General features: G+C 31.7%; 11 protein-coding genes and 1 long non-coding RNA gene across 30 annotated transcripts; 7 read left to right on the plus strand and 5 right to left on the minus strand.

Moving 5' to 3' along the window:
• The first annotated feature begins 19,464 nt into the window (after positions 1 to 19,464).
• LOC107951228 (uncharacterized) lies at positions 19,465 to 25,293 on the plus strand. Of its 2 annotated transcripts, none has more exons than XM_041083236.1 (9): positions 19,465 to 19,795; positions 20,335 to 20,417; positions 21,052 to 21,545; positions 22,406 to 22,558; positions 23,111 to 23,278; positions 23,431 to 23,551; positions 24,087 to 24,311; positions 24,400 to 24,524; positions 24,938 to 25,293. In XM_041083236.1, the coding sequence occupies exons 1-9, from the start codon at positions 19,769 to 19,771 to the stop codon at positions 25,102 to 25,104; spliced, it is 1,563 nt and encodes a 520-aa protein (XP_040939170.1). In that variant the 5' UTR covers positions 19,465 to 19,768; the 3' UTR covers positions 25,105 to 25,293. The 2 variants fall into 2 exon arrangements, with proteins under 2 accessions (XP_040939170.1, XP_040939169.1); XM_041083235.1 differs by having other exon boundaries at positions 19,510 to 19,795; positions 20,314 to 20,417.
• A 2,952-nt stretch (positions 25,294 to 28,245) lies between these two features.
• On the minus strand, positions 28,246 to 30,979 carry LOC107951227 (DNAJ protein JJJ1 homolog). Its single transcript, XM_016886184.2, has 3 exons — positions 29,191 to 30,979; positions 28,615 to 28,673; positions 28,246 to 28,518 (listed from the first exon to the last, which is right to left on the minus strand). Exons 1-3 carry the CDS (start codon positions 30,826 to 30,828, stop codon positions 28,461 to 28,463), a joined length of 1,755 nt encoding a protein of 584 aa, XP_016741673.2. The 5' UTR covers positions 30,829 to 30,979; the 3' UTR covers positions 28,246 to 28,460.
• Positions 30,980 to 35,759: 4,780 nt separating this feature from the next.
• Positions 35,760 to 39,949, minus strand: LOC107951226 (mitochondrial substrate carrier family protein E). Of its 3 annotated transcripts, none has more exons than XM_016886182.2 (10): positions 39,686 to 39,949; positions 39,103 to 39,218; positions 38,876 to 38,936; positions 38,531 to 38,680; positions 37,996 to 38,206; positions 37,528 to 37,573; positions 36,919 to 37,033; positions 36,727 to 36,799; positions 36,239 to 36,464; positions 35,760 to 35,963 (listed from the first exon to the last, which is right to left on the minus strand). In XM_016886182.2, the coding sequence occupies exons 1-10, from the start codon at positions 39,774 to 39,776 to the stop codon at positions 35,943 to 35,945; spliced, it is 1,110 nt and encodes a 369-aa protein (XP_016741671.1). In that variant the 5' UTR covers positions 39,777 to 39,949; the 3' UTR covers positions 35,760 to 35,942. The 3 variants fall into 3 exon arrangements, with proteins under 3 accessions (XP_016741671.1, XP_016741672.1, XP_040939171.1); XM_016886183.2 differs by having other exon boundaries at positions 35,782 to 35,963; positions 38,876 to 38,933; XM_041083237.1 differs by lacking the exon at positions 35,760 to 35,963 and having other exon boundaries at positions 36,064 to 36,464.
• Positions 39,950 to 40,535: 586 nt separating this feature from the next.
• LOC107951225 (ATP synthase subunit gamma, mitochondrial) lies at positions 40,536 to 46,198 on the plus strand. Its single transcript, XM_016886181.2, has 9 exons — positions 40,536 to 40,819; positions 41,400 to 41,443; positions 41,592 to 41,744; positions 43,375 to 43,488; positions 43,595 to 43,722; positions 44,732 to 44,854; positions 44,954 to 45,073; positions 45,593 to 45,714; positions 45,884 to 46,198. Exons 1-9 carry the CDS (start codon positions 40,716 to 40,718, stop codon positions 45,951 to 45,953), a joined length of 978 nt encoding a protein of 325 aa, XP_016741670.1. The 5' UTR covers positions 40,536 to 40,715; the 3' UTR covers positions 45,954 to 46,198.
• A 289-nt stretch (positions 46,199 to 46,487) lies between these two features.
• LOC107951223 (respiratory burst oxidase homolog protein A) lies at positions 46,488 to 54,502 on the minus strand. Its single transcript, XM_016886180.2, has 14 exons — positions 54,031 to 54,502; positions 53,570 to 53,729; positions 53,434 to 53,482; positions 53,209 to 53,322; positions 50,667 to 51,053; positions 50,208 to 50,594; positions 49,566 to 49,661; positions 49,330 to 49,445; positions 48,992 to 49,094; positions 48,419 to 48,601; positions 48,029 to 48,160; positions 47,456 to 47,584; positions 47,070 to 47,148; positions 46,488 to 46,864 (listed from the first exon to the last, which is right to left on the minus strand). The coding sequence occupies exons 1-14, from the start codon at positions 54,395 to 54,397 to the stop codon at positions 46,755 to 46,757; spliced, it is 2,412 nt and encodes an 803-aa protein (XP_016741669.2). The 5' UTR covers positions 54,398 to 54,502; the 3' UTR covers positions 46,488 to 46,754.
• An 8,248-nt stretch (positions 54,503 to 62,750) lies between these two features.
• On the plus strand, positions 62,751 to 66,715 carry LOC107951222 (uncharacterized). 4 transcript variants are annotated; one of them, XM_016886178.2, is made up of 4 exons: positions 62,755 to 63,458; positions 64,123 to 64,832; positions 65,119 to 65,543; positions 65,800 to 66,715. In XM_016886178.2, exons 2-4 carry the CDS (start codon positions 64,313 to 64,315, stop codon positions 66,565 to 66,567), a joined length of 1,713 nt encoding a protein of 570 aa, XP_016741667.1. In that variant the 5' UTR covers positions 62,755 to 63,458; positions 64,123 to 64,312; the 3' UTR covers positions 66,568 to 66,715. The 4 variants fall into 4 exon arrangements, with proteins under 4 accessions (XP_016741664.1, XP_016741667.1, XP_016741665.1 ...); XM_016886176.2 differs by having other exon boundaries at positions 62,916 to 63,458; positions 63,730 to 64,832; XM_016886177.2 differs by having other exon boundaries at positions 62,923 to 63,458; positions 64,077 to 64,832.
• Positions 66,716 to 67,988: 1,273 nt separating this feature from the next.
• On the plus strand, positions 67,989 to 71,209 carry LOC107951220 (exocyst complex component EXO70E2). Of its 3 annotated transcripts, none has more exons than XM_016886173.2 (2): positions 67,989 to 68,302; positions 68,838 to 71,209. In XM_016886173.2, the coding sequence occupies exon 2, from the start codon at positions 69,146 to 69,148 to the stop codon at positions 71,087 to 71,089; it is 1,944 nt and encodes a 647-aa protein (XP_016741662.2). In that variant the 5' UTR covers positions 67,989 to 68,302; positions 68,838 to 69,145; the 3' UTR covers positions 71,090 to 71,209. The 3 variants fall into 3 exon arrangements, with proteins under 3 accessions (XP_016741662.2, XP_040939172.1, XP_016741663.2); XM_041083238.1 differs by having other exon boundaries at positions 69,046 to 71,209; XM_016886174.2 differs by lacking the exon at positions 67,989 to 68,302 and adding an exon at positions 68,341 to 68,728.
• An 11,511-nt stretch (positions 71,210 to 82,720) lies between these two features.
• LOC107951219 (uncharacterized) lies at positions 82,721 to 85,169 on the plus strand. The gene is made up of 3 exons (XM_016886172.2): positions 82,721 to 83,186; positions 83,616 to 84,307; positions 84,617 to 85,169. The coding sequence occupies exons 2-3, from the start codon at positions 83,757 to 83,759 to the stop codon at positions 84,843 to 84,845; spliced, it is 780 nt and encodes a 259-aa protein (XP_016741661.1). The 5' UTR covers positions 82,721 to 83,186; positions 83,616 to 83,756; the 3' UTR covers positions 84,846 to 85,169.
• Positions 85,170 to 85,540: 371 nt separating this feature from the next.
• LOC107951218 (ninja-family protein AFP3) lies at positions 85,541 to 87,259 on the minus strand. Of its 3 annotated transcripts, XM_016886171.2 has the most exons (5): positions 87,138 to 87,236; positions 86,944 to 86,983; positions 86,785 to 86,837; positions 86,236 to 86,673; positions 85,541 to 85,997 (listed from the first exon to the last, which is right to left on the minus strand). In XM_016886171.2, exons 3-5 carry the CDS (start codon positions 86,807 to 86,809, stop codon positions 85,642 to 85,644), a joined length of 819 nt encoding a protein of 272 aa, XP_016741660.1. In that variant the 5' UTR covers positions 86,810 to 86,837; positions 86,944 to 86,983; positions 87,138 to 87,236; the 3' UTR covers positions 85,541 to 85,641. The 3 variants fall into 3 exon arrangements, with proteins under 3 accessions (XP_016741660.1, XP_016741658.1, XP_016741659.1); XM_016886169.2 differs by having other exon boundaries at positions 86,236 to 86,837; positions 87,138 to 87,259; XM_016886170.2 differs by having other exon boundaries at positions 86,944 to 87,230.
• A 15,964-nt stretch (positions 87,260 to 103,223) lies between these two features.
• Positions 103,224 to 108,066, minus strand: LOC107951217 (nuclear transport factor 2). Of its 7 annotated transcripts, none has more exons than XM_016886165.2 (9): positions 107,892 to 108,066; positions 106,986 to 107,171; positions 106,301 to 106,598; positions 105,994 to 106,220; positions 105,732 to 105,906; positions 105,368 to 105,489; positions 105,198 to 105,257; positions 104,212 to 104,275; positions 103,224 to 103,827 (listed from the first exon to the last, which is right to left on the minus strand). In XM_016886165.2, exons 2-9 carry the CDS (start codon positions 107,169 to 107,171, stop codon positions 103,556 to 103,558), a joined length of 1,404 nt encoding a protein of 467 aa, XP_016741654.2. In that variant the 5' UTR covers positions 107,892 to 108,066; the 3' UTR covers positions 103,224 to 103,555. The 7 variants fall into 7 exon arrangements, with proteins under 7 accessions (XP_016741654.2, XP_016741653.2, XP_040939176.1 ...); XM_016886164.2 differs by having other exon boundaries at positions 105,198 to 105,260; XM_041083242.1 differs by having other exon boundaries at positions 105,198 to 105,260; positions 105,368 to 105,483; positions 105,994 to 106,196; positions 107,892 to 108,065.
• Positions 108,067 to 124,158: 16,092 nt separating this feature from the next.
• LOC107889811 (uncharacterized) lies at positions 124,159 to 126,096 on the plus strand. Of its 2 annotated transcripts, XR_005906429.1 has the most exons (5): positions 124,159 to 124,177; positions 125,069 to 125,164; positions 125,401 to 125,531; positions 125,621 to 125,733; positions 125,851 to 126,096. It is a non-coding gene; the product is annotated as an uncharacterized lncRNA (long non-coding RNA). The 2 variants fall into 2 exon arrangements; XR_005906428.1 differs by lacking the exon at positions 124,159 to 124,177 and having other exon boundaries at positions 124,229 to 125,164.
• Positions 126,097 to 137,823: 11,727 nt separating this feature from the next.
• LOC107951214 (transcription factor TCP17) lies at positions 137,824 to 140,537 on the plus strand. 2 transcript variants are annotated; one of them, XM_016886161.2, is made up of 2 exons: positions 137,824 to 138,509; positions 139,173 to 140,537. In XM_016886161.2, the coding sequence occupies exon 2, from the start codon at positions 139,211 to 139,213 to the stop codon at positions 140,186 to 140,188; it is 978 nt and encodes a 325-aa protein (XP_016741650.2). In that variant the 5' UTR covers positions 137,824 to 138,509; positions 139,173 to 139,210; the 3' UTR covers positions 140,189 to 140,537. The 2 variants fall into 2 exon arrangements, with proteins under 2 accessions (XP_016741650.2, XP_016741651.2); XM_016886162.2 differs by having other exon boundaries at positions 137,921 to 138,431.
• The last annotated feature ends 3,642 nt before the right edge of the window (positions 140,538 to 144,179 follow it).

Raw genomic sequence — 144,179 nt, forward strand, 5'->3', positions numbered from 1 at the left:
CAAATTAACTCAACCATTGGCTATGAATTTTTTGTTCATTGGTGATGAGCAAAACCGACCGTGTTAGGTTTAGTGGTTTAATTGGTTAGAAAACGTGTTTGAAAAATGTAGCAAAAAATAAGTTTAAGGAAAAAATTAGAGTTTTAAATTTTTTTTTAAAATAAGAATTTGGTTGTGATATTTAAAATAATAAACACTTAATTAAAATTATATTTTTTCAATTCGTTTAAGATTAACGCTTCTATCCTTAAGCTCACCTCTGCCGAGTGTGGGCTCGCTTCGAATCAGAAAAATTTTCCACAAAATTGCTAGTAAGGTAATTTCACAAATTTTCTAACTTCCAGGCCAAGTTATAAATAAAATATATCTATAAAAATCTTTTAAAATAATTTTTTTAGATAATTTTCTCTCTACAACTTTCTCTTGAATTTAAGTCTATGAAAAATAATGACCGAAAACTCTCTTAATATAGGGGGAGTTTAGAGAGTTCAATTAGGATCAAACTTAATTACTTTAATATTAATTTAATATAATATTTATCTTGATAAGTATTAGATTAAATTTAATATTAAGATAATAATTTTAATATCAAATTAATAAAATACTATCAAGATAAGTATTATATTAATTTAATATTAAATGAATTAAAATATTATTATTTTTGTAATAGTTAATCTGAAATTAAATTATTCGGTAGAGCCTCAATAGAAGTGTAATTCTTCTGCTACTCAACCGTCGGAGAACCACTATCGCCAACTACTGAAATATCATCGTTGTAGCCGTTGGCACCGTTGTGCCTGATGTTGTCATCGCAGGTGCAACACCCTCATGACACCCCGAGTCAGTTTGGATTTTGTTGGTTTGATTTGAGCCAATGACGGTTCGATCGGTCCGGTTCAGCCACTGGTTGAACCACCTGCCCAGTTCACATACATTGAGCTTGGTTCGACCAATTTTGGGTTTCGATCTCAATTTTTTATTCTCGATTCCAATTTCGATCTTAAGTCTAATTTTAAAGTTCAATTATCCATTGGGCCAATTGTTTGACTTAGAAAATTAATTTTCAAAATATTATATTTATTTTAATTAATTTGATTAATTTAATTTTTATTGATCAAAATTAATTTTCCCAAAAATCACTAAAAGTTTATAAAATTGATTTTTCAAGATAATTCTTTAATCAAAATTTCTAGTTAAACAATTTTCATGACCAACCAATTTAATTTCATATAAATTAAATCGACTCAATTAAATTAGTTCCAAATTCGTATAATTTTCTTTTGATTTAAATTTAGTCTGATCGAGTTTTTGTTGAGCTAATGGAGAGACCAATCAAATATATACAATTAAGCTCTTGTAATTGTAATTATGTTCAGCAGTATCGTTTCGATAATTCACAATTTACTTAATATGGAGTCAGTCCACAAAAAGTATAATAATTGAAAACTCCTTATTGTATACTTTTTACGAAAGCAATTCATCCAATTGTTTTGTCTAATGACCTCATAATGTGTGTGTCACCCTTATATGATATTCTTAATTCATTTGAGCTAAATCCTTTCAATTAGTACAATCCTATTTTTTCTCATTGTCACTATTGTGTCTTTTTAATGATTAATATGATCGCTGTCAACAAATGATTATGATAAATTGCTCATTTGAGAACAAGTGTAATGGCCTAAATTCAAGGTTATCGGAACAATGGTTTCGTAACCATAGATCCGATTTAAAGAGAAATTTATTTCAATATTTTTGCTTGAAAATTTATATGATAGGAAAATTTTATCGATTTAGTGATTAGTTAGAAAAAGAAATTATTGAAGAAATTGGGTAAAATAAGGTATCGGGACCTCTATCTCGTAAAACCGAGTTAAAAATAATTTTATAAATATTTATGAAATTTTATTAATGTGGTATTAAAATTTCGTTAGGAAATTTTAATGTTTGGGTAGTCAATTAAATGAAAAGGACTGAATTGTAATAGGTGTAAAAGTTGCTAGAGTGATTAAATAGCTTATTAGTCTAAAGAGAAAGGATTTAAAAGGCAATTAGACCCAAAAGTTATTTGGGCTGGACGGCAAGGGTATGAAATCAGCAGAAAAATTGATAAATTAAGGGTAAAATTGGAATATTGCAAAATTAACTAAATAAAACTAGGACTAAATAGGAAATATCTAGATTTCTCTTCATTTCTCTTCAATTCCAGCAGCTAAAAACACCATAGGAGGGTTCTCTAAGCTGGTATTTCATAATTTTTGCACCAAGTGAGTTAATCCTTGCCTTTTTCTTGTAATTTTTGTGTTTCTAAGACTTTTACAACTAGATCCTACTATTAAATTCATTAGTTTTTGATTTCATGGATGAAATTTAAAGTCCCCATGGTTTAGTTCTGTAAGTTTATGATGAAATAGAATGAAATTAAAGCTTTAATTTGTTTATGAGATGATTTTATTAGGCAATTTCAATGGAAATTGATTTTTGGGACCTAATTGTGAAAATGTTTGGAATTAAAGTCTATTGCTGAAATTCTGATTCCTAAAGGTTGTAAACTAGTTTAAGGTGATAGAATAAAATGTTAATTGAGAAAAATAAGCTCAATTGAGAGGCTAATTGAGTAGGGACGAAATTATCATTTATTAAAAGCTTAGGGGAAAAATGGTAATAAACAGCTTGCACTAAAACAGATTGGACAGCAGCAGTAGACTAACTTTGAAAAATCACCAAAAATTGTAGGAATCGAATTAGAAGATGAACAAAATATGGAATTAAAACTTATTGAGTCTAGTTTCCCATAGAAGAAATATTGTAAGCAATGGATTTGTAGATTTTGAGATATAATGAATTTTGTGAGACAAGGTTAGAATGAATTCGGGTTTCCCTGTTCTGACTTTTAAAAATTATAAAAAATTGAATAAAAATAATTAGGGACTTAAATTTATATTTCTAGAATTCTTAATGAGTCTATTTTTAATAGAAACAAACGAGAACATCATTTGAATTTTGTATAAAGAGATAACTTATTTTTAGTGAAGAAGGGTCAGAACTGTTAGACAACAGAACAGGGGTGACTTTAAAGAATAAACTGTACTTATTGGATAAACTAAAAATTCTGAAATTTTTATGGTAAAAATATATATGAGTCTAGTTTTAGGTAAAATTAACAGATCTTAATTTGGAGATCCGTAGCTCAAGTTATAAATAATTTAGTGACTATGACTCAAGTAGACAGCTTTGAATGAACTATAAATAATAGTTGAATTATAAAGAATGTTGCATATGAACATGAAATGTATTAAATTGATAATTAAATTTATTTATTTAGATCCGGAAGATTCAAATACGAAGCTAGATCGAGGAAAGGAAAAAGTTCGGGATTAGTAGATTTTTACTGTTTACAAACAAGTATCAAGGTAAGTTCATGTAACTTGAATTATATTCTTAAATGCTTGAGATTGTATGTTATTTATGTGAATATGATTTGAATGTTCATTGTATGAAAATTTATGAAACATTGATATATTTGATAAAATGGGAAGAAATCCCATTTGAATGAAAGGAAAATTCGATGGATCTCTGAAAAGGAATTGACGGTAAAAAGGATCTAACCCGGACGGGTGATCCTATCCTGATATAGCCCTCCCGAAGAATATGTGTAAAATGGATTTAGCCCGGACGGGTAATCCGAATTAGGGTCTGAATTTAGCCTGGACTGGTAATTCAGATCCAAGTTCATTAGAGTAATTGTCGTTACAGGGGATTTAGCCTGGACTGGTAATCCCGACAATACTCTATGAGTTTATATTGCAGGGGATTTAGCCTGGACTGGTAATCCCGCTGCAAGGTTGAGGTTCGCGGGAGTGTGCTCTCTGAAATGGAAATGTGCGCACATGAATATGAATTGACGGACCCGGAATTGTACACTAAAAGTGTACCTCTGAAAATCCATCGAAATTCCAATAAATTCAACGGGATAAATATGGAAAAATAACAAGGAAATGGAAATCATGGTATTGACGAGCTCATCAATCATCGTATATATATTATTGATACATGGAAATTATTGTACTAACTTGAATGTTGAGTTTGTGCATGTTAGGGTAATAATGTATTGAATGGATATATGAATGTTTATTATATTGTATTGAAAATATTTGGTAAGTATAACTCTTGTTACATGAGCTTACTAAGCACAAAGTGCTTACCCCGTTTCCTTTTTCCCTATTTTGTAGTGTTAAGAGCTCGGAGGTCGAATTTGGTCGGAGACACATCACACTGTCAACCTCAGGATTTCGGTATATAAAGAAACTTTATTTTGGAAATCAATGGCATGTATAAGCTAACAAAGTAAATGTTAACGTGAAATGAATGTAAAGTTAGCCATTAGTATGGTTAACAAACCTGGTTATAGATAAGTGATGACGTTATCTTATATAAATGCATGAATCTATCATGAAAATATGTTGAATTGAAAAAAAAATTAATTCGTAAACTCCGGTAATTACTCGTACCCTATTCCGGCAATGAATACGGGTAGGGGTATTACATTTATTGGTATCAGAGCTACGGTTTAGCCAGTTCTAGGACTGATGTAGCAAATATAGGATTAGCTATACATGCCATTTAAATTATTATTGATAGTGTGATATCTCCTGACCATTTAAAATGTGTTTTTCTTATAGTAATGTCATTCGACCGAGCTCAATCTGAGGAAGCTAGGAGTCATGCTCCGGCTTCAGTACAAAGAGAAGAAACTAGTAGTAAAAGGCCCGAGACAGAGGGTCGAGGGGAGGAGGCAAAAACAGCCTTCTTTCAAATGATGAATGAATGGTTTAATCAATACTTAAGAACTAACCCTGTAGTGCAGCAAGTTCAAGCTCCCCCTCCTGCTCCTTCACCGGTTCCCGAGATCCCACAAGGTACAGGTACTGAATCTGTCAAAAAAGGGAAAGCTCAAGTAGATAAAATTCGAAAATATGGGGTCGAAGAATTTCGAGCAACAATTGAAGATGATTCCGAACGGGCTGAATTCTGGTTAAAAAATACTACTCGGGTTCTGGAAGAATTATCTTGTACACCAGAAGAATGTCTGAAATGTGCCGTCTCACTGCTAAAAGATACAGCTTACCATTGGTGGAATACTAAAGCTTCAGTTGTTCCGAAAGAAGAAATTACATGGGAATTCTTTCAGACTGAGTTCAGAAAAAAATATATCAGCTAGAGGTTCCTTGACCAGAAAAGAAAAGAATTTCTTGAGCTAAAACAGGGCAATAGATCAGTATCTGAATATGAAAGAGAATTTGTTCGATTGAGTAAATATGCTCGAGAATGGGTACAGTCAGAAGTTGAAATGTGTAAACGATTCGAAGAAGGGTTGAATGAAGACATTAAGTTACTGATCGGAATTCTTGAAATTCGAGAGTTTGCTACATTGGCAGAGAGAGCTTATAAAGCAGAAGAATTGAGCAAAGAAAAGAAACAGGCTGAGAGGAAAGCTCGAATTTTTAGTAAAAGACCGATGGGAAAATCCCAGTTTTCTGCTTCAAAGAAATTGAAGAAATATTAGGATCGTTCTACTTCAGCCATTGGGTATTCGGGCAAAGAACGAGGTTCTCAACGCACTAATCCAAGGCCTTCTACTCCATCAGTGACCAGTGTTGGCACTCCTAAACCGAGATGCCAGTACTGTAATAAAGCTCATTTTGGTGAATGCCGATTTAAGAGTGGGGCTTGTTACCGATGTGGTTCTTTTGACCATTTCCTCAGAGATTGTCCTAAAAGGGTTGAAAAAGAAGTTGAACATATATCGAAGCCGAGTAATCTAGTTTCGAGGGGCAGACCACGTTCCATATTTATCAATCAACACAATGTCAATGAGAGGATATGTTAACTTTTTAAATGAGCTATGAATTCCATTATTACTAGTAAAGTCATGTCATACACAAGTCATGTACCCAACATACCTGCTATGCGCTTGATCATCTTTTGAGCATAAGTCACCACTTATATCAAAACACATGAGTTATATACGCATGATCAGTTACTAACTCAGGATTTAGATAAATCACACCATGAATATGACAAGTGAATTAATTCACAAACAGATTCAAGATTAATTCAACTTGGGTTTAATCCAATGTATCATTCTTCCTATGAATATATCTATATCTCTACCCATGGAGTCAAATGTTATGATAGCCAATACCAGCCAACTCCCCAATTGGAATTATAGGCAACATAATAATTCTTTTAAGTATTTAAATCAAATGCTCACTTTTATTCTTTTACGAGATCAATGACATGTTTAAATTCTTTGCTGAAGTAAGTTGTCTTTCTCGCAATGTAAACGTTCTTACAATGCCACTTATCATCAGTTTGAACTTAGATAACCAATGAACTAATATTTATTTGTCACAATTATGCTATGTGTAATACCCCCTACCTGTATTCATTGTCGGAATAGGGTACGAGGTATTACCGGAGTTTACGAATTTATTTATTATTTTTTTTAGGAAAACTCAATATAATCCCTTTACAGATATCAAATCTTCCCTGCAATATTATATCGAGACCAATCCAAATCAACCAATCCAATTCAACATATTTTCAAGGTAAATTCATGCATATTTATAAAATAACGTCATCACATACCCAAAACCAGGTTTGTTAACCATACCAATGGCTAACTCTACATTCATTTCACAGAATCATTTACTTTATTAGCTTATACATGCCATTGATTTCCAAAATAAAGTTTCTTTATATACCGAAGTCCTGAGGTTGATAGTGTGATGTGTCTCCAACCAAATCCGACCTCCGAGCTCTTAACACTACAAAACGGGGAAAAAGGAAACGGGGTAAGCACTTTGTGCTTAATAAGCTCATGTAACAAGAATTATACTTACCTAATATTTTCAATACAATACAATAAACATTCCTATATCCATTCAATGCATTATTACCCTAATATGCACAAACTCAACATTCAAGTTAGTACAATAATTTCCATGTACCAATAATATATACTATGATTGATGATTGATGTGATCATCCAATACCATGATTTCCATTTCCTTGTTATTTTTCCATATTTATCCCGTTGAATTTATCAGAATTTCGATGGATTTTTAGAGGTACACTTTTAGTGTACAATTCCGGGTCCGTAAATTCATATTCATGTGCGCACATATCCATTTCAGAGAGCACACTCCCGCGAACCTCAACCTTGTAGCGGGATTACCAGTCCAGGCTAAATCCCCTGCAAAATAAACTAATAGAGTATTGTCGGGATTACCAGTCCAGGCTAAATCCCCTGCAACGATAATTACTCTAATGAGCTTGGATCTGAATTACCAGTCCAGGCTAAATTCAGACCCTAATTCGGATTACCCGTCCGGGCTAAATCCATTTTACACATATTCTTCGGGAGGGCTATATCAAGATAGGATCCCCTGTCCGGGCTATATCCTTTTTATCGCCAATTCCTTTTCAGAAATCCATCGAATTTTCCTTTCATTCAACCGGGATTTCTTCCTATTTTATCAAATATATCAATGTTTCATAAAGTTCCATATAATGAACATTCAAATCATATTCATATCAAAAACATACAATCTCAAGCATTTAAGAATATAATTCAAGTTACACGAACTTACCTTGATACTTGTTTGTAAACAAAAAAAATCTACTAATCCCGAACTTTTTCCTTTCCTCGATCTAGCTTCGTATTTGAATCTTCTGGATCTAAATAAATAAATTTAATTATCAATTTAATACATTTCATGTTCATATGCAACATTCTCTATAATTCAAGTATTATTTATAGTTCATTCAAAGCTGTCTACTTGAGTCATAGTCACTAAATTATTTTTATCTTGAGATACAGAACTCCAAATTAGGATCCGATAATTTTTCCTGAAACTAGACTCACATATGTTGTTACCATAAAATTTTAAGAATTTTTGGTTTAGCCAATCAGTACAGTTAATTCTTTAAAGTCACTCTTGTTCTGCTGTTGATAGTTGACACTTCTTCACTAAAAATTAATTATCTCTTCATAAAGAATTCAAATGATGTTCTCGTTTGTTTTTATTAAAAATATACTCATTAAGGATTCTATAAATACAAATTTAAGCCCCTAATTTTTTATGTTTTTTCAAATTCAGAACAGGGGAATCCGAATTCATTCTGACCTTGTCTCAGAAAATTCATTATATCTCAAAATTTACAAATCCATTGCTTACACTATTTCTTCTATGAGAAACTAGACTCAATAAGCTTTAATACCTTATTTTTTCATCTTCTAATTAGATTTCTACAATTTATGGTGATTTTTCAAAGTTAGTCTACTGCTGCAGTCCAAACTGTTTTTGTGCAAGCTGTTTATTACCATTTTCCCCCTAAGCTTTTAATAAATGATAATTTCGTCCCTACTCAATTAGCCTCTCAATTGAACTGATTTTCCTCAATTAATATTTTATTCTATCACCTTAAACTAGTTTAAAACCTTTAGGAATCATAATTTCAGAGTAGACTTTAATTCCAAGCATTTTCACAATTAGGTCCTAAAAATCAATTTCTATTGAAATTACCTAATAAAATCATATCATAAAACAAATTAAAGCTTTAATTTCATTCTATTTCATCATAAACTTACAGAACTCAACCATGGTGACTTTCAATTTCATCCATGAAATCAAAAACTAATGAATTTAATAGTAGGACCTAGTTGTAAAAGTCTTAGAAACACAAAAATTGCAAGAAAAAGGCAAGGATTAACTTACTTGGTGCAAAAATTATGAAATACCAGCTTAGAAAATCCTCATATGGTGTTTTTAGCTGCTGTAATTGAAGAGAAATGAAGAGAAATCTAAATATTTCCTATTTAGTCCTAGCTTTATTTAGTGAATTTTGCAATATTCCGATTTTACCCTTAATTTATCAATTTTTCTGCTGATTTCATACCCTTACAGTCCAGCCCAAATAAATTTTGGGTATAATTTCCTTTTAAATCCTTTCTCATTAGACTCTTAAGCTATTTAATCATTCTAGCAACTTTTACACCTATTACAATTTAGTCTTTTTCATTTAATGGACTACCCAAACATTAAAATTTCCTAACGAAATTTTAATACCACACTAATAACATTTCATAAATATTTATAAAATTATTTTCGACTCAGTTTTACAAGATAGAGGTCCTGATATCTTGTTTTTACCCAATTTCTTCAATAATTTCTTTTTCTAACTAACCACTAAATCGGTAAAATTTTTCTATCAATATTTTCATATGATTTTCCTATCATATCAATTTTCATGTAAAAATATTGAAATAAATTTCTCTTTAAATCAGATTTGTGGTTACGAAACCATTGTTTCGATAACCTTGAATTTAGGCCATTACAACTCTCCCCCCTTTTAGGATTTTCGTCCTCGAAAATCTTACCAGTAAAGAGATTTAGGTATTGTTTCCTCATTGCCTCCTCTGGTTCCCATGTCGCTTCCTCAATCCCGTGCTTTTGCCACAATACTTTCACCAAATTTATCTTTTTATTTCTAAGCTATTTTGTCTCCCGTGCCAATATCTTGACCGGTTCTTCACTGTAAGTCATATCCGATTGAATCTCTACTTCTGTTGGAGAAATAACATGTGAATTATCTGATTGATATCGTCGTAACATAGATACATGAAAAACATTATGGATTCTATCAAGTTTCGGTGGTAATGCCAATCGATAAGCGACCGGTCCAATTCTTTCTATGATTTCATAACGTCCGATAAATCTTGGACTCAGTTTACCCTTTCGACCGAATCGGAGGACTTTCTTCCAAGGAGACACTTTCAGGAATACCTTGTCACCGACTTGAAATTCAATCTCTTTTCGTTTAAGGTCGGCATATGATTTTTGACGATCGAAAGCTGCTTTTAGACTATCCCGAATAACCTTTACTTTTTCTTCTGTTTCCCGAATCAAATCAACCCCATGTATCTTCCTTTCACTAAGCTCTGTCCAATATAACAATGTTCTACATTTTCTACCATACAAAGCTTCATACGGAGCCATTTTAATACTAGACTGATAACTGTTATTGTAAGCAAATTCAATCAAAGGTAGATACCTCTCCCAATTACCTTCAAACTCTAGTATACAACATCGGAGCATATCTTTCAATACTTGAATTACACGCTCAGATTGACCATCTGTCTGAGGATGAAATGCAGTGCTGAAATACAACTGAGTACCCAAGGCTTCTTGCAATTTGTCCCAAAAACGAGACGTAAATCGGGGATCTCTATATGATATAATGGAGACAGGCACTCCATGTAGCCTGACAATCTCAGATATGTACAGTTCAGCTAGTTTATCTAAAGAATAATCCATACGTACTGGAATAAAGTGACCTGACTTTGTTAATCGGTCAACAATCACCTAAATAGTATTTTTTTCCTCGGAGACAAAGGTAACCCCGATACAAAATCCATAGTGATTCTTTCCCATTTCCATTCTGGTATAGTAATTGGCTGAAGTAACCCCGAAGGTACCTGATGTTCAGCTTTAACTTGCTGACATATGAAACACCTTGATACAAACTCAAAGATATCACGTTTCATTCCCGACCACCAGTACATCTTTTTCATATCATTATACATTTTATTACTCCCTAGATGTACAGACATAATACCGCTGTGAGCCTCGTGTAGAATCTTCTGTATGAGCTCTGAATTCTGAGGTACAGATACCCTACCTTTGAATAATAAACAACCATTAGAACCAATCTGAAATTCAGAATCGTTACCTGACTCACACTGTGCCCGTTTAACTTGTAACTTATCATCATTCTTCTGAGCTTCACATATTTGCTGTAAAAATGTCGATTTAGCTCTTAATTCTGCTAGGATTGAACCATCATTAGTAAATGATAACCGGGTATTCATAGCTCGTAAAGCAAACAGAGATTTTCGGCTCAAAGCATCAGCTACAACATTAGCTTTACCCGGATGGTAATCAATAATCAAATCATAGTCCTTTATCAGTTCAAGCCACCTGCGCTGTCTCAAATTCAAATATTTCTGTGTCATCAAATATTTCAAGCTTTTATGATCAGTATAAATATGACATTTCTCACCGTACAAGTAATGCCGCCATATCTTCAGTGCAAATACAATAGCAGCTAATTCAAGATCATGTACTGGGTAATTTCTTTCATGTGGTTTAAGTTGTCTTGAAGTATAGGCTATTACTTTACCTTCTTGCATCAAAACACAACCTAAACCATTTAATGAGGCATCACTGTAAATAACAAATTCCTTACTCGGTTCAGGCTGCACTAATACAGGTGCTTTCGTTAATAGGTCTTTCAATCGGTTGAAACTTTGTTGACATTCATCAATCCACTCGAACTTTACATCTTTCTGCAATAATCGAGTCATTGGAGAAGCTATCATAGAGAATCCCTGTACAAATCTCCAATAATAACCAGCTAAACCTAAGAAACTTCTAACTTCAGATACATTCTTCGGTGGATTCCAATTGACAAAAACTAATATTTTACTTGGATCTACCCTGATGCCTTCGGCAGATACAATGTGTCCAAGAAAACCTACTTCTCGGAGCCAAAATTCACATTTACTGAATTTAGCATATAACTGCTTCTCTCGTAGAATTTGCAACACAATTCTCAAATGTTCTGCATATTCTTCTTCATCCCGAGAATAAACCAAAATATCATCAATGAATACTACTACAAATCTGTCTAAGTACGGTCTGAATATCCAGTTCATTAAATCCATGAATACTGCAGGTGCATTAGTTAGCCCAAACAGCATAACTAGAAACTCATAATGCTCGTACCTGGTTCTAAAGGCTATTTTTGGCACATCTGACTTCTTTACCCGTAACTGATAATAACCTGATCGAAGATCAATCTTTGAAAACATAGTAGCACCTTTCAACTGATCAAATAAATCATCAATCCGGGGTAACGGGTACTTATTCTTTATGGTTACTTTATTAAGTTGCCGGTAGTCGATACACAATCTCAAAGACTTGTCTTTCTTTTTCATAAACAGAATCGGAGCACCCCAAGGTGAATGATTGGGTCGAATAAAACCTCTATCAACAAGCTCTTGCAACTGTGTCTTTAACTCTTTTAATTCTGTAGGAGCCATCCGATACGGAGCTATAGAAATCGGAGTAGTTCCTGAAATCAAATCTATAGAAAATTCCATTTTTCTTTCTAGTGGCAATCCTGGTAATTCTTCTGGAAACACATCGGGAAATTCACATACCACTGGAACTGCCTGTATTTTTGACTTAGATACTTTGGTGTTAAGTACATAAGCCAAGTAAGCATCATACCCTTTTTTGACATACCTTTGTGCTGCCATTACTGAAATCATATCAGATAACCCCTCTGTCTGATCAGATTTAACCCGGAGCAACTCACCATTCTGACATTTTAGCACAATATATTTTTGTCTACAATTTACTACTGCATCATGCTGGGTTAACCAATCCATGCCCAATATCACGTCAAATTCATCAAATGGCAGTAACATCAAATCAACCGGAAAACAATAACCTCTTACTATTAGTGGACAATTTTTACAAATTTTATCCACCAACACAGACTGGCCCAGGGGGTTCGAGACTTTAACCACAAATTCAGTAGGTTCAACAGATAATTTTTTAATAATTGCAAGTTTAACACATATATATAAATGCGTAGAACCAGGATCAATCAATGCAGTAATATCAGTATCAAGTAAAGAAAATATACCAGTAATAACATCAGGTGCTGAGGCATCTTTTCTGGCACGAATAGCATATGTCCTAGCAGGTGTTCGTGCCTCAGGCCTACCTACAGTATCTTTTGTAGCTCCTCGACTACCACTGACATTACCAGATGGTCGAGGTGGTCTACCTCTCAAAACTGGATTACTCAGCTTTGATATCTGTTCAGTTTCTTTTTCACCCATTTCTGGACAATCTCTGTGGAAATGGTCAAAAGAACCACATCGGTAACAAGCCCCGCTCTTTAATCGACATTCACCAAAATGAGCTTTACTACAGTACTTGCATCTCGGTTTAGGAGTGCCAACACTGCCAACACTGGTCACTGATGGAGTAAAAGGCCTTGGATTAGTGCGTTGAGAACCTCGCTCTCTGCCCGAATGACTAATGACTGAAGTAGAACAATCCTGATACTTCTTCAATTTCTTTGAAGCAGAAAACTGGGATTTTCCCATCGGTCTTTTACTAAAAATTCGAGCTTCCCTCTCAGCCTGTTTCTTTTCTTTGCTCAATTCTTCTGCTTTATAAGCTCTCTCTGCCAATGTAGCAATCTCTCAAATTTCAAGAATTCTGATCAGTAGTTTAATGTCTTCATTCAACCCTTCTTCGAATCGTTTGCACATTTCAGCTTCTGACTGTACCCATTCTCGAGCATATTTACTTAATCGAACAAATTCTCTTTCATACTCAGATACTGATTTGTTACCCTGTTTCAACTCAAGAAATTCTTTTCTCTTCTGATCGAGAAACCTCTGACTGATATATTTTTTTCTGAACTCGGTCTAAAAGAATTCCCATGTAATTTCTTCTTTCGGAACAACTGAAGCTTTAGTATTCCACTAATGGTAAGCTGTGTCTTTTAGCAGTGAGACGGCATATTTCAGACATTCTTCTGGTGTTCAAGATAATTCCTCTAGAACCCGAGTAGTATTTTCTAACCAGAATTCAGCCCGTTCGGAATCATCATCAACTGCTGTTCGAAATTCTTCGGCCCCATATTTTCGAATTTTATCTACTGGAGCTTTCTCTTTTCTGACAGATTCAGTACCTATACCTTGTGGGATCTCAGGAACCGGTGGAGGAGCAGGAGGGGGAGCTTGAACTTGCTGCACTACAGGGTTAGTTCTTAAGTATTGATTAAACCATTCATTCATCATTTGAAAGAAGGTTGTTTTTGCCTCCTCCCCTCGACCCTCTGTCTCGGGCCTTCTACTGCTAGTTTCTTCTTTTTGTACTGAAGCCGGAGCATGACTCCCAGCTTCCTCAGATTGAGCTCGGTCGGATGACATTACTATAAGAAAAACACATTTTAAATGGTCAGGAGATATCACACTATCAATAATAATTTAAATTGCATGTATAGCTAATCCCGTATTTGCTACATCGGTCTTAGAACCGGCTAAACCATAGCTCTGATACCAACAAATGTAATACCCCCTACCCGTATTCATTGCCGGAATAGGGTACGAGGTATTACCGGAGTTTACGAATTTATTTATTTATTTATTTTTTTTAGGAAAACTCAATATAATCCCTTTACAGATATTTAATCTTCCCTGCAATATTATATCGAGACCAATCCAAATCAACCAATTCAATTCAACATATTTTCAAGATAAATTCATGCATATTTATAAAATAACGTCATCACATACCCAAAACCAGGTTTGTTAACCATACCAATGGCTAACTCTACATTCATTTCACAGAATCATTTACATTATTAGCTTATACATGCCATTGATTTCCAAAATAAAGTTTCTTTATATACCGAAGTCCTGAGGTTGATAGTGTGATGTGTCTCTAACCAAATCCGACCTCCGAGCTCTTAACACTACAAAACAGGGAAAAAAGAAATGGGGTAAGCACTTTGTGCTTAGCAAGCTCATGTAACAAGAATTATACTTACCTAATATTTTCAATACAATACAATAAACATTCTTATATCCATTCAATGCATTATTACCCTAATATGCACAAACTCAACATTCAAGTTAGTACAATAATTTCCATGTACCAATAATATATACTATGATTGATGATTGATGTGTTCATCCAATACCATGATTTCCATTTCCTTGTTATTTTTCCATATTTATCCCGTTGAATTTATCGGAATTTCGATGGATTTTTAGAGGTACACTTTTAGTGTACAATTCCGGTTCCGTAAATTCATATTCATGTGCGTACATATCCATTTCAGATAGCACACTCCCGCGAACCTCAACCTTGCAGCGGGATTACCAGTCCAGGCTAAATCCCCTGCAATATAAACTCATAGAGTATTGTCGGGATTACCAGTCCAGGCTAAATCCCCTGTAACGACAATTACTCTAATGAGCTTGGATTTGAATTACCAGTCCAGGCTAAATTCAGACTCTAATTCGGATTACCCGTCCGGGCTAAATCCATTTTACATATATTCTTCGGGAGGGCTACATCAAGATAGGATCACCCGTCCGGGCTAGATCCTTTTTACCGTCAATTCCTTTTTAGAAATCCATCGAATTTTCCTTTCATTCAACCGGGATTTCTTCCCATTTTATCAAATATATCAATGTTTCATAAAGTTCCATATAATGAACATTCAAATCATATTCATATAAAAAACATACAATCTCAAGCATTTAAGAATATAATTCAAGTTACACGAACTTACCTTGATACTTGTTTGTAAACAAAAAAAATCTACTAATCCCGAACTTTTTCCTTTCCTCGATCTAGCTTCGTATTTGAATCTTCTGGATCTAAATAAATAAATTTAATTATCAATTTAATACATTTCATGTTCATATGCAACATTCTCTATAATTCAACTATTATTTATAGTTCATTCAAAGCTGTCTACTTGAATCATAGTCACTAAATTATTTTATCTTGAGATACAGAACTCCAAATTAGGATCTGATAATTTTCCCTGAAACTAGACTCACATATCTTCTTACCATAAAATTTTCAGAATTTTTAGTTTAGCCAATCAGTACAGTTTATTCTTTAAAATCACCCCTGTTCTGTTGTCGACAATTCTGACCCTTCTTCAATAAAAATTAATTATCTCTTCATAAAGAATTCAAATGATGTTCTCGTTTGTTTCTATTAAAAATATACTCATTAAGGATTCTATAAATATAAATTTAAGCCCCTAATTGTTTTTCTTAAATTTTTTATGATTTTTCAAATTCAGAACAGGGGAATCCGAATTCATTCTGACATTGTCTCACAAAATTCATTATATCTCAAAATTTACAAATCTATTGCTTACACTATTTCTTCTATGAGAAACTAGACTCAATAAGATTTAATTCCATATTTTTTTCATCTTCTAATTATATTTCTACAATTTATGGTGATTTTTCAAAGTTAGTCTACTGCTGCAGTCCAAACTGTTTTTGTGCAAGCTGTTTATTACCATTTTTCCCCTAAGCTTTTAATAAATGATAATTTCATCCCTACTCAATTAGCCTCTCAATTGAACTGATTTTTCTCAATTAGTATTTTATTATATCACCTTAAACTAGTTTACAACCTTTAGGAATCAGAATTTCAGCAATATACTTTAATTCCAAGCATTTTCACAATTAGGTCCTAAAAATCAATTTCTATTGAAATTACCTAATAAAATCATATCATAAAACAAATTAAAGCTTTAATTTCATTCTATTTCATCATAAAATTACAGCACTCAACCATGGTGACTTTCAATTTCATCCATGAAATCAAAAATTAATGACTTTAATAGTAGGACCTAGTTGTAAAAGTCTTAGAAACACAAAAATTACAAGAAAAAGGTAAGGATTAACTTACTTGGTGCAAAAATTATGAAATACCAGCTTAGAGAACCCTCCTATGGCGATTTTAGCTGCTAGAAATGAAGAGAAATCTAGATATTTCCTATTTAGTCCTAGCTTTATTTAGTTAATTTTGCAATATTCCAATTTTACCCTTAATTTATCAATTTTTCTGCTGATTTCATACCCTTGCCATCCAGCCCAAATAACTTTTGGGTCTAATTTCCTTTTAAATCCTTTCTCATTAGACTCTTAAGCTATTTAATCATTCTAGCAACTTTTACACCTATTATAATTTAGTCCTTTTTATTTAATTGACTACCCAAACATTAAAATTTCCTAACGAAATTTTAATACCACACTAATAACATTTCATAAATATTTAAAAAATTATTTTCGACTCACTTTTTCAAGATAGAGGTCCCTATATCTTGTTTTTACCCAATTTCTTCAATAATTTCTTTTTCTAACTAACCACTAAATCAGTAAAATTTTTCTATCAATATTTTTATACGATTTTCCTATCATATCAATTTTCATGTAAAAATATTGAAATAAATTTCTCTTTAAATCGGATTTGTGGTTACGAAACCACTGTTCCGATAACTTTGAATTTAGGCCATTACATTATGTACGCAAAACATGAAAGACAAAAACATAAAATATATAATAGTGAGATGTGAAATTAACTTTATTTATTTATTCATCATTCAAATACATAGAAAACCGTTAGATGTTTACTACAATATGAGTATATTTCCCAACACAATTCTAACTTGTTTAAGTTAAGCAAGTGAAAGAGTAGGAATGAAGGAATATAATACATAAAGTTTTATGATAGATTTAGGTTTTATTTTAAATTTGTTAAAAATTTAATTTTTTTAGATGAATTAAATTTTGTTTTGGTTCTAATTTTTAAAAATTGGATTTGAATTTAATTTTATTGTTTGAGTTTGAGTAATTTTATTATAATTGTAGAGTCTTAACATACAATGAAATTAATCAACAAACTAAGTTTATCTCCTTTACTTCTTAAATATATTGTAAAAAAAAAGGAAAAAAAGAGTGAGGAAAATAAAGAAAATGAAATAGTATAGGGATTAGATGTGCAATTTAATTAAAAAAATTTGTTCAGAATGATAATTTAACGTGGTAGTTAATAGCTTAGTGACCAAAATGTTGCAAATTGTTATTATTAGTGACCATTTTGTAACAAACTAAAGTTTGATAACAAAAACATAATTTAAACCATACATAATTGACTATTTCTATAGTTTACCCATTTTTATTTTCCAAATTTTAAGTTTTTTTTATTAATTTTTATATTAAGGTATAAAAATATGAAAATACCTTATAATATTTATTAATTATTTAAAATGTGGTATTTTAGTACTTTTATTTGTTAAGTTGGTGATACAACTCACTCACATACTTAAATAATAGGACGAATGTACTTGAGAAGTCTTTTACTATTGAAATCGAATCAAATTTGTCTCTCTATTATCAAATAAATCAATTTAGTCCTACTACTAAAAAGAATCAAATAAATCTAAATTTCAATAAATTTATCATTTATTGTGCAATAATTGACATTTACGATTAACATGATTAATATTTTGAATATTTTTATGGTATTGCAAATGGAATTTTTTGTTTAAAGTTAAACCGGAGATGAAAAAATAGCTTTCATTCATTTTTTTAAACATTATATGTTAACTCTGGTATACTTTGGCCTTATTTGATATTTTTTAATAGTAAAATGATTAAATTAATTCATTTAATAATAAAATGACTAATTTAATCATGTCCATATAATAGAGGGACTTCTTAGGCAAATTTACTTAAACAATAGTTGATACATAGAAATATGATCTGGATGAAAAAATATGTAAAATATATTTTCAAATTGAAATGGTAAAATTAAATATTTAAGATGTTTGGTGGTTTAGATTTAAATATCATTATTTGTATGTTTTTCCTAAGTGCAAATTTTGTTTTATAAATTTTATATAAAAGTATGAAAATACAAAAATATTTATTACATAATATTTATTAATGGTTTAAAAGTTATTTTTTAATACTTTCACTTATTGAATCAGTATTAAGTTTACTTACGACACTAATTCAACTCGACATCACATCAGTAACACACTTATTAATGAGTATTAGATTGTTATAGGTAAAAATACAACTTATGTAAAAATATTATTTATTAAACTTTTATCTTAAAAGTTGTGCTCAATGAAGTCATTCCATCACCAAAGAGAGTGGGAAAAAGATTTGTTTCGATTTACGTTGGTGATGAGCATGAAATTGCAGAGGGGAGCCGTTTCATTTTATTAAGAAGTTTGTTTTGTTTTTATTCTTTTGTTATTCATCTTTTTTATCGTCTCTATCCGCTGTTTAGTTTTATTTCTTCAAGTTTGATATCTAATGCATCGACTGAGTTTGGATAGACGGTGCATTTACCTACGGTTAGTGTAAAAACAACGGTGGCGATGAGATTAGATATTATAGCGATACTGTAGCATGAGATAAAAAATAAACTAAACGCACCGCACTGCACCCAATCGCCCATCCAAACTAAGCCAATTAAATTTAAGGAGGGTGGGGCAGTGTAACGGTCACTTCTCAAGATATTAATATCATAAGCTAATTTTTTGTTAAAAAAATAATTAAAACTTTCATGAAAATGATTAAAAATTTAAATATTATTTATTCGAAATCAAATAATAACATAATAATGTTTTATTTAAAATAATAATAAGTTAAATAAGATATTCTCATAAACTTTATTATATTTATATACTAATATGAAATAATCATAAACTTTTAAAATTATCACAAATCTATTATAAAAAAAATATCATCACAATTTCACAAACCTCATTTATTTAATAAAAATATTTTTAATATTATTTTTATTATCGTGACTGGTAGTAGTAGAAAAAGGATTCCACTGTTTTCCCAGCGAGTTTCTTCTCAATTTCTTCCAATTTCTCATCTTCTTCGCTCTCCCTCGCTTTGTAAGGAAGGGGGGGGGACTAATCTTTCTTCCTTTGGGTGCTTTCTTTCTCTTTCTTCCACCGGAGAACGCATAAAAAAACCCAAAACCCAAAGGCTCAAAACGAGTCAGCACAGAAAGAAAAACAACAATTTATATACAGTGTGACCCGCCACGAGACTTGCATGGGACAATCAAGAGATACCCACTTGGTAAAATGCTCAACAACCTCGAAACTTTCCATTTATCGTCTCTATTTCTGGACATTTTTTTTTAAAGTTGCCAATGTACTTTTTTTAGCATGGTTGGTTTCAGGCATGGTGTTCATTGTTATTATAGTGTACTGTTAGAAACAATAATAGGAAAAGTTCTTTAGGTGGCGGTGGCTGTTTTCAAGTCAACCTTTTGATCTTGTTAAACAATGAAATATATTTGATGTTGTAAAGATGGGATTTTATTCTTTCAAAAAAAAAAAAATTACATTGTTCACGCTGTCCTAGTTAAACTGTGGGATTATAAATGTTTGGTTTTTGGTTTATATCATATGCTCAAATGCACTTCTGTTATTGAAGTAATATACATGATGTTGAATACCTAATGCTTGTGCAGAGGTTCCGTGTTGTTTAATTGAATTATTTGATTGTAATCAAAGCTTTTTTCAACTTCATTTTATTTGTATTGATTATTTGCTTGTTATTAAGTGGCCAATGATAATTCGAAATTCTTATAGGGTGTTGCCATGTTTGTACAGGACAAGATATGTGATATATGTGGTGATGTTGGTTTTGAGGAACTAATTAGAAGCTGTTCTCAATGCACCATGGGACGCCATCTGTAAGTTATCAATCGATTACTCTCTCAAGGCTTTGCTTGTTTGGGAGATATAAACGAATAAGGAAGAAAGAATGTTTTAATCTAATAGTTAAGTGATAAAGTAGGAAAATTGCTATGAAACCTACCAATAAGAGTAAAATATGTTCCATTCTTCCAAACATGCTAAGCCTTATATGTTCTCAATGCACCATTGGATGTCATTTCTAAGATAACCATCGGTTGATCTTAAAGCTTTTGCCTGGTCGGGAGGAGAACAGATAAGGAAGAAAGAATGTTTAATCTAATAGTTATGTGATAAAGTAGGAAAATGGCGTTGGAACCTAACAATTAAGTAAAATATATTCCATTCTTGCAAACAAGCAAAGTCTTTTATGTTTGATATGCTTTTATTTCCTTTTGTGTTTTTATGTTATTTCATGATTGTTTGGTTTCCTTTTCCTAACTTTACCAATTACATTTCAGAATCAGCTGCATCTGATTCTGAAACTACTATCAAGTATCACCCTAAATTACTTGCCTGGCTTAGAATAATAACATCTTAAACTAATTGCTTCATGTGTAGTTATATATTATATTTATTCAACTCTCAGTTCTGAATCTGATATGTTTTCTTTTCTTTCTTTTTCTTTGGAAGCTATTGCATGAGGGTTGTAGTGAGGGATGGCTTGGAAGATTGGATATGTGAAGGATGCCTTTCGAAGAATGATATAAATTCTCTGAATTCTGGCCAGGCAGAAAATGTTTTGGATTCCTCTACAAAAATTTATTTTGACTTATGGGGACAGGTTCCACGTAAAAGGCAAAAAGCAATTGAAACTGGGAAAGTGAAGTTCCTTCCTACAGAGGAAGTCATTAAGCTATCATCCGGCTTACCATTACCAAAAAGGGCACTTCCTTCAAATAGTAACTCAGGGTCAAAACCTGTGCCCGCAAACTTCACTCTATCTCCATCAAAGAGGGTGTTTATGGGATCCAAATACGCTGGCCCTTGTTATAACCCAATAAAGGTAAGAAGAAGTCCTACTTTTCTACAGTTAGGATCTGAGAACGTTCTTAGAGGCCGAGGTGGGCAGATCAGTTCATCTATTAGGCATCAACATTCAGTTGAAAGGCCAAACAAGTCAGAAGGTGATAAATTCACTGACTTTTTGCTATTTCTTTTGTTTTTGCATAAACTTTGTCTTGAGAATGTTGAAATATGTAAAGATGAAAGAAGTTCCACATGGTGTGTTTATGTATATTAGATGTAATCATGTAAAAGCCTTTAATTTTACTTTTCTATCAAGCTGCTGGAGTAGGTTCTTCAGGATACAGCAAGATAAACATTGTGATTGACTAGGTGTGTTTTCGAGTTGGTTGGTCGAAATCATGATATATATATTTTGAATGAAATCATGATATATTTTGAGTTTTTGCTGGAGTCAATACTACACGATTTCAATTTTTTGTTATTCTTTATGATACCTTATGTCTTAAATCAAGGTTGTTTATTTTCCTAAAGTTTCAGCTTTGATAAAAATGTAGGTTTCTTTTCCTGTTGGGAAAATGAGAAATAAAGCACTTGAACTTTATGTTAATTTTATTTTCAAGAAACAAACACTTGTATAGGCATTGTTGGCAGGTTTGGCATAGGAATGAAAAAAAATGGTGCCCTTGCATTTTATTTTGCATGAATAATAGGCCTAATTCTCATCCTAGGAATTAGCAGGTATGATACAGTCTCCTCTATCTCTCCAAGTTTCTACTACTAAGTAGTACGTCTAATAGAATTGAATCTGATCAAGCTGAACAAAGCCCTATGTTGCTAGTAACTAATGCCTCAAAATAAAAATGTTAATGAGCAAAAAAAGGGCAGCTTACTATAGGCATTAGCACATTAGAAGGATTGCAGCTAGCTGACCTTTCTTGATATCATATCATTTTCTTGTGTATTACAGCACCTTATATGGGTCTCTCTTAGTAATGTTGACTTCTATGCCCCAATGCAGAAGATGAAGAAAAGGCTTCTCGGACACCTTCAAAGCAATATGGTAGTAATGAAGAGCCGGTATCTTCTGTTATGGCTGCTAATGAAGTGACGGGTGATGTTGATTCTAAAGCAACGGACACAATGAAAGAGACGTTGTCTATTGCCAATGCAGGCAAGAAATTTTCTCAATTGATATCATTTTGACATGTTTTTTAGTTTATGTGTTTTTCGTTAAATTAAAACAATAAATCCAAGATTTGCTTTGGAAAAGTTTTATTGTTATAAAGGTGAAAATCTTTTGTTCCAAACTTCTATGATAGTGGCTGTAAAGTTATGATCTTATGTATTATACCTATTACCTTGTAATTAGGATTCAGTTTCTAATACTCATCTCATCAATATGACTTCCATGTAACTGTATTTTGAGCTTAATTTTTACTGGAATTTACTTGTATGCCAGACCTTTTTACGTGATAATATTTCCGGTCTTAGCGAATCAATGTTTGAGCTTAGTTTTCAATCTGCATGGTGCTACATGATAAGAAGCATTGATATTTCAAGTAAATAAAGTGGTCCAAATTGATTTTTATAAAGCTACTGTTGCTGTAGTCTGTTATTTGAGTTTATCCTTCACTTATATTGCATTTGTCAGCTACTTGATTAACATTATGGTCTTAGCTTCTTGTGGCAAATTATCTGCTCTTATTGTATGTTATTTTTTCAGTAGAAAGAGCCGATCTTGTTCCCAACAAAGAGAATGCTTGCAAAGGGAAGATATCGGATACCATCCTACCTAATAAAGAGCTCACAATGCTTCATGCCAAGACCGAGGATGCTATGAGATCCAGCCGACCTTCGCCATCAAGGCTTCATACAACTATTATGAGTTCAGGCAAGTTAATTCTAAACTTGATTTTCTAATTTTGTATGGCATCTATCATCCAGGTTTTATCATTTTCAGGTTATGATGGTGATATTGTTTATATTGAAACTTTTTCTAGTTGATCAATATTTGACATGCTCTTTAAACAAACTCCTTCTCAGGTCAAAACATTCATGGTGCTGCTGAACCTGAGAACTCCGATGTCCCGAAAACAGAAACCTGGAGTCGACTTAAGGTTTCCTTATATCGACCACATGCTCCTTCTCTACATCCTACCTGGATGTAAGTTAGCATGCTGTTTCCCGATATTGCACGCACAACATTCTTTCTTATTATATTCCCAAAATTTCAACCTGTTGAGAATTCTGTCAAGATAATTCATATAATAGAACAATGGCATGGATTTCTTGAGGATTAATTACTTTGACCTATAGTTGTTTAAAAGGCTTTTAAACAAGCATTCATCATTCTCAATAATGCTGTTATTCTTAGCATATCTATGCTTATGACATCAAAACTCTAAAGCAGTCTGTCTCAGTTTACCTATATTGCTTGAAACTATGTTTACTCAGACTCAGATGTGTCAGATACGGGTTTGTGATTTTCTATGTATTTGGAGAGTCGTATCCTCATAGCTCATGTCCAAAACTCAGGTACTTTAGAGAAAAATAAAGTCTGAACAACAGAAGCCTGAAAACTTCGTAAGGTTCTATTCTACATATGTATTCTAGCATGCAATTTGCATGTAGAGTTTGCATTCATTGCTACTTTCAGTATGTTTTATTTCACAGTATTGACTTTTCCCCTCCTCTTTTAGGGGAGGTTTCAAATTCTTCAATACCACGGGTGAGTTGTATGGTGATTTCCTGGCTCTACCACCATGCAGAGTCCATCGTAAAGCATATGAGTTTTCGAAGAAAATGCCTGCAGTTCTTCAGGTTAATCTGCTTCAACAGTGGCACCTTCACTCTCATATACTCCAGAATGGTTGTTTAGATCTTCATGACATTGCCTTATACTTTTTTCCAGTAGACATGGAAAGGTTTGCTTCAACGTGTAAATTATGGATTAAATTAATTTAAAGTTCGATTTTCAACTCATCTTACTTCCATGTCATCTTTGAAATGTAGATCTCAAAGGAATTACAACAAACTACTTCAGCTCATGGGGATGGAAAATTCAGTGATGATAAGTTACATTGATGATTTGGAGTTGTTGATATTTACATCTGAACAGTTACATGCAGATTCGTGGGGTAAGTCTTTAGTTTTCTGAGAGCTTCCCTTCAGAACAGTTTGTTTGGTGATATGATACTCGGACTCCGAGTGTGAGTGTTGGATATTGGAATGCGTCTAGCACTGATATCTTTGATTTCCTTTAAGTCTTGTCATGTATTTGAAAAGTCTTTTGAGGGTCATATTCCCATACCCTTGCCTGACAATGTGTTAGACACTGCTACTTGAAGGAAAACGAAGAGTCAGCACTAAAAAGGCATTATATATTCAAAATTTATTTTATTCTAACATGGGTATATCCGTGTCCAACCCTCAGACATGAGTCCGTGTAATACAGATTATTTCTTCTTTGAATACTACTCTCTCCTTCATATTTTCTTCATTTTTAGTTGTCCAGGGAACATTCATTGTACTATTTTAATAACATCCATAGGTGTGTTTACCGGGTCAAATAAGGAGTTTTTTGGTGGAGTCTTCCGCCGAGTGAAGGAACATCAGAAGCTTCCTTCATTGGTTTCTTGTACACAAGATGCAGGTGAAGCTGATGACATGGTAAGTGGAAAAATGGTAGGGATTTCGAACATGGCTCTTTCGAAATGAAGAGAAGGCAGATAGATTTGTGTGTTGTTGAAGTAAAGAACATTTTAGTGTAACACACTTGTAAAGACTGTACACATATTTTCACCCACATAGTTAGTGATAGTACTAACACCCATCATTTTGGGATAAAACAAAAACCATATCACTATCATAACGCTTATTACCTAGTATATTATTCCTTTTATATTATTAGTTTTTTTGTTTTGCTTTTAGAATTACAAAAATTTTATGCTTAATGTTAAAATTTATATTTGTTTTGATTCATTAATATTTGTTATTGTACTTTTGAGTTAAAAATAAATTCTAACCATATTTTAATTTTATTTTGAATTTTGTCTCTTTATTTTTGTTTGATCAAATTTTGTCATTAAAATTTGATTTGTGATTCAATTTTAATTTAAAATAAATTGAAGGAAGATTTATAAAAAAATTAATATTTAAAAATAATAATGTAATATAATATCAACAATTAATAAAAGCAGTTATTTAAAAAAGGGTAAGGCTAACTTTTTTATTTTTCAAGTCTTTTTGTTAAATAAAAATTCTCTGTTAATTTATTAATTTTTATTATTTTATAAATTAAATTATCTTTAACTATTGAAATAAAATGTTTGAAAATCATCAAAAAATTATGACAAAATTCAATAAAATTTAAGGTGTAATAGTAAAATTCAATCACTTAAAAATTGTGGGGTAAATTTAACCAAAATAATGCAGTGGCAAACTTCAATATTTCGTTATGATGGCAAATTTATATTTTTAACCAAAAATTTTATATTGATTTTCGGCTGTAACACCATTACATAAACATGCAATTCAAGAAAAATGATAATTTATAAATATAAAATTTTGATAATGAGGAAGAGGAAGTGTATAAAAGGGTCATGACGCATGATTCAATGTCTTTTTACATATTTAATTTTAAACCTTTAATAATAATTTAATAAATGGTGAAATTCGAGGATACACAAATTCTAGTAGTAATAATATTGAAAATGCTTAGGCTTTGACTCTTGAATTATATATATATATTAACTTTTGAATTATTCTTTTTTATTTTTTTATAAAGTGAAATTATAAATTAAGAGAATACATTACATCGACAGGATTTGAACTCTGATTATTAAGGTGTCAACAAGAGTCTATTCTCTTAGATTATTTTTTTTTTCATTTTGAAATTTATATATTTTGTCTCATTTTGACACATAAGCTATTTATCGCTCTATTTCACTTCAAAAATTATCAACTTCTAAAAAAAATGTTTAATGTGTCATGCTGTTGCTAGTATTTTTACAAAAATAGAAAGCTCTATAACTATGCGTGGGTTTGAGGTGTATGCTTAGCATTCTTAGGCACTTGACAAGTGTTCTCTCTATAAATTGTTAGCTCTTTAAACGCTAATAAAATTGGGAGACAACCATCATTAGAGACAATACTAACTCGTTAGCAATTTGTTGACTTTTAACAAATAAAGCTTTGCCAACTTTACTAGACAGAATTTGCCTCTCCTCAATCACATATATATGTATATATATTGGTGTTAAAGGGATTTGCTTAGATGCTTGAATCTTTATCCATACTTGTGTTTAATTGGGTTATTTATTGTGCACGATTGCAAACATGCATTTACATATTCAAAACACTTAATGGTCAAATGAACATTCTTATAAAAGATTAAATGAATAAGATATAGTCAATCATTTTTATATTAGTCACACTCTATGGCAACATTTTATTATAATTATCAAATTTGTTGTAGAACCAATTTTTTGTGTTATTAACAACCATAAAACATGAAGTACAGTCTTTATTAAATTAATTTTTTTGTAATAGTCTCTCATCTCAAATTTTAATAAAACTCTTAAAATAAATATATGCTAGATTGAAACTTGATTTAAAATAATGCATTTTCAATTATTGTAATAACTTATTTGTTATTAAAAATTGAATAGTTGTCATTATCCTCATGCGCGTTGCACATCTCTACTAGATGTTTAAATATGATAATAAAATTTTTGTTGAAAATAATTTTATATAATAAAGTTTATTTAATGAAATAAACACCGTGTTTTAAGATTTGAGGTCTCTCGAGCCCCAATTTGCACCACCCGACATTTTAGATTCATTTGATCATATTGCTAAAATTACCCCCGTTTGACTTGATTATTTACCGTGCTGACGTTGCACTCCATATCGATGGTGAACCAATTTGTGAAAATTCGGATCATAATCCTATCACAGTTTGCCTCGACATGCTTGGCATGGTACCATCGAATACTTAGATGAAGGGCGGCACTTTGAAAATGAAATGGTTGAAGAACACTTTCCAGAACCTTTCTCTATATGCAACTGTTGCGGATTGTATGTGTGCAAAACAAGTATATATATACATGAACGGCACTATCAAATTTCATGCACCTAGAGGATTTAGAGTGCGTGCGCCGAATGAGCTAAGAGAAGCAATATTAGCATTCCCTTTTAACAGATGTGCCCATCATGACTTCAAGGGTTGCCTTCAAAACTAATTTCATAAATTCTGAAATTTGGTGGGTAAGCAAATTCGGATAATATTATTAAAAAATTTTAAAAAATATATATACGATTTAATTATCAAATAAATCAAGTGAATTCGAATTTTGAATATTTTCAAAATTGCAGTTATACCTCTTAATGCATATTTCTCGAGTATCTTTGATTCTTTAATACACATACATTGCAGGAGAGTCGTTCCTTTACAGTTGCTGACTGAACATAAAAAATGTTAAATTATGCCGTAAGTCCCTGTACTCTTCACAAATTTAAAATTTAGTTCTTTTTTATTTTCAGGAATTTAATTCCTCCACTTCTCAATTTTTATTTTTTTCACTTGGTTGGTGTTGACATTTTGAAATAAAACAAAAACCTCATTTGACAGCAATGTAATAAAAAAAATGTTGTAATGAATCTAAATTTAACAAACTAATTTTAACAGAGTTGATAGTTAAATCAAAATTTTAAAATCTGAAAAATAAAGGGACTAAATTCCTAAAAATGAAAGTATAAAGACTAAATTCTAAATTTATGAAGAGTACAAGGACTTATCATCACATATTTTGACTTAAAAGAAAACACCATTGGACCATATCGTTTCAAGCAGGGTAATAACGAATTTTATGGCTGTTTAAAGCCACATTCAATCTATTGAACTCAAAATAAGGGTAACATTTTACACGAATAGATCTTTCCATTCAAGACCTGGTCAATGTTCATGTTTTTAATGAAAAAATAAAAAATAAAATCCAAAATCGGAAATGCTACTTTTGAATTAGCTGCATTTGATAATAAATCAAATAGTGATATAGGATACCTCATTGTTATCATCGGAATTTCAACGTAGCATGACCACTGTCTCCCAGATGCTTATGTAATTTATTCCTGCCACAAACACAATACAATCATGAAAAGTGTGATGCAAAATGCTTCTATATTTATTTTTTAATAAATGGCAATCAGAATATAACGTTCACATACTTCGATTGGAATTCCTCTCCACATGTCTCACATACATTGCTGGAATGCTTTGCCGTTGCCTGCATGTGAATGCATATTTTGACAATAAGCCAAGAAATTAGAGATACAAGCATAAGTCATTAGTACTAGTACATTTCAAACAAAATGCATTAAGTACATGAAATTATCTTATGAGAAATGTGCTCAAAGGTTTCAAGTAGAACTAGTTAGATAATCCGTTGTTTCGAGTTTTCCATCTTCATTCCAATGTCATATTCTTCCCCTGCTAACAACTAATTTTGTACCACATTACAACGATTACAACAATTACTATAATCAAGAAAGTCTCCAAGCCGAATTTATTTGTGGCAATAATATATACATGATATTAACTATAAATACTGCAATGAACTAATGGTTCAACTAAAACCTTTTTTGTGCGTGCAGATGCATGTAAAGAAGCAAGCAATTATTTAGTTCCTTGTATTCTCTCCATGTACTACATATATCAATGGATATATACATATTATAAACGGAGGTAACTAGCAATGGTTTCATCAGAAGGTAATATCAATAAAAATGGAGAATAAAGCATACCTTTGCTTTCTTTCCTTTAGATGATTTATTTGATTTGGTATTTGTTTCTTTCTTTGTATTCCCTTTTCTATCAACAGGTTGCTTTGAAACCTTATCACCATTTCCCAATTTATCATCCTTTTCACCACTACTGCCCTCATCTTCTACAAGTTGCTTCTCCTCCCCATGCAGTGTTGTATCGCTTACACTAACTTCTTTGTTCTTGCTTTTAGTTTCGTTAACATCAATTTTCATGGCATCATCACTATTCTTTTTACCCTTCTCTTTCTTCCCTGTTCTGTTTCTCCTTCTGTTTTTCCGGTTACCGTAATTCATAAATTCTCCCTCATCACTTTCATCTTTGACATGAAATCCTGTAGGCGAAACCATATCCTCGCTCTTGAAATAAACACTTTTCTTATCTTTCTGCCCAGACACCATTGCTTCAAGAATACTATTTTCTTCATCATGATCATTAGCACTATCAACCTCAACCTCCTCTTCATCTTCATCCCCTGCATCAGCATCAAAAAACCCATCATCCCCCTCACTTAGCTCACCTACTCCATTCTCTCCTTCATCCTCCCCTTCCTCTTTAATCCTTAAACCCTCCCTAAACTTGTCCTCCAGATCCGCTTCCACCTCTAAATCCCCTTCCTCTTCTTCCTCCTCAATAAATGATTCCCTCAATTCCGCCACTTTCTCCTTATGCTTTTTTGATTGCTCGTGATTCTTCCATTGCTTCTCACTCTTGAACTTCTTCCCGCAGGCCACACAATAGAACTCTTCCTTCTCTCTTTCTTTCTCGTCCATTTCATCCCAATTGTCCACTTCTTCCTCTTCGACTTTCGCCCATTCAGGCTCCTCGTAAGCCTTAACTCTTGCCAACCTCTCCTTCTCAAGCTTCCTCTTTCTCTCCCTCTCCTCCTCTTTCTTCCTTTCCATCTCCTCCTTCCTTTTCACACTCATATCGATAACCCTCTTATCCCTCTTCTTAACAAACTCCGCCAGTCCTCTAACCGTCTCATTATACTCCCTTTTTGCCTTCTTCCTCAACTTCTTATTCTCTTCCTCCATAACGCGCCGCCATTTCCGGTTTGGTCCGGCCATAGCATCATACTCATCAACCCAAACAAAATCCATAACCGTAGAAAACCCTAACCAATAGTTATAAAAAGCCGTAACTTGACCGTACGGACTCTCTAAATTCCCCAACAAAGGAGCTTCTTTTACGATATCTAAACCTAGCCCTAACTTCCTAGCGAAGTTGATTTCATTGGCATAAATTTTAGAGAAAAGGTCAGAATAAACCTTGTAGAAGCCACGACCGGAGTCGGAGTAACCCGAATAAACGGTATTGGAGAAGAAAGAGAATAGGTCGGGGACGGGGGAATTGGCGGAGGTGTTGCGATCGGCGAAGAGGATTTGGGAGCGGTGAGAGTCGTACCAAGAGCGTTCTTTGGGATCAGAAAGGACTTCATAAGCGTGGACGAGCTCTTGGAATTGCGCGGTGGCTTCAGCCTGAGAAAGGCCGGATTGAACGAGCTTGTCCGGGTGGCGTTGGAGAGCGAGCTTTTTGTAGGCGGAGCGAATTTCATCTTGAGAACAGTCACGGGATAAACCTAAAACCTCGTATAGACACCGTTTCTCAGACGCCATTGGATGATCAGCGATTGAATCCCACGAAACCCAAGACCTTTCTTTTCCTTCTTCTGTAGATTATGAGTCGGTTAGCTCGTGGGAGCTTGGCGGCCAAGAAAATTTTGGCTGTGGCAAACCCGGTTCTCTCCGTAAACAGAAACTAAATATAAACCCAACAACATAAAGGAAGCCTCGCCTAAATAATTAATATTTTCATAGAAGACCCCTATTCCATTTGGTTTTCTAGGTCAGGTCCCTTCACTTTTCAAGCAATTTGTATTTAGAAAGGAGTGACATGTTAGGTATATTTGACTGTAATTCAATCACAGCAATTCTACTTCACTGAGAAGGACGATAATGCTTTTCTTAATTTAATTTTCGAATTATATTCCTTATTATCATTTTGGTAATAAACATTTTTTTTATTCTTAAATTTTACTCTATTACTCATTTTGATATAAAAAGCTTATCGATCTTTTAAAAAAAAGTCGATCAATCAAGATGTGCCATGTCATCAATAGCATGGCAGTTTATTGATAATATGGCGTATTGATTGATGACATGGTAAGTTAATCACTGATCAATTGTTGACGGGTCAAAAATCATTAAAAATTGTAAAAAAATATTTTTTAACGTAAAAAAGTTAATAAAAAATCATTTAAAAATTTATTTAAACAATATATAAATCTATATAAATTATTTAAAAAATATCCAAAAGTTCTAAATTTTTTAAATTATAAGAATATTAAAATTTATTTGAAAATTTAAAAATATTAAAATATTTTAAAAACTCATAAAAATTTACAATATATAAAAATTGTAACTTTTTAAATATGAAAAATTTTAAAATCATAAAAATATTTTTACAATCTAAAAATATTTTTTTTCAATTTTTCTTAAAACTATCTTCTTAAATTTTACAAAAAATTTAAAAATTATTATAATTTTTTTAAATATATAATTTTTAGACATTGAATTTTTTATAGTATTATTAATTTTTAAATTTTTAATGATTTTTTTATTTTTTATATTTAAAAAAAATTACAAATCTTAAGATTTTTTCATAATTTTTTTACAATTTTTAGAACTTTTTAATATTTTTAAATAATATATATTTATAGATTTTTTAAAATAAATTTTAAAATTTTACATAGTTTTTTTATTAATTTTTATAAATTTTACAATTTTCATTTTACATTTTAAAAATATTTTTAAGGATTTTTGAATGACCAATAGTTCATCAATAGTCAATTAATGTCGGTCAACAATCAACCTACCACATCATGGGTTGGCCTTTTTATTAAAATTAACCCATAAATTTTAAAAAAGTTCTAATGATCCACCTTTTTAATAAAACAGTAAAATATCTAAAATTTATAGTAAAAGTTGGTAGAGCCAAATTAAATGGCGCCACCAACTTGCCACGTCAACAGGGACCATAAAAAATTAATTTTTAGGTGGAACCATGTAGAATGGCGCCACATATATAAATACAAAAAAAATACTAAAATTTTTAAAAACATAGAAGGACTTAAAACAAATTATCCATTTTTTCGGTAGAGCCATAGTAAACGGGGCCACCAGTCTGCCCATACGTGATTACCTTTTTTTTTACTTTTTAACTCTTTGATTTTTTTTTGTCTTTTTGTCTCATTTATTTATTTATTTTATTATTATTAATTTTAATATTTTTGAAATATATATTTAAAATATTTTATTAATATATATTTTAAAATTTTAAAATATATATTTTAAAATTACTTTTTTTAAATTTTAAATATTATTTTTTTAATATTTAAATATTTTAAACTTTTAAATTTGTTATTAGTTTTATAATAATTTAAATATTATTTAATTTGTTTTATAATATTTTAAATTATAATTTTTAAATTATTTTTAAAGATATTCGAATTTTTAATAAAAATAACTCAAAAAATTTAATTAATTATCAAAATGACCCATTTTTTTAATTTGGCTCCACCAACTTTTACTGTAGATTTCAGGTCACTTTCGCGTTTAATTAAAAAATCAATTATTTTGATAATGAATTAAATTTTTTGTGTTATTTTTATAAAAAAAGCCAAGATATTCAAACCATTATAAATTCTATTTATAATGGCTATTTTACCAAACTGACCTAAAAAAATTTGATATTTATAAAAATAATCCAAGTTAAAAAATAATCACCAAAATGACCTGAAATGAACAGTAAATTGGGGTTTTGGCCTGTCAATGGCCGGCACCAACTCGTATTTTGCACACATGATTGCCTGATGATTGTGTCAGGCTTTAAAAAAATTAATTTTTTTGGTTTTGGCCTGTCAATGGCTGGCACCAAGCTATTTTTTTTCAAACCGTATCATACTGGTATACAAAAATACGAGTTTTTAAAAAAATATTTTAATTTAATTTTAATAATGCATACTTCATCCGGATAAAGTATGCATTAATAAAATTAAATTAAAATATTAAATAAGAAATAAAATTATAAAACAATATGTTATTTGGAAAATAATTATTATTGTAATGAGATACATGTCTTATTAGGTATAAGTATTTAAAATTTTATTTTTGTAATGTGATACATGCGTAAATATATATATAATCATATTACTGAATCTGCTAATACATACTTCATCCGGATAAAGTATGCATTATTAAAATTAAATTAAAATATTAAATAAGAAATAAAATTATAAAATAATATGTTATTTGGAAAATAACAATTATTATAATGAGATACATGTTTTATTAGGTATAAGTATTTAAAATTTTATTTTTGTAATGTGATACATGCGTAAATATATATAATCATATTACTGAATCTGCTAATACATACTTCATCCAGATAAAGTATGCATTATTAAAATTAAATTAAAATATTTTTTAAAAACTCGTATTTTTGTATACCAGTATGATACAGTTTGAAAAAAAAACCCTGGTGCAGGCCATTAACAGGCCAAAACCAAAAAAATTAATTTTTTAAAGCCTGACACAATCATCAGGAAATCATGTATACAAAATACGAGTTGGTGCCAGCCATTGACAGGCCAAAACACCAATCTACTGTTCATTTCATGTCATTTTGGTGATTGTTTTTGAACTTGAGTTATTTTTGTAAATATCAATTTTTTTAGGTCAGTTTGGTAAAATAGCCATTATAAATAGAATTTATAATGGTTTGAATATCTTGGCTTTTTTTATAAAAATAACACAAAAAATTTAATTCATTATCAAAATAATTGATTTTTTAATTAAACACGAAAGTGACCTGAAATCTAACGTAAAAGTTGGTGGAACCAAATTAAAAAAATGGATCATTTTGATAATTAATTAAATTTTTTGAGTTATTTTTATTAAAAATCTGAATATCTTTAAAAATAATTTAAAAATCATAATTTAAAATATTATAAAACAAATTAAACAATATTTAAATTATTATAAAACTAATAACAAATTTAAAAGTTTAAAATATTTAAATATTTAAAAAATAATATTTAAAATTTAAAAAAAGTAATTTCAAAATATATATTTTAAAATTTTAAAAATATATATTAATAAAATGTTTTAAATATATATTTCAAAAATTTTAATAAAAAAAAATAAATGAGACAAAAAGACAAAAAAAAAAGTCAAAGAGTTAAAACGTAAAAAAAAAAGGTACTGACATATGGGCAGACTGGTGGCGCCATTTACTTTGGCTCCACCAGAAAAATGGGTAATTTTTTTTAAGTCTTCCTATGTTTTAAAAATTTTCAGTATTTCTCTAGTACTTATACAAGTGGCGTCATTCTACATGGCTCCATAAAAAAATTATTTTTTATGGTGCCTGCTGACGTGGCAAGTTGGTGGCGCCATTTAATTTGGCTCCACCAACTTTTACTGTAGATTTCAGTTCATTTTGGTGTTTTATTAAAAAGGTGAGTCATTTTGAAATTTTTTAAAAATTTATGGGTTATTTTAATAAAAAAGGCCCAATTAACTGCAATGTCATTAATGATGTGGCACATTTTGATCGATTATTTTTTTTTTACAATGTTAAGTTTTATATACCAAAACAAATAACACGGCAAAATTCAAATATCAAAATGAAACAAAAAATATTTAGGTACCAAAATGAGAAAATAATTATAATTCAAAGTTTAAAATCTAAATTAAGAATAAAGCCTTAAAATAAATAAACAGAAAATTACAAACATTTATCGATTTCCCTATGACTTTGGAACCACATATACATCATTTAAATTTAAAATTTATTTTGTTAAAAAAATTTAAAAATATTTTTATTTAAATTTCTAAAATAAAATAATATTTTAATTTTAATATATATTTTATTTTTAAAATATAATTATATATTTATTATTGGATAAAAAATATTTGCTATCGAACACATAAGTCCATTTGACGCAATTTTTGAGTTTTATTTATTTATTTAGAATGCTATATAAATTTATATAATCTTTTTAAGTGTTATATAATCTACTCAACACTTTATTAATTTTTTATAAATATTTTAAATTTTATATATACTTAAATTGTGTAAAATAATAATTAATGTATATTGAAAAAAAGTTATAAAGTTGATTTGCTATTTGGCACCCCGAATTGGTTGCAAATTAGATTTATAAAAGCTATTGTGATCCAAGTTTGCACCACAGAATCTAGAGTGCTAAGAATGTTGTTTGGAGAGATCTCAAAATAGGTTAAAATTTACATATGATAATACATATAGTTGATTATGCAAATATAAAAAAATCTGTCAGCACCATATTGTGAGGTTCGATATTTGTTGAGAGAATGGAATTAGATACAAGTACTAAAGACCAAGGTAGCCAGTTCCATTCCAATATCACCCGTACCAACCAGAACGCTCCATTCCGGTAGTAAACCGAAATAATAAATTCTAAGTTCTATTCCAATGGAAATTTCGATCCATACCATCAGCACCAGAAAAACATTAACTAAATTTACTAGAAAAAATTCAAATTTAAAATTAAGTATAAGAAATAAATTAATTTTCCTTAAATAAAATTAAGAAATAAGTAGCTGAAAACTACAATAAGACTATATTTAAATGGCAAAGCAATGGGGCTAATTAGTTAATGTCTGCAAAACATTGCATCTCGAAATTGTCATTGCTCTAATTTCGTTACCTGCAAACCAAAGATCCTTTTCTCAATTTTCTGTTTAAAGATTGTGTTGAGTAGACTTTGTTCATGAATTCCACGAGCAGGCTAAACCCTGACCAATTACTATCTCAAAATATTTAAATATTTTGTTATTTAATTATAATTCGGGTTGGCCCGATCCGTATACAATTCTAGTGTTATCTGTAATGGCGTCAAAAATATTACCATTAAACAAAGCAAAGTCAAAAACCTTGATTTTCTTTGTATGTCAAAAACTGTTGAATGAAAATTCAAGCTACCTCTTTAAAAGAAGATTTCGGTTTCTCGATTGACAAGCTCGTGACTTCTTGCATGTTGTCCTCGTCCAGTTTCTTGTTAAATTGTTCTCTTAGGAATTCGACAGCCATGAAGGTAAGAGCCGAGGCTGGAATATACCATGTGATCCGGGGGATGCTTCCTCGGAACATTCCCTTTGCGCCTTCAGTTTTCCAGATTTTATTCATCGCATCCAGCCAGCCATTATAGCTGTTAAACATCCAAATATAGCACCATAGTGGGCGTGTTAAACATAACCCCCCAAAAAAAGCATGAGGAGACTTGGAAAGAGTAAGGGACTGAGATGCCGAACAAATGGTAAACATCTTTATACATGTGGTAATTTTGGTTATCGATGGCTAAAGATTTGCCCTTGTTAGAAATCTATGAATCCCAACAAAATTTCGGATGTTTGAGACAATTATAAGTCTGTAACTACAGATCATTAATAAAAATGTGACAATTTTGATACCTTGTGGATGATCCCTGTACTTGCAATCTTGTTTTTATCACATCCAAGGGAGTGGTAAGGTATGCACTAAACCCTGCAGATAATATAAGAGTATTCACAGTATTGAAGGCACGATAAATTGTGTGTTTTATCATTAAAAAGGACGAAATGGAAACTGCATGGTAGAAGGTGAAGCAAAAGCAAGACAAATACCACCAGCCAATCCTCCTAGTATGAGTCCCTCCATAGAACCATCAACATGGAAATCAGGAGCCCATTTTTGTCTCCCTTTCTCGGTCAAATCTTTCAGGGCTTCGTAAAACATAACCTGCATGGTGGGTCATTTATTCTGTTTAATATTGAATTAAAAGATGCAGATAGTGAGAACATAAGCTGGACACTTTCGTAGGAATTCTGTTACTAAAATGATTACAGTAAGGGACATGAAAAAGAGAAAATGATATCAATAGTCAGTTATCCCTCAATTGAGACACAGAAGAAATCAACCCGGTGATTTAGTTTATGCATTTAGAAAATCATACTTATAAATGCTGACAAAACTTAAAGCAATATTAATGATGAGCTCATTATCCATTCATGGAGAAAGAATGTGTGGGGGGGTGGGGGGGGGAAGGGGTTGGATAGAGAAAATTGCAGAAGCAATTTTAGGTATGTTGTATAGGCAACACCTTGATAATCACTTTAGTCACCTATCGATTAGAACTTTGTGATATTATCAAACATTGAAAGATAAGAACAAAAACTGCAAACTTACAATAAATACATACTGTCTGCAGCTAAATCTGAAATAACTTTACGTACCATAAGACCAGCGAATGGCACATCCCTTGCAAGTGTGGACCAGTACCTGAAAAGGAACAATAAGAAGAATGAATTTCATCAATAGTCCCAAAATTTAGAATACTCCCAATTTCGGAAAACTATCTTTGACAGTAAGGTTAAAATCAAGTTCTGCACGGATCCAATCCAGGGGAACTATAGCATTTAAGGAGACATACTGTTATATGCCCCTACATGCCAAACAACACAAGATGAAAAGGAATAGGGAAGAGAGGGGAGATATAACTAGAGCGAACTCAGGCCATCTAAAATGTAAGGTCGTATAAAATCCTCAAAAGGATAGGAACGTTCAAATCAGAAATGATTAACATATGATATTAAGCATCTATAAGCATTTTTTGTTGGAGTTGGACGGCATACTTGTTTGCATGTGGAAATCCAAGTATTTATCTAACAGTAAATATAATATAAAAGGGAAGAAATAAATACCCAGCATATAATCCCTTAAGTCCTTGCTCTTTCCATATTGAATGGCCAGCTTGGAACATTCCTGTGTAATAGCCATACATTTCTGCACCGGATTTCATTTGCATTTTGTCTTTCATAATAGCAGAATTCCAAGAGTTGCTCGAGCCTTGAACCTGCATGCGTTGCTTCATCACTTCACATGGAACATATACAAAAGAACCAAGTGTATCACCTGAAAATCAAGGAGAATTACAAGATAGAAATCAGAGCTCACTCATGCATTTCAATTGCTGATTAGTTGAAATCATAAAACATGAAAGTGTTCTGCCCTCCAAAGCTTTATTCGTTCAAATCAAAAGCAACTAAAACTGAAACAGCTAGTATCAGAAAGTGCACTCCATTGTCGAAGTTGGAGCAAAAGAAACAAGAAACAAGAAGGGCGATCCAAAAGTGAGCAATGACTAGAATGTTAATCATACCATAGTTATAACTATTATGCAACAAAATTGGGTGGAAGAATATTACTAAATGAAAATAACGTTCCGGAATAGCTTACCAACAGCTCCAGCAATGAAATGTGCCCAGTGGCCCCCAAGGTTAGGATGTGACTCTTCAATCCATTTTTTAGTGGACTCTATGAACCCAAAGTATGTTGCTCCAGTAGCTAGAGATCCAGTAATTCCAGGAGCTATACCCCTATAGAAGCCTACAAATATGATCAGTCCAGACAAACTGGGTAACATGGTAGATGTATATAGTACATGATTAAAGAAGGGAACCAATACACAAAATCCAATTCAAATATGCTACATGGAGTGCATAAGTTAATTGGAAATGTTAGAATCATTGCAAAATGTAACCGGATGACCACAGACAAAATAAGCTAAGTGATTGAATATACCTCTTAAGCCATCTGCAACCCAGACAGTTCGAACCATCTGCACTATGCTCTTTTGACTCTGCTAGCAATAGAAACAAAAATATATCAACAAACAAGCACTCGAGACAAACAGAAATCTGGCAGAAAATTCTATTTTCATCCCCTACCACGACCTCACACAAAGATTGAATATAAGATATTCCCTCCAAAACTGTAAATCCCTGTTCCATTATTGAATGTCATCATACCTGACTTCCACTAAGAAGAGCTTGACTTTGAATTCTTGTCTTTATGGTATCAATGGGATGCATCATCCCCTCTCCAAAGGCTCCCGCAATGGCTCCCCATACAAACTCTCTCCATACTATATCAAAATCATAAAAGTGAATTTAAAAAAAAAAGGAAATCCAAAGACCACAGATTATTTAAGCATTTCCTTTTTTTAAGCCCATTATAAGACATCAATTAAACTAAGTCAGGAAAAACTAAATATAAAAAAGGGTATTTCATTTCATTCTTAAGACCAGATAAGAACTTGTTGCAAAAATACTAATTGGAAACAAAACTTCAATCCCATTTCTTCAACAAGGAAAACCAAGGAAGGGGGGAGAACAAATGTTCTGTTTCAAGTTATAAAACCAATGCTATATTTCTATTTTCTATGACGACATCAAATGAATCACAAACAACTTAATTGGGCCAATTGCATGTATTTGTTCTGTTTGAACAGAGCATTGCACTGAGGTAAAACGAGTAGAACTCCTTTCTTTTTCTTCTATTTCCCAAACAGAGCAAAGCAGCAGTAAAAGGAAGGAGAAAGCAGCTAATTACCAAAGAACTGATATCGATTGTGAGTGGCTTTGTTGGTTGTATGAGACAATGGGGCATCAAATTTGGTTGAAGTTGAGCTTTTATTCGCCATTTGAAGATCGAAGTTTCAGAGTTCTATTTTCTTCCTCTTTGCTCTTTGAATCTATTACAAACAAACTTTCACTTTTTTTTCAGTAGGGTTTAGGGTTTAAACTTCAAAAGAAAAAATTCAATTAAAGAAGAATTTTTTTAGGACAACCCGGTTTGCTGTAATAAAAAATTCTCACTTCGTTCAGTTGGGTTTAGGGCCCTTTTCTATTGCACCGCACGGTCCGGTGTATTCGAGTCGGATCATGAGTCGGGTTAGGATTTGAATATTTGTGGGTAAACTACAACCAAGGTTACTAAACTAACAGTAAGTTTACATATAGGTCATTCAGCTTCAAAAAGTTACAAAATGGTCATTACATTATTTGAAACTTTCTATTTTACATTTCAAATTTTTTAATGAAATAATTTTGAATGTTATGAATCTATGAACTAAAATTAAATAGCTTTCTTCTCTAATCTCCAACATTGATTGTCAAATGGGCTTGAATTTAAGGAATGTTATTCTACTTGTTGATGAGTATTGATCCACCATACTAATTGTTGAATTCTCATTTGGAGCTCATTAAAAGAATTTCTTTTAAATAAAAACTTAACATTCTAGTGACTTAGTTAAAAACTTTCAAATAATTTAGTGACTATTTTATAACTTTTTGAAGTTGAGTGACTAAAATATAAAATTATTAATAGTTTAGTGACCTTGAGTGTAGTTTACCCAATTGTTTATTTAGCTTTTCTTTCCCCAGTTTGATCGGACAACTTTAATTGAGAAAACGATGTCGTATGAGGGTTTGCTTGAATCCTTCGCATTTCATTATTCTGTTTTTTTCATTTTCATTTTTACGATAACAGTAAAACACACTGACCTCAGAAAGAGTACCCAAAAGAAAAACGCTGATTAAGGAAGGATTTCTAGGGTTTTTTTTTTCCGTATCAGTAAGCGATGGCAATGGCTGCTCTCAGACGCGAAGGGAGGCGTTTCGCCCCTCTGATCTCTCCCCGTCCAATTTCTGCTGTCCGATCCTCTCCTATCGTTCCCACTCACGAGTACCGATCTCATTTTCTCGATCTCTCACCACATCATCTCTCATACATTTTCATCGCATTTATCCTTTATCTTGATTTCTGGTTCTATGATTAGAAAATCAGGCAAAAACAAACTGCTTTGATTTTTTCCCTGTTTCCCTAATTTCTTTCCTGATAACCAAATGGAAGATATTCTATTTCGCGTCTGGGAGTGATTCAGTTTTCACTGTTCCGAGCGAATAAAATTTTGCATAATGTACTTTTTGAGTTTTTTGCCCTTCTAATTTTGTGTATATTTTCCCCCATTTGCTTAAAAAATGAACTTTTTTTAAAGTAAGTATGGTTTCATTTATCTGTAATTAAATTAATGGTTTACGTTTTCTGGAGATGGTTTCTTTTTTTTTTTTTGCGATGAAATACGTATCTGAAATAAAGCTTAAACAGTTGGTAGTGGCGTTTTCAATTATTCGATTTCCCTGAAGAATGGACAAAGATGAAAATATCAAAATTTTGATTGAACCTTGTAAGATTAATAATGAAATTCATATGTTCGGGTTTTTTATGTGATGTGAAGTACTAAATAAATTAATTTGGATGACAGATATGAGGGTCCGATTGGTGTTCGTTATATTTCAACTCAAGTCGGTAAGATATGTTTTATTTTCTCTTTGTTTTTTTATATGATGTTATACATACTTGCTTGTTGCCTTTTCTTTTACAGTCCGGGTTCTTTTTGAAGGTTGTACTTGTAACTTGAGTGGTGATCTATTATTTTGATAAATTATTTATGCAGTTAGAAACCGGATGAAGAGTGTTAAGAATATTCAGAAAATTACAAAGGCTATGAAGATGGTTGCTGCCTCAAAGTTGAGAGCAGTTCAAACTAAAGCTGAGAATTCCCGAGGCCTCTGGCAGCCATTTACTGCACTTCTTGGTGATCTTCCCAGTATGTCCACTAACAAGCCTCTGATATGTACCCTTTGCTGAACAAACTCGATTAAAGTTGGTTGTGTTCTCATTGCATTTTGCCTAATGTTTTTTATCAAGTTGTTTACTGCTAGTTTGTTCTCTGCTCCATTTATGTTGAGCTGGTGCTCATGTTCTGAATTGTATGGGGCAGTGGCTTAGTTTTTCATTCTACCTTCTCTATCTAGAAGGTTTACACAAATGTAACTTTTATATTTGATTGATGACTGAACAATTTTGGCAGACTAGCTGCCTTTTAAAAATTCCTCCCTAGTTCGTAGTGTAGTTTTGAAAATTAGGTGAATATATTCTCATAAAATCATGAATATGTTTGTATGCACTTGTTTGTTTAAAGAGGCTCTGATTAGTTATGACATTGATTCCCTATCAATAATTTCTAGCTTGATCAGTTAATGACTATTATTATCTCGATCAATGATACCTATGCATAGTAGTGAGTATAACTGAAGTTTTAGAAAACTGGATGCTAAATATATACTCCCCATCTAAAAGGTGCTACGTTAGTTGGATTTGAGTGAGTTTCCGATATGGGTGTTCAATATGGGTATATTCAATTTGTTAAAAAGATTTTCCATGTATATGTAGTGTTCTTGGAGGGTCATATCCCTCTATACCCATGTCTGAAAATGTGTTGGACATAGGTTTCAGACATGGTTTCCTCAAGAAAAATGAAAAGTCAGAGCAACATAGAATGGGGAAGTGTTTTAGTTTTAACCTGTTAATTAACCATTAATAACATGCTTTTGAAAGATACCGCCCCAGCTTAATAAGTATACTAGTAGAGTAGTCTCCTGTAGAGAAAGAAGATTAGATAGGCGAAGGGGAACAAAGCTATTTATTCTCTAGAATCTTAAGATAAATCTATCTATTATCATTAGCTCTTTCAGAGAAATACCTATAGATTACTGGTAGGAATGGAACAGAACTCCCAGAAAGGAAAACTTCCACTGCCCCAGCTTTTGACCTTGACCTAACCCTTTAACAACCTAGACCTAGCTATTAACCTGTGCCTGCCCTAGCCATCTTTGATCTAGCTGGCTTGAGAAAATGGAGAAATAAAATCCCAGACTACCTCAAAGCGGGACCACCCACGGGACTTCACACCAGGAAGCACTCGGCGGCTGTAATGTAAACATTTATGTATACGTAGAAGGGGGATAAAAATCGTCCTATCCTAATAAAAAGTAAACTCCTCCCCCAACAGATCGAGTTATCTCATCCCTTGCGTGACCCCCTTGGGGACCAGATACTCAGACCTAGGCAGGCAGGAAACACACTCCCTCTTCCAAAGTTGAGCTTTTTCCTTTTTAAGAAAAGCATAAGGGGACTGCTCATAAGAGGACTGAGCCTAGCCAAATTAAATTACTCACTGGTAAAAGGCACTTATACTCCATGAGATGTCCTGGCTGTAACAGATTAAGAGATTGCATAAGGTTATAGGGTCTTTGCCTGTCTACTATATTGTTTTATCCTTATGCAGTTCTGCTATATTGTTTAATGATATTTTACAGTTTTACTTATATCAAATGTATCTTCTTCTTTTTTTCTTGTCAGCCTCATTTTATTAATATATCTTGTGACATTGTTAGGTGTTGATGTCAAGAAGAACGTTGTTGTAACCATCTCTTCTGACAAAGGTCTCTGTGGTGGAATTAACTCTACATCAGTCAAGATAAGCAAAGGGATCTATAAGTTGAACTCTGGTATATCTCCAAAGGAACTCGTAATTTCTTTTTTTTTTATCTATTTCCCCCCTTATTTGGTGCATTTTGGGTTCTTCTTATGAGTTAAATATCTTTATTTCTGTAGGCCCTGAAAAAGAAACAAAATATGTAATTCTGGGAGAGAAGGCAAAGGCTCAATTGATTCGTGACTCAAAGAAGGACATTGAGTTGATCATAACTGAGCTGCAGAAGAATCCTTTGAGCTACACTCAGGTCTGTTTCTGTGCTTTCATTTGCATTCGGCAGTTCCCAAATGGAAGAACCTTTAGTACAAGTTGAAAATTTGATTGCTGTAATGAATGCTCGATTCATTCATTAAGGCCTTCTGTTGGTCATGCAGGAACAGGATATTTAGACCTAATATCTTATGTTTCAGTAAATGCACTAGTTGTTGACTGTTTCCTTGTGATTTAGTCCAGAAGGTGCCAAATTGAGATAATCTGGTCATATGATTGGCAAGAACCTGTAATTATAGAGTTTAGTGTGATAATTGAAGATAATTAAGGTTTGTTGGTATAAAAAAACAAGGCTTCTTTTTTATGGAAAAAATACAAATAAAGGTTCAATCTACCTGCTGGCCTGGGATGCGAATAATATACACTACAGTAATATAAGGTAGCTTTGAAGTTTGGAGGACAGATGCTGATCCTAGATCTCATTTTTCACAATGAACGCCTTAATAGCCTCTCATATAGGGTTAGCAATTTCTTCACCCAAGCCAAAGCAAATTCTTATATAATTGTTCTTTATCAGTTAAATGAGCTAATGTTTACGTTAGCTTTTCAACTATTGTCCTCTCACTCTGAGTTGATCTCTGAAGTAGGAGCTATTAAAATTGATTGACTGGAGTTGTAAATTAAAGGAAAACATAATAATGGAAGGAAACCTTAAATAGACCTTTTGTATCAAATTCTAGACCAAGGGAAACATAACATTAACACAAACTGATATCAGTTCTAGCTTAAATAGTACTCCAATCATCTAACATAATAAAGACGGCAATTCCAAATTTTCTTGAGGTTTAATCTTGACTTTCTTCAATCTACTTTTGTGGAATCACCTTGTCTTTGATAAATATCGGTCTTCTTTTCAGTACTGTAGATTTCAATTGATTATCTTAACATCTCTTGGATGGACTGGAATTTTCTGATGGAGATGAATTTCCATTTTATGGACCTTTTCTATTTCTTTTCACCATACTTACAAATATTTGCACATTCAGGTCTCTGTTCTTGCTGATGAGATCTTAAAGAATGTGGAGTATGATGCGTTGAGGATTGTCTTCAACAAGTTTCACTCAGTAGTCTCATTTGTGCCGACAGTCTCAACTGTATTATCACCTGAAGTGAGTAAATCTTTCAGATTGATAGTTATTTTAACCCTGGTTAGTTGCTGCTCTGGTTATTCTCTGTTTTTCTTTTTAATTTGGTGTTTATTTGTATAGATTGTTGAAAGGGAATCTGAATCTGGGGGAAAGCTTGGTGAACTAGACTCCTATGAAGTTGAGGGTGGTGAGACAAAGGGTGAAATACTTCAAAATCTGGCTGAGTTCCAGTTCTCTTGTGTAAGTCCCTGCTGTTTGAAAGAAATGTCCTTATTTCTTGTTATTCTGCATGAAAGTCATACCATGAAGGCATGAACTACAGGACTAAATAAATGAACCCTATGTTTCAAAATTTTGAATTTAATTGATACCCTAGGTCATCGAGAGTTGTTTTTTGGTGACAAGATCAATACAAATGATTCCTATTATTTCAGAGATAAAAATAAAAGCATAATTGGTTATGTTCCTATGGTTTTTATAGAGCTCTATGTTTCCTTGTTGCTAATTCTTCTGGCCAGTGTTGCCGTGGCAAAACCTTTACCATCTCTTTGTCTAAGGAATCTGGATGAACAAGTACTAACAGTTGCAATTTAATCCGTCATCTTGAGTATGCATAAACCAACTTATCTTTATACTTGAAAAATCTGTCAAAAGAAAAGTACAATTAATGTTGTCTTTATTTTTGTCATTTTCCATATCTACTGGAATGTGCTATAGTCTCTGTAATTTGCCATCTAAGCATTCTTGTATTTCCCCCAGGTCATGTTCAATGCGGTTTTGGAGAATGCTTGTAGTGAGCAAGGAGCAAGGATGTCTGCTATGGATAGCTCAAGCAGAAACGCCGGCGACATGCTTGATCGCCTGACTCTTACATATAACAGGTCTCATGCCTCCCTCGTTTTCATATACATTAACTTTCATATGAATTGATTTATACACTTCATTAGTATTCTGTTGTCACTTATGTTGCATGGAACCACATTTGTTTTACCTTTTATTCCTTTTTCATAGCTGAAGTAGATTGTTTTTTTGGTCATATTTGTGTTTCAGAACCCGTCAAGCTTCAATCACCACGGAGTTGATTGAGATTATATCTGGAGCATCGGCACTGGAAGGTTAATTTCAAATATTTTTCACTGCTAGATTTTTCCAGACAGTAATGAAATAAAATGTCAGTGCACTGTTTTTTTTTTCTCTATACTTAATTTTTGAGTGTTTTGCTGAGGCTCTTCAATAATCTCCCCCAGTATTAAATCTTCATTTCTGGGAATTAAAATTACTTTTTTCGATGGTTTCAACTAGCCTTTTGGTTCATGCAACACTGAAAATTCAATGATATTGGAAGGATATATTCTGCTTTTTTTTTCCCCCTCTATAAAATATTCACTTAGCTTTCTCTTGTTTTATTTTGGTATTTTTCCAAACTCAATTGTAAATGACAATACTCCTCATTTTTTCTAGTACCTATGAAAATAGCATGTGACTCAAAAAAAATTGAAAAAATTAAACACATATATCCGGTACTTATTTAATCATCGAACAGGAAAAAATATATAATACAAATATGTACAATAACTGAATTACATGAAAAATAATATGAATGCAATAAGAGTGTATGATTTGTTTGTGTTTAAATTTATATAAATAAATGTCTTGAAAATATTATTATGATAAATAAAAAATATATAAATACATGAATTGTCAATTCTACGATATAGATATTCAGGTTGATGTGTATTATAAATTAATAAGACTATTGGGTATATAAAAATGTAAACTATTTTGCATATTTGAAAATTTTCATTTTCATTCCTTTTCCTTAACGTAATAATTTTCTAGGTTATGTTGCAAAAAGAATATATTCATATTGAGGGTAGAAATAAAAAGCCAAGAAAACAAACCCCATAAAGATGGAAATCAGCTAATAATTCTCCTTGTGAAACACAAATATTGTGTTGGTTTTGGTGGAGAATTTGGTGCACAACTTCTCCAACTCTCTGGCCAACGTCATTGGTCCACAGTAGAAAACCCCTGTCCAAACACCAAACACCCCAACTTTCTCAGCAGTTGATTGATATATATATAAAACAGTAATCCACGTTGTTACCTACACATACACTAAAGATGTCTCGGAAATGTACAAATATTCGATACTCACATAAAAATTTACAGGTAGCATAGATGGTTACATAGCTTGTATTCAAACCTAAGATAGTGAAAGTTGAGGTTTTCTTACCAATCCTTGCCCCTCTGTGTCTTCTAGCTAATTTTGAGAAGATGTTGAACCAATTTGGTCGTCCAAATTGTGTGCGTACCTGCAATATCTCATCACTTTTAAATTACAAAATTTTATTTCCATATTCGCATCAAAAAATATTTCATGTTTTTGATTACATCAACCTAATAAATTTACTTATCATATAATAATTCAAGATTTTTATTATAAATAACACAATATTAATTGACTAACATGACACAATTACACAATATGAATACAATAAAAAGTAACTAATGCATGAACATGTCAAAATCTATATAACATAAATTATAAACATGTCAAAATCTACATAACTATCGCATAGAAACACGATATGAACCTAGTTTAATTGAGTTCATACTCACCGGGGTTCGAGAGACAATGTCAATTCCATACTTGGCTTGATACAGAGATTGAATAATGGTGATTAAAGCCGACCGAGCATCACCCTCTTGATATACACTGGTTAGGAAATTGAATACCTCTACAACAGCCTAAATAAATAGATTTTCTATCAAACGCAGTTTAAGCATAATAACTAGGATTGCTTCTAAGTAAAATATTTCCTTTTGTTTCTGAATTTGTTATCATTAACATTTGGGACAGGGTAAAGACAATAAATAAGAAAATTGGATCGGAAGTTAAACTGGAATGACTTCTGAATCATCAGTTCAATCAGTCTAACGAATTATCTAATTAACAATATGTATTTGGATTAATGATATGATCTTTAATAGCTGACCCAGGGATTAAAGGTTAAAATTTTTACAGATTGAATCAGTTTTCTACTATTTTATCGGATTTCTCCTTTTTAAAGATGTATGAGATCGTATAGACCACTGGTCATCTACTGAATAAGTTCAATTGACCGGTTCAATCTGGTTTTTTCAATGATATATAAAGAAGTAACAAGGATACTATTGAGACTAGAGATTAACCTGCTTTTGGTTTGTGTCTGCTATTTCCTTCATGACATCCGTGAACCAATTAAAAGAGCTTTGTTCTCTTGTAACCCAATAAAGATAAGCTTTTAATGGAATTTTCTCAAGGCTGCCTTCTCCACAAGCTGCCTACATTATGTTCAAAACACTTGCAGTCAATCTAAGAATGAGAATTTATTTGCTATGTTGCTTAGAAGTTAGACCCTTTGTATTTTCAAAACTGTGTGTTTGACACTTTTAGTCATGTTCGGAAATGTATGAAAAAGTTTAGATCAGTGTCAAACACATATCAGTATTCAACACTCAATTCAAGTCTGAATAACATAGTCCACTTGAATTAAATTTCATAAGAACTTATTGAAGAACACAGGAAGATGAAGTTATTACATGATTACTGGAGGACTTTTTGAGGCGGGTAGCAATATCTTTGAGGATGCTAATGAAAGGAGTGATTCCTATGCCAAGACCAACCATTACCACAATATCATACTTGATGTGGTCTTGAGAAGAAGCACCATAAGGTCCATCGATATATATTTTTGGATACTGCTTTAGTCCTGTTAGTATTGCCTGAAAAAAAAAAGTGAAGTTCATTTCATTATTGCTCTTCATTTTGTCCGAAGTATTTATGTTTGAATATTTATTTGACACATATTTGGATATGATTTAAAGATGTATTCCTTCAAAAGTTCTTCAAATACATGAAAAAAATTAGATATATCCATATTGAACATACATCTGTATTCGATGTTTGCTCTTGAGTCCAAATAATAGATTGGTTCAGATTCGGCTCTTCATTTTTCTTAAAATAATTAACTAAATAATGGTAGAAGATAAATTTTTCAAGGGACTCATCAAATATACGAGAAGAAAAACCTAGAAGGGATTGAATATACCTAAACCAGACATATAATTATATTTGACATTTATACCCAAATCTGAATATATATACACATTTACCTCCTCGAAGAGACTGTATAGCTGACAGCTCCAGTCCCCAAGAGTTTTGATATGCACACTCAAGTAATCATCTTCTGGTCCACAAGTTAGGGAGAATGGATGCCTGAGGACCAAAAGTAGTAGTATAATATCATTGAGAGGGGTAAACAATAAAAAAAAATTGAAATGTTATTCAACAAGTTAGCCATTGCCAATTGATTGAAGCAATTAAATTCGGTTTACTTAGTTTTCAAATTTTTAAAATTGAAACTGAACCAACCGAATATTAATCTCTACATTTGAAACATCTAGCTTAGGTTGTAAAATATTATTACAGCATGCATCATCAAGTACTTTACCATTCAAAGGGTGAAATTTGAGGACATTGGATGAAAATATACATGCCACTTTTGTGCCTAAAACCTTTTGGTTTTTGCAGTTTGAGAGACAACACCTTTCCTGGATATAAGCTTACCTGCCATTGCAATTCAGAAACACCAAAATGGATTTTATGAAAGTAATAATTCTTCTCTTTGCATCTAATAATTGTTAAAGAAAATTGAGCAAAAAAAAAAGTTCTATAGAAACTATATACCTTCAAGATTTCCACTTCAGAAAACCCTGATCTTATAGCTCGAATTATCCTCTCTCCAGCATATAATAAAACCGGTATGGCGATGTACATCCATGTCTACAAAACAACGTTCTTAGCATCACAACTCATGTCATAGTTAATCAAATACAATTTCGGAATTACAGGGATTCAATGCTATGAGATTATACTTCCTATGTACTCAAACTCGGGTGTATATTTGGAGGTCTTTGGAAGATCATACATGTCATAGGTGTCAAACACAAGTACTCTAAGAATAATGAAGAGTCGAAACAAGATAGCATACTTCACTAACTGACTGCTTAGCTACCCTCTCTCTTGCAATCAATTTTCCTAGGCTTCTAACTGTATTACTCGAACACGGATGCCAGTGATATGATGATTATATGCTTGGCACAGTATATTTAATAATTTTTTCAAGGTTTTCATGTACTTTTAGAATCTTTGGAGGATTATGTCTGCATACCCATGTCAAGATCATATATATCGGATATAGATATGGGACATGGATGCTTCAAAGTTGACAAGAAGTTGCTATATTTAGGACAGCAATGATTTAGGGTGAGCATAACATTTGCTATATATTATAATAATGTTATAAAATCAGGACATTCTATTGCTTACCGTTTTTTCAACTAAATTATCTGTGAGGAAGAGGAACATTGAGTGAACAATGAGCAAAGCATAAACCGGAACAAACAGATGGTGGGAGTACCAAAACGTATTGTATCCGGTGACCTTTCTGACGGATCTCGGAAGGGACGGAGACTGGCGACGAGGCCACTTGGTGGCTAATGGAAATGCTATCATCATTAACACCACCATAGCAATCCCTGATGCAACCTCAGTTGTGGACAATATCTGGAAATATGATGGTTGCTGATACCCAAAGTTAGCTGCAATAGTTTGTCGAAAAACAGACCGATCTGATCCACTAATTCTTGGGAAATCACAGGCCAGATGTGTGCCTCCATGGAGGATAACACCAATCACTATCCCTCCTGCAATTACCTGCAAAATAATTGTTAACATCAACTTTTGCAAAATCTAAAAAGCTTTGAATAGGCAGAAACAATGACTTACTTTATGAAAGTTAATGTTGTCATTAAATGGAATAACGGAGTTAAGGCCAGGGTTGTTCCGCAGCCATGTTATTGTATTTCGACAAACAGGTAGAAGGATCAAAGCCATGTTGAATTTCAAGGTCTCAGCAGCTCCCTTTGCAGTGGATAAACAATAACCCATCACTTGAAAGGCTGCTCGATGACTGTATTGGATGAATTTCCACGTGAAAAGAGCAAAGCAAATCATCAACCACAACCCAATAATCCATGCTCGTCTCCAATATGAACGAAACAATATCTCCGCCTTTGATATTGGCTCTTGCTGTTGACCATGATTCTTTTTATATGAAATCGTTGATGAGCCTTTTGGTAAGATTGCTTTGCAAAGTGCTTCAAATTCCGATGCCTGCAAAAATCAATACTTAAATCATAATGTTCTTGTGTGATATGGTTAACTTTGTAATGCCTAAAGTTGATATTGTGAATTTTTTGTATGATATCTGTATTTTCTTATAATATCTAAATTCAAATTTGTATAATTTATTTAAATTTCACTTTATTTATTATTTGTATTAAATTTAAGTATTATTATTTAAATTAAAATTAAATATAAATAATAATTATTTTTAAAAAAATATTAAAAAGTATAATAAATAATGAATTTGAATTCAAATTTATATATCCATATTCATTTAAAATGAAATCGAGTAATAGATATATGACATTTAATATATACATCTACTCTAAATTTATTGTAGAGATTAATTATAATATTCACACTTCAGTATTACTCATAGTACCTTAATATGCAATAATGAATCAAATATTTGCAACTATATTCCAAATAATATAGTACACAAGTTTCACTCAAGTTGACCTAATCGAATTACCCATTGAAATCTGAAGTTTCATTTGAAATTTGAGAGAATTTAAATAACTTAAAATTAGGCTTGGATGAAAAATTAAACTATTAAAAAATGGGCCAATTTAGGCTTAAATATCAAGGCTTTAGTCTAACTTGACTTGACTCATTTTTTAAATTTGTAATATATTATATAATTTATAATACATAAAAATTAAAGTTATAGTAATACGTAATATTATAATGTAAACATTAAAAAATATGTTAAGTTGTCTATAATTAAACTTTTAATAAATGAAAAACTAAAATTATTAAATATCTAACTAAAAAGTAGTTTATATATATATGTATGTTAAATTAAAAAACAATATAAATAACTTAAAACAGACTTGAGTTTACCGTTTACAAATATAAGTGAACATTGATAAATTTTATAATTCATATTTCAGGCCGAACAAAAACTAGGACAAATATAAAAATATTAACATTACAGACAAACTCAATTCGACCTGTCTCAAACATTTCTACTCCTCAATAAATAACATAAATTTGCATTTTACCATATATAATAACTTAAAAAGCATATATAAGGATTGCATTTTACATAATTATTACTAACTAATTTTTAATAAAATATTAAATTATTACTATTTAGTTACTAATAAAGTCATTTCGAGTAAATTAAATATTCATAATTAAATTAATATATAATATTATTTTTAAATAATTTAAGAAATAACCAAAATTTTAGTACAAAAATATAATAATCTCAAATATCTACTATATATTTTTTAACTTCAAGTGTTACGTATTAGAATAAATAGGGTAAATTAAAACTTTAGAATCTATATTAATAAATAAAATTTAATTGTTACTAATTAATTTTGATAAAATAAAGCTCATATAATTTCTATTTAGTTTCTAATAAAGTCATTTCGCATCCAATGTTTAGAAATTTTAAATAATTTATGAATTTACCAATATTTTAGTACAAAAATCCAATTAATTTAAGAACTAACCAAAATATGTATATTATATATTGGAGATTAATAGTATATAAATACAGGTAACTTAGAATTTTGCAAATAAGAAATAAAATTTAAATTACTATTTAATTACTAATCAAACTTTAAACGTTAAACTACTTTTCTAAAAAATCATTAAGTTAAATCACTTTTAGGGTATTAATTTGATAATTTATCTCACTTTAAGATTTAATTATTTTTTTGGTTCAAGTCGTGCTTTGTAATTGTAATTAATTTTTACATTAGGGTATGAACTTTTATTTATTCAAACTAGGTCCTAAATTTGAAAATTTAAGTTCAATGTGAGAATAATTGTTAAGTTCAAGTCCTAATGTGGTAATAATTGCCTAAAGTCCGGACTTCAATATGTGAACAATTGACAAATTCAAGACTTAAAAAAAAATTTAAACCCTAATATAAAAAGGTTAAAGCCATAGGAGTAGTTATAAAATAAAGCTTGAAGTACTAATTAATAATAGCTAATGGAACAGTTATGGACGGGGATGATAAAATTTAACAAAAGATAATATAAATTAAATCAAAATTACAATACAATTTAAAATTATGGGGCTATCACATTGTGTTACTTATATTTCCATATTATGAGTTATTAAACATGGTTTACATATATTTGCATATTTTATTATTAATAATCTGAGATGAAAATGAAATACCTGGATATAGCCTCGATGTTGAAGGTCAAGGGCTTCCATGATTAAAGCAGCGTATTCTTCGGCTTCCTTCTTTTTTATTGCCAATTTATTTATAGGTGAAATTAACGAGATAACCTATACAATTTGTGTTAGAAGATTTTACTCTTTTTTCTTTTTGTTAAATAAATCGCTGTAAATTTATGAAAATACAAGAAAAGAAATAAAGAAAAAAATTAGTACATTCACCTGCTTCATCTCCCTCTCATCAATTCTTCCATCCATATTTCTATCACAGCTGAGGAAAATTACCAAAAACCAATTATATCACTGTTATTCAGAAGGAATAATTTAAATATATAATGATAAAGGAGGGGGTAATTACAGGTCAAAGAATAAAAGAATCCTAGAATCCAACCAAGGATCGGTCATGCGACACCAATAACTGTGAAGTTCACTTTTGGTGATATCCCTTTTCCAATCTCTTCTTCCTCCTCTCATTGCTCTTAACACCTCTTCTCCAAATTCCGCCGTTTCCCTCATTCCTGCATCACATTTTCAACCCATACTTAATGTGCACTGAAATTATTCTTTAATTAAAACCCTTTTTAAATTAAACTGAATATACTACGGCCAAATCAATTTCATTTTTCCTTTTTAAATTATAAGATGAAAATGTGTAGTCTTAAAATTCGGTGAAATGCATAAAAACAAAAAAGAATATAAGAAAAAGGCCAAAGCATGCTTATTTGCCGCCGGCCTTTCACATGCACTTTTTTTACGTGTCGCTATGAGAGCTAGCAAGTAGCTCTGAGCGTCAACCTTTTCATGTTTTTTTTTCCTCACCTATGCAAGAACCAAAATCCGACCATTTCACAACCTCTTGATGCCCATTTCGGCCGCCTTTAACGGTGGCCAGCTGGTTGAATCGGTTGACTACGTTCCCCCACTCGTTCCCTTCTGCGTCGACGAACCTCAGCCGTTCGCCGTCGTGAGACCAGCCGCCTAACGATAACATCCCTCCACTCTCCGACATACGGAGGGGGCGGAACGGCGGTGATTCGGCGGTTTGTTGAAGCGGAGAGAAGGGATGAGGGACAACGCTAGCACTACAAGAAGAAGAGGAAGAGGAATAGGAAGAAGAAGAAGAAGGTGAGAGAGAGATGGCAATGGTGACTGAGTCAGAGAGAGGAGCTTCATCATCAATCTCCATTGATAGCAATGGGTTTGGTTTCTTGAGCTGAGAGGTTTGAAATGGTGTTAAATTTCCATGGTTCCTTGAAGGAAACGAAAATGAATTAGAGTGATGGAAAGAGAAGAGAAGTAATTTTCAGAAAATGGGAGGTGAAGTTGGAGTGGAATTGAGGAGGTAAGTGGGAAGAAATGGGAATCAAATATGGTTGTTAAATTAAGAACCAATTGGAGTTGGTCTAAGAATTTGTATTATTTGTGGAAAGTGTTTTGGTTTTATTGGAGTTGGGATCTGCATTTTCTCATATATATGGTTGAGTGTGGAGAATTATCTAGCAATTAAGTTTGAGTAGACGATTAACATTATACATACTACTTACTAGTTTTCTCGCTTTTTTAATATCATTTATTCAAATAAATATTTCTTAAGAATATGTTTATTTTTAGGATATCTCGATTTGAGTTGAGTGAAGATATTAACACCTATATTCTGTTGAGATCAAAGTAATTATTATAAAATGATTATAGTACTTCAAACACATATAAATGTCGAGTTTCTTGTGAAATATTTAAAATTTAAACGATAGCAATATAATTTAATTTTTAAATGTAACAATAAAATTTAATTCTAAATTCGACATTCACCATATTGAATTTTGAATAATACTTTAAAGAATAAATATAATGCAATATAAAAATAATTTAACAAAAATTTAAATAGACCTCTGACACTTGTGGGTGTCGAGTTTAATTTAAAAATCCTAGCAGAATCCTAATTTTAAAACTTATAAATACACAACCAAACTTAGTCCTATTCTACATTCTATCGTATAAGAACTCTAATTTTAAAGCCTATATAAATAGACAACCAAACTTGTTAGTATCCTCTTCTACATTCTATTGTAGCCTACATATACTTTTGTATATCCGAATTCTAATTTCCAATCATACCGTAATGGTTGTTCACTTATTGAAATCCTATGACATGTTGCCCAGAATGCAACAATATTAGAGTATTCTCTTGTAGCTTGAGCTCACAGTAATATGTGTTTAGATTTGCTTGACGATAGAATCGTTACTTAGTTAACTAATGTTGATTTTTATCACGCTAGTTGAATTGGAAAACTTACTTTTGTGTTGTCACTCATATTTGTTCTAATTGAATGATGGAGACTCGAGATCAATATGTTTCATCTCTCATGTAGCGACGCAATAATAGCCATGGAAGATGTAGTGTTGTTAGCAGCGCATCTTATAATAAGAAGTTCTAACCACAATCTAGGTGAGGTTCTTTATCGAGTGTCCAAAATCAGTACCAACCATAAGTTTGATTTCCAAAGGCACCAAATTAAAATGGAATGGTTAAAGACTTGTTTCAAGCATCTCCCAAAGAATCCAACACTTGATGATATTGATTGTAATGCTAGAGCATAGATTCTTCACTTGGTCAGAGGTGTGTTGATGTCAAAAAGTTTGATAACCTATTTCATACCATATACCTCTCATTGTTATCAAATTTTTAAACGTATGATACTTACAGTTAGGGGTTTTTCGTTTTGATATGTGTATATTAGAGAGTTATGCTACGCATGTAGAGAGTGTAGAAGTAAGTAAAAGTCAGGCCAAACCAACTAATCTATGTTTTAATTGATTTCATTTTTTTTTTGGGTTGATTCAGTTGTAAGTTGGTTTGAAAAGCCAGGTAAAACGATAAATCAAATTGATTTTGATTTTGGAAAATCAAAATCAAATTAATTAACTTTAAATATATTTTATTTTTATTTTTTAAAAATATATAAATTGAAATTCATTTCATATCCAAACTTTGACCCAATTATAACTTATCCTTAAAATCCAAAAATTAAATTAAATTAATAATGTATATATTATCAAAAAATTAAACCCAATTACTAAAATGAAATCAAAATACTAAACCGAAGTAAATTCTTCACTCTAATTTTACCCATTAACAAAACATAATTGTCTATAGAATTTGTGTTGTATTGTATTGTGTTGGACTAACTGTTACGTAGTAATTTATATGTTTTTATTTCTTAGGAAAATGTACATTAATGTGATTTAGTCGATTTTTTTGACCGAAACTCAATTTTCCGTTGTCTAGAAGGTACAAGTAGAATTCTTTGTCTAAAATCTTAAACTCTAAATGAATTCAAAATAAACAGAAAAGAAGAAGCTATATTGGGGATCTACCTGATTAAGTAACAAACAATTAAAAATAGCGAAAGAAATTGAGAAATTGTACACACAAATTTAATGTGGAGAAACCCACCAAAAGGATAAAAAACCACAAGCAAAAATAATTTTACTATAATAACAAAAGAACGAAGAGTACAAAAGATGGAGATAAAAACTAATCCCCGAAACTCGAAAACAAAGAACCCTCAAAACATAAACACAAAATTCTCCAAAAGTGTAATGGGTTCTAATCTTTAATGTGTGTTTTTCTAAGATTGTAAAAGAGCCTATTTATAGGCTAAATTCGTAGGTTAAATAATAAAATAATCTAAACTAATCAGAGTTCGACTGAAACAAATAAACATAGTTTAACTAAGAGATTATCTCTCAAATTTAACTAAAATATGAGTCATACTCAACAAATCTTCACTTTGACTCGTATTTCCACAACGCCATCCTTGTCAAAGCCCACCATGAGCCTATCTTAAACTATGCAAGGAATTAACTAAGTTGAATTTGTACTTAGAAGCGGGAAGACTTCTAGCCTTTAACTTGTGCACTACCAAATCAAAACTAACTCGGGTTTGATTTTCACGAACACAATGCCCTAACTTTTCAAAACTTGCACCCAAAAGAGAATATCTCTTCAACGAAATGATCATACATTTTTCCCTTCTATGACCTAGTTGCCTCCGCTCAAAACGAGTTGACTTAGACTCTATAACGGACGAGGGACGTCCGATTTCACTGGTCACTGTAGAACCTTCTAGAATATAAAGATTGTCAGTCTTTTTACCTTTTAACAAAATGAAAGCCCCACGATACACCTTAATGTCGCTCGACTCGATGTTGATTCTACAACCTTTCGAGTATAAAATACTCAAGGAGATGAGATTCTTTTGTAAATCAGGTACATACTTAACATCTGATAGTGTACTAGTCGTCCCATCGTGCATCCTAATTTTAACAGTACTGATATCAATTACCTTACTGGATGAATTGTTTTCCATGCGCACAACTCCACCTTCAATCGAATTGTATGTGGAGAGCCATTCTCTATCGGGACATATATGGAAAGAACATCTCGAATCTAGGATCCACTCGGATGTAAGCTCAGAGCTATCACTCGTTGACACTAACAAGAAATTATCACCGCTTTCGTCGGCCAAATTAGCATCAGCTACATTTTTCTTGTTACTCTCAGCAACGCTTTTATTTCATAGTTTATAACAATTTGCTTTGACATGACCTAACTTCTTACAATAACGACACTTTTTGTCTGATTTCTTTGATGCTACCAAAACGGAAACTTGCCTATAAGCCTTGCTATTCAAACCAAAATCATTGTCGAGTTTGTCTTTACTCAACAAATGACCATTCACATCCTCAAACAAGAGTTTGTCATTGTCATATATCAGGGTCTCCCTGAAAGACTTGTATGAAGACGGTAAAAGCACAATGATAGCATAACCTGATTTTCATCGTTAATTTTAACCTTAACATTCTTTAAATCATTCAAAAGAGTAATAAATTGACTAATGTGATCTCTAAGAAGCTCACCTTCGTTCATGTGAAACGAAAATAGACGTTGTTTCAACACTAAACGATTAGCCAAAGACTTAGTAGAATAAAGTGTTTCTAACCTTTTCTACAAGGCAGATGAGATTTTCTCCATCAATACCTCCTGCTACCCTATTCGTGAGGCACAACTGGATTGCGGACATGGCCTTTTCATCAAGCTCTTCCCATTTTGTATGATCTAGATTCTCAGGCACAACTGTAAGATCTTTTTTAAGCCGATTTGAACTAGAATTATTATCATCTGAACTTGCCACATATTGAAATTTGAGAAAACATCGAACTTCTCAAAGTCAAACCTTGTTGTTGTCATCTCTAAACGGACTAATCTACAAAAACTAAACTAGCTCTAATATCACTTGTTAAGGATCAACTCGATTAAGTAACGAATAAATAAATATAGTGAAAGAAATTGAGAAATTGAACACACAAATTTAATGTGGAAAAACCCCTTCAAAGAGGATAAAAAACTACAAGTAAATATAATTTTACTATAATGGAAAAAGAAAAAATAATATAAAAGATTGAGATAAAAACAAAACTCCGAAAATAAAAAACCTCAAAACGTAAACAAAATTTTCCAAAAGTGTTATGGATTCTAATCTTTAATGGATGTTTTTTTCTAATGTTGTAAAAAAGCCTATCTATAAACTAAATTCGTAGGTCAAATAATAATAAAATAATCTAGACTAAAACAAAGTTTAACTAAGAGATTATCTCTTAAATTTGATTTAAATGTGAGTCATTCTCAACGAGCTATTTCATATATTGTTAATAACAAAATCATCTCATAATAAGCCAAATCAATAAATTTAAAATAAATAAGAAAATTTTAAAAAATATTTTCTGTATTTAAACCAAAATATTGCCCCGATTTCATGACAAATAGGATGAAAATTTCAGATTAATATGAAAAAGAAAGCAAAATAAATTTGGAATGACACTTATTAAATTTTTGTATTATATATTTTTGTATGATAATTTTTTTGAAATTTATTTTCAGTTCATTTGAAAATAAAAAAATTATTTTATAATAAATAATATTTTATATAGATTTAATAATAATTAATATTTAATTAAAATTTAACTTTGAAGTTATATATATTATATATAAAAGTGGATATGACACATTGAAACTGGAAAAAAAACATTAAAATTAAGCAAAATTAAAACAAATATTTCATGTTTATACTATTAAAATCTTCATCTTTTATATTATAAAATATTTATTAATTTTAATATACATTTATTATTGAAATATTTGTATCACAATTTCAATAAAATATTAAAAATATTAATTAAAATTTAAGATTATTATTAATGTTAAAAATTACCATCAAAATAAAATTTTAATTTTAATATTTTACTTTTTACTTTTTTAAGTAAATATTAAATAATTTTTTTAAAATAAAAAATAATATTAATTTAATTAATAATTCATTATATGATTAAACATTGAAATTTATAATCTTTTAGATTAATATTTTAATATTTTTAAATTTAAAATATATTATTAATAAATAATATTTGACTTTATTAAGTTACTCTTAAAAAGTTATTTTCTAAAAAATGACTTAAAGTTTTCAAAAGATAAAGTCATTTTTCTAGAAAATGAGTGTATTATCTTTTTATTAATAACGGCTAGTTCTTTATTATTGTTACGGTTCAAAAGTGATTTTGAGAATGGTTGTGAAAAGAAGCGGTTTGTTAGTTTAATGTATTCTCTTTTGTTGTTAAAATGTTGATTTTAGAGATGATGTTGTGAAGTAAAAAATAAATTAACTTAAATAGTATTTAAATAACTTGATATCCTAATACATAAAATATAAAATATAAATATTTTTTAAACAATTAATATAAATTATTTATAAAGTTGAATTTAAACATATAAAACATATTAAAGAAAATTAAGATTTTTCTTATTAATTACATGCTCATTGCTAAATACTAAGTATATATTTGATTGCTAAGTATTTATTTAGTTGTAAAATAAATGTGAAAATCAATTAAATATTTTTTAGTTTGAATGAAACAAACGAGCGTATTTTGATAATTTTATATCCAAAAGCTAAAAGCTTAAAACTTATGGAAACAAAAGTGTTTTTTGATTCCAAAAGCCAATTTGAAACACAATGAAAAATAAAGTTTAAATCATTTTTCGCGAATCAAAATTTTTACAAAGTAAATACATGAATATATTAAAAAATATATATACTTTCTCATAAATCATTTTTAGTGAAAGAAATACATCTAAATATTCTTTTTTTTTTCATATTATATTTTAATAAAATATTCAAATAAATGTAGTGGGTGTTAGAATTTGAAGTTTCTGAGTTAAAATGTGTGGTTTTGATTAAATTTATTTTATTTAGTTAGTTTGAATTTAATAATTAATTGTATTATAATAGTTAAATTTAATGATAAATATTAATATAATTGTAAATATCTATTAAAAAAAAAAGAGAAATATAAATTTCGACCCAACGTTTCTTATAATCAAACCCTTCCTAATATTATTTTCCTACACGGTGGGAAATCATGAGCTGTGCTTTCTCTATAGTATAATGTTTTTTTTCTTTTATTAAAATTAGGTGTGGTTGGGGATTGGGATAGATGGATTTCAATGATTGATTTATTACTAAAAAATATAACAAATAGCAATTATCTCAAGGGGTGGTAGGTTTCGGGTTTTTAAAATAGCAGATTTTTTATTTAAATTTTTTATAATTTATTAAATTAATAATATTAAATTTATATTTTAATCTCCTTAAAAATAATAAAAATATGATTTAAATTTTTAAAAATTATAAAAATATAGTAAAAGTATATAATTTAATTTTGACCTAAAAATATTCTGAATTTAAATTACAAAATTTAAATTTAAATAATTTATTGGTATTATAAAATCCAGTCCACCCGAATTACAAAATTTTTATGTAATTAAAGACTCTGCCCATAATCCAACCATCAACGCATATAGGTGGTTTCATTTTCTTCGTTACCTTTTTTAGAACAAAATCCCCTGACCATTAAAATTCAGAGATTAAAACAAGAGATTTAGTGGTCCAATTTCTTTTTCTAATTCAAGAATTTGCGTCAACTGGAATAACTCCGTCTTGCTTCAATCTACTTGTCAAGAGTTAAACAAAGGGTTTATATTTAAGGTATATATTCACAATAGAATATATAATTTTATTTGTAAAGCTAAAAGAGGTTTTGGTTAACCTAAAATTTTTGGGTTCTTAAACCCTCTTTCTCTCAAGTTTTGTTTAATTATTCCTTCTCCTATTTTATATAAATAGTTTTATATTTATATTTGTAATATGCATGTAATTATACTATATGAAATCATTTGGTGATTTATCATATTACGATTTCAATTAAGTGTGGTTGTCGATAAAGTTACTTTACAATATTTGGTATGCTTTGAAAAGCATTGATTAAGATTTTAGGAAAGTTATATTATCAGGTATCGTTCACTAAATACTTTCTTAAAAATGTAATGATAATTTACGAATTTAACCTTATTAAATAAAAAATAATATTTATGTATTTAATTTTTATAATAAACTCTATTCTTAACAAATATTTAATAATAAAATTTAGTTGATAATTTGTAGTTTTAATTGAAAGTAAAATTGTTTCAAATTTGTCTTGCATATATATATATTAAATATAATAATGCATATATAAAATTACGGATATATAAAACTTACTTTCAAATAAATTAAAAATATTTAAAATCACGTTTGTTTTAGCTAAAAACTAACCCATAAGAATATGAAAAGAATAGTTGATTCTAGGTATTGCTCTGAGCAAAACTACATATAATTAAATCATAGAAATATAAAATCATAGTTGATCTAGCCCACAATTCGGATACAACTTAAATGGATAAAACTTATAGCTAAGAAAAATTAAAATCAATGAATAAAACTTATTTGCAAAAAATTTGTTTGAAAAAATAGAGAAAATAAAGTAGTAAGTAAGAGGAAAGAGGTAATAAGATAGGGTTAATTTTGACTTAATATTTTTTTAACTTTTTCATCTACATGAGAAATTAACTTACCCGTCTTTTATGTTATGAATCATGTTACCTTGTTGATGAGAAAATAACTCTCAAAGAATGCTTTCACTGTTTGATATTCTTTTCGATCTGTACGCATTTTATTGCTCCACCGGAAATTCCCTCTACCTCCACCGTACTCCAACTTAATAGCTTCTACTACCTGTATACCAAAAAGTAAATAAAACTTAGTACACCAAACGTTTGAATCACTTTTCAACCGATTAAATTTTAAGAAAAGTGATTATATCATCATACCAAATATTATCTATTTATACAGATCAAACTTACAAATCATTTGTTAAAAATGTAGTTAATTATTAAAAAAAAAAGTTTAACTAGGTGTCAACTTATGAATTATTCTCTCTCGATATAAACTTATTTACTATCAATAATATCAAATATAAAGCTTTCCTTGAATCTTAACTTAATTATCACTATCATTATTGCCTGTAGAGGAAAATATGGTTTTATCCCTTTATTGAAGCGCGTTTATCATTATACAAGTTTGAACTTGTTCATACAAAAATGATAGGATTACGATTACGTTTAAAGTATTGTCCAGTGGTTGTGAGATCATTTTCTTCTCTTAATATTTCCTCTAAAGAATGTGGATTACCCAACGAAGCAAATGGTGAGGGTTTGGGTTTAAAAGGGTCATGAATAAAAGATATAAGTAGTTGAACGGCCTGTTGAATGTGGTTGAGTCAAGTGTTGTTGGTCCTGCATTTTAATTTGGGTTAGCTATAATGTTTCACTTTGTATCAGCTGGATATTCACATAGTTAAGTGTTGATTTTTTATTTGTTTGGGTTAGCATAGATTCCAAGAGTGAAAATCTCATTTATAGTGGAATTAGATTGAACTCGATCTTTAGGAACAGTAAATTTTAGAGGGTAGAAAACATAATTGAGTAAAAAGAAAGGATATGGATGGAGTTGAAATGTAATTTGTGTAGATAACACAGCAACGGGTCTTTTTCTTCCATGGAATCCCCATCTCTATGTATTCAAAGCTCATAATTCAAAACAAGGCTCTTCTTGCAAACTCGGGTCTCTTAGGTTTCACTTCACAACTCACGTAAATTCTCAAACAAGAAGGAAAAACTTTACCACCCTTTCAGTTCTGTTGATCTTATTATTCAGTTGAAGCAGGCAAACCACTTTATCAGCATCATTTTGGGGTAAAACATGGGTTCCCTCTGTTGATTGATTTCTGCAGTTTTCATCTTGTATTCCAAACGGGTAAGGCTTGGATTCTTACATCATTTTCACAATCATGTGTTTGTCTTGGGAACACTAGTGTTTTGTTCGTTCCCTTTGGGTTTTCTATTGGTTAGTTTATTAAATTTCTGGAATTGAGAGTTTCAATCTTAGCTTGCATATTGTTTCCAGCTTTATGAGGAATTGGCAAACTATTGTATTAATAATAATTCAAGAAGATTCAGTTCTTTAATTGATTATTGATTGTGCTGAATTGCTCAAGTTGTGAGGCCAATGATATTTTCGCTTTCAGAATTGGATCCATGGGAATTGTTCTTTCGAGGTTTTCAATATCGAAATCGGAAAGTCAAGTTTTGTGCTATTGAACTTGGTAGTTTCTGAAATGGATTCGTTTAAGTTGCTTCCATCTTTGCTTGCATTTTGTTTTTCAGTTTTATGAGGAATTGGTATAATATTGTATGATTCAAGAAGATTCCATCCTATAATTAATTATTATGCTGATGTCTGAGTTGTAAGGCCAATGTATGTTCTCTTTTTCAAACTTGGAAGTTGTAGATGTTGATAATGGAAAAAAGGACTTAGTTTTTGTGTTGTAGAAATCGGTAGTCACAGAAATGGATTCATGGCTTGTTGCAACAGCTGCTGGTTATTTTGCTGAATATTGGCAAAATCTTTTGGGTGATAGGACTCGCTTTCCTGAGCTAAGAACTCAAGAGGCTGAAACCGGGAACGGTCCCTTGTCTTCGACAAAGGGACTCCAGCAAGATATTTCTTCAGATGGAAGAGAGTTTTCAACTAGGAAAGTATCAGATTCTTATAGACATTATGTGGTTTCAGCTGCAAAAGTGGATTCCGATAGCGGATTCGATAGTGAAATGGTGGGAAGTTCAGGACATCACATGGATCACAATTTAGTTTCTCAATCAAGAGAAGATCAATGTAGAAAGGGGCCTAGAAGTGACACTATGAGGAAAAGAAGCACACTTGAAACTAGATATTCATATGGACATTTACTTAAACCTTTTAGTTCCTTAGATAGTTGCATAATGGCTCACCTATATATGGAACATGTTAATATGGAAGAATACATACTTACTTTCCCTCCATCATCACCGACTGCGATATCGAGACCATTGATCGTAACTGATGGAAGCCAAATAATCAGCAGAGCAAGTGGCAGTTTTCCCAATGGATCAAATCGAACCGTGGAGAGTACGTTGCATAATCTAGCCACTTTTGAAAGGAGTGGAAATGTTTTCGGGATTCCTCCGTTGCCAAAAGTCAAGTCTTCAGATCTCCGCAAGAAGTTGAAATTTAAGAGGGGAAACCGGTATAGTGGAAGACAAAGCGTTCCTTGCAAAATGGATACTGCAAACCGGTTTCATTCACAACAGGGTACTACTTTCACATCATTGTTCAATTTTGTTTTTACCCTTTATATTGATATGCAGTTTGTTTTCTGTAGTTCTATGTTACTTGGGCTCTAGAGTCGGTGCTGAATCGGTATGTGTTTGACACCGTTGCATTTTATTGCTACTTTGTACAAGCTTAAGCTTGATGTACAAGAACATGATTTGGCATTTAGTTTAGTTTAGTTTAGTTATTTTTTCTCTATATTTCACGGTCGCTTCTTAAATTCAATGTATTCATCTTAATACTTATTCATTCATTAACATACCAGGTCCGGATGATGGAGCGTTTCTGTTTTCTCTTGGTATTTTTATTGGCATAGTATCTTCTTGCATCAGAAATCGAAGGGAAGTGTTGAAGTTGAGAGGGTTGTTAAAGCATACGGAGAATGTAGTTCAAGATCTTCATGATGAGCTCGAGATGAAAGATCCGGTGACAGTGAAGGAGATAGCTAATGAGAAGTACGAATCAGGGGAGACGTATGATGATTCCTTTCATGACAGGGCATCATCTTCCGTGGAACAGAATTTCAATAATTCCAAACGATGTGATGGTGGAGAATCATATTATGATAAGGTAGGGGAAAGTTCAGAGTCAATGAGTCAAATCGAAGCTGAGCTCGAAGCTGAACTCGAGAGGTTGGGTCTAAACATGAACGTCTCTAACCTGGAGAGAAGATTGTCTGATCTTGATGAGGTAACGCATTGTCTAATGACTCATTGCTTCATTTGCACATTTCTAGCTACTTCGTTCTACTTTATACTCTCTTGCCAATCAATATTGGTGTCGTGATTGCTTCATTTTTCCACAATGGCAGTGCTGTATATTGAATGTTTCAAACATTTTATCGGAGTTAGGAATAAACAATAATAAGCATAACATGATGGAAATCTTTTTCCTTGCCTGAAAACTTGCTTGGGTGTTCTGACAATACAGCTAAAAATTGATGCAGCTTGACCCAGATTTTGCCGAAGGTGAATTGAGATCCGATATGATCAATGCACAGGCTCTTGCCGAATCTGTTTCAAACAAAGATAGCCGTGACACTTCTACTACTCATTCTGGAAATTATGCAGTCTCACCACGAGAGTTGAGCATGCGTCTACACGAAGTTATTCAATCGAAGCTCAAAGAACGTATAGAAGAACTTGAGATGGCCCTCAGGAACAGCCAGAAGAAGGTGAAACTAATGGAATGGCAGTACAAGATTTCACGAAAGATCTCTAACAGTAAACTGAAATATTCATCCAACCCTGAGAGTCCATTAGCAAATGAAGAAATCGATTGCCAGTCTGGTCCTCTAGTTATGCAACTATCAGGGGAAGCTCTAGATGCATACATTGAAGCTCGTGAAGAGCTGTTGAAGACGGATGAATCAGAAGAAGAAGATGATGATGATGATGGACTACCTGATATTTATCGAAATAAGCATCAAGGCGAGCTGCATAAGTATGATCGAATTCAAAACATGTCTTGGGGCGGTCAAGATGGCATGTATCCGAAGAACACATTAGAGGAGGCCGTATATGGTGGAGGACGAACATTGGAAGATCAACAGTTAAGGGTGCATGAATTAGTGGGTGTGAGGGAAGATGAATGTAGTGATGGTGATGATGAAATGGAGAAGCAACTGATAGAGAAGATTGTGGAGAAAAGTAGGAAAGGGTCTGATGCACTAGTAAATGCAGAGAGGATATTGTTTTCCATGGATGGAATCTAAGTTTCCTTGTGTGTATCAATCTCCGTACATGGTGATGCATATTGGGATTATAGTATAGAAAAGGATAAAAATTTAAATACAATTGGAATATACCTGTAATGAACAAAGTGATTGTGCTGGAAATACATTAATAACTAATTTTCCCACAGAGAGCATTCCACCGGTTGAGTTGGTTTTTTTTTATTAAATTAACCTAACTCATCATAATCTACAAAAATCCAATTATAATTTAATAATCTAACATAATTGAATCAAGTAAAAGAGAATTCTTATAAAATTTAACTTCTTCATTCAAGTATTCTACAATTAAAGATAAAATAATCCTTAAAGAATATAGTTTAGAGTTTGTTTTAATTTCTTAATTTATCTTTTTATTAATTTAATTAGAAATAAACAATAATGATAAAATTATGAAATAGTACCCAAAATTACCTGATTACCAAGAATGGAATACCAAAAAATATGAGACTACTACCAAAATTAGGAAGGAGTACCAAATATTAATTTCTCTTAAAATTTATTCTTTCTTTCTTTAATTTTCAATAATTTAATTTTATCCCTATACATAACAAAATCTATTAATATGCAAAATTATTATTTTTAGAATATCAAATTTTGGTTCATCCCAACAAAATTTTTTAGTATGAAAAAATAATACTTTTTATACTAAAATTTACTTTCTCATTCCAAAACTTAAATTTAAAAATGTACCAAAATTTTAAAAAATATATAGGAGTAGCAAAATTTATAAGGGAATATCAAATATTGGTTCGTCTTAAAAAAAATTCTTTCTTTAATTAAATTTTAATATTTTTTAAATTTATCCTAATGCAAAATTATTATTTTTTAAAATTTCAAATTTTGGTTTGTCCCAACAAAATTTTTTAGTACCAAAAAATAATATATAAAATTTTAATTTCTAAAATTTTTTTTTCATTCCAAAATTATTTTTGAAAGCATAAAAATTTTAAGGGCATACAAAAATTTTACGAAGGACTACGAGTAAGAACAGAAATTATGAGAGATAACAATTATAGAAGTACCAACAATTTCTTGGTAGCCAAAAATATTATTTTTTATTTCAAAATTTAATTTTTTTAATTCCAAAACCTATTTTTAAATGCATAACAAAAATTTTGAGAGTACCAAATATTATAAAAATTATTAAACATTATGAGAATGTAACAAAAATTCTAAAGGAACATAAAAAAATTATGAAAAAAATACAAAAAAAAACGAAAAAGTTATTAAAAATGATAAGAAAATATTAAAAATAAATATATTAACAAGTAAGACGTTTACCATAATGTTTTCTTGTTTCGAGCTTACAATAGAACTCCCGCGTAATGTTACCAACAGTCAAAGCCGCGACTTTAAATTCCCTACGCAGCAAGCATTCAACTCCTCCATTTCTTTTTAAATTGATTTTTAGTATGGTGTCTTTTCTAAAAAAATAATAAAATCATATTCAAAATAAAATAAAATCCAAATCCCTTATTCTTTCTGCATTTTTCCCACGAAACTTCCCTCTTTAATCTCTCCAGTCTCCACTCTCCTCCTCCACCTCTACTTATTCACTGTCTCATTCAAGTTTTGCTTTTTTGGACAAAATTCCTATACAATTGTTGTTGTTCTGCTTCTCTTTTGAGAATTTTGATGTCCCTTTTGACTTTCTTTTTCTTTTTTTCTGGGTTGATGCTTGATTTCGAAGATATCAAGGAAAACAAGTTTTAAGGTTTGGTTTGTTTCCTCTAACTTTTCTTTTTTGAATATTTTAGTTTTTTTTTTCTCTTCTTTTGCCAATTTTCGAGTACGGGGTTTTAATTAAAGTTTGTTTTATGTTTTAAATGTGTTTTAAGGAGGTAGTAAATACCACCCCCCCCCCGGCCCAAAAAAAAAAAGTTTTGGCGTTTTTTCTCTAATTTGATGATCAAATCATTTTCACTTGATTGATTGATTTCATCAACTCTAGGTTCATCAATTATCATGAGCTTTTTTCATCTGTTTTTGTCCTTCAAACTCTTTTCTTTATATTTCTGGCTTTGCTTAGGGTAGGTGAGGTAACAGAGCTTACCTTTGTAAAACTTCTGTGCTAAGATGATCATCTAAAATCACTTTTGATTTTGCTGCGGTGGGGAGTTATCAAGCTTTAAACTGTTTGGTAGATATCTTTGAATTCTAAAGCATTCAAACAATTGTTTTGATCTGTTCTTTGATCCTATGTGGGGTTTATTGATTCCAAATCTGCTTTTGGCTATTTGGTGATTTAGATCCAGTGAAAGGCTTGGCTTTGATTACCTTGGAAGTTCGTTGATGTTAAGTCCAATCTTCCAAATCATGGTTTTTGGGCCTGTTGGTGTTCTAGATTCTGTATAGTGGAAAACTTGGCTTCATTGCCTTGGATAGATGTTCGTTGGTCCTGATCCTGTCTGGGGTTTATTTATTCCAAATAATGGTTTTGTCTTGTTTTTGGTTTAGGGTTAGGCTTGGTTGCATGAGAAGTTAGTCGGTGTTAAGTCAATTACTTGATTGGTTTTGTTCGGTTTGTTGCAATTTAAAAAAAAAAAAGAATTGGGATATGGATGAATGTCAATCTGCCATCCCAGCACATGATGGAGATCTTCATGTGGTTGCTGCTGCTCACCATATTGTCAAGGCATTAGGAACTACAAAAAATCTTAGTGATGATTTGAGGAAAATCCTTATCGATCTTGATGCGCACTTATCATTGATAACTTCAAATATCGATAGTAAGGGAGGAAAGGGATTTGTTGAAGTTGAGGAGCGACTGAAACGAGTAGAGAGGAAAATTGTGATTTGGGAGTCGGATCGAATAATGATATGGGATTCTGGACCCAAGGAAGTTTCCGATTATCTAGAAGCCGTAGATGAAGTTCAGACACTGATAGACAGTTTACGCGGCTTGTCCATGAATGAAAATCAGAAGCAGAAGGAACTTCTTCACCGTGCATCAAGTTTATTGCAGATGGCAATGTCAAGGCTTGAGGAAGAGCTTATTCATATGCTTGTTAAGCATAAGCAACAGTCTGAACCGACATACATGCCTTCTCCTTCTTCTCAAAGGAATGTTGTTTACAATGAGTCTGTTGTTTCATTAGATAATGAGTCAGCCAAGGAAGCATCGAGCAAAAGCTCTCGTAGCGACGAATGTGGTGAATATATTGTTGATTTGGTCCCTGAACATGTAATTCCTGATATCAAGTCCATTGCAAAGGTTATGTTTGCTTCAGATTACGGTCAGGAATTTTGTGAAGCTTTCATTGGTGTAAGGAAGGAAGCATTGGAGCAGCATTTTGACATTCTCGAAAATGGAAAACTGAGTATTGAGGATGTGCTGAAAATGGAGTGGTGTAGCTTGAGTACCGAGATGAATAAATGGACCTGGTCGATGAAGATCATCTTCCGTGTCTATCTCATGAGTGAAAAACGGTTATGTGATCAGGTCTTAGGGGAGTTTGGATCAGTTAATTCATTTTGCTTTCTTGAGATAGCGAAGACTACAATTCTTTGCCTCTTGAATTTTGGTGAAGCCATAGCAATGGGGCCTCAAGAACCCGAAAAGCTGCTTCGTCTGCTTGACATGTATGAGACTTTGGCAGATCTTGTTCTAGACATAGATGCATTGTTCTCAGAAGATGGTGGTTCTTTTGTTCGACTCGAGTTCCACAAGCTTCTTGAGGGATTGGCTGATTCCGTAAAAGCAGCATTCAACACGTTCAGAGTTGCTGTTTCTTCAAATGGATCATTATACCCTTTCCCTGGAGGTGGAGTTCATCCTCTCAGTAAATATGTCATGAATTACATCAGTATGTTCCCTGACTATAGCAGCACCCTCAATTTGCTTCTTGAGGATCAACATTCAGATGTTGCAAGTCTAGTTAGTGAGCCACAGTGTGGACCAACTGCGTCTCTTTCCACATCTTGTCCGATGGCTTGTCACCTTCGATCAATCACAAGCTCTTTGGAGTCCAATCTTCATAAGAAATCTAAACTATACAAGGATGAAGCTTTACAACATATTTTCTTGATGAATAACCTCCATTACATGGTTCAAAAGGTTAAGGGCTCGGAACTCAGGCCTTTCTTCGGAGACGAATGGATCCGTAAGCATAACGCAAAGTTCCAGCAACACGAAATGAACTATGAGAGAGTCACTTGGAGTTCAGTCGTTTTGTTGCTCAAGGATGATAACCCTGGCTCGAGTTCCCTGTCAAAATCTGCTTTCAAAGAAAAGTGCAAGGGCTTTAGCATTGCCTTTGAGGAGGTTTACAAAAACCAAACAAGTTGGTGCATCCCAGATCCACAGCTTCGCGAAGATTTGCGGATTTCGACTTCACTTAAAGTGGTCCATGCATACCGGACTTTTCTTGGAAGAAATCCTGCTCATGTTGATGATAAATGCATTAAGCATACTGTTGAAGATGTCGAAAAATTGCTCTTGGACCTTTTCGAAGGATCACCAAGATCGTTGCGCAATTCACGAAGAATGATGAAGACATAAGCTGTCAAGTTTTAGCCATTTTTGGGTATTTTCTTCTGAATCAAGTCTGTATTTTCGTAGATATAAAATGTGATTGTAATTAACATGTTTCATTTCCAAAATTTTCTGTTTCTGATTGCTTATGATTGTCTTTGCCTGTGTTTCTCTTGGCTTGAAATAACATTGTTATAAACATGCATCAATTCTAGGCATATATCCAGTTCATTCTCTAGGTATAATTTTGAGGGTTGATAGTATTCCTTTTTTTTTTGGCTTAAGATGTGAATATCCCTTATGCATATTCGGACATGAGTATGGAGCCATATTCGGCTTAGTATTTGTTTATTAGTGAGGGTTGATAATATTTTTCTGCTTAATACGCCTATGTTATCCAGACCTTTTATTTTCCCTGAAGTTCACCTTTTCTCTGAATATATGTCGGAAATTGGTATGGAGTTATAATCCTCCAAATATATACTCATCCTTAAGTCCGGGTATCATAGGTACATGAATGCAGGCACTAATAACTTGTAACCTCGAGGATGTCTGATTTATCTCTGGTTACTTAGAGTGACGAATGTTGCTCATTTTTTGTTGTTGAAATATTTGTATTCAACACGTACACAAACAAATAGGGTAGGGGAATATGATATTTCAAAATATTCCATATTTTAAAAAAAATCAATTTCTTATAGCCCAGGCTTGAATCCATCGATGCCCCCACATAGCTGATGAGCATTTGATCCAGATTAATACAACTGACAAAGAGGCATGTAGTGTCCATCAATGAGAAAAAAGTCAGTTACACTGAAATTGAAAGTATTAATGTGCATGTGCTAAATGTAAGATATTGATTAGGAGTTAGCTACATCCATGACTTCCTGTAGACCACATCTCTTTTATTTATATTATGTTGTTTCCAACTGTTTTTCTATTTATTCATTTTCAAGAATATATATATTTTTAAGAATATGAACATTTATACTTGTATTAGAAATGCCCATGGATTAGCTTTAACTTTTATTACTATTTTTTCATCAATTTTACTACTTCAAATATTGGAAAGTTATAATTAAATTTATAAGGGTACAGTCAAGAGGTTGTCTAATTGAAGACTTAAAACCGATTTGTTTATTTGTTTCAAAAATAAAATAATTTTTTTATTTTATAGGGATCAAGTTTAATTTGAGCTTTAATGAATTGGATTTACTTATGATAAATAAATACAATTTATTCTAATTTATATTGATTTCGAGCGGTTAAATTAAATTTTTAAATATACAATTATTAGTATGAAAAATGAAGAGTTGAGGAAGATGCATTTTGACAACTTTGATCTTCAAGATAATAATCCAGGAGGAGGAAGTAGGGGCACATGCAAAAATTGTGGTATAATGAAATGAATGCTGTGCGTAGAGATGTGTGAGCCTTGCATCCTAATGCCCAAGATACGGATTGGTTGTTTTGTTTACACAATCCATTAGCTCCTGAGATAACAATTATGAGTCTACCAGCTGAGTTTAAGGTTCCAAAGAAAATGTTCGAAGGAAGAAGGGATCATCTAACACATCTCATGCAGTACAACAATTATATGAATGTACTAAGGGCCTCTAATGTTGCAAAGTGTAAAGCCTTTTTGACGACCCTTAAAGGAAGTGCGAAGGATTGGTATCTTTCTTTATCACAAGGCTCCATCCAAAGCTTCTTGCAGCTAGGCCAAATATTCTTGGGAAGATTCCGAGCACATAGAAAAATAATGAGCACTTTTATGAGTTTGATGTCAGAAAAGCAAAAGCATGGAGAATCCTTGCAAGATTATGTTAAACATTTTCATGCAGTAACGTTAAACACAAAAAATTTGGAGGATCAATGGGCCATTGTTGCCTTTATCATGGGTGTTCAGAATGAACACGTGCAATATTCATTCTCTGATAATAGGCCATGGAGTTTAGCAGATTTGTATGAAAGGGCTCATAAGTTCGCTGACACAGAAGAAATTAAGAGAGCGGTTCGCAATACCTTCTAGAGGAATAATAGACAATTTAGAAATCGATAGGGAGTTCGCGACCATCAAGGCCCTCCATCTCAGAGTCCATGCATACAAAAATGGGAACAATTGAAGGGTTATTTGCAGAATGAATCGTCGAGAGCATTTCAAAGATCTCAGGTTGAACACACAAGAAGGTATGTTCCTCATTGCAAATTTGAAACCTATACTCCCTTAAATGCTACGTGTGCCTATATTCTTAATCGGGTTAAAAGTTTGGGCATCTTGCCAAATCCTCCACCAATGCGACGTAATCAGTCAATGTCAAACTTGAAGGATAAGTGTAATTTTCACGATGACGAAAGATATAAGACTAAAAGATTGTTCTTCTTTGAAAGATGATTGAGGAAGCAATTAGGAATTATGAGCTTAAAGATTTGTGCCTCAAGATGCTACATCGTCAAGCCAGACTCCACAAGGTGCTAACAAGGTTAAGCAAAAAGTTAGAGGTACAATACACGTGATAATTGGTACAGATGAAGAGTGGGCGACCTCTAACACAAAGAGAAAGGCTCATCTTAGAAGTGTAATGTGAGATTTAATGATGAGGATTTGGTGTGTGGTGAAAACGGAAATGATCCAATGATTGTGCTAGCAACTATAGCAAGGTTTGAGGTAAAGAGAATTTTGGTTGATAGCGGTACTATTGTAGAGGTGTTAACTTGGGATGCATACCAAAAGATGGGGTTTAAAGAGTAAGCTTTAAAGAGGGCAAGTCTTTTGTATGGTTTTAAGAACCATCCAATCGAGGTGAAGGGATGCATTACTTTACCTATTACCTTGAGGGATGACGAGCACAACACAACGAAATATGTTAAATTCTTTGTGGCAGATCATCCAATGGCCTATATAATCCTTTAGGGATTGAAAAGTCTTAAGCGAAGTTCGATATTTGAATTCCCCAAGCAGTCAAAACACGATTCATTTCTTCCACCTTTGTAGCACAAACATAGGTCTTAACCTCCACCGGAGTACTCACTTCAAGGCGTCACAAAGAGATGTTCTAAATATTATGACCACTTCCTCTAGTACTAGCCATGGCGTTCTAATAAAACCAAGAAAAAATCGAAAGAACAATGGAAATTTTAGGGAAATTACCTTTAAAATTGTTCTTCTCAACAATGACTTCTTCTCCAAAATCTCGGATTCGAACAATGTAATTTTTAAGGCTCAAGTAACTTCCTTTTCAGCTGTGTACAACGTACCCCTTCTTGACACAGGGCGAGCTGGACGTTGCAAGTTAAGGTATAAAGTGTATTTGTAACACCCCTTACCCGTATCCAACACCGGAATAGGGTACGAGGCATTACCAAAACACATACACTTATAAACGTATTTAACCGAGTTATAAAATTTCATCAAAATTAAAACTTTCAAAATAATTAACATGTTTCTATAACTTTTCACAATATATCCTCAAAATATTATAATCATAATAATTAGGGCCTGCGAGACCCGATACATACTCATGCAATTTAATGCTTCATTTCCATTTCATTCAATTCGCAATTTCTCATGCTCATAATTTAAATCATATCACTAGCAATTTCCATTTAATTCACGTACAATTCAATGACACCAAATTCAAAACTAATACGTATTTACCATTTAACTCAATGTTTATTGATTATACCATTCAATAACACATTTATGAAATTCTCAATTTAGCAATGAAAATATCACTTTAGTTTGAATAACAACATCGTCCTGATATAAATACACTACCACTTATCCATTTACTTTAATTCTTTTGGGCCCATTTGTCACTTACCATCCTTAATCAAATTAGGGAACGGTCACGGAAAATTGAGTACTTCACTTTCACTTTGCCATAGTATAACTATGGTCTTACGTATGATCAATTATCACTTGTCCCTGATCAGATAAGTGTAGCCACCTATCACTTTGTTTCTTGATCAGATAAGTGTAGCCACTTATCACTTTGTTTCTTGATCAGATAAGTGTAGCCACTTATCACTTTGTCCCTTGATCAGATAAGTGTAGCTAAAGCTATCACTTATCACTTTGTCTCTTGATCAGATAAGTATAGCCGAAGCTATCACTTATCACTTTTCACTTGTCACTTGATCAGATAAGTGTAGCCGAAGCTATCACTTATCACTTTGTCACTTGATCAGATAAGTATAGCCGAAGCTATTACTTATCACTTTCCACTTGTCACTTGATCAGATAAGTGTAGCTAAAGCTACCACTTATCACTTTGTCACTTGATCAGAAGTACTCAAATCCGGCGTTCCGCTCAATTTGATCATTTATTCATATATCAGGCTTACCAACATGTGTTAATTCATAAACCATTCATGGTATTATTTCATGCCAAATCATATACTGAATATACCATACACACATACTATGAAACTTTATTTTCACACATGAGCTTAAACCATGATCAATAATGCACAAAAATAAGCATCATTCATATTTCATCGTTTATGAGTTATAATCAAACATATGACCATTTATACACGAATCATTCATATATTTCCCAATTTTCCTCCTCCTCCTCTCCATTCCACATCCTTAATGTGTATAACACACTTAAACAACATTAACCATAATTTCAATATTCACTAACATGTATATTCAAAGCTGTTTATCCGAGTCAGAGTCACTAAATTATTTTTATCCGGAGCTACAGAGCTCCAATTTAAGATCCGTTAATTTTCCCTGAAACTAGACTCACATATATTCATACCATAAAATTTTCAGAATTTTTGGTTGAGCCAAATAGTACAGTTTATTCTTTAAAGTTTCCCCTGTTTCGCTGTCTGACAGTTCCGACCACTCTTCACTAAAAATTAATTATCTCATTGTACAGAATTCGGATGATGTTTTAGCTTGTTTCTTCTAAAAATAGACTCATTAAGGATTCTAACCATATAAACTATAACTCATAATCATTTTTGTACAATTTTTAATGATTTTCCAAAGTCAGAACAGGGGAACCCGAATTCATTCTGACCTTGTCTCACAAAATCTATTATATCTCATGATTTACAATTCCATTGCTCACATCATTTCTTTTATAAGAAACTAGACTCAATAAGCTTTAGTTTCATATTTTATTCATCCTCTAATTCAATCTCTACAATTTTTGGTGATTTTTCAAAGTTACACTACTGCTGCTGTCCAAAACTGCTTTAGTGCAAAATGTTGATTTCCATTTTGCCCCAAATTTCACAGTTTATACAATTCGGTCCTTTCTCAATTAACCCCTCAATTAATCTAATTTTCTCAATTAGTACTTTACTAGACATTATAAGTTGTTACACAACTATTGAAATTCAGAATTTCCACATATAACTCTATCTTCAAACTCTTTTACTATTAGGTCCCAAACATTCACTTTCTATTCAATTCTTTCAATAAAATCAGCATATGAAAAATTTAAAGCTCTAATTTCATGCTAAATCATCATATACTTCCAGCACATATTCATATCAACTTTCAACTTCTTTCATAAAATCAAAAACTAATGGATTTAACAAGTGGGCCTAGTTGTAAAAGTCATAAAAATACAAAAATTTCAAGAAATAGTCAAGAATTGAACTTACTTGTAATAAAAATATGAAGAACCAGCTTGAAGAAGCCCTTCCATGGTGTTTTAGCTGATGAGAATTCAGAAAAATGAAGAGAAATCTAGATAATTCCACTTGGGTCCTAACTTTATTAAGCAAATTTTGCAATTTTCCAATTTTGCCCTTAATTCTCCTTACTTTCTTGCTGATTTCATGCCTCTGCCGTCCAGCCCAAATAGACCTTGGGTCTATTTGCCTTTAAAGCCCTCTTCCTTTTATCATTTAAGCTATTTAATCATTTCCCAAAATTTTGCATTTGTTACAATTTAGTCCTTTTTGTTCAATTAATTATCGGAACTTTAAAATTTCTTAACGAAACTTTAATACTAACTTTTTAACACTCCATGAATATTTATAAAAATATTTATGGCTCAGTTTAAAATCCCCGAGGTCTTGATACCTCATTTCGATTCTAATTATTTTAATATTTATTTCTAGTGCACTATTCACTATTTCAAAAATTTTCCTAACTTCATATTTAACTTATACTTACTAAATTAATAATATTTTCTACCCATTTGTCGAATTTAGTGATCTCGAATCACCGTTCCGACACCTCTGAAAATTCAAGCCATTACATTTTTTTTTCGTCGGATTTGTGGTCCCGAAACCACTGTTCCGACTAAGCCTAAATCGGGCTATTACAACTCTCCCCCCTTTAGGGATTTTCGTCCCCGAAAATCTTACCAGGTGGTAGGTTAATGATTTACTTCCACAGTATATTTCAAATTCACACATGATTTTGGATTTTCATATCTTTTACAGATAATCACATAGATTCATAAGAAAATCAGGATAGCGATATTTCAGCATCTGAAGCTACACAAAGTATCGAAAAATTACAATCCATATAGAATGATATCCATTTTGATAACCTGAGTAGTTTTCAGAACTATCAAATATTTCTCTCTTTTTATATTGTCCTCATTTTCTAATTCATTCACTTTTCCGACCACATTATTATTCTCCCGTACACGAACTTCTGTAACACTACACTCGTAAGCTTATTCAACCAAAATCTCACAAATTTCATTGTAACATTTTACTAATATGGGGGTGAGTGTAGTAAAGCCTCAAATTTATCTTACACATAAATGCGCATAACACATACCATCACAAATAGCCAATTCATTACTAAGTTCACATTCTCAAAGCATTTAATAAACATTTGCTTTTAATCACTTTTGTTCTCAACACAAAATTCTAACTCAAATCACTAATTCACAATCAAAATTTCTATATAGCATCATAATCCAAATATCATAACTCATATGCTTGTATAATTATAACATTCATCAATAAAAAAAATGTTTTATTCTTTGATCCATACCTTTATGAGTTTCAACTCATAATCAATACATTTTCACTCAAACATTTTAGTATTTATTTCTATACTATTAGAATTAACTCAGTTGAAAAATATATCTGTCTCATCAAGATAATTTTCGTCATAGAACAATACTGATAAGGGGGTGATGGTGAAGTCATAAATCTTTCAACTTGCTCTCATAGATACATATATATATATATGATTTTGTATTCATCATCAATGTAATACCATCATAACCACGTAATTCATTCCAAGCAAATTAACACATCTATTTATTACAAATGTTTTCTGTCACTCACAATTTCACACAACGAATTTACTTACTCAAGCTCAACGTTAATATCTATTTAAATTCCAATACTTGGCTTCTATTTTACTTACCGACATTTGCCAAATTAGAGAACGTCTTACTGAATTGTGTACTTCGTTTTCTCGATGCCATAGTCCAACTATGGTCTTACACGTAATCACAAATCACATACCGATGCCATAGCCCAACTATGGTCTTACACGAAATCACATATCACTTACCGATGCCATAGCCCAGCTATGGTCTTACACGGAATCACATATCACACATATCACTTACCGATGCCATAGCCCAGCTATGGTCTTACACGGAATCACATAATCACATGTTCACATGTTGCCATGGTCAAACCATGGTCTTTTCCGTCAATTCATCACATATCACTGAACGAAAGTACTCATTCCTGCGTTCTACTCAATTTGACTTCCAATTCAATTTTTCATACTATTATAATATTCATGGTTTAGACATAAAACAAAATATCTTATTATCTTTAATTTAACAATTAAACATAAGATTCTATCATATGAACATACTAATTTCACTTATTCAAGCAGATGTACATACACACGTTCCATCTATTTAAGTAAATTTGCTTATCATATTCACTTAATCAAATATGTTGAGCACATAGCATTATATAATCACCAACATACTTGGATGAGCTTGTCACAACATAAACTTTTTTTTTTAACTTATAGTCATCTCTTTTCATACATGAACACATCCATATCACAAATTTTTATACTTACCTTTCCAAATTCCAACATAACGTGAGCATATTTCATTTATCTCAATATCATTTTTAGCATTATCAAAAATAGCTCGATTGAAAATCATCTCTGTCTTAACAAAGCAATTTCGTTAGAGCCCGGAGATATCACATCATCAAGAGTAATAACGTGGCATGTATAGCTAGGCTCACATATGCTACGTTTGGTCCGAGAACCGACTAAACCGTAGCTCTGATACCACTAAATGTAACACCTCTTACCCGTATCCAACACCGGAATAGGGTACGAGGCATTACCAAAACACATACACTTATAAACGTATTTAACCGAGTTATAAAATTTCATCAAAATTAAAACTTTCAAAATAATTAACATGTTTCTATAACTTTTCACAATATATCCTCAAAATATTATAATCATAATAATTAGGGCCTGCGAGACCCGATACATACTCATGCAATTTAATGCTTCATTTCCATTTCATTCAATTCGCAATTTCTCATGCTCATAATTTAAATCATATCACTAGCAATTTCCATTTAATTCACGTACAATTCAATGACACCAAATTCAAAACTAATACGTATTTACCATTTAACTCAATGTTTATTGATTATACCATTCAATAACACATTTATGAAATTCTCAATTTAGCAATGAAAATATCACTTTAGTTTGAATAACAACATCGTCCTGATATAAATACACTACCACTTATCCATTTACTTTAATTCTTTTGGGCCCATTTGTCACTTACCATCCTTAATCAAATTAGGGAACGGTCACGGAAAATTGAGTACTTCACTTTCACTTTGCCATAGTATAACTATGGTCTTACGTATGATCAATTATCACTTGTCCCTGATCAGATAAGTGTAGCCACCTATCACTTTGTTTCTTGATCAGATAAGTGTAGCCACTTATCACTTTGTTTCTTGATCAGATAAGTGTAGCCACTTATCACTTTGTCCCTTGATCAGATAAGTGTAGCTAAAGCTATCACTTATCACTTTGTCTCTTGATCAGATAAGTATAGCCGAAGCTATCACTTATCACTTTTCACTTGTCACTTGATCAGATAAGTGTAGCCGAAGCTATCACTTATCACTTTGTCACTTGATCAGATAAGTATAGCCGAAGCTATTACTTATCACTTTCCACTTGTCACTTGATCAGATAAGTGTAGCTAAAGCTACCACTTATCACTTTGTCACTTGATCAGAAGTACTCAAATCCGGCGTTCCGCTCAATTTGATCATTTATTCATATATCAGGCTTACCAACATGTGTTAATTCATAAACCATTCATGGTATTATTTCATGCCAAATCATATACTGAATATACCATACACACATACTATGAAACTTTATTTTCACACATGAGCTTAAACCATGATCAATAATGCACAAAAATAAGCATCATTCATATTTCATCGTTTATGAGTTATAATCAAACATATGACCATTTATACACGAATCATTCATATATTTCCCAATTTTCCTCCTCCTCCTCTCCATTCCACATCCTTAATGTGTATAACACACTTAAACAACATTAACCATAATTTCAATATTCACTAACATGTATATTCAAAGCTGTTTATCCGAGTCAGAGTCACTAAATTATTTTATCCGGAGCTACAGAGCTCCAAATTAAGATCCGTTAATTTTCCCTGAAACTAGACTCACATATATTCATACCATAAAATTTTCAGAATTTTTGGTTGAGCCAAATAGTACAGTTTATTCTTTAAAGTTTCCCCTGTTTCGCTGTCTGACAGTTCCGACCACTCTTCACTAAAAATTAATTATCTCATTGTACAGAATTCGGATGATGTTTTAGCTTGTTTCTTCTAAAAATAGACTCATTAAGGATTCTAACCATATAAACTATAACTCATAATCATTTTTGTACAATTTTTAATGATTTTCCAAAGTCAGAACAGGGGAACCCGAATTCATTCTGACCTTGTCTCACAAAATCTATTATATCTCATGATTTACAATTCCATTGCTCACATCATTTCTTTTATAAGAAACTAGACTCAATAAGCTTTAGTTTCATATTTTATTCATCCTCTAATTCAATCTCTACAATTTTTGGTGATTTTTCAAAGTTACACTACTGCTGCTGTCCAAAACTGCTTTAGTGCAAAATGTTGATTTCCATTTTGCCCCAAATTTCACAGTTTATACAATTCGGTCCTTTCTCAATTAACCCCTCAATTAATCTAATTTTCTCAATTAGTACTTTACTAGACATTATAAGTTGTTACACAACTATTGAAATTCAGAATTTCCACATATAACTCTATCTTCAAACTCTTTTACTATTAGGTCCCAAACATTCACTTTCTATTCAATTCTTTCAATAAAATCAGCATATGAAAAATTTAAAGCTCTAATTTCATGCTAAATCATCATATACTTCCAGCACATATTCATATCAACTTTCAACTTCTTTCATAAAATCAAAAACTAATGGATTTAACAAGTGGGCCTAGTTGTAAAAGTCATAAAAATACAAAAATTTCAAGAAATAGTCAAGAATTGAACTTACTTGTAATAAAAATATGAAGAACCAGCTTGAAGAAGCCCTTCCATGGTGTTTTAGCTGATGAGAATTCAGAAAAATGAAGAGAAATCTAGATAATTCCACTTGGGTCCTAACTTTATTAAGCAAATTTTGCAATTTTCCAATTTTGCCCTTAATTCTCCTTACTTTCTTGCTGATTTCATGCCTCTGCCGTCCAGCCCAAATAGACCTTGGGTCTATTTGCCTTTAAAGCCCTCTTCCTTTTATCATTTAAGCTATTTAATCATTTCCCAAAATTTTGCATTTGTTACAATTTAGTCCTTTTTGTTCAATTAATTATCGGAACTTTAAAATTTCTTAACGAAACTTTAATACTAACTTTTTAACACTCCATGAATATTTATAAAAATATTTATGGCTCAGTTTAAAATCCCCGAGGTCTTGATACCTCATTTCGATTCTAATTATTTTAATATTTATTTCTAGTGCACTATTCACTATTTCAAAAATTTTCCTAACTTCATATTTAACTTATACTTACTAAATTAATAATATTTTCTACCCATTTGTCGAATTTAGTGATCTCGAATCACCGTTCCGACACCTCTGAAAATTCAAGCCATTACATTTTTTTTTCGTCAGATTTGTGGTCCCGAAACCACTGTTCCGACTAAGCCTAAATCGGGCTATTACAGTATTTAATAAGCTTCTCTTTATGTTACCTCTCGTCTCATAGAACCAAGTTCCAAGAAGAGTCACTTTTAACTCTTCTTCGAACTGGGTGGGAGACAATTTGTAATGATACTTATTATTATTGACCCATAATTTAATTGAGTCTGGGTCGGTTTCTACACGGTTCGCACTCCAAGTTCTCGTCGCACTATGAGTTCGAGTGTAAGGTACTTGCACCCTTCTATAAGACCACATGATGTGAGTTCGTACACCATCACATAGCAAACTCACCTTATATAAACATGTGCTAAACCTAGAGTAGGATACGTATCGACATGTATAAAACCTATCTACAATATCATATCTATAGACAATATCATATCATATAAATACACAACTCCACCTATCTAAAAGACATACAGAAAAACTCAACAAGTTATTACTAATTAAATATTAAAAATAAATTTATTTTATATTAATATGGATATAATTTTAATTAAATTAAATACTAAATCAGGTAAAGGGTAGATTAGATAGGCTGGAACAACAGAAGGCATTGTCTAAGTTACAGTCCAGACAGACCAATTGGTTAGTTTTAAGACATGGCGGGTAAGTTCGTTAAGAAAGTTGGTTAAGCCTTATACCAATTTCAGGCCTTAAAATTTCCCTCTCAAATCCCCCTCTCCAAATTCTCTTCCCACATTATCGGTCATCTCTGTCTGTTCGTTTTCTGTCCGGTTTTTCATCTTTTTGGGGGGTTTTCAAAGTTGTTTTGTTTCTTGGTTTTTCGGTTTCTCTGTTTCTCAATCTCTTGATCCACATACGAAATCCAAGACGTTGATGGATTGGAAGGTTTCTTTGAGATTATTTTGAAGGTTGTTGATTTTTATGTAAGTTTCCAATTTCTATTAGTTTATTTGATTTGATTTAATTTAGTATCCTGTTTGATTCCTATTCTGGTTTTGGATATACAAAGCTTAATCAATCATGGTATTTGAATTTCATTATCTGCAAATATTTAGAACTTTTTTTTTCTTTTTGGTTTTTTTGATAAATCAAGCATCTGCGCTTGTTTATATTGCAAATCTAATCTATGATTGGAATGAGTGTGAGATATTATTAATGCAATTAAAATAGATATATGTGTTAGATACATATGAATCCGGGCAATATAGCTATAGCTTCGCATTGCTAGGACTTCCGGTTATCTGGAAATCTTTGCTGGGTTCTTATTTGTGCACAAGGCATTTGTTGTTTTGCCGCAATGAGAGATATTTGATAGATTTGAAGCCTTACTTTGTTTCTTATTTCATATACAGAATCAACTCCTGGGTTTTACGATGGTATGGAACTAGACATCACTTGATTTCTCTGATACTGATACACCAAATAAGCATCATCAAGCAGTTCATTCTAGCGAAAGTAAAAGATCCCCTCCTCACTCGTCTTCCCCATCCGCTATGTCTGGTCAAGTAGTTGTTGAAGAACTGAGTTCAACCAGACAATCCACTGATGGTTCAATCACGCCTGTTTCGCCATCACTGGCGAATGAACAACCACAAGATGAAAACTGCCTATTGGTAGATTCAGACAGGATTCCATCCCATGTGTTTGCTGCGACAAGCACAACCAGCCCAGCTGAATGGAGTACGGCTTCAAACGAATCATTGTTCAGCATTCACCCGATGAACGCGAGTTTCACCAAGGACCAGTTCAATTGGATGTCTAAATCTGGTGATTTTGGTTTCAACTGTGATTCCTTAAACATTTCGAGTCCATTGATGGAGCTTCCAAGAAACATGCTATCCCCTGAAATCACCACGAGAAATGGGAGTTTCAACAAGGGCGAAGGCGAGTTTGGTGCTTCTGCATCTGCGGCTGAAGCCATGAGGGAGGTTCTGCAGGAGAAAGAATGTCAGCAAAAGGATAATGTTGCTACGGGATTATCACCTCATTCCCGTAGTTTATCTACGCATTCCGATGCTAGTGTCAGATCTTTTGCCTTCCCTATGTAAGTTTTAATTAATCTCGTTTCTCAACTTTAGTAATCAAGCAACTCATCAAAATCCCATGCCATTTATCTAGTAGAATAATACCTTGATTCTGTACCAGACTCAGTCTTGAGATATAAGTATTTACGCCATCCTTAATGAAGATACGATGGGTCGAAGTGAATAATACCTCGCATATCAACACTAATAAACTAACCGAACATTCAAACCGACCGCAACCTCAATGTAAATCACTATGTTTAAAGTCCTTAAATAGTATCATAAACAGTAACTGATATATTTATTATGTTTTTCTTTTTTTTATGTAGATTGACAGGAGATGCAGACAAAAGTGGTTCATTGACAAAAGGCACAAAGACCAAAAAACAACAATCACAACATTCCACAAACCATAAGGAAACGCCAGACAACCCCCCGGAAACCCCTAAACTAGAGCCCTCTCAGGACATCCTTAAATCACAGACCCAAAAACCAAACCGAAATACAGGTTTTAAGAGATGGTGCACTTGCTTCTCTTGCTGCCCATCTTGTTCTTGAGATTTTACTCCACTGTAATATGCGTGTGTGGTTTTGAAAGCAACCACAAGGATCCTGTTGAAGTCTCCGGCTACTTTTCACTTGCTTCCCATCCTGTTGTGTGCAACATGCTTCAAAAGGTACAGGCACACACACACATGTATATTATATATGTATATATGTGCGGTTTTGAAAGCACCCACAAGGATCCTGTTGAAGTTTGGGGCTACTCTTCACTTGCTTCGTCTATATTTGAAGTTTTTCTGGCCTCTGCTGGTTACTCTATAACTTATTGCAATGCTCCATTTTAAGAAAACATGTTAATGGAAGCTAATGTCAATACTATACATTGAAGTATCTTGTTAGGAAGTCTTTGTGCTATAGTTTAAAGTGTAATTGAATTTTTTTTTTAATAAAATCGAGAAATTTAATCCTTGTTCCATTGACATGGGTCAAGTAAGTAAAACTGATGGTACATTACAAGCTTGTAAATATACCTAAAGCAGAAAAAGATCTTCTATTGAGAACATATGCTTTGTTTGATTTCAACCCATATGCTTGTGTAGATTAGGTAATTGTTTTTCTTTTGATTATTAAAAATCCCTTAAATTGCACAGTACATATATTTCTTGCTTCATAGTTGTGAAAGAAAGGTATGCTACTTAGTGGAAAATGTAAAGTTCCTATATTTTTCTGTACCAATGTTAAAAGTGGGGTGACAAAAAAGGATTTAAATAACCATCGATTTACGGAGGTTTCAACTCTTTTGAGCTCACAACATTTTCCAGTTTCTACAATTCTAAATCCGGTGTGGATCTTAATAGGAAAAGAAGGTTGAGCAAACATTGATATGCTTCATGGGGTTGGTAACATCCTTAGCACCGGCGTGCCTCACGAATTCTTCCGGCGAAAGGAAGTTTCCGTGGCAAACACATACTATACACACCTGTCCTTTGGTGTATTTGTAAAGAAACCCTTGTATTTTCCTCCCATTTGGGCCATCTCCGGTGGTGGTTACGCTTGGCATTTTTTTCATCTCTTTATCTTGAATCCAACCACGGGAAAGTTTAGGCTTCTTGGCCGGATTCTCAGATTCCGTTATTTGGGAAGGCATCTCCGGTACGGACTTTATTGGGTTAGAGGAGGATGATGGTGCAGTCCACCCTTCTATTCCTGCACTGAATTTATTAATGTCTAAAGATGGTGATCAAAAAGCTTAAATAATGTTGAATTATCTATAATTGAACTTTGATTTTCTTACTAATTAAAAAAAACATAATTATGCATTCAATTCATGGCTAGTGTCGTAAATTGAGCTCCAACTCCACCTTAGATAAAAAAACGATCCAATTCATTTTCTTTTTAACCAGACCCGAATAAAGGTAACAACTTGTTTAGGGGAACAACATACCTTCTAATTTTCTAAAACCTTCCTTTATCTTATCGATGGCTCTATTTAGTGCAGGAGATTTAGCAGTAGAAGCCGCTAGCCAAGCAGGAAACTCAGTAGGCGCCGCCCCCGCCACTAACAACTTGTCTTTCTCACTCCCTTTCATGCCATTCCTCTGCTTCTCCACAGCTCTTTTCTTCGCTTCAACTCTCTTCATCATCCTTAATTCCTTTACATTCACTATCCTTTTACTGCTTTCCACTTGTGCAGGCAATGAACAAGACCTTGCCAATGAAAGATAACTCTTCGGCAACGTGTTTTCCAACTGTTCTGTAAAATTCCTCTTATGATTTACCACTTCTCCCGCTATGGAAGATGATCTAGTTAAAGGGTTTAGTTTGCTGTAATTTCCACTACCGTAAATCCCACCCAGCGATAGCCTGAGATTCACCTTTGGTTCTGGATCGGGAAATTGGGTTTGTTCCGATGTAAGTTTTTCTGATGAAAATCTTTGAAAACTACGAATTGGTTTATTGTCTTCAAATAAAAAGTTGATTTGATGAGCCTTGCCTTGTATTCCTTTTGCTTCCGCCATTAGACAAGGTTAAAGAACTTCCCCCTTTCTGCTCACCCTCCCCCCCCCCCAAAAAAAAAAACAGTAGAACATGAGCACAGAAGAGCATGAAAAAGGTTACAAACCCAGAAATTGTAATAAGATAAAAAGCTTACATGATGGATGAAGATACAGAAACTGAGATCACCGGAAGAGCTGATTTAAGAGATAGAGGAAGTAGTTTGTTTTGCGTTAAAATTTTGAGAGAAAGATGAGGAAATGGGGCAACATATGTGATGAGATTATATAGATGCAGCACACACGTGGTAATCAGTGGAGAGAGAGAAAGAAAAAGAAGATAAAAACGTACGGTTTTCTTTTCTGCCATTGTTGCAACTTGCACCTGCAACTCTCTCACTTGTGCACTTTTACAGCAATAACATATCTGATTCCACTGTTAGCAACAACATCTCGTATTGATTTGATTTTCTTTCTTTAATTTTTTTTAAATTGAATAATTAAATAGGACAAGATTCACATGTGACAGAATTTTCAGGTAAAATAAATCTGAATAAAATTTATATATAATTTAATAAGTGATTAAATTGAATTAAGATTAAGATATAGGGACACCACAAAAATACTATTTAGGACATAACAAGTAGAGGTTGTTGGTAAGACCTTGAGCGTGACAGATTTCGCAACTTGGTTATGTTGTGCTTTGTTTTCTTATTAGGTGTCTTTACACCCTATAATAATTATGAATATGTATATTTTCTTAATTTAATTTTATTCGAGTTTAAGTACTATTTTATCTAAATTTATTCTTAAGGCACACTTTGTAATATAATTGATTAGGATTGGCTGTTTCTCTACTTTGCCATTCTAAGCAGCTATACCTCCAACCAAAGTGTGCTTGCCACGTAAGTTAAAAAATTAACTACCATTTAACTATCGTTTTTCTTAATTGGTAAACTACAAAGATTTTTATTTAACTTTTGTAAGTTTTTTTTTTGGAAACGGAAAATAAAAGAATTTGAAAAAGGGCACTGGTATTACAATTCATTTTCATTTTGGTCACCTGTTATTAATTTAGTGTTAGGCAATATTATTGTATATTTATTTTAATCACTCAATTTTAGTTTTCACTTGGGTCTCATTTTATCTTTTTAATTTTATTTAATTTTCATTTTTTTAAATTAATTTTAATTTTTTTTATTTTATAGAAAAAAAATTGGATTTTTATAGGGAAATGCCAGAGTGTTTACACAGAAAAACTATATTATCCTTTTAGTTTTTTTTATTTTTTCCACGTAAAAGGAAAAAATATGGGGTTTTATAAAGAATTACTTAGGTTTTTATAGAAAAAATTTAAATTTTTTATAGAAAAACCTTTTTATTTTTTTAATTTCCTTTTATTAATTAATTTTAATTTTTCAGTAAAAGAAGGGAAAATATGAGTTTTTGCATAAAAATTTGAGGTTTTTTTTTTACAAAGAATTGAGTTATAAGAAAAAAACGTTAGTTTCATCTATGTAGCAAAATAAAGTTTCATCTATGTACCAAATAACTCAATTTCTTGTAAAAGCTTAGGATATTTTTTGAAAAAATAAAATTAATTAATAAAAAAAGAAATGAGTGATCAAAATGAAAATATAAATTGAGTGACTAAAATGAGTGTACAATAACATTGTTTAACCTCAAATTAACGGTGGATGACTAAAATGAATATGATTTGTAATAGTGGTGCCCTTTTTGAATTTTTTTTATTTTTAGTGCCCAAAATAAAAAAACTATTAAAGTTGGGTGACCAACTAAATAGTTTACCCATAATTAAGATTGAATAGTTTTTTTTAGAAGGAAATTCATTAATTCATTTCAAAAATGGGAGCGACCATACAATTAGAAAAAAAAAAAGAGTAAACGCTCGTCATAGGCTGTGTATTACAAGTTCCATCAAAACAACAAAGACTTCAACCTCAACCTCAACATCAATAGAACATTATTGTGCGTTGAAATTGACTACACATATATCTGAAGTGAATGCAAGCAACATACAATAAGAAAATCAATCATGAATGGTCCAAAGTGGCGGGAAAAAATGGGCAAAAAAATTAAGCATCCACCAAACTGGAGAGGACGACAACAAAACCATCCCTAAAATCACTTGCAAAAGCAAGACTACATGCATAAGCAAGACTAAAAAACTTGTTACAAGAGTAGATAAAAACTTCTAAAAGTGATGACTTATTAAACAACGGAAAACAAATAAAAAAAGATATAAAACTTAAGACAATACGGATCCAAACCGACTCATGAAATCATTTATTATTTTGAAATACTCTCAAAACAGAAACATATTAAGAAGTTAGTGAAGAGCCACTCACTTTCTAAGAGAAATGGCTAGTGATCGGTAGAGTTCCAACAACGACAAACACCGTCATTTGTCCATCACAACTTGTGAAGACAACAAAGATACTCACAAAATAGATCTACAAATTGAAAAAATAGTAGGTGTATGAAGTGAATGAAAAGAAGAAAGAAAGAGAGGGTTTGTGAGATGGAGAAAAAGGTAGGCAGTAACCAATCTTGAGGTTGACACTTCTGTTGAGCAAAACAAAAGAGAACAAACAAACATCTTGGAGAAAAGAAAAAAAATAGGGTTTTCTGCATAGAGTTATTAAGATTGAATTATGTTTAGTACTATTATATTTAACTTAAAATAATAAAAATATGCATGTAATTGGATTTAAACCCACATCAATTGTTGTATTAGTAAAACCTTTAATTTTACCACTCAAATAAAACTTTATTTTAGTATTTTTCTACATTTAGTTTTATTATGCACACATTTGTGTCCTAATATGTGATTTCCACATTTCATTATTTATTATATGTTATTTTTAAACAAACATTAATTTTTTAAATATATGGTTTCCACATGCATACGTGTGTTATAGAACTTCTAGTATTAATAATATTGTCAATCTTAAGTTAATGTCACCCATCAACCGGGTCTCAACTCAAATAAAGAATTACCAAAAACTATTTCATTTGCTTTTTTTTATTATTTATTGTAGGTTGCTTTTAAACATACCTCTATGTTTTAAATTCGTGATTTCCACCGTGTAATAAAATTTCTAGTACTAATAATATTGTTGATTGAGTTAGTATTTGTATCATTTAATATTCTTAATCTAATCTGTTTTTGTATTTAAATTTCATTTTACTTGCCATGAGTTTTTTTTCATTCCATGTTTATTTTTTTCTTTTTCATTTTAATATCTTTTCTATTTTAATACTTTTCATATCCATGTGTTATTATTAATTAGTTTTAAATTATACTTTTTATTATTTATTATATGTTATTTTTAAACACATCTATGTATTTTAAATACGTGATTACCTGTCCGATAAAATTTATAATTTTTTAGATAAAATATTTATAAAAAATATTAAGTGTCTCTTTTTATAGGGTTGTTTATTGATTGGAGTCCACTGTGAGAAATCGACAAAGAGGCCTTTACTACCCTCTTGGGCATCATTTGGTTGCTTTGGAATGCTAGGAACATTAAGCTTTCTCAAGGAAAGACGATGACTCCACAAGATGCTTTGATTCGTGCTAAGACCATTCATTAAGATTTCAAGGTTCACAATCGTATCCATGCGCTCATTTTCCTAGGAGGTTGAGGATCATGAGATGGGAAACCCTATGTGGAGAACAACTCAAGATTAATATTGATGTGGCCTAGATTGCTAGGGAGCGCATGATGACCTAATTTGGTGCAGTAGTTCGCGATTTAGAGGGCATGGTTCATGCAGGTTGCCCTTGACACCTTAATGGAGCTTTTGATGCTCTCTCGGTTGAGGCCCTTGCTATTGCTAGAGTTCTCCAGTTGGTTAGGGTACTTGATTATCACCACATCATAGTAGAGATGGATTGTTTTGCTATTGCAAATAAACTTAATAGTCTTTCTTTGGACCTGTTTGTGTATGGCTGAATCATTGAGGATGCCCTTGGATTATGAAATTGATTTGATTTTATTATTTTCCAGTATGCTCATCAATCGACCAATAGGGTTGCACATAGACTTGCCTATTGATCTATGGATGAGAATGTTGATTGATCTTTTAATTTAGACTATCAGGACATTGTTATTCACCAGCTGATGTTGAATGACACTTTAGGTTGATTTATTTTGCTCTTATCAACTTTTACTTTTAATAAAATTATTTTATATTTGAAAAAGTAACATAAGTATTATTTTATTTAAAATATAAAACATAAAAAATTATATAAAATAAAATATTGGGAATTTTCAAAAATAGTTTATCTTTTAAAGAAAAATAGTTGCGTTAGGCTCAAAGACCCAATTGTCAATATGTATCAATATTGGTTGGTAAGTAATCTAAGTTTCATTTCATTAAAAAAATTCAACGTGGGTCTTCAATTTAGTCTATTTTGATCCACTTCTACTAATATTGCATACCACCACTGCACCTTTCAGTTGGCTATCTTGTTACAACTTTATTCTACCTCGCCTTCGACATCCCCCTCCTTGCAGTTAAGGTAACGACTTCGGGCATGGCCAGCTCCCATAGTGTGATGGGCGATGTGTACAAGGTCCAAGAATGAATTCACCGTCGTATGGCTAATCGGCGATTACTAGTGATCCCAGCTTCATGTAGGCAAGTTGTAGCTTGCAATCCGAATTGAGGGTAAGTTTTTGGAATTAGCCCACTCTCACGAGGTCGTGACCCTTTGACTCGTCCATTGTAGCACGTGTGTCGCCCAAGGCATAAGGGGTATGATGACTTGACTTGATCCTCACCTTCCTCCAATTTATCACTGACAATCTGCTCAGGGTTCCAAATTCAACAGTGGCAACTAAACACGAAGGTTGCACTCATTGCGAGACTTAACCGAACACCTTCCAACACGAGCTGACGACAGCCATGCACCACTTGTATCCGCGTTCCTAAACTATTCATAAAATAAATTAATGAAATTGTGCTATTTTGCTGATTGAGTCTTAGCTCAATTGGCATTGACATTGTTGCCAGTGTAGAAAGACGTAGGTATGAATGCACTAAAGTGCATTATTCTCCTATTTAAGGGTTAGGGAATGGCTATAGGTAAATTTAGGCATTACATTAAAAGCAACAGATATAATAATAATTTATAATGAGATTAACGTTTAAAAAAATATTATGCTATTTTAAAATAATTTTTTTGTCTTAACTCTTATTTTTTTATATAATGCCTAAACTATTTATAACTCTCAATTGCTAAAGTAAATGATATTATGTATTTGAGTGAATCCATACCCTCCAAATTGTTGTAGTAGAAACAATGCCAACCGAGTTCAGATTCACTCGACTTATCTTATCTCTTCTTATTTTCTTAAGATTACGTTTAAAAATAAAAAATATAATTATTAAATTAATTTCTTAAACTTAATTAATAATTTTAAATTTTATATATGCATACAAATATATTTATAATATATAGTTGAAATATATTTATGTGTATATATAATATATATTATTAAAAAATACACTACAAATTTATATCATATATTTTAAAATGTTAATAAATTTAGAACATCTAGTGTCTAATTTTAATATCATATGTGTTGCACGTATTTTTGTACACTTAAATTTTGCATTTTTTAAATAATATAATTTTATTTCATGTAATTAAAAAGCTAATGTTATGTAAATTAATATAATTAAAATATATCAAATTATTAAAACATTTGTAAAATACAAAAAGTAAAGTATTTTAAATTGATACTCCACACCCTTCCATACTCACATTTTTTTTAATATAATATTATATAATAACACATTATTTATAAAATTATGTATATAATATAAAGCTACTTATTATATAAATAATAAGGAAAAATTAATATTAAAATAAACATTTACAGAATTTTTTAAAAATTAATGTAAATTAATATTTTAATAATACAATAATTCAATGTAAATTTTAACATTCTTATTCATTATATAAATTTATTTAACAATTTTTTTTTACAAAGTTAAAATTCTTACTTGAAAAATCTTATAAATAATAAAAAACAATTAAAACTAATAATACAATGAATAATAAACATACATATATCAAAACACACTAATATTTTATTATTTTTTTATATTGTTTTTACCCATAACTCTTCGTTAACTCTTAAATAAAAAAATAAAAAATTAAATATACTCGAACTCACGTCATTCTAATTATTACAATAAGCTCCATCTGCATACAAATATACATTAGGGTTAATAAATACAGCGACACTTGAATTTAGAATATTATACTTACTTGGTACCTAAACTTTTTTTGTGCAACTAACTTGCACTTGAAGTTGGAGATTGTATATAAACTTCGTACTTTTTTTATACCTAACTAACAACGTTAAATAATGTTGACGTGACACTAATGACCAATAGCATGGTGATATGCGGTAGCCTAACATTTTGACACGTGACAAAAAATATATTTAATATTTATTAAAAAATTGTCACGTGTTAAAATGTAATATTGTTACTGTAATAGCCCGATTTTAGGCTTAGTCGGAACAGTGGTTTCGGGACCACAAATCCGACGAAAAAAAAATGTAATGGCTTGAATTTTCAGAGGTGTCGGAACGGTGATTCGAGATCACTAAATTCGACAAATGGGTAGAAAATATTATTAATTTAGTAAGTATAAGTTAAATATGAAGTTAGGAAAATTTTTGAAATAGTGAATAGTGCACTAGAAATAAATATTAAAATAATTAGAATCGAAATAAGGTATCAAGACCTCGGGGATTTTAAACTGAGCCATAAATATTTTTATAAATATTTATGGAGTGTTAAAAAGTTAGTATTAAAGTTTCGTTAAGAAATTTTAAAGTTCCGATAATTAATTGAACAAAAAGGACTAAATTGTAACAAATGCAAAATTTTGGGAAATGATTAAATAGCTTAAATGATAAAAGGAAGAGGGCTTAAAAGGCAAATAGACCCAAGGTCTATTTGGGCTGGACGGCAGAGGCATGAAATCAGCAAGAAAGTAAGGAGAATTAAGGGCAAAATTGGAAAATTGCAAATTTTGCTTAATAAAGTTAGGACCCAAGTGGAATTATCCATATTTCTCTTCATTTTTCTGAATTCTCATCAGCTAAAACACCATGGAAGGGCTTTTTCAAGCTGGTTCTTCATATTTTTATTACAAGTAAGTTCAATTCTTGACTATTTCTTGAAATTTTTGTATTTTTATGACTTTTACAACTAGGCCCACTTGTTAAATCCATTAGTTTTTGATTTTATGAAAGAAGTTGAAAGTAGATATGAATATGTGCTGGAAGTATATGATGATTTAGCATGAAATTAGAGCTTTAAATTGTTCATATGCTGATTTTATTGAAAGAATTGAATAGAAAGTGAATGTTTGGGACCTAATAGTAAAAGAGTTTGAAGATAGAGTTATATGTGGAAATTCTGAATTTCAATAGTTGTGTAACAACTTATAATGTCTAGTAAAGTACTAATTGAGAAAATTAGATTAATTGAGGGGTTAATTGAGAAAGGACCGAATTGTATAAACTGTGAAATTTGGGGCAAAATGGAAATCAACATTTTGCACTAAAGCAGTTTTGGACAGCAGCAGTAGTGTAACTTTGAAAAATCACCAAAAATTGTAGAGATTGAATTAGAGGATGAATAAAATATGAAACTAAAGCTTATTGAGTCTAGTTTCTTATAAAAGAAATGATGTGAGCAATGGAATTGTAAATCATGAGATATAATAGATTTTGTGAGACAAGGTCAGAATGAATTCGGGTTCCCCTGTTCTGACTTTGGAAAATCATTAAAAATTGTACAAAAATGGTTATGAGTTATAGTTTATATGGTTAGAATCCTTAATGAGTCTATTTTTATAAGAAACAAGCTAAAACATCATCCGAATTCTGTACAATGAGATAATTAATTTTTAGTGAAGAGTGGTCGGAACTGTCAGACAGCGAAACAGGGGAAACTTTAAAGAATAAACTGTACTATTTGGCTGAACCAAAAATTATGAAAATTTTATGGTATGAAGATATGTGAGTCTAGTTTCAGGGAAAATTAACGGATCTTAATTTGGAGCTCTGTAGCTCCAGATAAAAATAATTTAGTGACTCTGACTCGGATAAACAGCTTTGAATATACATGTTAGTGAATATTGAAATTATGGTTAATGTTGTTTAAGTGTGTTATACACATTAAGGATGTGGAATGGAGAGGAGGAGGAGGAAAATTGGGAAATATATGAATGATTCGTGTATAAATGGTCATATGTTTGATTATAACTCATAAACGATGAAATATGAATGATGCTTATTTTTGTGCATTATTGGTCATGGTTTAAGCTCATGTGTGAAAATAAAGTTTCATAGTATGTGTGTATGGTATATTCAGTATATGATTTGGCATGAAATAATACCATGAATGGTTTATGAATTAACACATGTTGGTAAGCCTGATATATGAATAAATGATCAAATTGAGCGGAACGCCGGATTTGAGTACTTCTGATCAAGTGACAAAGTGATAAGTGGTAGCTTTAGCTACACTTATCTGATCAAGTGACAAGTGGAAAGTGATAAGTAATAGCTTCGGCTATACTTATCTGATCAAGTGACAAAGTGATAAGTGGTAGCTTTAGCTACACTTATCTGATCAAGTGACAAGTGGAAAGTGATAAGTAATAGCTTCGGCTATACTTATCTGATCAAGTGACAAAGTGATAAGTGATAGCTTCGGCTACACTTATCTGATCAAGTGACAAGTGAAAAGTGATAAGTGATAGCTTCGGCTACACTTATCTGATCAAGTGACAAGTGAAAAGTGATAAGTGATAGCTTTAGCTACACTTATCTGATCAAGAGACAAAGTGATAAGTGGCTACACTTATCTGATCAAGAGACAAAGTGATAAGTGGCTACACTTATCTGATCAAGAAACAAAGTGATAGGTGGCTACACTTATCTGATCAGGGACAAGTGATAAGTGATCATACGTAAGACCATAGTTATACTATGGCAAAGTGAAAGTGAAGTACTCAATTTTCCGTGACCGTTCCCTAATTTGATTAAGGATGGTAAGTGACAAATGGGCCCAAAAGAATTAAAGTAAATGGATAAGTGGTAGTGTATTTATATCAGGACGATGTTGTTATTCAAACTAAAGTGATATTTTCATTGCTAAATTGAGAATTTCATAAATGTGTTATTGAATGGTATAATCAATAAACATTGAGTTAAATGGTAAATACGTATTAGTTTTGAATTTGATGTCATTGAATTGTACGTGAATTAAATGGAAATTGCTAGTGATATGATTTAAATTATGAGCATGAGAAATTGCGAATTGAATGAAATGGAAATGAAGCATTAAATTGCATGAGTATGTATCGGGTCTCGCAGGCCCTAATTATTATGATTATAATATTTTGAGGATATATTGTGAAAAGTTATAGAAACATGTTAATTATTTTGAAAGTTTTAATTTTGATGAAATTTTATAACTCGGTTAAATACGTTTACAAGTGTATGTGTTTTGGTAATGCCTCGTACCCTATTCCGGTGTTGGATACGGGTAAGGGGTGTTACAGTTACGTATCACAATGTTATTGGTCGTTAATGTCATATCAATATATTTTTTTTAACAATATAGTTAAATACCTAAAAATAATATTAAATTAACTTATAATTTTTAAGTTTAAGTACCAACTGCTAGATTTGTAAAATAAATCTGAAATAAAACTTAATAAACTAGGATTTATCATGTCAAATCATCAAAAATAAATCAAAAATAAAAAGAAATGCTGAAGCGTACCTGAATCCATGAATTCCTTAAAATTTTATCGGATTTTAGGAATTTGATCTTCCACTTCCCTAATAATGGGATATTAAAAAAGATATCTTGCGTATAATTTGGAGACCATGACCGTAATATTTATAATTTTGGCATATTAGTTCTAATCAAATTTTAATTAGCCCATCATTAATTATAATTTAATTATAATTTGATTAGAATTCAATTACTAGAGTATCTACACATAATTGACCTATACTTTATTTAATAAATAAAGCCCAATAAAATTCTAACCAAATTAGATCATTTTTAATTTGAGCTAACCTATTATAATAATAAATAATAACATATAATTACCTTTAATATATATGTGATGTTCATATTTTTCAACATCAATTATGTAGAAATTGTCCAATTTTGTAAATATTTAATCTTATATATTATTAGTATCAAAACAAAACACACAATCTTGCTCCAAGTTGCAGATAGAGCCTATAAATACAGAAAGTACGGACAAAGGATAGATGACACGTTTAATGAAAAGATTGAGAACTACACGTGGCAAAAAACAAGGGGTCAAAACAGGCAAGTTTGTCAAGTTGCATGCAAACGGCCTCGTATTGATGATATCATGCAGTTGTGCTTTAACTGTTAGAAGCGTCGGGAAATGAATTATTTTATCGCTATGCCCACGCGCGAATTATGTCATGTATTAACCAAGTCTCCTTCCTTTATTTTAATAGGAAAATCAAATTTTAGACTCTTATATTAACTTATTGTAGAAGTTGTTTTATAGCGAATAAATTATAGGTAAATTTTTATTTTGACCACTTAATTTAAAAGGTTATAATTAATTTAATTATAGATTTATTTAAAAGTTTTCATTGAAGTTATTGAGATATTAAAACTAGTACTATATAACTTTCTCTATCATATTGTCTGCATCGATTAAAATTTCTATTTTTTTTTCTCTTTTATGACTCAATTTTTTTTTTCATAAAACAGCTTTGGATGTCATAAATTTTGATAACTAAAAATCAAATAGCTTGTTTTTTCAATCTTCGACACTGACCGTCAAATCAAATTAGATCTAAGGTACGTTATTTTACTCATCGATGGATACTGATCTACCGTACTGATCGTTGAATCATTACTTAGAACTCGCTGATGGAACCTTTTATTTGAAAAAAATATAACAATCTATTGACTTAAATAAAATAAAAAACTTTAAATAGTTCAGTGACTTAAATGAAAACTTTCGAATAGTTTAAAAACTAAATTGTAACATGTTTTAGTTAAGTAACTAAAATGAAATCTTACCCATAGTTTAAGACTAAAAGTGTAGTTTACCTTTTATTTAAAGTAAATTAAATTTTATTAAGAAATACTACTTGATACACGGTACACTTTTTAAATAATTATATGATGTGAGTAGTATTTTGTACTTGAAAGTTACTATATGTACTTTACGCATTGAAAGTGAGGATGATTATTGTTAGCGTTTTGCGCACCTCTTCGTTACTGTTATCATTTATCGATAGAGCTTGGATTTTCACTTGTGTTTACTAAGGGCAAACCGGTTTATGAGTTAAATTTTATAAAATAATTATAAGATCTTCATTGAAATATAATAATGAATTTCATAGCGTTTATTTAAATTTGGTTGTATAATGTTAAGTAATAATTATTATTGATTCCTTAATTTTGTATTGTAACATGTCCAAGAAATTTTAAAGATTATCGGATTCATTCATAATAGCTAAAAATTATCTATAATTAGTAAAATAATATTTTTAAGTAAAGAGAGAATAGTAATTAATATTTATTATTTATTTCTTTATTTATTTAAAATTATAGTATTATTAGAAATCATGTCTTAATGGAAAGCTCAGCGCATGAATTGTAGTAAGGAGACAAGAGGTGGACGGTCTCTCCAGTCTCATCCACATTTTTGTAATGTTTTTAACTATCAAAGTAGATGGCATGTACATAATCACGTCTAGTTACAAGCAATTAGAAGGTGTTTGTTGAGACATGTATGCAAATTTGATAAAAGAATTAATTATAGACTGAAATAAGAAGGATGATAGTATGGCACTCACTACTTGAGATGGCATTTATAGAGAATAGTGGGTGTTACATAAATTCAAGCCGATAAGTTTATCTCATACATCCGATTATATGATCTTTTTATTCAATGAAAGTCATAGCAGCATCAATAGTCAAAATGCTTGAAAAACAATTTAAGATATAATCAAACGAAAAACAAACTACAGATGATAATGTCACCCTAATTTAATTGTGAGCCACCTTATTTATTGTGTATCTGGTCCACCGCATAAATTAAATAGCAATAAATATTTGAAATAGTATGTTTTTGTGTACTATAAAATTTAAAAAAAATTAAAAAATGAAAAATTAAGTTATTTTGGGCATAGGATATTTAAATGGATGAATTTGACATTTACTTTGATATATTTTCATAAATTTGGGATGACATGACGAAATTTGTCCTTTAAATATGAGGACAATTTTGCATATTCATTCCTAGAACCTTTTAAAGAATTTAAGCAGATTACCGTTGAGGATGACTTATGTTTTCTTTAAATTTATTAGGAACAGTTTTTATATTTTTGGAAACGATTTAAATTTTTCCCAAAACCACTAAATTTTATAGTATTAGCTTTGATTTATAAGACTTTTTACATAATAATATCTAAGATAATTTTTTCATATTATTCTTTAAATCATGCATGTTGAAAAACAAAAAAAATATAAAAAAATCTTAGAAAATATTTTGAAAGTATTACAAATACTCAAGAACATGTTTTTAAAATGATTTGATTTCTACCAAATGTATTTGAGTTTATTCCAAATTATTATAAAGAGTTTAAGAATGCTTTTTCAAACATTTTGGTGGTTAAGTATCGATACATAACCTTTAGGTACCATAACCCCACCAAAAAATACCCACATACGTCTAGAGGGGTAAAGTATCAATATTTTGTCTATATATAAGGTATTGATACCAACACTCTAAATATTGATATTGATCTGTCGTAATTCAATATGTCAAATTAGGCTCTCTATTACAATTAATGAGCTTATTCTCAAACAAATTAGGTGTTTTTTCTTTACTTTTGTTGATTTTTAGTTTTTGTTGTTAATAAACTGTTTCTGTACGTTTTATGCCCTTTTGAGACTCAAATTGGCCAAATGTGCCATGAGAGACCTAACGATGTAATTGAGTTGGTGTAGGAAGTTGACAATGGCCTAAACATGAAGAAATCATTTTTAGAATAGGGTATCACGACACTGAGCCATGGAAGTCATGATACACCTGTCAGTGCTGAAATGAGGAAGATTGAGACCTACTTCAGCGGTATCACAATACCAAGAAATGGGTATTGCAACACCAACACCCCCCAAACTCCCACTTACACTACTACTGTGGGTATTGCAACACTAGAGCCTAGGTATCGTGATACCACCATCGACAGAGATAAAAAATGACTGCAAGTGTAGTTCTTGTCTAATACCAACCCCAATCAAAATTAAACGTTTAAAGGCATTTTGGTCCAATTTCTTAGGTTGTAATCAGAAGAAAAGCCACTTTTTGGTTGTGTAGAAAAAGAAGGTTGTTTTACTTTTAGTTTTTTATCATCTTTTTAGCTTAGTTTTTAGTTGTCTTCTTCTCTATTTTTCTAGGGTTTAGTTACTTTTCTAGTTTTTAGTTGTGTTGGCAGTTAGTTAGTTAGTTAGTTAATTTTTATTGTAGCTTGGTTTTATTTGTTGTTTAGTACTCAAAACTCTCTTGTATTTTCATTTTAATCCATGGTTTTAAATATAGTCTAGCTCCATTTTAATTTCTCTGATAAAAATCCGACCTCTAGTGTTATTTTTCATCACCATTGTTGCTATCTTCATCTTCCTTAAGCTTTTTACAAGAAAACACACAGCTTTTCGTAACCCTCTTCTTGTGCTTATTTTAAAGTAGCTTTGCTTGTATGTTGGGTTCTTTCTTGTATGAAACTGAGGATCAGTAGCTAAATTTATAGTGGTTTGTTGATGAAAATGTTGTTTGGTTAATTTTTGGTACATGGACTAAATCGTAAAAATTAGACTAAATTTAATAAACTTCAAAACTTAGAATTGATTCCTTTAAGGGAACATATAGATAGGTGAGACCAAGATGAGGGCCTATTGAGCAAAAATTCATTTAGCCTGAGTTAGTTTGGTGAGGTCGAGAGATAAACCGAACTCAATCATCTAATTTGGTAAAATGGTGACTGAGAGGTAAAATTAAGTCAATTAGAAGTTTAAGCCTTTTAGATCCCTAATCCAAAGACTAATCAACAACATGGAAGTCAAGTGGCCACTTGTGTCTCTTGAATTGTCAATGGTGTAAGTTTGTTTATTTTGTAAATTACTTCTTTTTAGTGTTAAATAGCCGATTAGGGTAATCAACCTCGATCATAATTTGTTGTAATATAAGACTTAGTGAGTAGTTAGCTAGACTTCTTTGTTGTATGCTTATCGTCTAGGAATCACTTTATCCTCGAACTCTCTTGGGTTCGATCCTTGAAATACTTAAGTGTTCTATTGTGTCACTATAAATATTACAACTGATTTATTACACTTGTAGTAAAGCTACTAGATATTTAAGTATAATAGTATTGATTCTCAGCCTCGGCACACACACATCAGGGCGCAGTCAAATATTTGGCCAAAAGTACTGATATTTTAGGAGGTTAGTAACTACAAGCATTTCTAGAAGGGTAAAGTGTCAATACTTGATCTTGAAATATCCATACTTACCCTAAAAGTATTTATACTTTCCTTAAAGGTATCTATAATTTCTTGTTTCTAACCGTCTTTTTGTTAAAAGTATTGATACCAACACACATGGTTCAACTCTATTAAAAATTTAATACTAACATATGTATATATCATTGTTTAATAGTCATCTTAATTTTTGCAGTTTGATAATTAAATATATATATATATATATATGATAGCAAAATCAAGGTGGTACTTAAAAACCGAAGTTATAGTAAATTATTATTCTTAATATAAAATTTGGTACACCTTTTTTTAATTTCACATCTAAAATATTTTGGTCCAATATACTTTTTTTTTTCTAATGTAGCACTTAAGCTCTTTTTTATTTAGTTTGATGTTAGAAGTTGGTTTTTTTTAAGTTATAGTAAATTACTTCAATATACTAATAATGTTATTTTCTTATGAGGTAGCAAAAATAATCAATATACAACTTTCATGTGTCAAATAAGAGGTGTAGTCCTGCCCAGCCCGAAGGCCCGTCCGAAAAATAGGAGGGTTCGGGTAAAAATATAGGCCCAAAATATGGGTTTGGACAAAAAAACGAGGCCCATTTAGAAAACAGGCCGGGCTCGGGTAAAACTTTTTTTGCCCGGGCCCGGCCCGGCCCGAATTATATACTAAATATATATTTTTAATCATTTTTACATTTTATTTTCAATTTTAATATAATCACTTTTTATTATATTTTCAATTTGTGTATTGTTTTAAGAATTGTTTTAGTATCATTTTTTATTTTTTTTCTTGTTTTAATATTTGTTTTAAATGTATTTGATTTATTATATTTTAAAATTTTTTATTTAATGAAATAAGCTAAAAAAAATTTAATATGGGCCGGGCTCAGACTTAATAATTTTATTTTAGGCCGGGCTTGGACAAATTTTTAGGCCCATATTTCGGGTCGGGCCAGACCTGTGCCTAGAAAAAGAGCTTAAAATTTTGTCTGGGCCTAGCCCGGCCCAGCCCAGCCCATGCACACCTTTAGGCAAATGACATAGACTTTTTTTATTTTAAATCTTCAATTACTTTTAGTTTAATTAATTATTTTTAATCTAACATAATTATTTTACTTTATTCTGAGTTTTTAAAACTCTTGTTTTTCTTCTTCAATATCCATTCGTTAAGATAGCTCAAGGCACAATTTTTGAATCAGATTTCCTATGATATTGATGATATTTTTATGAAATTGAAGGCTTTGTGAAGGCTAAGTCATGCTTTAATATGCAACCCCTATTGAATCAATCTTGCCATTAAAAGTTAAAAAGTCATCCAATGAAAAGTAAAATTTGAACATATCATTTAACGAAACGCAAAAAACTCCAAATAAATGTAATCATTTATGTAATTAAATTTCATGTCATATGCTACATGTCATTCATACATTAGCTATTTTTATCTCCTCATGAAAAACAAAAACCGTTAGTATTTTAGAGGTAATTTGTATAACATTTGACAAATTTATCAAATCGAAAAAAAAATTTTAAGACATCAAATTAAAAAAAAGTATCAAGTTTAGATACCAAATTAAAATATATATATTTACATGCCAAAAAAAAAGATTATACATATCAAATTCGGATACCAGTTCAAAGAAAAATCAAATTATGAAAAAATTGTACCACCAAATGTAATATGAAAAATTGTACCACCAAATGTAATATTAAGGCAAAGTTCATTTGCAGGCAAGCTCAAGTAGACGGCTTTAGAAGTGAAACAAGACATACATATCTAGTTAATCGTTATTAATCTTTCAGAACCATCAAATCGATTGAACCAAAAAATAAACAGTCCGATCCAATAAATGTCATTAGCTCCAATTTTCAAGGAATCAGTCAGTAACAGATTAAAACTATATAACAATGACATGACGATTATATAAAAAATTTGATCATATAATCCTCAAACACATTACTTGAACAAATAACACAAGAAAAAGAGAGTTTAGGGGCGGGAGGGGCGGGGGGGAACTCAGTAGTCATAAATAGTTGAATTTATGAAAATCAAGAACTTCAATTCTTCTAGTGCCTTCCATTTCCTTTGTTTTATATTGTCAAAAAAAAATCATCTGGTCACTTTCTCAGTCAATTATGAAGAATCAAATCATGGTTTCGCCGCGGCACCTGCACCACCTTGACGGCCACCTCTTCCATTCTGATTAACTCGCTGATAGTTATCTCCATTCCAACCACCTAAACCCTTTGGTCGTCCTGAAAACTCCCCCTGGTTTCTGAATTCATTCCTGCCATAGCCTCCTCCTCGGCCACTGCCAAAGTTCCCTCGACCCCTGAAATTGTCACTTCGAAACCCAGCTTTACCTGAAGGATATCTTGCCCTCCCAGTCCCAGTCCCAGTCCCACTCCCACTGCTACCAACTGCAAAAAGGAGCAGGTTCTCAAAGTTATTATTAGCCTATATTACTAGCCAAAGCTAATATGCGGATATCATATATCCACGACTGCATTAAGTATTAGCAAGAAATTTTGATAGGATCAATATGAGGAACAATACCCCTGAACCCCTACCAAACAAATATGTCCGAGGGTTAAACGTACTACAACAGACCAAGCCCTTTCTCCCCATGTATGGCCCAGCTAAATTGATAAAATTGCAGAATTGTTAACTATTTGAGACCATACCATTCCTAAGCTCAGTACTATTATTGGAAGAACTAAAAGTTTGATTTGAGTAAACGAATATGAGAGAAATTATGGAACTGATGATAAATTTCAGCATCAAAATTCTAAATTTTGAATTACCTCGAGTATTAGTCCTCTTTTCTTCCACAGCAGCTTGACGATCCCCAATAGTGATTGGTGAAGCCTGGAGTGCATAAACACATCCATAAATTCAAAGATGTAACCAGAAATACAGAAGGCTGACTGAGAGCCACCAGCAACTCTACAAATCCTTATTAGCTTATCGTAAAAATTTGAGGTCATTCGATAATATCACACTTAAGTTCTGCAACAAAAAACTCTGATGCAGTTGAGAAAGAAGCAAAAATATGGGATAACACTGTAATTTAAACCTTTTGTTTAGGTTAGTTAGGACCATAGAATTGTAGGCTGGGAAGGTGCAATGATGTGAGACTTTTACAACATCCACAATACACCAGTTAATAATTTGTTGGATCAAGCTTCATTGGCTCAAGCTTTTGGATTTCCCAACTTAATTCAGCAATGCTGTGAATTGGTTACAAACTGAAAAGGAAAATATAAGCTCTAAACATACAGAAAAATATTACAAGGTCCCGCTTTCATTTCCATTATTCCATTTACTGTCTTTAAGTTGCAGAAGAATAGAAATATACCATATCAAGGTGGATTTATTCTTTCAGACCAGTTGATTCAATTACTTTCACAACCAGTAGAGTTTTCTCGAAGAAAGTTCTACACAAAGTCATGAAATCAGAAACATTTCGAGAGCCCGAAAACCCAAGTTCACGTATTCCAACAATACTGTCACTCAGTAGACTTTGATCTGGTTTTGGATTTTATTTCTTGTTTCTTATTTTTTGCTTTGAAATAGTGCTTTGTTTTAGGTCAGGGAAGGGGGTCATCGACATGATTGTAAACATCAAGACATTCATTTCTATTTCTGTTCAGCATTAGAGTAAGTTGCAACAATTTTACCAGAAAAATGACCCGAACTTGCCTGACAGATGGCATGTATTCAGTAGACAATAATTATTGAAGTTTTCACGAAAAAAAATTGAATAGAGCAACTTATGACAGTATCTTACCTCAAGTGTACTCTGCACTGAACTTGCATTTTCGAATTCAACAAACCCGAACGTGAATCCCTGCTGCAGAAGGAAAGAAATACACAAAAAGAGTAAGAACCGAGAACTTGAACTGGAAATGTCAACTAGTAAGGTTAACTTGAGAAGCCCAAATTAATATCTTAGTCAACCTTATTGCTTCTGACTTGGATGCCATTGCGCTTAATGGGCCCAAATTTTTTGAATGCCACCTCGAGTTGCGCAGGTGTTGCAGTGTAAGGCAAATTCCGTACGTATATGGAGTGTCCTTCAGCTTTCGTAAGAACAAAGTAAATGAGATTTATATTTACAAAAAAAAAAAGGAACATTAACCAAGACATCAAAGAGAAAAACACATATCATATAACATAAACCATGCAAATCAAGTACTGTTAATCCTTAATTGATATCTTGCTTCATTGAAATTGAAAAAAGTTACTGATCTAATTCCATTAACAACAAGAAAAATGTGCTTCTCTTACTGTGCAAGCGTGCATAAATGAAGTTGGCAATTACCTTCCTCATTGTCATTGCTACTTTCAGGTGCATTGTCACTGTTAGGTAATGCTACCTCAGTTGCGGGAGCAGGTTTTGCAGAAACAATGGAGTGAGGTTCTTTAGGTGCCACCCTCACATTATTGGTAGGAACATAGACCGGAGCAGACGCTGTATTAGTTTTCATTACTTTGACCTAATATGAATTTCAGTAAGTTTAATAAAGGTAAAAAGAACCAGCAAAACATGAATGAAAAAGAAAAAATCATCAATATTAACTCACAATTGAAGCATATGATTTCTTAGGAGCATCCTCTAAAACCACAGGAGGTGAATCAACAACCACAACAGTTTCATTAGGACTTGTAATGTTTTGGGGTTCAACAACTTCATCTTCAATCACTGATCCTTCCTCCTTATCCGAAGGATCAAAAACTTCAGCATCATTATTAACATCTTCATCTTCTGGGTAAGTTAATGGGTCTTCTGCAAGATTGTCATGAGTTGGCTCTGGAAGAAAAAGCGATTCCATGATTTGAGCATAAAGCAAGTACAAACATAATACATAAAACGAGGGAATAAGGTCGGACCTGGTTCTGGTGTCAAGGCAGATGTTGAAGCCTGTTCATTGATGCCATTAACTGGAACGGAGTTTTGCAACTCTTTCTCCTCAACATATCTGAAAATATCATTTAAGACGAAGTAACCTTTGTCTTGTGGAGCTAGAAAGAAGGTTTGTGTGAATTTCCTTCTCACATTGTCTTTTCCGGTTAAGCATCCAGTTACCAGTACAATGACCCCTTTCTCAAAAGAGTCTTGAGCATCTGCAGTTTTTATCTCTGCTGTATAGTCCTCATAATTCAGCGAAAGTACCTTCTCATTGATTGCCTGCCCAAAAGCAAATATAGCAGCACTCATAAACCAAACCACATTCAAGCTATATTACAAGAAAAAAGAAAACGTTCATACAAGTTCATCAAATATACGAGTCTCCAGAAACAAACAGTTCCAAAAATATCCATTGCCACAATTAAAGACATGCATCTAATAGATGCACAAAGCTCCTCCCAAGGTCTCCATGGTTTCTAAAACAGAATTCTTTAACAATTATTACAAATATTTTTCCTTAATTATTCTTGAACTCGCCATTCACCTTAAGCCCAGAAATTACCAAGGTAAAAAAAAGGAAAAGTGGCATGTATTTCAAATTCTCAATGACATTACACCCGTGCCTAATCATATTGGAAGTTATCTCAACTCCCAATGTGGACTTACCTGCGTGGTAGTCACAGTTGTCATGTTGCCATACATATCTGGCCGACTTAAACAACTCGAATCTTGATAAAATCTATGCACGAGGTTCGGCGATTGGTGAAGAATATGGTAATACTGCTCCACAAAAGCATTTCCAACAACTTGAGCACTGGGAGTACCCGCAGGATTTCCTTCCTGCATGGCCATCTGCACATAGTTTCAACGAAACCAATCACTAAAACTTCAAATACTGACAACCAACCACACAATTACAATGAAAAAAAAAAAGAATATTGCCCCAACCTTTCCTAAGAAAGAAAAATACTTTCTATAACTAACATTTATAGCTGACACTAAACATAAGAGAAACCATCAACAAGATGTTTGCAGTACATAAAATCATCTCTCACTAAAAAAATGCCAGATTTTTATCCTCCTAGACATCTTTAATCAACATAAAGCATAGAGATGAAAATAACAGTAATAATAATAATAACAACAACAATAACAACAACCACCTTTTTCACCATAAATTAGAAATTAGAAAGTTCTTCATATAAGCGCTAAACCATTAAATACTACACTAACAAGTTTCAAGCAATTCAAAAAACCCAAACCTAAAACAAGTAATCAAACAAACCCATCAAGAAAATAGATGCTTTTAAACATAAAAGTCAAAGTATATATCTAAAAACCAATTAACACAGATTCAAAAATAATAATAATTACAATAATAATGAACGACTAATTAAAAAAAGGAAAACCCTTGATGAAACGAAAGAGTATGAAGCAGATTTAAGAACCAAATTGAAGAGAAAGTCAGGATCTAGCGGTTGATTAGCAGATCAATCAAATACAGAGGGAATATAAAGATAAGACAGAGATCAAACGGAATAAAAGGAAGGGGAAAAGTATGATCACAAGTACCTGAATCGTGAGGTGATTTGAGCTTGAGAGAGAAAGAGAGAAAATCTGTCAGCTTTGAAAGAAAGCAGAGAGAGAAACCTAAAGCGAAGGAGAGTAAGCCTACGAAGTAGGAAATCAATGTGAAGAACAATTGCAAAGCCAAAGAAAATATACTGAATATATTATTGGTATTGGCACTATATACTAAAGGGCTCTTAGTATTTATTATATATCTTTAGGTAAAATTCTCTCCCAACTCCGATTGCATTTTAGTCTTTCTAAATTAATTTTTATGAACAAAACATAGGATCAGCATTATTATCCTTTTAGTAAAATTTAATAAATTAATAATTCTTTTATAAATTTTATTTATAATTTTTAAATTTAAAAAGGGTTTAATTTATTTTTTAATTTGTTATTAAGGGTTTTTTACCCTAACTTTATTAGTTTCAAAATATTTTAATTTATTTCTAATAAAAAAAGTAAGGGTCAAATTAAATAAATGAATAAAGTTTGATGGTTAAATTTACTATTATACCTTATGTATAAACATAAAAACAATAATTTAACAGTGTGCTGTACTTTTAGCAGAGAAATTCTTTTACTCGCTCATCTAACCTATAGGCTATAAGGGTCAATTTACCCATATTTTCAATAATAATAAAAACTAAAATGTAATCCTGTGAGACTTTTACATAATTTAATTTCTGTTTAAAATCTAATTTCTCTTCAAATAAATTAAATAATTTAACTTTTGCATTAAGTATTAACTATTTACATTAACAAGATAATTTAATCTTAAATTAAATGAAGTAGTTTAATTTTATATTATTTAAATTAATTTTGTATTTTGTGCAATGTACAAAAAAATGTTATTTATTTAAATGTCTAAATATATAAAACTATTTATGCATGTTTAATGTTAGTTTAATTACTATATACAAAATATATAAATATAGCTTTATGAATATATACCATTCAATTTATGTATTTTGTAAATATAGTTTTTTTTTACCTTTTTGTGTGAATGATTAGATTTTAAACATGACATTTAAATAAATAACATTTTTAGACATTTAAATAAGTAGTTTAATGTTAGTTTAATTACTTTTTTTATATACATTATTAATTTCATGACATCTTTTACCAATAATTATTTCCAAATTTATTTATGCATGTTTTACAAATTTGTTATGTACATTATATCTTATCATGTGTTGTATTTGTCTTTCATATTCTATACATTATTTAAGTTATCATGTGAATTATCAATTTTTTTTCGAATGAATTTGTGTTTTAAATATTCCATATATAATTTGATTTGAACTTTGTATTTTTATCATAATTATTTTCAATAAACATGTTTTTTAAGCAAATTTCTAAATTTCTGTTATTAAAAATTTAATGTTAGTTTAATGGTAAAAAAGTAAATATCCAAAACAATTTCAAGAAGCAATTATACAAATGAAAGAAATAACAAATTAAAGTAATATTTAATACTATATTAAGATAATTTTAAAAAACAAATAATGAAATCTTAAATAAAAATGAATAAAAGCATAAATAAGTAAATAAAAACTTGATTGAAATAAAATTTATTCATAAATAAGTAAATAAAAACTTGATTGAAATAAAAATAAGATTAAGAGGACGATCTATAAACAAGTAAAATTAATAAAACCAAAGATTAAACTAAGATGAAACATGTACCAATGGTCAAGGATCTAAAATACAAATATCCCAAGCTTTGAAATGTGGCATTTAAACAAGGACCAAATTGCAGCAGTGCGTAAATCACAGGGAAAATGTAAAAACAAACAAACAGAATCAAGGCTGAAAAACAAATCAATGCAGGATAAGAGGAACTCGGCGCGCAAATTGACCTTTCAAGGTGAAAAGGCAAGGCCATAATAACATTTGACCGGTTATTCTTCTCAAAACAGCTTTCAAAATCCTTTTCTCTCAAGATTTTTCAACTCTCTTCCCCTTTAATCGACTGAACCAAAAGGTTCTTCACTCTTTGCCTCTACGTTATCAAATCGAACCCCCCTGAATCCCCATCAAAGCTTCGATTTCAACGAAGTAAACAATGATTCGAAGGCTCCTCAAGAAGATAAGTATTTTTGCTTCTGTTTATTTTATTTTTTACACATACAAAAAACAAAAAAAAACAAAGAACTCGAAGCAAAATCTACAAAAAAATGAGATTTAAAATCACCTCTTGAACTGTTCTCTTTTTTCTATTCAAACTTCTCTGTACAGATTTGTATCCCCCCAAAATCAGTATTTACAATGGCTTTTTATAGCCAAAAATAAAATATAATATTTACAATTTTTCCCTTTTTCTCCTCTATTTGATTGCTGTAATTCGGTTATCTTTGCTGTCATTTGCTGTTGTGGTTTTCGTTTGTTGCAGGTGTGCATGGTGTGGAGAAATCGTTCGTGGGCGTGGAGGCCGTTGTGGAGCATGAGGCTGGGCAGAAACTGCTGGTGCCTGCACTAGGTAGCAGGCTAGGGTTTGGGGGGTTTTTTTTTAGGGTCATTTGGGCCATATTTTGTTGGGTCTTGTTATTTTGGATTTTGGGCTTGGGTTGTTTGTTTTATGGACTACAAACAATTTAAATAATTTCAAAGACCCGGGCAAAATGGGTCTTCTACAGTTGCCCCTCTTTGCTCATTGTCGTGTAACGAGAATAGAGCAAAGACTTCAAATAGGGTCAATTTTGCCCGGTTTTGCTGAATCTTGACTATAACTTTAGGGAAATAGGACTGGTGACTTAAATCTTTTCCATTGCCGATACATGGAGATAAGATTCGCCATCCTCGATGCTCCACAACTGCTTAGGGAAATAGATCTTCAATCTTTAGTCTGCTTCCTTGTTACCTCAGGAAGATAAGACTACAATCGGCAACCTGCTCTCTTGCTACCTTAGAGAGATAAGGCTAGTGGCTAAAATCTGCTCCATTACCAATACATGGAGATAAGACTCGCCATCTTCGATCTGCTCCGCTACTGCTTAGAGAGATAAGATCTTCAATCTTCAGTCTGCTTTCTTGCTACCTCAGAAAGATAAGACTCAATCTTCAACCTACTCTCTTGCTACCTCAGAGAGATAAGGCCAGTAGCTAAAATCTGCTCCATTGCCTGTACATGGAGAGAAGATTCGCCATTTTCAATATGCTCCGCTACTGCTTAAGGAGATAAGATCTTTAATTTTCAGTCTGCTTCCTTGCTTCCTCAGGAAGATAAGACTCATTCTTTAACCTGCTCTCTTACTACGTTAGAGAGATAAGGCTTGGTGGTAAAATTTGCTCCATTGCCGATACATGGAGATAAAATTCACCATCTTCAATCTGCTCTACTGCAACTTCAGGGAAATAAATCTTAAGGCTTAAACCTGTTCCATTGCCGATACATGGAGATAAGATCCACCTCTTTCGATCTACTCCGCTTCTGTTCAAGGAAATAAGATCTTCAATCTTTAGCCTGCTTCCTTACTACCTTAGGAAGATAAGACTACAATCACCAACTTGTTACTACTTCAGAGAGATAAGGTCAATAGCTAAAATCTGCTCCATTGCCGATACATAGAGATAAGATTCGCCATTCTCAATCTGTTCCGCTACTGCTTAGGGAGATAAGATATTCAATCTTCAGTCTGTTTCCTTGCTACCTCAGGAAGATAAGACTCATTCTTCAACCTGCTCTCTTGTTACCTCAGAGAGACAAGGCTTGGGGCTTAAATCTGCTCCATTGCCGATACATGGAGATAAGATTTGCGTGTTCTAATCTTCAATCTTCAGTCTGCTTCCTTGCTACCTCAGGAAGACAAGACTTCAATCTTCAACCTGCTCTCTTGCTACCTCAGAGAGATAAGGCTTGGGGCTTAAATCTGCTCCATTGCCGATACATGGAGATAAGATTTGCCTCTTCCAATCTTCAATCTTCAGTCTGCTTCCTTGCTACTTAAGGAAGATAAGACTTCAATCTTCATCCTGCTCTCTTGCTACCTCAGAGAGATAAGGCTTGTAATCTTTGATCCATTCCGCTGTAACTTCAGGGATATAAGATCTGACTTCACCGATATTACTACATCATCCTCTTGGACATGTCCTGTAGACTCGGTTTCATGTATCATGCTTATGCCAAATAATTAGGATGTTATGATCAAAATGAATCAAATACTTCTAACTAGATGTAATACTGATGTCAAATAATTAGGATCCTATTATCGAAATGAATCAAATGCATCTAACTAGATGTGATGAATGATATATGAATGCAAAAAATGAAAATGATCTTTTTTAAATGATCTTTTCTTTTTTCTTTTTCTTGGTAAAAAATGCTTGAGGCATCATTGCTCGTTGTTCACCAAAGCATTATCACTGATTTATTATGTTGCTGGCCGGATTCCCCCCTGGCCGGAGCTCCCTCTCTCTTTCCCCTTCTTTCTTCTTTCTCTCTTTTTTTTCTTTTCTCCTCACCAAATGATTTTTTTGTCAATTTAGGGCCTTATATAGCCCTCCAAAACGACGTCGTTTTGGGGGCTGCCTTTTAACCCCAAACGACGTTGTTTTGAGCATGACCCAAATAATTAGGATGTTATTATCGAAATGAATCAAATGCATCTAACTAGATGTGATGAATGATATATGAATGCAAAAAATGAAAATGATCTTTTTTAAATGATCTTTTCTTTTTTCTTTTTCTTGGTAAAAAATGCTTGAGGCATCATTGCTCGTTGTTCACCAAAGCATTATCACTGATTTATTATGCTGCTGGCCGGATTCTCCCCTGGCCGGAGCTCCCTCTCTCTCTCCTCTTCTTTCTTCTTTCTCTCTTTTTTTTTTCTTTTCTCCTCACCAAATGATTTTTTTGTCAATTTAGGGCCTTATATAGCCCTCCAAAACGACGTCGTTTTGGGGGCTGTCTTTTAACCCCAAACGACGTTGTTTTGAGCATGACCCAAATAATTAGGATGTTATTATCGAAATGAATCAAATGCATCTAACTAGATGTGATGAATGATATATGAATGCAAAAAATGAAAATGATCTTTTTTAAATGATCTTTTCTTTTTTCTTTTTCTTGGTAAAAAATGCTTGAGGCATCATTGCTCGTTGTTCACCAAAGCATTATCACTGATTTATTATGCTGCTGGCCGGATTCTCCCCTGGCCGGAGCTCCCTCTCTCTCTCCTCTTCTTTCTTCTTTCTCTCTTTTTTTTCTTTTCTCCTCACCAAATGATTTTTTTTGTCAATTTAGGGCCTTATATAGCCCTACAAAACGACGTCGTTTTGGGGGCTGTCTTTTAACCCCAAACGACGTTGTTTTGAGCATGACCCAAACCGTCCGACCCGACCCGCCTCAGGATCCGCGTGTTTTTGTTTGAATGGGCTATTTATGCGCGCAGTCTTTCCGCTTTTCTGGGATTTTAAAATCAAGTTTTCGTTATTTTTAATTTAGCCCTGAAATTTGACCCGCTTACAATTTAGTCCCGTTTGATGCGGTGTGTTTTAAATATTTGGGAAAATTGCCTATCTGGTCCTCCATAGTTTCACGCGTATTCTAAAAAGTCCTCCACTCCCTTATTTTCTTTTAAATTAGCCCCAAACTTTGTTTTTTAATTCGATTGAGTCCTCTTTGTTAGATTAATGCTTTACTTTCAAGTTATTTGTTTTTCATTTTCTGTTATTTATTATTATTAATTATAATCTTTATACTTTTATATTTCCTATATTTTATATATTTCGTGGTGTATATTGTATTATGTACATATATGTGTATATATTTAATATATTTATATATTTATGAAACATTATTATTAGTTCTTTTAAAATGTATATTATGTAAATATTTTAATATTGTATTCTATATATATATATATTTCTCATATATTAAAAACATATGTTCTCAATATAATTATGTGCATTTTAGTGTATACCTATATATTTTTGAAATATTGTCAATAGTTATTATTATTATTTTTAATATGTATATATTATGTATATTTACTAACATTATATTTTTTATGCATGTATTTCAAATATTATATATATTAAGTATTTCTAACATCATTATTATTTATATATATGTGCGTATCTATGTAGCGTATTAATAAGTCCTTTTTAAATTATTATCATTTCTAATGTATATGTATATATCGTATATGTTTATATATATTATGTATATATATTTTCAATATTATTAGTTATATTTTTATATACTATTCCGTGTACATATTTTTATACCATCTTATGTGTATATTCTTAAACATTATTATTATATATATATATGTATATTTTAATACCATATTGCGTATATATTATTATCACATTTATTTTATTCCTATTATATTTATTATTAATATTGGTACATATATTTTATTACACATATATATACTTCTTATTAGTATTATTATCGTATTATTCATTGGTATGCATGTATATATATAGATATTTTTAGTACTTATTATAATATTTTCTTATTATATTATTGTGCACATTATTTTTATTCATTTCTTCATTATTTTATTTATATTTTTAATACTCCTATATTCTTATATTACGTATATTATTATTTTATTATACGTGTTACGTATATATATTCTTTTAAAATATCATAGTATTCATGTATTTTATTATATATGCATAGTGTATATGTTCATTTTAAATATATTATGCATATATATATTAGGTACCTATATTTAGAATTATTATGTAAACATCTTTCATCTCTATGCACATACACCTTTCAATATATATATCATTATGAATATACTTTAACATTAATGGTTATGTATATTTTTCATCACTTCATGTATATTTCGAATATTATAAGTAGTATATTTCCAACATTATTACTAATTATATATATATGTAAATATATATTATGTACATACTCTTAATGTCATTTTTTTACATAGGTATATTTGTGGTGTTCTCATTGTGTTCTCGTATTTGATACTATTGTTACATTTAATATCGCGTGCATTGTCTTTGTTTTTAATATTATTGTCGTATGTATTCTGTGCCTTGATGTATTTACAATTATTATCTTTCGTTTCCCGCCCATTTTTATACATTACCTCGTTGTTCATTATTTCAAAAGGTTTATTCGTGTTTTCATTTATTTCAATAAGCAAGGCAACGTATCGATTTAAACACCATGTCATCGATTTCATCGCTATGTTGGGTGAATATCAAATGACTCGTGTTAAAACGGTATATCCTTCTCAAAAACATAAAAATTAAAATTTCTCGTCTTTTCAATTGGATTACGATTAAACCTTACATTGAACTCGTATTTTTGAAAATCAAGACAACTCGTGTTTATAAGATACCAATTTTGGGCGTCGCGAGGGTGCTAATACCTTCCTCTCGCGTAACCGACTCCCGAACCCTAATTTTATCTGGCTTTCAATGTAGACCTAAACTCGGCTTTCTTTTTGTTTTAAAAATAAATTTATTAGGTGTCCGATCGTACCTATAAAAAGGATCGGTAGCGACTCCCCTTTTATTTCAAAATCAAACCTCGGTCATTAAATTTTCAAAATCAAACACCCTAATTAGCGACAAAGCTAAATTTTTATGTCGCTACAGCTGGCGACTCCGCTGGGGACGAGTTTTTGAGAGTCGAGTCGAATTGAACACGTGTTGTCAAAATTTTTGAACTTTCTTGTTCAAATTAATATTTAGTCGTGATCCTCAAATTTTGTTTTCAAAAATCGTGCATTTGCATCATGTTGTAAATATTCATCTAATTCGTTTTACCTCGTTGATTTTTTTAGCTCTAAGTTTTTTCTAAGTTTTTGTAGTTTAGTTTTTAAATTAAACGTAAAGGTTTGTGAGTTTCTCCCTACACACCGCGCACGTGCATTCTTGCATAACATGAGCTCTATACCCGGGCTCCGTCCGTTTAAGTGAAAGTAAACGCTATGCCTTTGTGAGTTAACTCGTCCCTCCGCACAGGCTAGTGAATACTTTCGGGTTACATATGACTTATGCTTTCATGAGTTAACTTGTCCCTCCGCATAGGCATAAATAAATGTAATCCCTCGAATTGAATTCGTGAGCCTGTGATGGGCTACGACCGAGGCTTCATACTAGTCTTAGTAGACGATAATACGAACAATTCGAGTACTTGTCTAGAACCGAAACCACATATAGTGAATCGTACGAGCCACCTAATTAGAGTCATGCCGAACCTCCGTCCGTTAATAGTCACCAAAATAAGTACATGGGAAGAACGCCTCTCACCTTTTATTTCCTTGACATTTACACTTTCTATTTTGATTTTCCGTGATTCATATTTGTTGGACTACCCAAGATATTTGTCTGTGTTCTTATTTTGCATCATGCATTATAGGCATCATATTAGGAAGGTGTTGACTAGAGATTGGTTGCCAAAAAACGGGTTTCTAATGGAAGAGTCAATTATACAAATAACTGAGAAGAATGTCGTGGTTCGGGACTGGTCTCTAAAAACTCAAAAAGAAAAAGGGGATAGTCTAGTGGAGGGATGTATTGCCAATCTGCCCAAGCACGTAACTATGAATGTTCGCCAGAATAACCTTGAAGATTTGGTTCAGGTTTGGAATCAGTGGGATTCGGACACTAGGGGTATCTTCACTGAAAGATATGGGGACATAGCCAATTTGATTACTGTCAACGTAGACAAATGATTGATCCAAGCCATGGTCAGATTTTGGGATCCGGCTTACCAATGTTTTACCTTCAATCGAGAAGATATGACTCTGACTATAGAGGAGTACGTTGCTTTGCTTCATGTTGAAAACGCGCAATTTTATAAAGTATATGTGAAGGAGCCTAAGCCGATGACCTTTAAGAAGAAGTTAGTAAGTTTGACAGACATGACTGACGCATGGGCCGAAAAACAGATAAAGAAAAAGAATGAAACCATTTGCATTCCATGGTCTTCCCTACAAGAATTGGTTCTGAACCATCCTGACATGTTGAAAAGGGTAAATCTGTTCGCTTTGGCCATTTACGGTTTGATCATCTTCCCGAAAGTCCTTGGACACATAGAAGTTGCAGTGGTGGATATTTTCGAAAAATTAAAACAAGGAATCAACCCTATCCCAACTATCCTAACCAAGACCTTCAGATCCTTAAACAGTTGTAGGAAATGGGGAAATGACGCTTTATCGGATGTGCGCAGTTACTAAATGTCTGGATTTTGAGTCACTTCTAGAAAGTAGAGCGCACACCGTTCCATATGTTTTAAAAAACATTTGCCCTGTTGGAAGCTTATCTCAAGAAAGAATGGCCAAAGGAAGTCACTGAACAGCACTGGGTCTTAGTTTTTCAGAACCTTCGCGTCGAGGATATAACGTAGAGAGCACCGTGGATCCGCCCTTCGGTTCTATTATAAAAGGTTGGAAATCAAGATTGCGTACCACTACTCGGGTTATAGGGAGGAGTTGGATATGCCCCGCTATTAGTCCAAATACAATTTTCTTCGTGACAATTCATACCCGCTACTAGAGGATTAGCATAGTCCGAGTTCGCTTTTACGGGTGAAGGGATATGAAGAGGGTACGAGACACTGCAAAGTCTTAGAAGAAAATTATTCTGATGGAATTGGCTCTATATGCTGATACCCTCACCCAATATTACGACATCTGGAGGAAGCAACAGGTGAATAGTCAGCAAATCTCGTCAACGAACTACACCGTCCAGAATCCTTTCTCGGAGGAAATGTCGTCTAAGCTAGAAATGGTAAGACAAGAATTTGAACGAGAAAAAGCCAAGATGTCTCGGGACCTTAGTGCTCTTCAAGAGGAAAACTACCAATTGAAGATCGACGTTTAGATTGAAAGATCCAAAACCGAGAAAGTACAAAAAGAGGCTGAAGTCGTAAGAAATGACTTAAGAGATCTTCATTTGGAAAATAAGAAGTTAAGAAGCACAATAAAGAATAGTGGGCTGGGCAAGTCGTCGACAGAATAGAAGGAAGAAATAAGCAACATTAAAGGCGGGATGGAATTTTGAAAAGGAAAAGCGAAGAAAGAGGAGGAAAAGGCTGCGCGGGCTATGATAGAACTGAGGAAGAAGAACACCGAATATGAAGCTATGTCTGCCGAGGTAATGACTAGTCGATCTAAACGTCAAGAACTAAAAGAAAGGATACGAGAGTTAGAAGATATGCTACAATATCGTCAATAACAGCTAGATACTTTCTTGAAGGCTTTGGAAGAAAAAGATAATCAGTAAGATAGAGACGTTCGTTCTTACGAAGAGGGCCTCCAAGAAAAAAGAAATGCAACTTAGCTATTTGATCAATGAAGTTCGTGGGGTAGCCATGTACGTGGTACAATTATCGGAAGAAGCTGAAATTCTCATTTGCCAATTCCCTCCAAGTCGAAGATCAAACATATCAGAGTTCTTAGCACGAGTAAAGAAATATGGTGATATAGCTAGGAAGTTTGTGTAATAGCTGAATCGAAAATGGCAAAATGTTTTGTAATGAACTCTTTTGATGAATGAAATGCCTAAATAGGGGCTATATTGAAATCAACACAAATTTCTTGCATTTCTTTCATGATTAACATTCATTTGACATTTATGCATTCATTCATTCCTTGCATATCCCATAATCGTTTGCTGAGGTTAAAACATACAATTTGCAGTTGTAATACCACGAGACTGGAACCACGTCATTCGTATAGAACGCGTCGACAAGCTAGGGCAATGGAGGCTGAATTCAATGAAAAATTGAAAGGATGGAAAGAGTTCAGAGGGAATTACAAGAAAAACTGGCTAAGTCACAGCAAGAGACAAAAGACTTAATAGTGAGATCTCGAGAAGAATCACTCGAACAAAGGGACCAAATGACCAAGATAATGGAAATGATGTCAGCTTTAGTTAAAGGAAAGGGACCCATGCAGAGCCCTGACGTCGAGAAATCTCGGTCAAGAGTTAATCACAGTCAAGATCCGCTCTATCCCCCAAGATTCACTTCGCCGCATTCCCACGCAACACAAAGAGGGTACACCCAAGGGGAACCCACAGACCTGGAGCAACGGGCGGTGCCACCTGCTCACATAGGGCAAGGAATGTTTGTATCAAACCCGGGGGCTAGTCCTGCTGATCCACTCGTTCCAGATTTGGACGATCCAGCAGAAATAGCCAAGTTGAAAACCGGTGATCACGAGGTTCAAGAGAAGTATAAGAGCTTAGAGGAAAGAATTAAAGCAATAGAGGGTACTGAAGCCTTCTCTGCACTGAGTGCCAAAGAGCTCAGTTTGGTGCCCGATCTGGTTCTGCCTCCGAAATTTAAAGTACCAGATTTCGAAAAATACGATGGCACGAGATGTCCAAAGGCGCATCTTGTCATGTTTTGCCGAAAAATGACTGGTTACGTGAATGAAGACAAGCTACTCATATATTGTTTTCAGGATAGTCTAGTAGGATCGGCTCTTCGATGGTACAACCAGCTTAGTAGGAAAAAGATCCGATCTTGGAAGGACTTGGCATCAGCCTTTTGTGAGCAGTACAAGCATGTATCAGATATGGTGCCTGATCAAATGACCCTACAAATTATGAAAAAAAAGCAGCAGAAAATTTTAGACAGTATGCACAAAGGTGGAGAGATACCTCAGCCCAAGTAGAGCCTCCACTGACTAAGACTGAGATAACAGTCCTTTTCATCAATACTCTGAGAGCACCATTCTATGACAAGCTGGTGGGAAGTGCTACGAAGGATTTTTCGGATATCGTAATATCCGGAGAACTTATTGAGAATGCCATCAAAAGTGGGAGGATGGAAGGTTCAGAAAGTTCAAAAAGGACAGCGCCCACGAAGAAGAAAGAACCAGAAGCCCATATCCAAAACAACCCCGACCTCGAAATTATCCTCCTTCGAATTTCTATTATCCTCCTCAGACCCCTTACTAACAAGCACCACCTCCTTCCTACCCTGTATACTCCATGAACAACCAAAGGCCCGTCACTACATTCCCACAAAACACTCTACCCGCTCAAAGCCAACCCAGAAATGAACCAAGACCAACAAGACCCAATCCCGAGAGACCGCAATTCACCCCTATTCCTGCGTCATATGGGGAACTGTACCCAAAACTCCTGGAGAAGCAATTAATATCTCCCCATTACATGGCACCCTTAAAACCTCCATACCCAAAATGGTACGATCCAAATGCTAGTTGTGCTTACCATGCCGGGAACCAGGAGCACTCTACGGAAAACTGTTTGACCTTCAAAATGAGAGTTCAAGGACTCATCGACGCTGGTATTCTGCGATTTGATGGCACTGGCGGTACGTCCGGGAACCCATTCCCAAACCACGCCGAAGGGAATGTGAGCACAGTGGGAGAGGAGGACAAACAACAAAGTAGAAGATGGGTTTCTGAAATAAGAACACCTCTTCAGAAAATCTAGGAGGTGCTAGTTGAAAAGGGGTTGTTCTGTCATCTTAACAGAGTATTCGAGGGAAGAAATACAAAAGGTAAAATTTTTTGCGAATTCCATGGTATTGAGGGGCACGACATTCAATCTTGCGAAGAGTCCAGGAGATTACTGCAAAATATGATGGGTACAAAGAGGCCGATAGAGGAGAAATATGCGCCTCTGGCCATCAATCGTCAGGTTTCCCGTATAGCACCGATCGACCGTTAATAATTTATTATGACGCAAAGAAGGAGTCGGTGAAACCAAAGGTGATAATTGAGGTACCATCTCCTTTCCCCTACAAGGACAATAAAGCAGTACCATGGAAATACGACGTCAATATCGTCACACCTGAAGATGAAAAACCCAAAGCCATGATTGGAAGTGTTAAGGAAGTAGGTCATTTCACTCGTAGTGGGAGATGTTATTCAAAAGAGATTGAGCCGACAAAGAAGAATAGTGACTTGAAACAGAAAGGAAAAGCACCAATGCGTGTGACCGAAGATGAGCATGAGTAAGCACAGTGATGTCATGAGTTAATTAAGAACCAACTCATTCAAGAAAAAAAGTTTAATATACTTTTTTGTTTTAAATGGTAATTAATATTATCTATATCGTATGTAAATATTTTGATTGAGTTAGTGTCACCTATAATTGATTTCCAATTTAATTATTAAATTACTAGAAAACTCTTATTTTAAAAAGTAATAAATATTAATTTAAAGATTTTTATCTTTTTATATAAAATCCATAATATATATATTTATGATGGGATTTGTACACAATACACCAAATATATACTCTTCACGAGGATTTTTTTTTCTTTTACGTCAAATCTTAATAAATTAAATATACCATGACCTAGTGCTTTTGACTTTTGATATTTTTATATCATCAATTAAAACAACACATAAAATGTTTTTTTCCCAATAATCTAATTTATATTTATATGATTTGTAGTTTGAGATGGAGATTAAATTAAATAAATTATTATGGAGGAAAATGTCCTTCAAAAAAAAAACTTGAGGAAATTGTCTAATATTTTGTGAATTAAAAATGAATCCGAAGTACAAGGAAAAAAAAAAGAGTCGATTTTATGGGCTTCAGAAGTGGGCTAGACTTAGCCGTTTCCAAAGAAAAGGCAAGGATTAGGGGATTCATGATTTCTAAGGCGAGAGAGTTATGTATAGGTTTTTATTATTTTCAAGGTTTTTGGAATTAAAAATATAGAAAATTTAATCATTATTGTAAATAATGTAAAAAATAATGGGTGATTATAGATTTTTAAATTAGTGTTTTTTACCCCGACGTGTCTATTTTATAATAATTTTTAATGTTTGAAGTTTTACTAAGTATTTTTATAAAAAAAAATACAAATTAGTTAACGCTTGTATGTTTAATGTTTAAGAAAAAAGTTATTGTATCAATTGTTAGATTTTTTATTTGCATTCTCATACTAAAACTCTATCTACTAACTAATTGCCGAATCGAAAAATGACAAACTGGTGTGTTGTAAGAGAGTGGTGAATTGTGATCATTAGGGGAATGGATAACCGTGGAACGAATCATGACCATCAAGCAGACAGTTGCCATATTCAAGTAATCAAACCACCAGTTGAACCTGATCGCAAGACGTATCTTCAATAATTTCAACATAAAACATTGTTTCAATATTTTTCCTTTAAAAACTCTTCTATTTATGACAATCATATATAAGTCATTGGAATTCATTCACAGTCTAACGAATAAAATCTCTGTTTTTATACAATACATGCTTATAATATACTAGATTTACTATACACTTAGGGGGAAAATTATGTAATAAATGTTTTTTTTTTTAAATCACTTAAAAAACAATAGATACTCTATGTAAAATAGTAAAATTAATTGTTTATCATATATGATTTTTAATTTGGGTTCAAATAAAAATGATTTATTTTGTAAATGAGAAAATATTTTAGTAATTTCATAATTGAGTTGATGTTTATTGACCCACGACACCAACTCAATAAAATATTTATCACCATAATTAAATTAAAAAGTACTTACATTGATCTTTTAATAATAATATTATGCTTCTCAATTAACAAAGATTAATTTTGTTGGTAAATTAAATATTTTTCTCTCAAAAAATATTTGTATGATTTATATTTAAAAAATTATAATCATATGCTATTACATTTCTATACAATTGGCTCATGTTATTATAGAAATAATTAATTGGTTGTTATGGAAATAAATAATTACGTTAAAAAAGTATAAATGTTATATGATATGTGATATTTAAAAAAAAAATACAGAAAAACGTTTGCGTTGATTGATGGTACCATAATGTTGTAATTAAATAATCATAGATATGTACAAATTTTTGGACTTAAAGAAAGCCTAAAATAAGGAATTAATTGATAAATAATCAAATCTCATAAATTTAGAAACTTATATGCGAAAAAAAGTTTGCATTATTATTTATTTTTATAAATTTGCATTGAGAAGAAAAAATTAAATGTTTTCAATACAAATTAATTTAATTGGTAAACTACTAAAATAGTCACATTTGTTTACCTCTTGTTACATTTTAGTCACTTATGTTTGAAATGTTATGTTTTAATCACTTATGTTATCATGTTATAACATTTTAGTTATTAAGCTGTTAATTGCCATTAACGGTGTAATGGTAAGCTGATGTTACACGTTAAATCATCATTTCAAACAATAATTTTAGGTTAATTTATACAATCGTTCCCCATATTTTTCTCATTTTGAGCAATTTAATTTTTTTCTTTATTTTTCATTCTCTTTTGCTTCTCCCTTTGTTTTCATCCTTTTTCCATTTCTTTTAACATAGTTTTTCTATGTTTTCCATTTGTTAAAACTAGTTCCTATACTTTTTGTCTTTTTGAATAATTTAGTTTTTTCGAGCGAGGCAAGCTTGTGGATTAGTTTTAACAAATGGAAAACATAGAAAAACTATGTTAAAAGAAATGAAGAAGGGAGGAAAACAGAAGGAAAAACAAAAGTGAATGGAAAATAAAGAGAGAAAAAAAGTGAAAAGAACATAAAAAAATTAAATTGCTCAAAATGAAAAAAAAATATAGGGATCAATTGTAAAATTTAACCTAAAATTTTTGTTTAAAAGGATGATTTAACGTACCACGTTAGCTTACCTTTACACCGTTAATGTCAATTAATGACTCAATGACTAAAATGTTACAATACAATAACATAAGTGACTAAAATGTAACAATTCAAACATAAATGACTAAAATATAACTGGAAACAAACAAAAGTGACTATTTTAAGAATTTACCCTTATTTACTACACGTTTCCATTGAACAATTAACGGCATGTTTGGTTGGGTGTATTGGCATAGCCAATACACCCCTAATCGGTGGGGCCTACTTAAGACGCTTCTATGCCATTGTTTGGTTCGTGGTTTTTCTATTACGGCTGTAATACGCGACTAACTTAATCGGTGAAATCCACCGATTTCTAATACACCCCATTTGCTCAGATTAGGCTCCGCATAAGTTTACCATCCCTGTTATACCCTCCCATCTGCTTCCCCGTTTCTCTTCTGTTCCTTCTAGCCTCTGCCGAATTCGTTGTTGGCAAGTTAATCCCCTCCAGATTTGTTTCACTCTGCTGATTCTGCATGTAATCGGTTTCCCCTTTTCTGATTACAGCTTCTTCTTCATCGCACTGTGCCCGGATTTGGTTATTTACAGGTTAGTGTTTTGGGTTTTTAAGCTTTCCATTCCTCCTAATTTATTCCTCTTCTTGGTTGCCTTGCCTGCGCCTAGTTATCGCCATTTCTGCTTCTTTCCAGGCTCCACTCAAGGCTTCAATCTATTTCAAAGGAAATCCATATTCATTACAGGTTAACTAAACCTTCAATTTACAAGCCATATGTAATCATGTTTCATTTTTTTTAATTTTGGGTCTCTGCAAGATTTGTTCTTTTTGGGGTTTTGAATTCTTTTTATTGTTATGTTTAGTTAATCCTTGAATTTATGTTGTTTAGAGATGGTGAATTTAACAGAAGTAATATAGTTGATGTCAGTATTCATGTCTGTGGAAGAAATGATTAGAAGAGTTAATTATAACAAGAGAAATGGAAATAAGGTACAATTCACTGCGTTAAAAGCAGTACCTTTTCGTTGAACAAAACTCCACCAGTAGGGTTATATTTGTCGATAGATTTATGGATGAATGCCTTCAAGTCTGGACTGTTTTCTATCTCAAGAATCTTTAAGGCTGGGAAGTCAACAGTATAATCTTCATGGAAAAATCCAATGAGTTTCTGAAGATCTTTCAATTTGAGGGAGTTCAATCGAGGGAAGCAAATTAATCCTCTGTTTTAGAATGTTTCTTCGATCTGCTTCTCCATTGATATTATCTCCTGCATGCATTTGCATTCACTTACTTCCAAGAAAATTGATGGTAATTTGAATTACGAAATAGATTCAGTTTAAATAGTTTCTTGGTTTGCACGTTGAAGGAAATTGGGTTCTTTTCTTGGAGCATTTGTGATTTACTTTTGTAATACTTGTTGTAAATCTGTTCATAAGGAACTCATAAATGCTATGGCATTTACAACAATTTTCATAAGTTGTTCATAAGGATGAGGATGCCAAGGTTTTAGGAGTTTTCTAGGGGGATTCACTGCAGTTGAATTTCTGTTAAAAGATACAGCATTCTTTGGAATTTGAACTGGTTGCCTCTGTTTGCTTAAATGGATTGACCTAATGTTTCCCCCTGATTGTTGTAGATATGGAGAACAGTGCTGTTGCTGCCTTTTAAGCTCATTACAGTATTCTTGCATGAAGCAAGTCATGCAATTGCCTGCAAACTTACCTGTGGTCATGTAAGAAAGCCCTTTCCTTTATCACATGTCATATGAAGGGTTTAAACATGTCTTTAATGTGACCTTTAGATTTTGGCTGCATAATTTTTCTACTAACCCATCTTGCTGGTTTTAGTCTTTGGATTATGGTCTGCTCAATTATCAATGTTCCTTTATCAGCCAACTAGTCTAGTTGAAGTCCTATAGGTGTTATTTGGAGATGTGCGTGTAAGAAGTGACTATTTTTAATGTGGCAGGCACTTGTTGATGCCCCGGATATGGTAAGAGGCCAAATGAACTTCAAGAGGCTTACATTGACAGATATCACAATTGACATTCCACGTGTTCCCAAGAACAAATGGGTTGATCGAAGCTATGGAGAAGGCTGGTAAGGAAGACGACAGCTTTCACCAGCATTTGTAATGTTATTTCTTGAAGATATGTTTTCTTTCTTATCACTCTTATGTTAACTTACAGATGTTAAGAACAAATGGGAAAGTAGCTCGTGGGGTAGAAAGTTGATTGTCCAGAAGAGAAGAGCATCTCTCAACGACTTTGATAGGTTCAAGCTTATGTTGGCTAAGATCAAGGTCAGTTTCCGATACACCCCCTATTGTGTCTACCCGTTTTATACCAGAGTTCTTTTCTTGAAAGCACTTCCTCAAAACTTCAATCGAAGCTTGACGAGCTGTAATACGGTTTTGCAGAGGTCTGGAGTCATCAAGCAAGAACTTGCTAAGCTGAAAAAGGAGAATGCATCTTGAATTTGATATTGAATCATGGATTTTTGTTAGTTTTTGTCATCAAACATTCTGCAGGTTGTTCTTTTTTGTAATTTTTTCTTTTATTTACAAATGATTAAAAAGATTAAAGATCAGTTGAGAGATCTTTGTTTGCTATATTACATATTTTATAGTGAGTTTAATAGCAGGATATTGCTTTGCTTGCTGCAATTTTTCGTATCAAAATTCTGGTATTTATTTATATTCCCTTTATAGCATAGAAAAATAAGACACTTAAGCTGTTTAAGTTTATAAGCTTCAAAATAAAAAGTTTTGATGTATTGTTTAGACAAACTCGAGCTGCTTAAGCTAGATATCGAGTTAATTATCTTACCTTAATTTATGTGTGTATATACTAAGTTTTGCTGATAATAAATATTAACCATTCATTCAGATAATTTTCCCATACATATGTATTTGTGTATATAAAATCATGCATTTGTAAAGTAATAAAACACTGTCCAATACAACCAAGCATTTGGTTTAAATGATTGATACATGATCAAAACAAAAAGAATAAGAAACAAAGAATGAGTAACAAACAGTTACATGTTAATTTTAATATTAATTATTTCAAATGATATTTTATTAAATTCATATAAGAATTTGAGTAAATTATAGTATCATATATTATGATTTGAGTAAATTCATATAAGAATATTGATTATTAAGAATTTTATTAAATTATATATTTTAATTATAATATATTTAATAATAATTATGTTAATTTATATTTTATAGTATCATATATTATTATTTGAGTAAATTCATATAAGAATATTGATTATTAAGAATTTTATTAAATTATATATTTTAATTATAATATATTTAATAATAATTATGTTTAAATATGATTAAATTATTTATTATTGATATTAATAATCTTATTAAAATTTAAATAACAATAACAATAATCATTTACCAAAACAAATTTATGCTAAGGGTATTCTAGTCATTTTAGTTTTTTCCATTATGCTATTACACCTCTATTCCATTCAACCAAACACAAGATTACTATTACGCCTCTATTCCATTACATTCAACCAAACAGTTGATTTGCTATTACACCTCTATTCCAATACACCTCTAATCCATTACACCTCTAATCCAATACACCTCTAATCCAATACAACGAACCAAACGTGCCCTAAATTTATAGGTCCCACCCTTTTTTTCAACTACTTTCTAAATTCTTTGACTATATATTCCAAATTTATACCCATTTTTTCCCTATACATTTAATGACATTTTGACCCTAAATTTTAATTAAACAATTGACAATGTTCAATAGTAACGTAAAACAAATGGCTAATATCCAACTATGCCACTTAAACAAGGTTTATATATATATATATATATATATTATGTGCCATAATCTATGGCCTCGTTCTCTTAACTTGATTGTTTATTTTATTTTTAAATAGATGATTATAGATTTTTTATTAAAAAAATAGAAATTCATTCTTTTTGGTGAAAAGATAAAAGAATACAAATAAATTAAACTAGATCTTCAAAAGGGGATCCTCAAATAATCTTAAACTTAATCTTCTGTCACGAACCATCTTGACAAGACTATATGCGATTGTGTTATCTTCTTGGGAGATATGTAGAATCTTTCATTACTTTACCATTTTCAGGATTTGATGAATCCTTCTTGCGAGAGTAGAATTAGAGTTTCCAGAAGAACCATCTTGAATGACATTAACAGCCTCAAGACTGTGTGATTGAATTAAACCTCTTTGAATCGCCTATCCAAAATAAGCTTCAACCTATCCAAGACGCCCCAAAGCTCGACTTCCGTCACCGTGCAATTTCCAAAGTATCTCTAGAACCCAATGATCCACCCACCATTATGATCTCGCACTAATCCTCTAGTAGCAGTGAAGCCCTCTTCAATCCTAACCGAACCATCCATGCTCAAACACACCAAACTGCTAGCTATAGACGAGCTAGTGAAAGAACTTTGCATCTTATGAGGTGATGATGTCAAAGCTAAAGTGTATTATCTCACCCAGCTATAAAAACCTTTAAGCACTTCATCAAAACTCCAGGAAATGCATTGAAAAGTGAATAAGTTGCGATTTTTCCAAATGTGCCAAGAGATAATTCCAAAATGGCATGGCCAAACCACCCCACCCCAAGAAGGAATCTAATGATTCTGAAGGTTCTTTGTCAACTAGTCAATAAGGGATCCGATGTAAAATCTAGAGAGTGTTTCTTTTGGAATTAGCTTGTCCCAAATGCTCCTAGCTGCAGGGCAGTCTCTAAGAACATGCAACACCTCCTCATACTCTTGCCCGCAAAAACCACATACATTGTTATTCCCAACTCCTCACCTTACCCTTTCAACATTCGTAAGCAACATTGCTTGAGAACGAGCCAAATGAAGTAACGAATCCTTTGAGGGCCTTTAAACTTCCAAGGTAGCTCCTGAATTGGCTATTTTTAATTCAATGTACCTTCCCGGATCTTCCCATAATTGTGCTTTTGAGAGAGAAAGAACCAGTCGATGTAATATTAATTGGTAAACCACATCATTACTAATTAATTACCTTAATGGGTAAACAACCATTAATGACAAACATTGATTTAGATATTCATATGGGTAAATTACACCATTAGTTATTAAACTATAGATAAGTTTTCGTTTTAGTCACTTAATTAAAAAAAATTACAATTTGGTCACTGAACTATTTGAACGTTTTTATTTACTAGAGCGAATCCAGTAAATAATTCTTCCCGAATCTTCCCATAAGCATTTTTGAGAGAGAAAGAGCCCGTCGATGTAACATTAATGGGTAAACTACATCATTAGTCATTAAACTATGGATAATTTTTCGTTTTAGTCACTTAACTAAAAAAATCTGGTCATTGAACTATTTGAACGCTTTTATTTACTAGAGTGAATCCAATAACTAATTCTTTGCATTTGGTATGCCGATTAAAGTGATAAATGTTGGCCACGAGTTTTAAAGCTACTCTATACCTAAAGCAAAGATTTAACCACTGGTTAAAATAAGAGAGACCATTTTCATCTCATCTAACTCCCTTAATTGTGTATATATCATGTTTGATATATCAAATATGTACATATCATATTTGATACATATTTACAACATAGATACATAAGATTACTTTTTTGGGAAAAATAAAAAATAAAAAATATTTATATATCGAACAGATAACCCAAGTTGTAATAATTACAATTAAAATCGCTATGTTAGCACTTAATTAGACTTTTTAACCAACCATCTAATTGCACCCTACCACAATTATGCTAAATAGCCGTCCTATTCTAAGTCTTAGAATATGGTTCTTGATAAAAAAAAATGTAACTGGATATTGTTTTTCTACCCTTTTTTCTTATATACCTAATTTGACGACTGATTAAAGGCTAGTTTCATACATATATAATTTCCAAACTACAAAATTTCAATATTCGGCATAATTTTATTTAGTTCCAAAAATTTGTGCTAACTTTCAGATTATTTATTATTTAAGTCACAAATCAACGGGATATCAATTCAAAAAATAATTTATTTAAAAAGATAAATTATAAATTAACTACCCAATTATTAGCGTGTTTTTTTTTGTCACTCAACTATGAAAATTTTCATTTTAGTCACAAATGTTTTAAATCATTTCTATTTTGGTCACTCACGTTTTAGATCATTTCTATTTTAACCACTCTCCTTATGGTTAACGGAAGTGGTGATGTGACATTTTTCTAACTGGTATAATAACACATTTAGTCTTGTCAATTTGATCCTAATTTTAATTAATTCAATAAAATTAACTCTCCATATTTACAAATTCTATCAATTTGATCCTCAAACACATATCATTAAATAAAATTATATTTGAACACATATAATTAAATATTGATAAACTTAAATGTAAATTTGTGATTTTGGTAAATCCAAAAACTCAGAACCCCAAAAAATCAGTAAATTTATGATTTTTATAACTTCATTCATGATCGTCCTATTAGTATTCTCAATAGAGGAACCCAATTTTTCTATGAAACTTAACAAATAATTAACAAATAAAAGGAAAAACGAAAATGCTTCCCATAAGCTTTTTTCAGATCATCATCTTTTGCATTTTTGTTAACTTGAAGAATTGTGTATAATTTGCACTCTTCTTTGAGCATAATTTTTATTGTAAAATTTATCTTCATCTAATCTTTTTACAATGTATTAATAAAAATATGTAAAATTTTTGGGTTTTCGATTTCTCACTTGAATTTTAGATTTTTTTATTTTTGTAATATTTTAAAATTTTTATATACATAATTTTTTATAATTTATAATTTCTTTTGTATTTTAAATTTGTTTTATACATTTTCTTATAAATCTTTAAATATTTTATAAAAAAATAGAGTATGAAATCATCAGTGTCGTGTATCACAACCTGGGACAAAAAAACTGTCGTAACCATTTTTTTTAGGAAAATCGGGAATCGACTTGGATTTTGAAAATGAACACAAAAAACGGGAGTCGCCACCGATCCTTTTTGACTAGGTGTGATCGGGTCACCTCGTTAAAGTGGTTGTTTTTAATAAATAACTTGATTTATTTAAACAACAATTTTGGTCTACGAAAATCAGAAAATGAGTTCGGGAGTCGGTTACGCACGAGGAAGGATTAGCACCCTCGATACGCCCAAAAATTGGTACCTAGTTGATCAATTAGTGTCTTAGTGTCGAAGATTGAAAACTTGAAAGATATTGAAATACGATCCCTCTTTATATAAAAAATGCTCAAATGTTAAAGACTTTCTCGTCTCAAAATATAAAATGTCACATCCAGTAAGTTAGGACATGACATCTTGAATTCTCGAGAGCGAGCTTGCCTTTTATATAAAGTTTGCGTATTTTAACCCCTTTTTAAAAGGATATTCGGTTAGTTAGGGTAAAGAGGAAAATCGAAACCCAATAAGTTAGGGCACGTTTCCTCGAATTTCCAAACACCGAATATTGCCTTTACTTGTGAAAATCTTATTCGGCCTAAAAAATATCATACCCGGTAAGTTAGGGCACGATTCCTCGTATTCCCGAGGATAAGCATTTTTCAAAACTCGTATTGCGATTTAAAAGAGTATTTCGTATTTAGGTTAAATGAGAAAAGTCGAAACCCAGTAAGTTAGGGCACGTTCGTCTCAAATTACCAAATACGAAATACCACTTTTATGAAAGAATTATTTTAAGGTCTCAAGTAAAGAATATAATGAGATGCATAGTAAAATATAAAAGCGAATTATGATGCTAATACGTAATAATAAGTGCGACAGTGTCAATAACAATGATATGAGAAATTATAAAAGGATGAAAGCAAGGCTAGTAATATAAAAATATAAAACAAAAGCATGAGGTAAATAAAATGATCAAATACGTAAGTATATAAATAAATAAAACATGATAAAATAAAAAGTGACAATGATGACGAAAACGATAAAACTAATAGTAATATAAATAATAATAATAGTAAAATATAATAATACTAATTTAATAGTAGTAATAATAAAAAAGTAAACAAACAATAATAATGATAGGTTAAATAAGAAGAAAAACAATATATTTATAATAACAATAAATAATGATAATAACAAGTCAAAATAATTAGTAATGAAGTAACAAGTAAATAAATATAAAAAGGAAGGTATATATAATATCTATATGAAGTTAATTAGTTTAAGAATAAGATGATAATAATAGGGATAATACTAAAATAAAGGTAATAACTATTTGTTAAGTCATAATAATAATAGTAATAATATTTAAAGATATATGTATATAAAAAAATAGTAGTAAAAGGATATATATATATGTATATATAATAATAATGATAATGGAAATAGTAAAAAAAATGGTATTAGAATAAAATAAATATGAGTATAAGTATAATGATAATAGTAATAATGATAATAATAATAATAAATAATAATAATAATAAAGTAGTAATGAAAATAAGAAGAAATGATAATAAATAATAGTAAGAAAATAATAAAATTAACTAATTTAATAACAAAGGAGTTAAATAACTAAACTAAGGACTACATTGAATTTAAAACAAGAGTTCCGGGCAAATCCGGAAATAAATGAAAGAGGAAGGGACTGATTTGAAAGCGCGACTAACATACGGGGTCCAAAAGTGAAATAATCCCTGCCCTCCTAAACAACGTCGTTCGAATAAGGGCCAAATTGAATTCCAAATAGATTACGGGGTCAAAATTAAAAGAAATAAAAACTTAATTGAAAAGTATCAAAAGCAGAAGGACTTATTGGGAAAATATCCCATCAAGGTAAAAACGCGAGAATCCCCTAGCGGGTCGGGTCACCTGCGCGGGTTGAGGGCCAAACGGCGCCGTTTTGAGGTCTCCAAAATCCCCCTAAAACTATGTCGTTTTATACTCCTATATAAACTAAATTTTTCAACAAAAATTCCTTCTTCCCTCTTGTTTCAACAAAAAAAAACCTTCTTTTTTTCTGTGCAAGTGCTCCGGGTTCGGTCTAGGTTCCGGCGAACCCCCACCGTGCCGTCCGCCGCGCCGGCCACCCCGAGGTAAAATTTTTTCCTTTTTTTTATATTTTATAAATCAATATTTAAGGTGTGTTCCTTGCTTATGTTATACATTTATGTATATAAAGAGACTCGAAAAAAAATGAAAAAAGAAAGGGAAAATCACCTTAGATTTGGGTTTTGATTTCTGAGGGCTTTGGGTTTATTTTAATGTCGATTCTCTTATTGTTTTGTGACTAGTATTGCGGTTTTTCTTTGCTTAAAAGGATTGAATGCCTTCTTTTTATATATCAAGAGTTGCCGAGCGATACAATGGTTTTGAACTTGGCTTTTTATAGCCAATTCTTTACAACTTGTCCTCCTTGACTAATCTGTCTCTTCTCTTTTTATTGTTGCAGGCAAAACGGTGGTGGAGCAGAGGCCACTTGCAGGCGTCGGTGGTGGATGGGGTGGGGGGCATGTGCTGACGGCTAGGGTTTTAGGTTTTCATTTATTTTTCTTTAATGTATTGGGCTAGGTTATTTGGGTTTTGGGTAGGTTTAAGTTGGTTTGGGTTGTGGCTTAGTGAGTTTAGGGGTTTTGGGCCCAAAATTGGGCTTGTACAAAAACCATAGTACCAACTTGGAAGAATGTGTCAATTTCAGAGGGCTAAATGCATATTTGAGCCTTATAATTATAATTAAATATAAACACAAATAATAATAGTTATATATATTTATGTAAATAATATTTCATTTTGTAGTTTTTCATAATATATATTTTATATTTAATTATATGTGTTTGATGATCAAATTGATAAAATTTGTAACTGTGGATTGTTAAATTTATTGGATTATTCAGTATTAGGATAAAATTGATAGAATGTGTAAGATTAGGGACTAAATGTGTTATTATACCAATTAGAAAAAAGGTCATATCATCACTTCCATTAACCATTAACGGAGAGTGACCAAAATAGAAATGGTCTAAAATATTAATGACAAAATTAAAAATTTTCATAGTTGGATGACTAAAACAGAAATATATTAATAATTGAGTGACTAATTTTTACAGTTTACCCTATTTAAAAAGTAATAATTACTATTGTGAAGATATTTTTACCTTTATATGAAATCAAAAAACTCATAGCATTTATTTTATCATTTTAACCAATGCCTTTTTTTATTAATGTATATATTTTTATTAACATATTTCAAAATAATTTGGGAGAGGGGAAGAAGTTCTTGAAACTTGAGCTCAGATTTTTAAGTATAATGAGTATGATATTAGAACAGACAAAAAGATTTTTTGCCAATTGAGCTACTGATGTAATGGCAAACAACTTCATTGCTTTTAATTTTTTATTTTTATTTTTATATAAAAGATATAAATTAACAAAAAAATTTAAAAAAAATAATACAATTTACTTTGTAAATACAAAGTGATGATATTTTTATTTTTTCTCATCAAATTGACACTTAATTAATCCGTAATATCAACTCAATCAATAATTTTATGATAAATATAAATTCATATATATAGATGTAAGAATTTTGTATGTGTTGTAGACTAGAGGAAATTTGAATTATGAAAACAAAAAATAAATGAAAGAAAAAAGATATATAAAATTTAATCTACTCTATAGGAATTAAAACACTTAAAAACGAAGACATTAATGTATGGAGAAATTCGAGCTGCATGCATGGTGTGAATGCAGCAGATGGCAGTCTTTGCCTCTACTTTTATTACCAAACTGATAAATAATATTTGGACCACTCCTACAGACACAGACAAACTCCATGTTTTTACCTTCCTTAACATTCGCTGTTTTTACCAACCATTTTTTTCATTCATCGATAACCGATCACTTTTACCAAACATATCAATTTAATAATTAAAACATAACAAATATGATCTAAATCTCCTATTAAAACTAAGGATAAATTATAAAAGTATTTTAAATGCCAATTAATTTAGATGTTTAATTGCTAAGATATAACTAAAACGTAACATTTTAAATATAAATAATTGAAATATAATTTGAAATAAACCTATTTTTATAGTTTACCTTAAAACTAAGGTATAAATACACAAATCTCAATACTTTTTTTTCCTCCTGAAAAGTTATATATGAATTGAACGAAGCTCTACACCTTTGAGCTATTGATAAGGTCCAAACTTTTTTCTTTTAGTAAGTTTGACCAGGTCCAACTTCTTATATATATATCTGATAAACTATCTAACCCTTTTTTAATACATAAATATAAGGATAATATATTTACTCGAACTGACATCTTCTTGTATTAATAATAATACTTATATCAATCGAGTTTAAAATCAATCAGGCTATTGTATATTTAAATATGTCTCAAACACAAATATTATAAACAAAATTATTTTAAGAAGAATAAAATGGTAGTACCTTTATCTTGGTCGGCAACATGTCAATTTGGTGTAGCTATCGAACACTTACAAAATAAGTGACCTATTAATTATGAAAAGAAAAAAGGGCACGTATTTGGATAAAAAATATGAATAAAAAAATTATACACGAAATTTTTTAAAAAAAATATGAATTTCAGTAAATAAAAACTGCATGCGCGTGATATAGAGGATAACAACATGTTGAGTGAACGAGTGGAAAGGGTGAAGAAGATGGAAGGAGATGTGCGGTTCACTACTTTTGCGGACTGCGGCTGCCTCCCCCCTTTTCTATAATAATTATGGACCCATTTTTCCATGCCCCCACCCCCCCTTTCTTTTTCTTTTAGGGTTTGGCCAAGTTGCTTTCGCTGCGAAATAGGAGACTATTAACTGCATCACCAGACCTGATAACGACACTTCACTCCCATTCCCATCATATTAAACATCAGAGACTTGGATTTTTAATTATTAATTTATTACTATTTTTATAATTAATTTCAAGTAATGGTTTTTTTCCATTACTTTTATCCAAAGCAAGATCTGTATATAATTTCATATAATTTATCTCATTCTTTGCATCCACGTCATTCCTCTTTCACTTTCTCTTTTCTCTGTCAATAATCAATCACTGGGTCAAGATGATCATGATGATGATGATGATAGCTGATATAATAGTGTTGAAAGTGATAGTATCCTATTTCTTTTTTCTTTTCTTTTTTTCAGAATTTTAAGGTCTCCTTCATCTTCCAGCTGTTCTTCCTTCTACCTGCAATGTTCATGTATGGAAAATGAGTTTTGTTCAGTACTGTTTTATGGTTTCAACGATTTCCATGTCAATATTCAGTCCATAAAAACATCCATTATGAGACAAACTTTAAGGATGCCTGACCTCATGCTATATTGGTTTCCTTTTAACTTCATTAAACTCATTTCATATGTACAATATATATTAATGGTGCTCTCCTAATAGGGAAACGAGAAAGAAAAGAGTAAATCACTCATATAATAAGTTTTCGTTTACCACAGTTACTTCTAATTCTCATCATTAATGGAAAACCTGAAACAAAAATGAAATTTCTGGGAATTTACACATCCACCCAAACAAATCTAATGAATATATGTATACCACTCGAATAAGAATTTGCAATGTTTTGGATGCTTTTTTATAATAATAATAAAAAAAATCTTTAGACCTCATTTGATAAAACAAAAATGAAAAAGACCATCAAAGTAGTTGATGTTACAGATTGATCATAAAGTACAGAAGAAAAAGCAAGCTTAAAACTATACCTTCAAAGGAAGGTTAAACATGTTAGAGAGGTTTAGCAGTAAGTAAAAAGGGGGTTTTAGCCAATTAGGTAGTTGATTATTCATTTTAATTAAAACATAGCCAGCCTATACCTTAGTATTAAACCCTAATGTCAATTACATTATTTACTCTACATTTATACATCTTTCTAAAAGCAGAAAACACAGTAATATTGTGATTTAGTTATCTTCTAGCGTTTTTGATTTGCTAGACACTTGGCCACAAAGTGTGGAATAATCTAAAATCCTTTTTTTAAAGAAAAAGGGTTAACTTTCAATCAAACTGCATCACGTATACAAATAGTACATTAACATCCCTTCAAAATTGGAAATCAAACACTGAGGTAAACTCTCAACTTCCTGGTAAGAAGAAGATTAATGGCGGTTTGAGAGATCCAACAAGGGGGTTTGTCTGAGATGTGGGGCCATTTTTAACTTGATAATTATGGAGGCAACCATGTAAGAAAATCAGAGCAGTAGGGTTAATCTATTCTCGTGATGCATGCCCATCTTTTTCTTAACCCCTGCAAAGAAAGGGATAAGACAAATATTGTTTTGATCACAATAATAATGAATTGAGGGCATTGTGTTTTTTTTTTTTGAAGGGTTTTATTGGGGGTTTTCTGTAGCCACTTCTTCAATCGATTTCTGCCAAAGAAAAATTCTAAAGGCTTTTTGAAAAGCCTTGAAAGGGGTCATTGACTTTGCCTCTTAATTCGTCACTTGTAATTTAATTTGCTGTATAAATTCTATTTGTAATGTCAATGGAACATTGAATGTTTTCCTGTAAAGCTGCGGATATTGCAGGTTCATAGGGTTCATCAAATTGTTAGGGTTTTTCTTTCTTTTTCTTCTTTTCCTTGTTTCGATACAAATATAGAGATATAAATGTTCAGCTTTTGAACTGGCGCAACTGTAAGCTATCTCTTATGGCTCATCTATTAGGGCTTTTTACTATAGTTTTGGTGAAGATCCCCATTTTCTAGATTGTTAAGGTAACTCCAAAAAATCATAATAACAATTGTAGTCTCTCTCTCTCTCTCTCTCTCTCTCTCTCTCTGATCTTTCACCATTACTCCCACAAGCATATATATTTACACATGTAGTCTTCTGGTTAACATTTTGGGTCCTTTTTATTAAGTTTGGATAAATGCTTGAGCAGCCTAAAGTTGATTGCCTCTTGAGAAGCAGGAGCCTCAACATATATATACAAACATTTTCTAATGAGAAACAAATGATCATGAAATCATTTGCAAACTGGATTTAAATTGTGTGAACAAGTATATAATATTGTATTTAATATAAGGTTATCAAGTCCAACTTGTATTGTGCAAATCTCAGTGCTGCCATAGATGTGAGTGGTCCTTGTTAGATGCTTTAAAGAAGCTATATATACATATATTTATATGTTGGTCCCTCCTCTGCTAGGTATAGCTAAGTAGCCATAGTTATATTATAATTTACCTAACCAGAACTTTGGAACCCACAACATTCTGATAAACACTTTTTTGTTCCATTTTAACCTAATTCTGCTCCGAGGCATAGAAGGGGTGGTAGTTAATTTCCTAATATCTATTTAGGCCAAAGGCATTAATGTAGCATTAGACAATTTTTTTTTTATATCAAACAAATATATATAAGTTAGAAAGTGGAAGTTAAGCAAGGTAGGGAATACATTATGTAAAGCTATATTGTAGTTGCAGTAAAGCATAAGCCTAATTTTGTAGTATATATTGAATGGTCCCCAGTATATTTTATATATACGTGAAGTTAAACTTTCTACTTTGTGTGCTATTCAAAGTTTGATGAAATAATGTAAATACATAGATGAGCAAGAGATATAGCAATAATTAAACCAGTGATTGTTCAGTATATGGTGTGAACTCATCATATTTATGTTATGCATGTGGTTCATAAACTCAAGTAAAAATAATTTTAAAATGAAAAGTTAGACTAACATAATTTCAAACTAATAGCGATGTGTTGGCATGCGTACGGGCCACATGGACATAGATATGCCATTCCTTTTCCTTTTTTCCATTACCATGCAACATGTTTGCAGTGAAATTCCAAGCATCTTTTTCTTTCCCAACAGCTGTGTTTTTTTTTCTGCTTGCTTTCCTTTTGTTAGGTTTATTCTCAGCAGAATTATTGTTTTAATAGCTTTAACCATTCCTTCCATTACACAGTTCTATATCAAAGCTAAAATGAGGTTTCGATCTCAATTGCTGTTTCTGCAACTTTCTCGTACTTCAAGTTCCTTATCCTTCTGAGGTACTGTCGAGAAAAACCAAATTACACCCATACATATCTGCTGCAAGTTTTTCCAACATTTTCATCTCTTCATTTTATGTAAGTTTTTATCATGCATCCATCTCCTTCTTTTTCTTCTTCTTCTTCTTTTTTTTTTAAGAACAAAAACTGCTTTTGTATGATTCCAAACTCGTCTCCTCTTTTGTTGGAATAAAAGTGAACTTAGCTTCATTTGTTTTGTTTTTAAATTCCTTGTGAAAATTTACCCTACTTCTAATTGGAGCAACACAACTCTATCTAAAACACACTTTTCTTTTAAAATTTAAACCCAATCCCTCTGTTCCTTTGATCCTGTAATTACTTCCATATTATCCATTTTATATATATACATACATATCATATGTTGCTGTATAGTCTTTCCGAGTCCGTAAAGAAAGAAACATGAAGATAGGCCAAGTTTTACTTTGGTTTTTAAACCCAATTCCTCTCTTCCTTTGATCCTTCATTCACTTTCATATTATCCATTATATATAAGTAATATATATATACACTGTATACTAGTTTGTTTTGAGTTAGTACAGAAATTATATGACAAATTTTACTTTGATCTTTAAACCCAATTCCTTGCTTCCTTTGATCTTTTAATTACTTTCATATTATTCCCTATATAAAAATCTATTAGTTTTTTTTTTCGGAGTTAGTAAAGAAAATTGAAGACATAGGTCAAATTTTACTGTCTAATTTAATGTTTTTTTTTTTCAGTTTGATAAACGTATTTTGTGAATGATGAGAGGAGTAAGATGATCTCGAGTTCAAGGGAAGCAAAGCAAGAGGGTGAAACCAATGACGGCAGCGGCGGAGGCAACAAGTTGTCGAAGGGGCCATCATCATCATCAAGTTCAAGGCATTGGTCGTCAGCAGGGTTTAGAAACCCAAGGATTGTGAGGGTTTCGCGTTCTTTCGGAGGCAAAGATCGGCATAGCAAAGTTTGCACAGTAAGGGGATTAAGGGACCGGCGTATTAGGCTTTCAGTGCCCACTGCAATTCAATTATACGATTTGCAAGAGAGGCTAGGCGTTGGTCAGCCTAGCAAGGTGGTTGATTGGTTACTTGAAGCTACTAAAGATGATATTGATAAACTCCCTCCACTTCAAATGCCTCTGGGATTTAATCAGTTTCATCAGCCTTTGTTAGTTCCTCATGAACCCAATCCGCCTTTTCTCGATCCTAACTCCATGCTGATGAAAGATGGAGAAGAAGAAGATCAAAGAATGGCAGGTGACAGAGATAAAGGAAAGTGGATCAAAATGAATGAAGACGAAAATCATGGTGGAAATAATAATAATAATATTGAAGATCAAAGGCTTTTCCCATTAACCAACCATTCCCCATTTCCTGGATTGTTAAACAATGGCATGCCTTTGAATTCATATTACCATTGGGAACCTTCCAGTCTGTCTTTGTCTCAGTTTGGAAACCATGGATTAATGGCCCCCCAAACTGAGAACTTCTTCAATGGTAACGCAACGAGTGTGCCGTTGCCGTGTTCCACGACTGTTCCATCGGCGACAATGGCTTCATTTTTCCCCACCTATCCTCCCTATGGTACGAATCCAGGCAGTAATGATTCAAGACAAATGAATTATCTGCAATTGTTGAGCTCAAGTTTTCTTTCAAATTCCATGAAGCCTTTTTCGTTGAATGTAAACGCTGGCCTCACTCATACACAAAACGATGATGAAAATCATGGAGATGATCAAGATAATACCGATTCCTGATAATGGAAATTACTTCCATTGCTTCATCTGCTTTCATCGATGGTCAGCACGAGCTTGGATGAATTTAACTGGTTTCAGATCATCAAATAGGAAAGAATTACAATAAGGGCCTCTATGTTTACATCTCTATATCTACCTATATATATATATAGCAGGAGAAAAGGAGTAGTAACAGTGGGCTTCAAGTTCTTCGGGTGGATTAGTTAATTCCATATATAACGCAGCAGGTAAGATGCTAGCTTAATACTTGTGCCTTGTAGAGAGTTTTTAATTTGGTAGTGTTAATGGAAGTTTATTTGTACTTTTAAATGTTTTGCAGTATATATGGCATTGATTCCTATGTTTTTAATCATATATGCCATGCATGTTCAGTAACTGCTGCATCACCAATCATATGAAGAAATTGCTCTTGTATATATAATTGCATGCAAAATCCAATTTCCTTAGGGTTTTGTTTATATATATAGGTAGAAGTAATGATCTTTTTCTACTCATATATATTTAACTACGTACTAAGGATAAAAATTAAGGGTTCTATTAGACTTAATTATATATATTTCAAACTTCTTAGATTTCAGGAAGTGAATCTATTAAAATATAGTTAAAACTAATCTTATGAAAATTTAAATTAATTTATTACACAAATTTTTTTTACTTTTAAAATTAAAATAATTCTACTTCGGTTCTCTTTATCCTTATTAATTTACTTTTCGGTAACATCAACCGTTTCGTAAGAAGGAAGGATTGTTGATATCTGATCTGTCATTCTCTTATTGGAAAGTGATATAAATGACGTGGAATCACAATTTCATACAATTTCTTTTCTTTTGTAATTATGTTTAAACACTTGATTTTAAATATATGTTATATTTTTAAATCTTAAACCAGTGAAAGAAATAAAAGTAGTTAAGTAGAATATTATGAATTACTTGAAGAAAAAAAAAAGGAAGGTTAATTTGGTTGGGAAAATTATTACTATTTTATCACAAACTTAATATAATATTTTGCTATGTTTGGCATTAATGTGCATGATTTAATAGTTGTAGCACATTATATTCATGATTAGTATAGTAAACTAGCTTCTAATCTAGCATTATGAGTATTATGTTATAAGTATGAGAATTTAGATTTAATATCAGGCAATCGCATTCTCCACCCTTAATTATAATAAAATATAATTAACAATTTTAATATGTTCGTGTCTTGTATTTATATATTTCTATACGTTGTGTTATATTTATATAATTTTTTAATAGAACATTAAATAGTTTTTTAGGGTATAGAATACTATCGAACCTAATCTTTCATACTTACAATATAATACTATTGCCACTAGATTAAGAGTTTGTTGGCAGAATATTATTATATAATTAGTAATTGGTATTACATACATTTTAATAAATTTATATGTTAATGCCATGTTGATTTTTTTATCTATTATCTATATATGTATATATATTATCTAATCGGGATATCTAACTCTCTCTTGGGAGAAGTCTTTGAAGTGTTGTCCGTCTGAGAGCCGATGGACCCCTCAATAGAAGGTATTGTCTCTAGCCTCTGCTGAGAACCGTTGTAAGTTCACAAAAGGGGGTACAATAGTAACATCTCGTTCGTGAGCTTGTAAGTACCTATATTCACCAATTGAGGCACCCTCCCTTTGTGAATCTTACACCGACTCTCCGAGGAGGATGGAGACAATAACTTCTATTAAAGGGTCCATTAACTTTTAAATAAACAACACTTTAAAGACTTTTCCCTAACAAAAAATCTGACCTCTCCTCAACCCTCCATATAATATGTTTGTTTTGAAACTAGTATCTCGTATATTAGAATACAAAGATATGATTCAAGTGCTGCATGACCAACGGATAGGAAATAAGATAAATTTGCATAAAGTTCCAAATGTGTATGAATAAAATAAAGAGTAAAAATATGGAAGGGGTTATGAAATAATAGAATGTAAATGACTGCAAATGTGCTGCAATTCTGAGAGACTGAAATGGGAACAGTGATAGTCGCAAGATCCAATACATACATTCAATAAAGCATTTCATGGATGGATGGGAAGGTTTCCAACTCCCTTTTCTTTTCTTTTCTTTTTTTTTATTGTTTTTATTATTAATATTTGTGGTCCCTTTTTTTTTTCTTTTTGGAATTCTCGTACAAATTATGCTTTTATTTTGGACCTGGTTTAATTTAAAATCGGATTCGTCGAGTCTGTTAGAACTATTTAAAAATAAAATAAAAATATTTATTATGAAATTGTAATTCGATTATGATCAATTTTCTTTTAAATTCCTTATCCGAGTTAAGTATAATCTGGCTATTAACTTATTCAATTATTAAAATCAATTCATCTTTTTCGTTAATAAAAAAATTAATATTCATCAATTTGATTGTTAATAATTATTGACATGATTAATGTAATTTGTGATCATGTCATCAGTAATATTGTTAAGAATTTAAAATTAAAGGGAAATTTTGACTTTTCATGTATGAAAATATTAATCATATATCTATAACTTCCAACGTCCAAAAATTTCAATATTTTAGTCAAGAGTATTCACTATATTCTTGAAGTTGTGGGATCGATTCGCAAAAATTAACTGTAGTAATTTAAAATAAAAAATATATATTAAGCACACCTTTTATGACATCTGTCGAAATAATGAAACAATTTTTTTCTTTTTAAGTTTTATAATAATGGTACAATTTCAATTTTAATTCTTATAATATACTCAAATTTTCAAATTTAATTTTTATATGTCCAACATGACCTATCCAAACAATGAAACAAAGCTTTTTTTCTTTTTTATAGATTTTATGAGAAAAATTCAATTTTAGTTTTAGTTTGTTCAAATTTTGAATTTAATTTTTTTTTACATAATTTCGTACTTCAATTTTTTTATTGTTATAGTTACTCTAAATATTTTATCTTGATTAAAATGTTGAAATACATGTGTCTAAATATACAACATTTTTACTTCTTTTTTTGAGATTATATAATAATAGCCAAATTTTAATTTCGGTTCTTATATTATGTTCAAATTTAAAATTCAATCTTTATACTTTAATTTTTGACATAATTTGGTACCTCAACTTTTATATGTCATTGTTAACCTAAATACTTTATTATAATCAAAATGTTGATGTATACATGTCTAAATACAAGCATTTTACCCTTTTTCTGAGATTATATAATAATGGTCAATTTTCAATTTTAATCCCTAAACCCTAAGCCTATACTATACTCAAATTTGAAATTTAATCTCTACACTTAATTTTTTTTACATAATTTGGTACTTTTAACTTTTTTAATGTCATTAGTTAGTATAAAATTTTTTTATTAAAATATTGACGTAATTTTTTAACAATTGCCAACACTTTAAAATTTTATGTTAAATTTAAGTCTATTACAATGTCATTCTTACAAGGCTACAAATTAAGTAATGAATTTTAGTTTTGATATGTCACACTAGCGAATTTAATAGAAAAATTTTAATGATGTTAACTACCAAACCAAAATTTTTAAGTCTGAAAAGTTAAGGAATTAAAATTTTGAAAAAAAAAATACTGAGATTAAATTTCAAATGTAGAAAGAACATAAAAATTTAGAAGATATTTTTATTTTCAAATTTTTACTCTATAATTTAGTTCAAAGAAATTAAGACACTACAGCAAAATAGGTTTTTAGCGGTGTTTTTAGTGGCGTTTGAATGAAAAACGCCGCTAAAGAAAGAGCATTAGCGACGCTTTTTAAAAACGCTGCTAAAGATCGAGTACTAGCAGAGCTTTTTTAAAAACGCCACTAATGCTTAATATTGAAAAACGCCGCAAAAAAATTAACACAACGTCGTCGTTTTGTATTGAGCCTTTAATGGCTTTAGCGGCGCTTTTTAAAAACGCCGCTAAAGATCAAGCATTAGCGCCGTTTTTTAAAAAGCGCCGCTATATTTACATCTTTAGCGGCGTTTTTTAAAAAACGCCG

Source organism: Gossypium hirsutum, chromosome A12, assembly GCF_007990345.1.
Source record: "Gossypium hirsutum isolate 1008001.06 chromosome A12, Gossypium_hirsutum_v2.1, whole genome shotgun sequence".
In the NCBI taxonomy this organism is placed as follows: domain Eukaryota; kingdom Viridiplantae; phylum Streptophyta; class Magnoliopsida; order Malvales; family Malvaceae; genus Gossypium; species Gossypium hirsutum.

Bases quoted from the DNA above. Each gene is read 5' to 3' on its own strand.
- LOC107951228 (XM_041083235.1), top strand. From the start codon at position 19,769: ATGGGACAATCAAGAGATACCCACTTG. The intron at 23,279-23,430 runs GCAAGTTAATTC...ACTCCTTCTCAG, and splicing joins TACAACTATTATGAGTTCAG to GTCAAAACATTCATGGTGCT. The intron at 24,525-24,937 runs GTAAGTCTTTAG...TAACATCCATAG, and splicing joins GTTACATGCAGATTCGTGGG to GTGTGTTTACCGGGTCAAAT.
- LOC107951227 (XM_016886184.2), bottom strand. From the start codon at position 30,828: ATGGCGTCTGAGAAACGGTGTCTATACGAGGTTTTAGGTTTATCCCGT. The intron at 28,674-29,190 runs GTATGCTTTATT...ATTCACATGCAG, and splicing joins CTAAAGGAAAGAAAGCAAAG to GCAACGGCAAAGCATTCCAG. The intron at 28,519-28,614 runs GTATGTGAACGT...TGTTTGTGGCAG, and splicing joins GGAGAGGAATTCCAATCGAA to GAATAAATTACATAAGCATC.
- LOC107951226 (XM_016886182.2), bottom strand. From the start codon at position 39,776: ATGGCGAATAAAAGCTCAACTTCAACCAAATTTGATGCCCCATTGTCT. The intron at 39,219-39,685 runs GTAATTAGCTGC...ATTTTGATATAG, and splicing joins CAATCGATATCAGTTCTTTG to TATGGAGAGAGTTTGTATGG. The intron at 36,465-36,726 runs GTATCAAAATTG...GATGTTTAACAG, and splicing joins GTACAGGGATCATCCACAAG to CTATAATGGCTGGCTGGATG.
- LOC107951225 (XM_016886181.2), top strand. From the start codon at position 40,716: ATGGCAATGGCTGCTCTCAGACGCGAAGGGAGGCGTTTCGCCCCTCTG. The intron at 41,444-41,591 runs GTAAGATATGTT...TTATTTATGCAG, and splicing joins TTATATTTCAACTCAAGTCG to TTAGAAACCGGATGAAGAGT. The intron at 41,745-43,374 runs GTATGTCCACTA...TGACATTGTTAG, and splicing joins ACTTCTTGGTGATCTTCCCA to GTGTTGATGTCAAGAAGAAC.
- LOC107951223 (XM_016886180.2), bottom strand. From the start codon at position 54,397: ATGGAGATTGATGATGAAGCTCCTCTCTCTGACTCAGTCACCATTGCC. The intron at 53,730-54,030 runs GTGAGGAAAAAA...AATGTGATGCAG, and splicing joins GGATTTTGGTTCTTGCATAG to GAATGAGGGAAACGGCGGAA. The intron at 49,446-49,565 runs GTATATAGTTTC...TTGCAATGGCAG, and splicing joins CTGAAGTGGAAATCTTGAAG to GTAAGCTTATATCCAGGAAA.
- LOC107951222 (XM_016886175.2), top strand. From the start codon at position 64,052: ATGGATTCATGGCTTGTTGCAACAGCTGCTGGTTATTTTGCTGAATAT. The intron at 64,833-65,118 runs GTACTACTTTCA...TTAACATACCAG, and splicing joins CCGGTTTCATTCACAACAGG to GTCCGGATGATGGAGCGTTT. The intron at 65,544-65,799 runs GTAACGCATTGT...AAATTGATGCAG, and splicing joins GATTGTCTGATCTTGATGAG to CTTGACCCAGATTTTGCCGA.
- LOC107951220 (XM_016886173.2), top strand. From the start codon at position 69,146: ATGGATGAATGTCAATCTGCCATCCCAGCACATGATGGAGATCTTCAT.
- LOC107951219 (XM_016886172.2), top strand. From the start codon at position 83,757: ATGTCTGGTCAAGTAGTTGTTGAAGAACTGAGTTCAACCAGACAATCC. The intron at 84,308-84,616 runs GTAAGTTTTAAT...TTTTTTATGTAG, and splicing joins AGATCTTTTGCCTTCCCTAT to ATTGACAGGAGATGCAGACA.
- LOC107951218 (XM_016886169.2), bottom strand. From the start codon at position 86,809: ATGGCGGAAGCAAAAGGAATACAAGGCAAGGCTCATCAAATCAACTTT. The intron at 85,998-86,235 runs GTATGTTGTTCC...AATTCAGTGCAG, and splicing joins AGGTTTTAGAAAATTAGAAG to GAATAGAAGGGTGGACTGCA.
- LOC107951217 (XM_016886164.2), bottom strand. From the start codon at position 107,171: ATGGCCATGCAGGAAGGAAATCCTGCGGGTACTCCCAGTGCTCAAGTT. The intron at 106,221-106,300 runs GTCCGACCTTAT...TTTTTCTTCCAG, and splicing joins TGCCTTGACACCAGAACCAG to AGCCAACTCATGACAATCTT. The intron at 105,907-105,993 runs GTGAGTTAATAT...AATTCATATTAG, and splicing joins AGAAATCATATGCTTCAATT to GTCAAAGTAATGAAAACTAA.
- LOC107951214 (XM_016886161.2), top strand. From the start codon at position 139,211: ATGATCTCGAGTTCAAGGGAAGCAAAGCAAGAGGGTGAAACCAATGAC.